The sequence below is a fragment of the Lepidochelys kempii genome, chromosome 3 (assembly GCF_965140265.1).
Source record: "Lepidochelys kempii isolate rLepKem1 chromosome 3, rLepKem1.hap2, whole genome shotgun sequence".
Taxonomy (NCBI): domain Eukaryota; kingdom Metazoa; phylum Chordata; order Testudines; family Cheloniidae; genus Lepidochelys; species Lepidochelys kempii.
The window spans coordinates 38356281-38500459 of NC_133258.1; the positions used below are offsets into that span (position 1 = coordinate 38356281).

Sequence of the window (144179 nt, forward strand, 5' to 3'; positions counted from 1 at the left end):
CTGAGTGCCTTGAAGTGGCCAGTGAAAAACAGAGATGCCCCAGCTGTAAGCTATTTTGCAGGTCCAAGGCCTGTTTAGAAAGGCACAATGCTCTGGCAAAGGACGGTAAAGTTGATTGTAAAAACAGAAGTCTTTGTGATAAGTGCAGCTTCTATGAAGTTAAAAATCATTGGTGTAAAAGCAAAAAGTGTCCCCAGTGTATCAGAAGACCAACAACATAGATGGTCACGAGTGTTATATGCGTAATATCTGGTCTCCAGAAGAGGGGAAGGATTATGTGTTTTATGATTTTGAGTGCATGCAAGAAACAGGGGTACACGTGCCAAATTATGTTTAAGCCTTGTATTTAGATAAAGAAATCAGCTGGGAATTTAAGGGGAAACCTTAAGGGGAAACCTTGTTCAAACCTTTGTAGACAAGCGCTTTAAGGGATACACTTTTATCGCTCATAAAGCTAAAGGTTAGAATTGTTGTTTTTTTCTTAGACAGCTGATTAAAGAAAAAATGGCTGTCAGCCCGGTAATGCAAGGTGAAAACTAATGTGTGTAACAGTGGTGGACTTAGACATCAGATTTATAGGTTTTTTACATTTTCTTCCCATGAAACTCAGCAAGTTACCCAAAGCTATGGGGTTTGAGGAAGTCAAGGGGTACTTTCCGTTGAACACCGTTGAAAATCAGAACTGTGTGGGGCCTATGCCCGGGATAGAGTACTTTGGAGTAGAATACATGCTGCCTGAAGAAAAAAAGGAATTTCTGAACTGGTACCAACACAATCGCCAAAACGAATTCGATCTCCAGAAAGAACTGCCTTATTATTGTCAAAAAGATGTTGAAATTTTGCGAGAGGCTTGCGATTGGTTCAGAAATGAAGTCATAAAAATGTCAGAGAAGCAGATTGTTAAAAACCCAGGACATGATGATGAGGAGGTGGTCACTAAGTGTATAGACCCCTTTCAGTACCTTACGTTAGCCTTGATTTGTATGGCCATGTACCGGTTTAATTTTTTAAAACCACGAACCATAGCCCTTCTGCCATTAGACAATTACCACAAACAGCAGAAGAGATATTCCATCCAGGCCATTCAACGATTGCTGTATTGTAGCCCACACTGAGAACATTTACATCCAACACGCTTTGCAGGGTGGGGAGTTTAAAGTGGGGTCCTATTTTTTAGACAGTTATGCTGTCATAGCAGGTAAACCCACAGCCTTTGAATTTAATGGTTTTTTCATGGCTGTCCTGTCTGCTATTGTGAAAATGATTACAATCCGTTGCTTAATGTGACCTACGGACAACTGTACAACCGAACCATGATTAAGGCTGAATTTCTAAAAAAACAGGGGTTTGAGGTAAGGACTGTGTGGGAACACTAATGGCAGGCTATGCTAGCTAACGATAACCGGGTGGGGGATATTTTATGAGAAAAAAACCTGCCACTGCCTTTGGTTCCTAGATATGCCCTTTACGGTGGTAGAATGAATGCCATCTGCCTTTATTACAAACCGCAGCCCGGGGAGCAGATTCATTACTATGATTTTACCAGCCTCTACCCTTTTGTTAAGAAGACTAAACAATTCCCTGTGGGACACCCCATTATCGTGTATGAGGGGTTTGGGGATATCAGAGGGTACTTTGGCATCACCAAGGTTAAAGTGTACCCTCCAAGAGGTCTGTAGTTCCCCGTATTGCCATACAGGGTCGGTGGTAAACTAATATTCCCCCATGCGCCCTTTGTGCAGAAAGAAGACAAAAGGACCCCTGCACACACAGTCAGGAGAAGAGGGCTTTAACAGGGACTTGGTGCACAATAGAGTTGGTGGAGGCTTTAAACAAAGGGTACAGAATCACTAAGATTTATGAAGTCTGGCATTTTAACAGCTCTTCAGATACCCTGTTTTCAGACTACATTAAAACACACCTGAGATAGAAACAAGAGGCCTCGGGGTTCCCTCACTGGTGTACGGACGAGTTGGAAAAAAAACCAGTATGTTAAAAAGTACCGTGAATGAGAAGGCATGTGTCTGCATCTAAACAAGATTAAGGTAAACCCCACAAAAAGGCAAATTTCAAAGCTGTTTTTAAATTCCTTGTGGGGAAAATTTGGTCAGCCAACAAATTTGACTAACACCAGTATAGTGATGGACCCCAACAAGCTCTTCAAGTACATCTTTGTACCTCATTACGACGTGTCAGCATGCGAGTTTATCGACAATGACACGGCCATGGTGTCTTGGAAGTACGCAAAAGAATGCTGCACCCATTCCAGCAACACTAACATGTTTATAGAGTGCTTTACCACCGCTTATGCCAGGCTAGAGCTCTAACACCTGTTAGACCGCTTACAGGCATGGTGTCTTTATCACGATACGGATTCTGTGATTTTTGGGAGTAAACAAGGGGAGTGGAATCCGCCCCTAGGGGATTATTTAAGGGATCTGACCAGCGAAATACCACCAGATGGCCACATCGTGGAGTTTGTGTCCGCTGGGCCTAAAACATAGGGTACAAACTGTCCAGCGGTAAGACCTGTATGAAATTAAAACGGATCATGCTCAACTCAGGGAATAGCGAAAAAATTAATTTTGAAAGCTTAAAAGAACTCGTCTGGGATTACCGCATGGGAGAGGGCCCAAAAGAAATTGTGGTACAGCAGCCAGGAATCATGAGGGTAAAAAAGCACTGGTTGATAGAAACAAGAACTCTGGGGAAAAAAACAAAGTCATTTACAACAAAAGAGCCCTTGAGGTGGATTTTAAAACCTTGCCGTACAGGTACTGATTATTACGAAAAGCCACGTTCAGATTGTTCAATCCTTTTCCTGTTTGCTTTGTGGCTCCTTGAATTCTGGAAAATCATTTTTTATAAAGCAATTGTTAGAAAATGGCAATAAATTGTTATCGTGTGTGCCTGAAAATATTGTGTGGTGTTATAGCTGTTGGCAACCATTGTATAAAGAGTTGCTGCAAAACTTTTCATGTATTATATTTTTGGAAGGTTTACCTAATACTTTTAATGGTGAACATTTATTTCCTAGTAATAAAATGAATATGGTTATTATAGATGATCTAATGGCGTCTGCTTCTGAAAGCGGCAAAATCGAAAAAGCTTTTACAAAATACGTACACCACAAAAACCTAAGTATTATGTATATTGTGCAAAACATGTTTTGTTAGGGGAAAAAAGCCGAACAATTAATTTAAATACTAAGTATATGGTTCTTTTTAAAAACCCACACAATAAACTGCAAATCACCACTCTGGCCCGGCAAATGTACCCTGGTAAAACACAATTCTTTTTGGAGGTTTTTGAGGATGCTACCAAAAAACCCTACAGGTATCTGCTGGTAGATTTAAACACTTCAGTGCCTGAAGCCTTCAGGTTAAGAACAGGCATTTTCCCCACAGACTGGCACTGTGTATACGCCTTAAAAAAATTCCATGAAAAATAGTTATTTTTATCAAACTTCCATTTTAAAAAAGAGCATCCCCCGACAAACATTTCTAGCCACATGCAGAGAAACCTGGCTCTTTTAAGATTTCTCATCAAAGCCAAACAGCAGCAAAGAAAGGCTATTCTTTGCTCAGCTTCTGATGACCTAGTAGAAAACAGGGAATTATTTAAAAGCTGAGTGATAAAAAACTATCCCTCAAAAGAAAAAAGCTAATTGTGAAACAGGCCGGGAGCTTTATCGGACCTTTGTTGAGCTTGGCACTCCCTCTACCGTCAAGCCTTTTAATTAACAGATAATGGAACATGTTGAAAAATTGTACCTCATTCATAGCCATCAGTTAGAAGAAATAAAGCGTGCTTCCAGCAGTGAATAAAATATCAGAACCACAACCACTCGCCAGTTGGATTCAGAAATGAAAGACATTCTTCAAAGATCCAGTTTATCCGACTACAAGAAAGCTAAACTTTACAAGGGGGTCCTGCAAAGATATCTGGTATTGGCAAAGCATGGTGAAATGGAAAAGACTAAAATAAACCTCTTTCTTCCTGAGGAAGAGCAAAAGGAAATTCAACCTCCTGAAGTCCAGTGGGGTTCATCAGACTTTGTCATTCGGGAGGTATTGGAGGGGGTAAATCCTTGCTATAAAAAAAAAGCTGAAATATTGTTAAATAAACTCAGACAGCATAAAGATGTTTCTTCTTGGGCCAATAATGGCAGTTTTGTGTACTGGGGAGAAGCAACTGAGGGGTCTCACATGCTCGATTAAGTCAGGGAGGTAACCGGCTCTTATTCTTTCGCTAACAAGAGGACTCCTAAGGGGTGGAATGTTTTTATGAAAGCCTTGGCAGAGCTGAACATGCCTACATCCGTTGTAAGCCATGTTACCAATAAACAGTTTTTAGAACGTCTTAAAACAGGGCTAGAGCCATAAGTAGCAGCACCCCTTTTAAAAATGTCCCTCTTAAAAAACAAAAAATTGAATGGTTAATGGTGTAAAATAAAAGACGTAAACAAAATTCAACGTGTGCTTTATTGATGCACCTCTTTAAACTCACGACAAGACAAACACGTCTGGACATATTGAAACATGTTTGGAACAAGTCTGAGCATGCCTGGCCTTTTTCCTTTTACAAAACGTACCACCAGGCGGTCATTTTCTGGTAAATCATCAGTGTACAATTTTAAAAGATCAAAAGATAAACACCTACTATGTTGCTTTAAAAAAAATACAATGATAACTGCAGGTTACAGCTAGAGGGTCCTGTAATTGTCTCTGATGAAACACAATGTTATTAGAGTTACAGTTTAAAAAAGTCATAATAGATTTAGAAAAAAAGTCACTGTCTGTTGAAAATCCGTAGGAGTAAAAAAACTCACCAGGGCCCTGTTTTGGTAAATAGAGGGCCAGCCAGTGTTCCCCTGGTAAGTCGTGGGGGTGCATGTTAACAATAAGCCTCGAAGGTTTTCCAGACACAAAACCCTTCGGGAGCAAGTCGCTAGGAAAAACATCTAAAAAAAGAAGCATCCTTTGATAAAATACGCCTTAGCTGCACGGTGTTCATAATCACATATAGTCAAACGGGATGTGTCTCGTATGATTCACTTCAAGCACGTTATCAAAAACCCCATACACTATCATATTAACCATAAAGGGCAGTGCCATTGCAAACTGAATCTCCACTCTCAGGTTTCCAGTTTTAATCAAAGAATAATGATCGGTGCACTCCTGGTCCGGGGTCAGATCGAAGGCGTACAGCGTATAGCCCTGGGGAAATTCACCACTGTCAATCGAGAGCGATAAGTCTTTTGCATATTTCCCAGTCGCCTTCACAAGCTGCATGTACTCCCTCACACAGTTTCCATTCTCAAAATCGGGTTGTAGGGGTTTTGCCGGCACCTGTTCGCCATCCACATACGAGGCCACAAAATTAATGTTATAATGTTTAAAGTTAAAAGGGTTTTTAATGTAGCTGCTGCTGAAGGCTTCGTTATCTATAAAACCGATTACGAGCTGCTTGGGTAACTGTCCCAAAAAGAGGTTTTCCTGGTTACTGACAAGACTGCCGGCCAGAATACTAAACACCTTTATGCCCACCCTGTCTACCGGGTACTTAGTACTGGTGGTCATTAGAGCTTCAGCATGCCCCAAATGGACCCCCAGGGTCACTTTCACCCATTTTACAAACAGGGACACTGAAATAATGTGAGGTTTCAGAGGAGCAGCCGAGCTAGTCTGTATCCGCAAAAAAAACAGGAGTACTTGTGGCACCTTAGAGACTAACAAATTTATTAGAGCATAAGCTTCTGTGGGCTACAGCCCACTTTATCGGATGCATTGAATGGAACATATAGTAAGAAGAGATATATATATACACGTACAGAGAAGGTGAAATTTGCCATACAAACTGTAAGAGGCTAATTAATTAAGATGAGCTATTATCAGCAGGAGAAAAAAAACTTTTGTAGTGATAATCAAGATGGCCCATTTAGACAGTTGACAGGAAGGTGTGAGGATACTTAACATGCGCAAATAGATTCAATATGTGTAATGATTATTCAATATAATAATAATAATGTGTAATAATTATTCAGTATGTGTAAAAATGTGAATTTTATTCTGGTTGGCATTCCCGCTCATGAGGCAAAAACCATCTTTGCTGCGCGTCAGTTTAATTTTCAAGTCCACACCATTCAGCAATAGTTTTTCTTGAAAAAACAAATCGCTGTGTAGAGGCCCCAACAAATTCAGCTTCCTGCTGCCAGCCGTTAGTCTGGCCCTATGTATAAACCCCTCATTAGTCGCACCAACCAAAAGGGTGCTTTCATGGGTCCCCGCCGTGTCTTTATGGAAACCTCCTGTTGAAAACTGCGTTGCAAGGGTGTCATGGCTGTAGTTCAGAATCAGCTCTATCAAGGCTCCGTAAGGGTAACAATTGCTGCTCTGGCTGATAAGCCAGTCGCCTAGAGTGACATCCAGCTGTTTAAAAAGGGTGGCTATGGGATAGTTTGTTAGGGCAACCCTGGCGTCGTCATCAATGTCTGACCCATCTTCTTTTCCACCTTACAGCACACATACAGCAACGTGTTGTTAAGATCTAAGTAATGATCCCCGTGTCCCGAAATAAAAAATTCTAGAGGGGCATTCACCGTCAAAGCAGCCAAAGGCGGCACCTCTACATAAAAGCTATTCTCAATACTGGTTTGTATGGGGGCTATTTGAAATAAATCCAGTTCCGATTTGGTGCATTCGTCAGAGCCACAATGAATAAAAGCCATTTTAAAATATATCCCTTTTACTACGGGCGATACGTCACTTCCTCTTCTTAGGGCACCTTTTAGTTTTATGACTGAGGAGTCTTCTGACAGCTTTTTTTTTAAGGGGCCTAGGAGGCCCTTTAAATGGCTGGCACGATGCTGCTCTCTTTCTCCTCATCATGACTAAACCGGAACCTTCCTGTGGCTTGTGCGCTACTATTTTGTTTATAATGGTGCTAGACACGTGGTTCACTACTTCTCTGGTTACATTTTTTGTGGCTGTTTTCATGTGGGGTTTACTAATTTCAAAACCCCTTCTCAAAAGCGGCATGGCTTTTCTAAAAAGACTGCAAAATATCCCTCCTAAACCAGCCCTGTACGTGACTGGTAATCCTTGAAATCCCGGTAAGGCATAACCAGCCTGGGCCTTGTAGTAGTTCCTACACTAAATGAGATCCCCGTAGTTTTTCATAGTCACCATTCTTTCATTTTCCTGGGGCACAAATGTAGTTAAACAATCACCTTCCCAAAACTAAATGAAACATGTTTATTTTGATCTGTCTTTATTTCAATAGTAATGGTACCAATATGCTGGTTACTCACGGGGACGTAATGTGGTTTGTCATACGTGATGGTAATAAATTTGTTGTTGCTACCGCGGATGGGAATGCAGTGCTACCGCGGATGGGAATGCAGCGCAACAGCGACACGTAGTAGTCCCCCACTAACTGATGTTCCGCTATGTCCATTTACACATATAAAGAGTTAAACCCTCCCATAATGTCCAAGGGGTATGGTGCTACCCTACATGGATAATCCAGAATCGTTCCCAATATTGCTGCCAATTTTCCCAGAGTGGAAAAAAAGTAATTTTCATCGTTTGGTTTTAACCGAACCCTTCTAGTCACCGAGTTGTAAATTAAGTTGACCTTCGGTTTTTCAGTATCTTTGTCAATATGCTTAATGTTCTCTATTAAATGATGAATGCTTGAATAATAGCTGGCGTCTATGTTGTAGGATTTAATTTCTTTTTTCGATACTAATATAAACGGTGTGTCGTAAAAGAGTGTGTTTCACGAGTGACAATAATGAATTTCCAATAAAGCGACATCCCAATAACCTATCAAATTTAAAGGCTTGGCTAGTTGTATTGTAAAATTGGAACTAGTATTTTGAGGAAAAGCCCCCGCAGAGGCGTTGCTTGGTAAGGTAATGTAAAAACTCCGTTCAGTCATTTTCCCCCTACTTTATTAGAGGTCTTGCACTTGAGACGCTTTAACACAACTGTTAAATATTTTAGGCCATCCTTTCCATTTCACAAAAAAATTCTCATTCCTTCCCCAACCTTTTTTCGCTAAAAACTTTCCTACCCTGTAAATGCGGTCCTGGTTAGGGTTTACTTTTTGTAATTCTTCGGGGTAAAATGAACCTGTGACTTCCTCCTCTCCGTAATCTTATAATGCGTACACAAGCCTCTGTCCTCGTAATAAAACCCCTGACACAATTTCATGAAACATATTTCATCAGTAAAGGTTTGCTGATATCCTTTTTCAAAAGTACCCTTCATTTTAGATACCCTTATGTGATCCCCTTTCTTAAAAATCACGTGGCGCCTTTATTTAAAACCCGTAGCCGGTTTTCCATACGCTCAGTGTGTTAGAGTGTGTCACGTCGATCGGGCATCCTCTAATAGTTCTGTGATAACTTCTGTTGTAACCATCTATGAAGGCCTGCAGCACATCAATGTAGCAAAAATAAAATATACCTCCACATCTTTGATTTTAAAGTTCTGTTAAACTTTTCCATGACCTTTGCCTTGACTTCGTTATTGGTTACAAAACGGTGTATCCCATGTTGCTTAAACAAAGTTTTTAAAGCTTTGTTTAAAAACTCTTTTTCTCTGTCTGTTTATAATTTTTGAGGCAAAAATGTGTAAAAATAGCTTTAAACGCCTTTGCCACTTCTTCCCCGGTCTTATTCTTTAGGGTTACCGCCCAAGCGTATTTAGACAAAACATCTATCGCTGTTAAAATATATTTACGACCATCGTTGTGACTAGAACAGGAGACCATGTCAACCAAATACGCCTGCCATTATGCATCCGCATCAGACACAACCGTTTTTTCTTTTAAATGTAAGCACTGCCAGTTTATGTAAAGCGTAAGCCTCTTTATCCGCAAGCCAAGCGGCAACCTGCTTTGTCTTTTAGCGGTGTCTTTTAGCGGCCTGAAATAAGGGTGTTACACCCCCCAAACTTCCAACTTCTCCGGGAGAGTAATACATTTTCTTTAGCAACCTCGGCATGTCTAACCCATCTTACTTTAAAACACATGTATACACAAGATCCAGTTTTTGCTTTTGTTTTTATTTAATACAGAAGAGGCTATACACATTTTACTTAAAAAAAAACAAGCTTTTAATGCAGCAGCAAAGTAATATTACTTTACATTTATGTAAATATTAATATTAGGGTACAACTATACACATTTATTTAATGCATAAGGAAAGTAATATAGAAAATGGTTATACAAACTTTTTTTTAATTTTACAATACATCTTAATCACTATTTTTTTTTACCCTTTAGGGTGAGGAGCTGGCATGTAAAAAGTTTTACAATCCATTTTACGAATCCTGCTACTCACTGATCGGCCAATTTTGGCTGCCACCTCGTTTGACAGGTCTACCAGCAAGACCACCGGGTCAGATGTCTCTGCAACCTCCCTGATCATTTTAACAACTTCAGTTACAGTTTCAGTGGTCATGTTAAGCTTTTTCAGTTTGTAGCCTTCAGCTATAACTACATTTAGAAGCTGGGTCACATTCAGTTTGGAAGAAATACGTCTAATCTGGTGAAATACTTCTGAGCGACCCCAAAAGACACAAGGGTGACTAAATGGGTTGGGCTCGCCTACCACACAGGCTGCACAGTTTTCCAGAAGTTGTTTTTTCAAACAGTGGTAAATGGTTTTTACTACAACGGCCCTAATAATATCGGCCATAACATCATCTTCGCAGCTCTGCTAGTCACCCTCCTTACTTTTTACAGACTTTTTTTTACAATCTTGCTTCATGCAAAAACAACAGGTGCATATCATGGTTATTCTTCTCAAGGGCCAACTCTCTTCATCCTCTGAAGATGTCTGTCAAAAACAGAGAAAAACGTGTATTAAATTCTTTGTTGCAATCTTTTAAAAATAAAAAAAGGCCTACAGTTTATCGTGCTACCTCAATCTACCCTCGTCTGATTCTGAATCATCATCCCCGGCAGATACACCGTCGGACCCGTGGCACCTTCCTGTTATTAAACACAAACATATAGCTGTGTTTAACGCCCCCTTACATATATGCTTATATTTCTATTTTTTTCAAAATTCTCTAAGTAGCTTTTACCTCATCATGTTCTTTTGGGTCTACATTTGACAACCACTCGCTGCACCCCCAGGCTGTGTCATTTGTTTCTGAATCACCACAGGTGGGGGCTCCGTCAGTCATCGTTTCAGCAATCTATTATTAAGCACAACCATATAGTGGCGCTTAACTGGTGGCTTACATAGATGTATTTTCTTTCCTTTCAAATAATTTAAGCTGTTTTTACCTCATCATGCACTTCTGTTGCTCTGCCAGTAACAACGTCGCCGTCTTTCCATGATCTGGGGTCTATTGGTTGGTTTTCGACATCACTATCCTCCAACGGTCCCTCAGTTGCCATGTCCTCGTATATAGGTTCTTCTTCCATTCCTACCTATAAAAAAATAAAAATATTTAACCATCAATATTTATAAAATATTTGTAATTTTCCATTAATTTGTTATAAAAAAGGTCTTACTTCTGCCCTCGAGTCGGCTTCCTCCAAAGCCGGCAACAAATTTTTTCGCACTTTATCCTTTTTTTCTTTTACAAATGGTTGTGGCTCCATAAAGTCTTCCTGTTTCTTAGGTTCAATTTCAGGATGAAATACGGGGTTCGGTAACAGTCCCGCCTCATTAGCAAAATAAGCGTAAAAGGGTCTTCTCTTCTGAACACGAACTGGTGCACCCAGGGGCAATTCCGGCTTCTTGGCTTCAGTAGGTGTCTTGTACATGGACATGTCTTTGTGTCTAGGCTCCCAGTTTTAAAGCCCTGCTCCCAAAATATGTGGCTTTATACACATGGCCAAATGCTCATTGGTTAGAGTTTTTCAAATAACCCGCCCCGCACTAGTCCATTTTTAAAAGGCTCTGGTTTAAAATTTTGGGAGTACAGGATAGGTTCAACAACTGCATTCTGTGACCTAGCTGTAAAATAGCTACAGATTGGTCCACTGAAAGGAGGGACTAGCTCCCCAGGAGCACCACCCAGAACAGCTATCATTTCACTACCAGCAGTCGCTGGGGTAGGATGTTTCGCTCTGCATGTGTTCAGTAACACAGACTCTCTTACTGCTTTATTTTTTTCTCTCTTTACAATCCTCTCTCCTTTCTCTACCTCCCCAAATAACCTTTCTTTCCTTTTTTTCCTCTAAACCTTACCCAGACTTTCTTTTATCATCTTAAACTCTCTCACTGTAGTCTTTCAACCTTTTTCTCTAAATGTATCCAAGCACAAACACACACAACACTCCCCCATTCAAATACAAGAACATTTTTTTTTCAAAATGGCCAATGGCACCAAACTTCAGCACCAACGGAAACAGGGTTGGAGGGCGGAAAATAAGTCCCAAAGGGGGCGTGGAAACCTGTCAAAAATGCATGGTGATGAATGCTATCGAGCTGTATACTACTCCTGTGTGTGTGCTAGAGAAGGCTTGAGGACCTGGCACAGCAAGGAGAGAGTGAGAAAGCCCAGGCTGATGGAATGGGTGGGCTCAATGGGACCCCAGTATAACAATAGCATCCTGGATGGGGGGCGTCCAACATCACAGTGGCGGAGCAAGCAGGGTAATGTACACAGCTTGATGCTCCGAGAGCCTGGTGGTGATTTTAAGTGAGTTTTAAGAGTGTTGGCTAGAGAAGAAAGGGGTTACTGGTTTATTTTCTGTTTGCTTATTTTGGGCAAGGGAAATAGGGACAAAAGAAGTAAGAAAATAAGTGAAGCTACCAAAAAGTTGGAGCTCCACAGGTTGCAAGAAGAAGAAAACAAAAAGATGCATAAGAGACAGATGGAATTAAAACAGATGGAAATTGATAAGAAAAAAGCATCCCCCCAGAGAGCCATGGAGCTGGGACAGCTAGAGGCTGACAAAGAAATGGAGGCAGAACAGGCCAGGCATAAAGCTGCTCTGGAACTGACGGATAGGTTGAGGAAGCCCAGGCTGGTGGAATGGGCAGGCTCAGTGGGACTCCAGTATATCAGGTGGCACCCCAGATGGAGGGGTGCAAACTGTCACAGCAAGGAAAAGAGAAGAAACAAAAGATAAAGAATTAATTAGTCTAAGAAATCTTAAGAGCAACTATGTTGACACAAACTGTCCAGATCATTAGTTTCCAAAACGAATTAAACAAAGGAAAGAAGGAACAGGAAAAAATTATTCAAGAAATGAGGGAATGGAAACAAAAGGCAACAAATAGGCAGGTCACAGTGAGAGTTGTTCTCTTAGATGCAGGAGAAAAAGGGGAAGTGAGTCATGAGGCACGTAAAAAACAAACATTAAAAGAGGAATTAAGAGTGAATAGAGGAGTAATAGCAGCAATAAAGTCTGGTAGTAACCAGTGGATCAGCGACGAAACAGAATCAGATGAAGAGGGTTTTGATTCTCCCTCTTACAACAATTCAGAAGAGTTTCCCTCAGGACCTTATGGTCCACTAAGCAAAGAACTGAAAGAATTACAAAAGCCGCCTTCTATGGCCCCAATAGTTACAACTATTGTTACTAAAACTACTGCACATGGCAATGAGGGAGGATGAGAAGAGCAAACGGAGGAAAGATCCTATACCCCGGAACAAATTAAGGCCTTAGGGAAATCCATGGGTTTTCTAAATAAGAATACCATAGTCAGGTACTTAGCCAAAGCATTAGGGATGCATGGGTTAACAGGAAGAAACTTTTGAGCTTTGATAAAAGAATGTATTAGCTCAGAAGACTTTGCTGAACTTCCTTGCAAAATCCAGGGTAGAGGACAAAGAGAAATGTGATAGAGGAAGAAATACTGAAATTCTTCTCCCTAATGAAGACCCAGTTGTGTGGTTCCATAAGGAAAGACAACAAACAGGGGAAAGGCCAGAACAAACATTCTGGGCTAACCCCATTATGATGCCATACAATTCAAAAGAGCCTTGTTGCTCGGACTCAATCAGATTTTGAGACTGGCTATCGTCTCTGACCACCCTGAACTTACCTCATTACATGAAATTGAAAAGGCAAAAAGGTTATATAAAATACAAAGGGAAACTTTCCCATCCCCAAAGAAAAAAACAGAGTATCTGTAGTAACATTATCCAATAATGGCCTACAGGGAAAAAGAGATAAAAGAATGGGACAGCATAACTTAAGCAGAGGAGAACAAAGAATAGAGTAAAAGAAAAGTAAAAAGCTTGTTGCTCATGAGAAAAAGAAAACTTTTGATTTAGGTAGAAATTGGCTTTGGAAAAAATTGTCACAATACGAGCCTAGGGATCAGATTAATGGGTTGCCCACTGAAGAACTGCTACGAAGATTGGCAAGTCATGAAGTCAAAAAATCACATCTACGGCTCCCCAACACTCCAAAGATCATGGAATCATAGAACTGGAAGGTCATCTAGTCCAGTCCCCTGCACTCATAGCAGCACTAAGTATTATCTAGACCATCCCTGACAAGTGTTTGTCTAACCTGCTCTTAAATATCTCCAATGATGGAGATTCCACAACCTCCCTAGCAATTTATTCCAGCACTCATCCTTTGTAATTTGACCTAGTTTCTACTTTTTGTAGGACTCTTTTTTGATTTTTAGATCATTGAAGATCTCCTAGTTAAGCCAGGGTGATCTTTTGCCATACTTCCTATCTTTCCTACATAGTGGGATAGTTTGCTCTTATGCCCTTAATAATGTCTCTTTGAAAAACTGTCACTGTCATCATCTGTTTTTCTCCAGACTTGCTTCCCATGGAATCTTACCTACCAACTCCCTGTCTCCGTTCTTGAAATCCATTGCCTTTATTTTGCTGTTCTCCCTCCTACCATTTCTTAGAATCATTAACTCTTCCATTTCATGATCACTTTCACCCAAGCTGCCTTCCACTTTCAAATTCTCAACCAGTTCCTCCCTATTTGTCAAAATCAAATCTAGAACAGCCTTTTCCCCTAGTAGCTTTCTCCATCTTCTGAAATAAAAATTGTCTCCAATACATCCCAAGAACTTGTTGGATAATCTGTGCCCGGCTGTGCTCTGTCTGAGTAGTTGAAGTCCCCCTCACCACCAAGTCTTGTGATGTGGATGATCGTGTTAATTGTTTAAAAAAAAGCCTCATCCACCTCTTCTTCCTGATTAGGTGGTCTGTATTAGACCCCTACCATGATATCATCCTTGGTTTTTACCCCTTTCAGCCTTACCCAGAGACTTTCATCTAGTCTGTCTCCTATTTCCATCTCACCTCAGTCCAAGTGTATACATTTTTAATATGTAGGGCAACACCTCCTCCCTTTTTTCCCTGCCTGTCCTTCCTGAGCAAGCTGTACCTTTCTACACCAATATTCCAGTCATGCGTATGAACCCACCAAGTAACCTAACAGCCAGGCATTCACTTCCAGGATTCATCTGCCTCTGCCTGGGTCCCTACCCTTGACCAGAAGTATAGAAGAGAACACCACCTATGCTGAGAGAATGGCTGAGAGAATGTCACCCCATTGAAAGAGCAACCAATCAGAGGCTGAGAAAACTCTATATCACTCAGAGATGACCAATCAGAGACAAGCTGGGTAGGCTGAAATTGTATATAAGGCGACAGGCAAGTAGGCTGAACTTGTAGTGGTTCGAGACCTTCAAGAATAGAAACTGCAAGTCTCCTATTTTGGAAGAAAAGGGTTCCTAGTCAGCTTTGGGTGCAGTCTTGTGAAGCTTTGGGAGGGGTTGCTTTGGGGTTCCAGAAAGACACTGCCTGCAAGAAGCCTCAGGAAGCAGCAGCAAGAGAACCCTGAGGTTGTCCTGGTGACAGTTGCTGTAACAACCAAGCCAACGGCCTCCACCAGCATCAGCTCTATAACTGATGCTGGAGGACTAGTCACTCCCTGAACTGTCTGCCAGATCAAGCTTTAGTATTGTGTCTCACCTGAGAGGAACAGCACTGAGACAGAGCAGAAGGACCTTGAAGATTCAAGAGATACTGAAGAATAATAGAAGTGTAATTTTTCATCTATTGTTAAGGAATGTGGGTTTTGCTTGTAAATAAAGTTGGATGCCAGTGGTCTGAGTGAGATCTTCCCTACTGATCTGGTAGCCACTTGGCCAGCGCCTACGGAATGTTTAAATGTCAAATGGTAAATGTTTATTGTTAGTGTTAGATGTTAAATGTTACTGATAGTGTTAAGTGAATGATTACCTTGTGATAGATTATATAGTCTGTATCAGTTATTTGATGCACTGTTTTATTTTTAAACTGTAATTCTTGCTTTACTCATTTCCTATTGTTTTTATGTATCTACCTAATCCCGTTAATAAATGGTTATTTCTATTTTTAAAGAATTTCTGTTTGTTTGTGTCAATCCTTGAGCAGAAGGTGGTATCTGTGTCCTTTCAGGGGTCAGCAAGACTATGTTGCTCTGGGGAGCACTCTGCGGGTCAGAGACAAGCCCCTTGGGAAAACCCTAGCAATTCCTTTAGAGCGGACCACAACCTTGTTTACCCTTTGTCAGACAAATCTGTGGGTAATTTAATTGGCATCTAAAATCTTTAAGGTAACAGTTGGGGTATTCTGAGTCCCCATAACTTCCCCTTACCAGGACCAACAGGGTGTAGTTGAATAGCCAAATAAGGAAAAGGCATAATATGGGGAAAAGTGGTTAAATCTGGATAATGGCAGTGTACTTTGGTGATAACAGACCAATGGATGCAATTATTGAAATCCATTGCTGAAATGCATACACAGATGGGAATAGCACTTAAAGCAAATGCTCAACAAATGGATAAGAAGATGGGACCAATCTTGCACCCTCAGGAATAGCAGATACGGGACAAGATCATGTACAGGCAATTTAAAGAAAAAGATCATGTGCTTAGCCCTATATGGGAAGGACCAGTAAGAATAGTAAATAAAGCAAGTCCCACAGTGTATCAGTTAGATATTCAACAAGGGGAAAAGAAAGTTTCTAAATGGTTCCATTCATCACAATTAAAAAAAGTGGAAGGGAGACCAAAAATAGTTACAATAATATCTCTCTTGTTATAGAGACAGGCAAAAGATAAGTTAGGAAAAATGCAGAGCGAAGGAGTATGGAACAAGATGTGGGATGAGGAAGATTGGTATCCACTTCCATTCCCTCTACCTGGATAGAATGAGATTTAGAGGAGTTCCTGGAAACTTTACCTGGTCTGTGACCAGCGGTTTTGCCTCAGTTGCCTGAAATGCCTTACAATTCAAACTGGGAATTTGCAGAAAAACCTCGGAAAGGGGTTTAAAATTGGAAAAATTATAAACTGCTTAACTGAACATAAAATGGGTGGTGATAATATCAGGATCCTTTGTCATGCTTAGGATAATAATTAGTTTTAGAAATAAATCTTTAATTAAATAAAAATTAAGAATAGTTTAAATTAGAAAATACAATGATGGCAGCTATAGGGGTTATGTAATGGGAAATCCCATGGGAATGTATGGGAGCCCATAGAAATAAATAGGGATGATGCAATCAAGGCAAGGTATTGCATCCCATAGAAATACACTGTAGCCCATAGAAACAAATAGGACTTCCAGACAGGAAGTAGCTAGGGGTCATCTAAAGGTCTATAGCAGCTTCACAGCACATGCTCACGAGCATTGTTCTCAAGCAGCTCTTACAGAAGCAGCAGCAGTCCACACAAGGTTCTGAGGTTGCCCTGACAACGGCCATTTCTGCCACTCCACCAACAGGAGGCCACCACAGCAGCTACCAATCAGGCTTCCATATCTGCCATCTGAGGAGAAACTTCACCTCAGCAGGAGCAAGCGGCCACCCAACGCAGCCACTATCATCTGTGATTCAACCCCTACAAACGGCGATCTCTAGCTACTGACATAGCTGAAGGACCCTTGTAAGACAACTCAGAGGGACTTTTAAGAAGCCTTCTGTAAGTCTTTTATCTTAGCATCGCAGAGCGTATGGGTGCCAAGTGTAAATGAAGTTGGATGTATGTGGTCTGAGTGAGATCTTCTCCCTACCCATCTAATAATTGCCTGATCAGCACTTGTTGGATGCTTAGTATTAAGTATTTAGTATTAAATGTTTAACTGATATATTTTCACGTTTTATTGTTCTATTGTTATAAGGCATAGAGCAGTGGTGGGCAACATGCGGCCCGCAGGGTGCACGTTGCCCATCAGGGTAATCTGATTGCGGGCCATGAGACATTTTGCTGACATTCCTGGCCAATGGGAGCTATGGAAAGCGTCAGGCTACAGGGAAAGGAAGCGGATGTGCTCTGTCTTTACTAATATGTTCCAGTGTCCAACAGTTTGAAAACATCTAAGGTCAGAAATAAAATAGATCAGATAAATACCTTTAATCAAAAAAATGACAACCAAAAAGAGAAAGCTAGAAGACGAAGATCGAGAATTTCAAAATGATTGGACTGAGTCTTACGCTTGTATAGCGAGTTCAGCTGGACTCCCATTGTGCCTCATTTGCAACGAGAAATTATCCAACAATAAGAACTCAAACCTAGAAAGACATTTTGAAAAGAAAGATCGGACGTTTGCTGAAACCTATCCAGCTGGAGATGTGAAGAAAAAAGCAGTAGAGGAGCTCCGATGCAAAGCAGAGTAAACAAGATGTACGTTTGCTAAATGGATGAAGGCGGCAAGCAGAACCACTACTGCTAATTTCGTGGCATCTCAAGAAATCGTCAGAAGAGGGAAGCCATTCACAGATGGAGAATATGTGAAAGAATGTTTCATTAAAACATCTGAGCACCTCTTTGGTGATTTTAAAAACAAAGATGAAATAGTTAAGAAAATTAGAGAAATGCCATTATCTGCGAAGACTGTAAAGGACAGAACTATTAAGATGGCAACAGACGATCAGCACCAGGTTTTTCTATTCCCTGCGATGAGACATGCGATGTGGATGACATCACTCAGGTTGCCTTACTCGGCAGATACGTTAAAGATCAAGGTCCTCTAGAAGACTCAAAGGACAAACTTGGAGCAAAGATATTGCATCTGCTGTCACTGAACATCTGAAACAAAAATATATTGACATAAACAGAATAATTTCTATTGCTACAGATGGAGCACGGTGCATGAAGATTTCATTTCTTTACTTAAAAAAAGTATGGAGCACGATGTAATTTCATTTCACTGCATAACCCACCAAGTGCCAAGAGGCACTGTGTGCACAAACTTTTCCAGAGGAAATCTCAAAAGTAATGGAAATGGTCATGCAGATCATTTACAAAATAATCATCGGCAGTTTTGTGAGTTTCTTTGAGAAGTGAACAGCCAATATTCTGATCTTCTCATGTATATCAAGGTAAGATGGCTTTCCAGAGGCACAGTCCTGGTGAGGTTTGTGTCATGTCTTGAGGAAATTAGGGTGTTCCTCCAAGAAAAGGGCCTTAAATATACAGCACTAACAGATCCTCAGTGGCTGCAGAAATTCAGTTTCATGGTGGATTTACCTTCTCTTTTAAACGTGTTCAATCAGAAGCTACATAGGGAAAAGGAAATACTGCAATTTCGCTTCTGAAAGAAGTTCTTTCATTTGAATGAAAGCTGTCTTTGTTCGCAAGGAACATTGAGACTGGCATGCTAGTGCATTTCCCAACACTGAAGCAATACAAACAAATGACTGTGACTTTGACATTAAGTTCCTTGCAGAAACAGTCATCCAAATGCAAGCTGCCTTTTCTGACTGATTTCATGAGTTCAGAAGGGAAAAGGCCACTTTGTCATTTCTGTTGAAACCGCTTGAAGCTGACACTTCTGCATTAAATTTGTAGAAACAGATCAACTCAAGTAGTGGACATGCAAGACAAGGATTTATGGAATTCAAAATTGAAAGATCTTGTCACTGAACTCGAAAATCTGGAAAGGCAGAAATCCACCCTGGGGCTACAACACAAGTGGTCTGAAATGGATGACCTTAAATGGCAAGACCAGATAGAATCATAGAATATCAGGGTTGGAAGGGACCTCAGGAGGTCATCTAGTCCAACCCCCTGCTCAAAGCAGGTCCGATCCCCAATTAAATCATCCCAGCCAGGGCTTTGTCAAGCCTGACCTTAAAAACTTCTAAGGAAGGAGATTCCACCACCTCCCCAGGTAACGCATTTCAGTGTTTCACCACCCTCCTAGTGAAAAAGTTTTTCCTAATATCCAACCTAAATGTTCAATGACTTCCATTGCACTTCAATGTTTGGAATTGTCTACCAGATCGTACAGTCATCTGAAGAAATACATATTTGGGCTTCTCTCAATCTTCGGTTAATGTACTTCTGTGAACAAGTGTTTTCCAACATGAATTTAATCAAAAATAAACTGAGGAGCCAAGTGCAAGATATTAGTCTTGAGTTCTGCTTGAAAATGAAAATTACAGAATATTCACCGAACATTGAGCAACTCTCTAAAGATGTCCAACAGCAGAAGTCACATTAAAAGTATTGGTGAGTAGCAATAACTTTAATATGTTCAATTATTATTATTAGTTGATAAATTTTAACTCTACAAGAAGCTTTGCATCTCATGTAGCTCTCGAAATATTTTGGTCAAAGACAAAAACAAAAAATGGCTCTTCTTTTTTGAAAAGTTGCTGACTCTTGACCCAGACAAGACAGAGGGATTATACAAGAGCTGTAAGTTTGATTTTCTATCAATTTTAAAGAATAACTTTGTGTGCATATGTCAATAAAGCTGGATGCCTGCTTTTAAGTGTGACTTACTCAACCCCATTCTGTGAGAGGCCGACCACTGCTCACAGAATAGTAACTGTTAATTCAGTTTTCTTTAATGCTATATTGTAGTGCTGTTTTATGCATATGCATCAGGGACTTGTATGGTACTTTGTAATAAGTCCATTTTTTTTATTAGAGGCCTTATGCATATGTATAAAAAATTCAGTGTGTGCAAATATCACAACATTGTATTTGTCTTAGTCTGTAGTCTCTTGTACCAGTTAAAAGTATGATCTCAAAGAGTAATCCAATTGTGCTTTATTACCTCTTATACATTGTATTTTTTCCCTTTTCATTTCTGCTTTAATTGAACATACTATAACCACCTAATTTTCTCTCAATAAATAAGACTTTGTTTTTGAAGATTTACTGCTTGCTTGTCTATTCTTGATTGGAGGGCTGTATCCGTGTTCTTTCAAGGGTCAGCAAAGTTAACTTGCTTCCCTGGCAATTCCTTTAGGGCGGGTTGGTTACCGGTTTAGGTAAATTGGAAATTAAAGTTGTAAATTAGAAATATTATTTTAGGCAGTGTACCTGGCTTAATATAATTGAATTAAAATCTTCTGGTAACAACTGTTCCATGAATTTTGCCTTTGACCAATATGTAACATCTGCCTAGATGGACCCTTGGTCTGATACAGTATGGCAATGCCTGTTTTCCTACAAAGTTTACACACGAACTCTGCACTGGCTACCACTAAGCATCACATACAAAATTCTAAACAGCCTGGGCCCACCTATGGGAGGCAACGACTTCCATTGTACTTGGAGCTTGTCAGAAACATAGGGACCTTTGTCTTCGGCAACCCACTAAATCTAAACTGGGCCAAATTCACCAGAGTGTTCCACTCATAAAAAGAGAATCTACATCCTGGACTTGCTGATGTTTGTGTGGCCTTACAGTTAGTTCCAGGTATAGCACACTTCAGTCTGCAGTCTAGTCCAAATGTAAAGATGGGGCCATAGGTGTGCGCACGGGGTGTGCCGGATGTGCTCAGGCACACCCTAATCAGGGCTGCCCCAAGTGCAAAAAAAAAAAAAGGGACAGCCGGATTGCCAGAGATGGGGGGCACGGGAGTCCGGGGTAGAGGGGGCCCTGGCCCGGCCTCTCTTCTCTGCCTCTGTTCTCCCCCGAGGGAGCAGAAGCTTGGTGGTGCTGCGCACCCCAGGCTGTGTCCTGCTGCTCCACAGCAGCCAAGCTCCTGCTTCTTCCCTCAACATGCAGCATACTCGCCCCTCCTCCTCTCACTCTCTCTCCCTGCCCCCGTTCAGCTGTGTACTGGGGAGAGAGAGGAGGAAGCGGAGAAGAGGCGGGGGCAGGGCCTTGGGAACAGGGGTGGAATCCCTTCTCCAGCCCCCTGCTGTGAACGGCTCAGAACAGGGGGCTGGGAGAACCCCCACAACTTCAGCCCACCTCCCCAGCCCTGACCCCAGCACCCCCCTCCCACACACCCAACCCTCTGCCCTGACTCCTGCACCCTCCAACCTCAGCCCTGACTCCTGCACCCCTCACACACCCTGCCCTGACTCCTGCACCCCCTCACACACTCCAGCCCTCTGCCCTGACTCCTGCACCCCCCACAACCCCAGTCCTGACTCCTGCACCTCCACACATACCCAACCCCCCACACCCCATCTCCTGACTCCTGCACCCCCACACATACCCCCCAAGCCCCATGCCCTGATTCCTGCACCCCCCCACATCCCCACCCCCACCCTGAGCACCAAATGGGGAGCTCCTGCGCCCTCCTGCCCATATATTCACCTGCACCCCTTGCACTAAATGGAAGCTGCCCCAGGTAAGTGCTTCCTATTCCTTACATGGGCGTGTACTTGGCACAGTTCACGCCCGCCCTAGACACCTGTCCCTTTTGCGCATGAGGGAGACACTGGTGCATGTATATCTGGCGTGCGTCAGGTTGCAGCCCCTATTCTGGCTCCTTCTAGATATATTATTTTCCACTGCTCAATCCATTCACACATCAGGGCAGAGTTCCTCTGGGCAGCATCTGCTGGCTCCCTTGACACCTTAGAGGAGTGGTGGGTTTTCTGCTTGGTGTCCCCATCAGGTTCCCCTCGTTTAGCCCTGTGACCTCACTCCCGTTCCTGTTATATCTTTAGTTGTCCCCCACAAACATTTAGAATCCCGGACCTATACATCCTCCCCTTAAGCTGTGGGGAGATCCTTTAGCTTCTGCCAGCCCACTTCTTGGATCCCAACAGGACCACACTTCTAGGGCTACAGAGCTGACATGGGGAGTGGGAGGCAGCTGCTATCAACTTCTGGCCAGGTTTACTTCGACTCAGGTCCGGGTGCACTACAGCGTGGATGCCTAGAGCCCTAGATTCCACCACAGAACAAAAAAATTGTAACCTAGGATTAAAATGCAATGTAGACGCTCAAGTCCAGGGTTCCCTCACATGGGTCTGCTGACTGGACTCCGAATAACCCTAGTGTTTTACACTGCAATGTAGACATATCCAGAGGCACTGAATAACTGTAGTGCTGACAGAAAGATGTTTCTTCTGCTTCACCCTCTTCCCAGGCCCCGTTTATCACAGTCACCTATTTCCCACAACAGACACCCCTTCCCACCCATAGACGTGCTACCCGGGCTGTGGAAGGGAACTGAGCACCCCAGCAGGATAGGAGCCAAACGTAAGGGCGCGCACCTCCCCACCCTGCTCCAGCGCCAGGCAGGCAGCAATGATCGCGGGAACGCCTCCCAGAGCGGCCCTGCCCAACACCCCCTGGCAGCCCTGCGAGAATGGGGCACCAGGGTAGCTTGGCTGCGCTGTGTAAGTGCAGGAGAAGGGTGACCCCCCCAACAGACACCTGCCGAGCCGGGAACGAGGCTGCGCAGAAAACACCAACACCCGCTACCCCTTATCGCGCGCGCGCTCGCTGTCTTGCCCTGTATGTGCTGTGAAAGGCCGCGAGCCCTAACGTCGTTTCCCCATCTATCTCGCGGGATTTCCCCCCTAACTTCTCGCGAGAATGAAGGGAGGCGGCCTCGGCAGAGATGGAGCCGCCGCAGCGCGTGCCTACCGGCCTCCCCGCGATACTGGCGGTAACTTCCCCCGCCCACCCTGGCGAGGGGAGAGAGAGAGTGCGCGCGCGGGGGTGGGGGATCTTCATCAAGCACGGGAGGGAGGGGCCGTGGGGCGGGGCGATGGATGGGTGAGGCCGGGGATCTGTGCGGAGCCGGTGGGTGGGGGGCGGTGAGGGGGGTATTAACGGGGCCCCGCTGGGGGGGACTGTTGGGCTCTGGTACCTCAGTCTGTGGAAGAGGGGGAATTCGGCTGCCTTTGGGGCAGTAATCAGGGACCTCTGGTACGTGACGTACCGGGCGTTATTGGGCTCTCTCCCGTATTCTGGCGGCGGAAGGGGCTCTCTGGGCATGAGGGAGTGAAGCTGTCCAACCCCTCCTCACACAGGCCCAATTATGGGTGTCCCTGGCCTCCGAATGTATGCGAGGCCCTACTTTGCAAACACTGGTGATGTGAGGCATCCCACTGCGTGGAAGTGAAGTGACTCACACGTGTAGGTGTCCGTAATGTCACAGACCAGTCTGTTTTACTTCATTTTCTTTCTTTCTTTCTTTAAAGGAAGCTTTAAGTTGGGGCTGTCTGCTTTCATGTTAAATCGTTTTCTTAATCTGCATTCCAAGGCTGAGCTTTTCTGATGTCAGTAATTTAGAAGAGTAAAGTAAAATTCCAGGTTTGCCAGGAACACACGTAAACCGTCTAAGATTGTTATATTGTTAATACGTAAGCCTAGAGTAACAAGGTTAGTGTGGGTACACGCAAGATGAAAGTTTTTTCTCTTTCGTAAAAGTTTCTTAGTTGATTTTATGTTTTGTCTGCAGCAGACAGACTGGTCTGAACCATGGCTGTTGGGACTTGCAGTTTTCCACATCCTCTGCTTTCTGATCACTTACTTTTCATTCCAGCGCTACCACCTGCAGATAGGGCATTTTCTCTGCATGGGTGAGTAGAGAATTAATAACTTACCTGAGTTTGTGTTTCAGTTTGAAATCGGCATCCATATCTTTAAAGTTATATATATTATTATACACCTTCTCTATTGCACACTAGTGATTATAATTTTGTTTGCGTTCATTTGTTATTATATACGATCACACATCACTTAGTAATGTAATATACCACTCAACAGTGTGTGTGTGTGTTTGTATGTGTGTATATATATATATATATATATATATATATAACTTCCCCCTTTTTACTATAATAGGCCAGATTTATTTGTGCCCTGTTTCCCAAACAGCTTGAACTAGTAACTCAAAAAAATAGTTTAAATCTTTTGGTCTTGTTGAAGACTTGGCTTTGCTTAATTTAGGGTGGTTTTGTGGTTGAGAATTATTTAGCAGTTAAGTGGTTTGTATGTACTTTGTGTCTATATTGGCCGCATTGAAGATGACAAAGTTGAATAGCAAGGAGGTAGTCTTGGGAAGAATGGGGACTCTGTGTTTTTTTAAAGTGTTTACTGTATGGTAGCCTTGTCTGAACACAGAAGTTTAAATAAGCATGTTCGGTAATTGATCAGCAACGTAACAACGTTAACCAGTACGACTTTAAGTGAGGAGTTACTATATATAAAAATGTGTATAGACTCGGAACTGATCACCAGCTGTGCATTTGTCAAGAAATGTTCAACCTAATATTAGTTTCCTTCTGTGATCCAGTTGCCTTGGTGTATTGTGCTGAATATATCAATGAACTGGCTGCTATGAATTGGAGGTAATTACATTAACTTTTATTTTCATATTTAAATTTTGCTTTTATTGGGAATGCTGGTTTTTCTGTACAGTCCTCAAAGGCAATTTCTAAATGAAGTGTCACATCCCTCAACAGTGGAAAGTAGGATAATGAATGGTTTCATTAGTTAACCAAAAAAAACATTAAAATTATAATACAATATGTGCTAAGTATTATATTTTGTTTAGTAGTGTATACCTAACTCTTATCCTTAAGTGAGAAAATGGATTGTTTTTATGCTTTGACCATCTTTAAAAATAACTTTACAGATTCAGGTTACTTGGTTTTTGTTTTAGTTCAAACTAACCCCAGAAAACGTGTGAAAACTCTTAAGTAACAAGTGAAAACAAGGTTAGGTGTGTTTTTGAGAGGAGGTGGAAGGTATTTTTGCTTTTGGTCATGAAATTCATCCATATTTTTATTTGTGCAAGAACATTGAAATTTTTGCATGATTGGTCTCTACTCAAGAGACATAATGCTGGAACAGCAAGTTGTGATAAAACTTGTCTGTTTATATGTCTGAGTCAAGCCTGGGTGAAGTGGGAGGTATGACTTACTGAGGTCAAACTTGGGTGCCTAAAACTAAGCACGTAGGGCCAGATTTTTAAGGGTATTTAGGCACAAAGTTGCACATGGGCAGCTGGTGGAATTTTCAAAAGTGCACAACTACCTAACTGCCACTGAAATCAATGGAGTTAGACACCTAATTGCTTTTTAGAATCCCATTAGATCTGCCTCTGTCAAGGTTCCTCCCCCACTCTGAACTCTAGGGTACAGATGTGGGGACCTGCATGAAAACCTCCTAAGCTTACTTTTACCAGCTTAGGTTAAAACTTCCCCAAGGTACAAATTAATTTTATCTTTTGTCCTTGGAATAACCACTGCCACCACCAAAAACTAACTAGGTTTACTGGGAAACGTAGTTTGGACACGTCTTTCCCCCCCAAAATCCTCCCAACCCTTGCACTCCACTTCCTGGGAAAGGTTTGGTAAAAAGCCTCACCAATTTGCGTAGGTGACCTCAGACTCAAACCCTTGGATCTGAGAACAATGAAAAAGCATTCAGTTTTCTTACAAGAAGACTTTTAATAGAAATAGAAGTAAATAAGAGTAAAGGAATCACCCCTGTAAAATCAGGATGGTAGGTACCTTACAGGGTAATTAGATTCGAAACATAGAGAATCCCTCTAGGCAAAACCTTAAGTTACAAAAAAGACACACAAACAGAAATAATCATTCTATTCAGCACAATTCTTTTCTCAGCCATTTAAAGAAATCATAATCTAACGCATACCTAGCTAGATTACTTACTAAAATTCTAGGACTCCATTCCTGGGCTATCCCCAGCAAAAGCAGCATATAGACAGAGAGACACAGACCCTTTGTTTCTCTCCCTCCTCCCAGCTTTTGAAAGTATTTTGTCTCCTCATTGGTCATTTTGGTCAGGTGCCAGCGAGGTTACCTTTAGCTTCTTAACCCTTCACAGGTGAGAGGATTTTTCCTCTGGCCAGGAGAGATTTTAAAGGGGTTTACCCTTCCCTTTATATTTATGACAGCCTCTCTAGGTGCCTATATGCCTTTAAAAATCTGGCTCTTAATCTGTATTTAGACACCTAAAAAAAATTGGCCTGATTTTTTTCAGAGGTACTGAGCATCTATATCTTCCCATGACTTATGAGAGCTATAGGTGTGCATCACCCTGAAAATTAGGTGTTTTTTATTTAGACATCTAACTATTGATATGTGTGCCAAACTTAAGATATGAATGCTTGAAAATTCTGGCCCGAATGCTTAAATACTTCATGTATTCAAATATCGGGAATAATTGAAATTGGTGCCTACAAAAGAAGGGCTATTTCATAAATGTAAGTGTGTGTTTTCTTTCTGATGCGTAAGCATAGCTTCCTAATGTGAATGTGCACAGACAATTTTCAAAGAGGAAGTTGTATCTATTAGTCACTTTGGGTATGTCTACACTGCAGTTGCGTACCCACAGCTGGCCCATGCAAGCTGACTTGGGCTTGCGAGGCTTAGGCTAGGGAGTTAATGTGGTAGCCCAAGTCAGCTGTCACAGGCCAGCTGCAGGTTTTTAATTGCAGAGACATACCGTCAGTTGCGGTGTAGATGTTGGGGCTCAGTTTGCAGCCTATCCATTAGGATCCAATGTGGGAGGCTCCTTGAGCCCAGGCTGCAGCCGAGCCCAAACATCTACACGGAAGATAAACATCCCGAGTCAGCTGGCACAGGCTAGCTGCAGGTTTTTTAATTGCAGTGTACATATACCCTCAATTCTACCACATTAACAAAAATATTGTGCAGAAGTGAAAGGGTAGAATTGGTTACAGTATGCATACAGGCAGAACATACATGTACAGGAATTATTTTTTATTGAAATGTAATGTATGAAGTATGCTGAGTAACACATGTTTTATTTATTTCAGGTTATTTTCTAAATACCAATATTTCGATTCAAGAGGGATGTTTATTTCCCTAGTATTTTCAGCTCCCTTGCTGTTGAATGCTATAATAATAGTGGTATGTGTTTAATTTAAGTTTATATTTTCAATAAAGCAGATTATAAATTTAATGTGTCCACATTATATGTAAATATATTTACTTTTTCAGGTTACCTGGGTTTATAAAACATTGAATGTAATGACTGAATTGAAGAACCTACAGCAAAAAAGAAGAGCAGAAAAAGAAAAGAAAAAGTGAATATTGATTTATTTTTAATAACACTTTATGTAACCATTCCTTCCATTTTATTAATATACATATATATATGGTACTCTTTCCCACCCACCCCCGTCTTGAACTCTGGGCTTGTCAGCTACAAATGGTCATTGTTTACATGTGATATGAATATGGCCATGCAAACAGAAAAAATCTGATCTTAAAAAACCTTCATGCTCTTTACCATACAGTAGTTTGTTTTGTGCTGAGCCAATGTTTTAGCCTCTGCTAGATTAGACTTTCATATCTTCTGCTCAATAATCACTAGTCTATAAATTATATACTTATTTAATAGGCTGCTCATTAAGGGTCTGATTTGATATCCATGTAAAGTTAATTGGAGCTTTGGTACGGATTTCAGTGGGTACAGGATTATACCCCATCTGTGCTTACAGTGCTTTATTATGAAATTAAAGTGTCAATACATTGAAAAACAACTGTAAAAAAAAGTGTTGTGGATCTCGTGCATCCCACCAGGTGTATGTTAATAAGCAACTTTTACAGAATCAGTTTACAAATAAAAAGGTTTGTTTTTTTTCCTAACTCTCACTCCTGTAAATTTAAGCTGAGACATGGTGGTCAAGATGGGTTCTGAAAAAGATTTGGCGGTCATGGTGGATAATCAGCTGAACGTGAGTGCCCACTGCAACACTGGCCAAAAGGACTATTGTGATCCTGGAGAATCTCAAGTAAGAGTAGGGAGGCTGTTTTACTTCTGTATCTGGCACTGTTGCGACCACTGCTGGCATACTGTGTCCAGTTCTGGTGTCTACAGTTCAAGAAGACAATTGATATATTGGAAAGGGCTCACAGGAGAGCCACAAGAATGATTTAAAGGATTAGAAAACATGCTTTATAATGACTGAGCTCTTTAGGTGGGATCCCAAAAGGGACTTAGACATTTGCCACACAGCATCACAGTGCCTAACTGTAGGCAACAGGAGCAGCGGGACCCACAAAGCTGAGATAGCATTTAAGCTTCCTATATGATGTATGGGAAGAGCTAGGCACCCAAGGATGTGATCTTCAAAGATAGCACACTAGCCAGGGAGTCGCCTAAGCTAGCAATGGCAAATGCTGACAAGAGTGGTGTGTCCTAAGACCCAGCTGTCTGTCAGAGATAGTGCCTGTCTTTGCTTAGCAAGCCATGTCAAGGAACCCATCTGGAATCAGGTGGCTTAGGAGCCTACAGCATTTTTTTGCAGAAATGAGTTGGAGGCCTCTAGTGTTCCGTACAAAATGGGGCACTGCCTACTTGATAACTTTTAGTACAGTGGAGAGAGCACTCACCTGGGATGGGAGAGAGCCAGGTTCAATTCCCCTCTCTGCCAGAGGAGGAAAAGATTGGATTAGGTGGTCTCCCACACCTCAAGAAGGTGCTATAATCAATGAGCTATGGGATATTGTGATGTGGGTCTCTCTCAATCTCCTAAAATGTTCCACTGTGGATACATGATGTTTGAATGGAGGAGGGTGACTGGATGCAAGATTTTCCACTTCCCAGGTTGGTGCTCTAATCACAGTGCTACAGTCATATTCTCTGTCACCCAATGACTGTTCCACTGTGGCTAAAAACCTAGTTATTGGGCCAGAGCCGAATGCAGTATAACTGAAAAGATGATCTGGTACAGACTTCCAAAGAACATATTAACATTAAAGACTGAATATTAATCTACATAAGCCAAATAATAAGATCCCAAGTTTACACACACATATAAGCTTGAGTAGTCACCTTAATGCCAGTGAGACTACTCATAGGAGTAAAGTTAAGCATGTGCACAAGCTTTTGAGGGACATGGGCCCAAGTTTGTATCACAAGTGTATTTAGGTTGTGGTAAACATGTTCAGTGATTTGGCTGCAGATAATTTCCTTGATCCTCTATACAATAAGACTGACTATTGAGAGATCAAGTATAGCTGTGTAAAAACTCTTGCCCCTCCAGTGGAAAAAGTAGGATTTTGTGAAAAGAGGTACTGGTTGTTTGCCATACTAGGACTTCATAAGTAAGAAATCCGCCATTTGCAACAAAATGTGTTCAGTGTTGTAAATGGTTATAAGTCACCTTTAATCTAATTAATAAATTTGCACAATCTGTCCTTTTAATGTGAGATTAGGAAAATGAAAAATAGTTTTTCTAAAACTGTATGAAATTTTCATGGGATCAGCCGTTACAAACAAAACTGCTATTTCTGAACTTAGACATAGAAGAGAATTCATAGAGCAGTTCTCTTAAGTTTTATAAATAAATATAACAGGGAAAAAATAAGGATCCCTTTCTGTTTCCAAGCATCCCGTACTCTCTTTGTCTTTTTAGGCGCTGATCTTGCAAGCTGATCAGTGGGGACAGTTCTCTGCACCTTTGTGGAGCCGAACCAAAATCAGGGAAGCTTGTGCAGGCCCAAGAGTCCACCCAAACAGATTTCCTTATAAGGGCTGGGCCCTTCAGCATCAGGGACATGTCTCACTTTGTCTTGTACAGCAAGACAACAGTGTTGGAGCATAATAAATAGCATACTACAATCCTGAACAGAGTAACACACATGCCAATATAAAAACTTTGATAAGTAAAAATGACAGTTTTAGCATTGAGGAAGTTGAATATCACCATAATGATACAATAGTTTGCATACTTTTAAGTGGATAGAAGCTGGATATTTTCTTTGTTAAAAATCAATTAATATGAAAGCACAGTGGCTTTTTTTTCTAAAGTGTGGATATGTGCACATTGGAAGAGAATAGGTGCCAAATCAATAAAGTAGGTATTTTTAAAAATTGGAATAGCTTTTTTTCAGTTCCAGGAAACTCTCAAAATACACTTTAGAATTCTAAGTATAATTGAAGCAGCACATGGTTTTAAGTCTTCTCTATTAAAAGGTCTCTTAAAGGTAAATAGCAATATGTTTAAGAAAAATAATTTAGTCTTATAAATTAATGACTACAAACTGAGACAAATGTGATTTTTTTTCCAAATGTTATAAAATGTAAATAACAAAAATATTCCAGCATTTTCCCCCCCATGGGATTATCAAGCCTTACCTACGTTGATTACTTTTCCTTTAGATAACCTTTTCATGTAACGTTATGAAGGAAATTTTAAGTTTTAGAGTGAGGGAAATACATAAAAGAATAATAAAAAATGGTTTTCAAATTATTTTTTTTAAAAAGTGTTTTTTAACCATAAGGGCATCCCCCAGAGAATTAAACGGAAAGTGGTGATTGTGTTGGTTATAATAGGAATAGATTTATGAAGTGATGGAACAATAAATGTAACCTAAAAGCCTACTTGCTGACAAACCTAAAATAATTACATCGTTAATTCAGACAGTTTTTGCTGGTTTCAGCTTTCTATATGTGTAAGTAACTTGGGACTAAATTTTTATTTGTGGTGGAAAGCCTGAATCAACATGCTTTGCCTGGAAGATTTCAAAGGAGGTTTTGTGAGAATGCTCCAGGTTCAATGACAAGGAGTCTAAGATACAGCCAAGGGATAGCTGCTCTACTAACTACTGCAGACTTTGGGCTAAAAAGGGGAATTTGGTCATTGGATTCATGTAGCTTGCAGGGACAAGCTTCACCTCCAGCGTGCCCTGATCTCTTCTCAGTGCTACAGGGAGAGTCACTGTGGAATAATGCTAAAAGGTGCATGAGGAGTATGATGTCCACCTGCCATCCTTCCTGTAGCCCAGCTTTCGCTGTATTTGAATCATGGCAATTCTGGGGCATTATGTGCCTTTTCAAAGGGGGGCAGCTAGGACTGTGCCCTAAATATCCTAAAGAACCCTAAATGCAATAGAATTTGAAGTTATCATTCCAAATGCAAAACTGGTTAATGAACTGAGCTTGAGGTGAATTTGCCCACAGACACTTGATTCGGCTCTGTCTGGGAACTTGACAAGAGGAGGAGGAGAAGAAAACACAAGCCTCCAAAAAGAAGTAGGAGTCGGTTTTTAACAATTTTCATTCTATATAAGAGGGCACACTCTCTGGCTTGGAACATGTTTACTGAAAGTAATGTGTTTCTTCAAGTTCAATAAGACAAAGTCAGATTATTTTGCCCCCTTTTTATTTTAAAGCTAAACTAAATCCATTAGGAATGAGGACACCTACTAGTACTGGCATAGACACCAATACAGCAAAACACTTAGGGCTAGATTTTTGAAAGGTATTCAGATGCCTGAAGACACAGATTGGTGCCTAATGGGATTTTCAAAAGTTTTTAAGCAAGTTAGGCACCTAACTCCCATTGATTTCAATGGTATTGACCATTAACTCTAAAACATGAATTGTTGATGGGACTACTCACATGCATAAAGTTATGCATAGACTTAAGTGCTTTGGTGGATCAGGGCCTCAAGTAGCATACTCACTTTGATAAATTTATCATGTATGCATTTCAGAAAATGTTCAACATAGCTTCTGTCAGAGTACTATATTAACTTTAAAACTAAGCTTTTTTTTTTTCTTTTTGTAAAGGATTGTCATATATCGGAGGAAGGGTTTGGTTTGCTTTTTTTACGTAGGTTTTAGTATAAAAATGTTGGGAAAAAGTTTGAAGTAAGAAATAACTTGAATTTTGGTGATCAAAATTACACTGAAGTTTTGGGCTCAAGACTAGTTATAGATCAAGAAAAGGTCAAACAACTGGGTTTTTAAAAAAAAAAAAGAAAAAAAAAAAAGCAAGAAAGAGGTTATGTGTTAGGGGTTCAGATGATAAAGAACCAAATTTCTAATTAGTGAATATTTTATTCCTCCGTCGTCATTGTTTTGAACAGTTTCTTACATACACATATATTAGTCTTATGCTTTTTAACATGACTGGGGAAAAATACTTGCATACACTGTAACTTTACAGCGTGAATAAAACCAGTTTGTGCAAGTTGTTAGACTTTAGTTATCTCAGCACAGAAAACTCAAATACTATGTCTGTTCATATTTGTATCCAATGTAAATATTTTTAAATGCAAAACACCCCTTAAATCTTGTATATGTTCAAGAAATATGGGTCAGTTTTGAGTATGGTAATATTGGTTTGCATCCAATACAGGTGTAATATGAGTAGGGACTACTACAGTTAATTAAACTAACCAGTGAATGGCAATGGTTCATACTCAAAAACTGATTTATTTCTCTTGCAGTATTTTCCATACTACCCATCACCATAGTAGCTAAGCAACTAATTACAACATATAGGAATGAGCAAGAATGTTTAGACTGTAAACACTTGAGAGCAGATACTTTGTGTTATATATATTTTTACTACTGTAACGTGTCCCATGCACTCATGATTTAAATAAAACCCTCTACAGGAAAATCACTTTAAAAGGATAATTTATGCATCACAGTGCACTGTAAGGTTCAAATCCAGCAGACAGGTATATACTTAATGTAGTAAAGTTAAGCATGTTGGTAAGGGCTTGCAGGATAAAGGCCTATTACTGTAAATAGATTTCAATTAAATAGTAGTGGAATTGGTTAAAACAAAGCAAATTTCTTAAAATGGACAAACTCCAAGTGCCAGTTACGACATACACACAAACTTAGCCCAGAATCAAATGAACAGCATAACCTAGTTAGAGCAGGGCTTCTCAAACTTTAGCAACGTATGGGCCCCCATTTTGATTTTTATTTTTTTGCAGATCCCCAAGCTCCCTCCTCAGGCCCTGCCCCACCTCTTTCCGCCCCTGCCCCTCCTTTTCCCTGCTTCTTTGTGCCCCCATCCCTGCTCCTCCTCCTGCACACTGCTGAACAGCTGTTCCCCACTGCATAGGAGGCCGAGGGAGGGGGAAGAGTTGATCACCTGGGCCCATGGACCCCCTGGGGAGTACCCTCATGGACTCCCAAGGGTCTGCAGACCCCAGTTTGAGAAACTCTGGGTTAGATGAATAAGAGACAGATTCCAAAGTCGAGGGCCCTTCATGGGACGCATCATACCAAACTAGTTGTTCAGATCTTAGGACTGTAAGCACCTCAGAGACCTCAGTTGTCGTAGAAGGAAATGTGCAGAAAGGCAGTCTTTCATAAATTAGGACCTAGGGCTTTCTGAATCAAGGTGCAGCCTTAGAAGGGAATGTGAATAAGAACAGCATACCATTCTGGGACACGGATACGGATCTTTGATCATACAATAGAAATAATGATGTTTTAGTAGCACCTCAACTGGTCTAAGAATCCATATAGTGGTATCTGAATATATTTGTGGATGTCCAGCCATCAGCACAAGCTCGATGTGGATAAAACAACTAATTTCCCCCCCCATGCTTCATTCCCACTACCTCTCTTTCTCAATCACTGTTGATAACAGCACTGATATTGATAACATTGATCATTGATAACGTTGTTATCAACAGTGATCTCAATCACTGTTGATAACATCCTTCCTGTCACTCAAGCCTGTACGCTGGGTGCCATCCTTGACTCAGACTTATCTCTAAGTCCTCACTGTGACCTATGGTGCCTAGGGCAGCCCTCCCTGGAAATTCCACGGTCAGGGCAGGCTACAAAAGGGAGAGCAGAAACTCCCAAGGCTGGTGGGTAACACTGACTTTAAACTCCTCAATCAGTCACAAACTCTGCTTCTGATCCCCCCCACTGGTGAGCAAGAAGCAAAATCACACAGCCCCTTTATTGTTTTCTGGCTCTCTGGCTCCTAGTCAGCCCAGAGGTTCAGTGCCATGAGAAGTTATTTAAAAAACTCTGCTCACATATACAAAATGTTCTTCTGACCCCAAAGGGTCAGCCACGTTACCAGGTCAGTGTAAGCTTGGATAAGCAGGCTAGGCAGTTCTTATGCCAATCTGTCTGGGAGTGTCACCCAGATGCACAGTATATGTTTGAAATACAGATATACCCTACATATCTATAACATAAACAAGATTACAAAATACCCAAAGATTACCCAAAATACCATGCTGCTAGCCAATCCTTTAGTGTCTAAAACTAAAGATTTATTATAAAGAAAAAAGACCAAGAAATGGTTAAATATTAGAGCAGTCACATACATACAAAGACTTCAAAGTCCATATATCAGGTTCCTAGTGGTATTGATGAATTTGCTGGCTTGAAAGTCCCTGTGGAACACAACCACAGCTTGGATGGGTCATTCAGTCCTTTGTTCAGAGCTTCTATTGTAGAAAGGTTACTCCAGAGGTAAGAATCAGAAATGAAAAGAAAATGGAGAAGATGCAACTGCCTTTTATAGTCTTTTGCAATGCAGCTTGAATGTCCTTTGTTCCAAACACAAGCTGCCCAGCACGTGATCTGGAAGCCTTAAAGTTCTGTCCATAGGCATGCCCCTACATGCCTTTCTGAGTCATAAGGTGCATCCCTGACCCTTTCAATGGGTTCATTGTACAATTTATGTCCCTTGATGGGCCATCAAGCAGGCTAGGCAATTCTTATGCCAATCTGTCTGGGAATGTCACCCAGATGCACAGCACATGTTTGAAATACAGATATACCCTACATATCTATAACATAAACAAGATTACAAATTTATAACATTTTCTCAGATACCTCACGTGGCATATCTGACACAACTCTTTGCCATTTTACAGTATTGGTAGTCATAATATCCTAAAGTGTTCCCCAGATTCCATACAACATCACACTCACACCCAAGCTATGTCTAAGACTGTCTATACTGTATGGTGGTGCATACTACAGGGGTATAAATTGCAGAGTGCATCAAAGTGTGCTGTTTGAAAGAGAACTACTTTAATGCAAACTAGCTACCTTTAAATTCTCTCCAGCAGTGTCCACATGGGGCAGTTAGAGTGCAATGCTTTGGTGCTCTTTGTAGTTCATGCTCTCATAGTCCCCACTGCGGCACAGCATAGACAAAACTTAAGCCTTACTCATTCTTTTTCAATATCATCTCCAAGGCTTGGTCTGACCCAGCAACTTATGTCGGTATAACTACAATACTCAGAAATGTAGAAAATCCACACCCCTGAGTGATGCAGTTATACCAACTCCCAGTGTAGACAGTGCTATGTTGATGGGAGGGCTTCTCATCAGCATAGCTAGTGCCTCTCAGGGAGGTGGAGTACATAAGACGACAGGAGAAGTCCTCCTGTTGGCATAGGAACAGTCTTTGCTGAAGTGCTAGAGCAGCACAGCTGCAGCCTTTTAAGTGTAGACAAGCCCTAATATATGTCCTTTCCTGTCCATCCACACAGCTAAAACTTTCATCAAGGCTGTCATCATCTTGTGTCTCGATTACTACAACATCCTTCTCTCTGGCCTTAACAAATGTAATCTTTTGCCACTCGTATCCATTCATAATGCTGCTGTAAAGATAATTTTTCTGAGGTGTTGCTTTAAACTTGTTACCCTTTCTTTCCATCCACTGGCTTCCCTTTCACTATTGTACCAAACATAAACTGCTTGTCTTCACTTTCAAGGCCCTTCACGCTCTAGCCCCACCCTATCTTTCATCTCTCATTCAGCATCACAATGTTGACTCCCTCCTCCAATCAGCCCATGATGTCAAACTCCATCACCTACTTGTTACATTTCCAAAAAAGTTCCTTTCTGCTTTTTTCTACCCTGCCCCTCACACTTGGGAGGAGCTCCCCATAAACATCCACTAAACTAACTCATTCTCCTGCTTCAAACCTGCCTCCCTCAAACATTTCCTTTGCCATGATACCTTCAAAGAACTTGACAAAAGCTAGGCTGCCTATCATGCTGATCAATGATATCTCATTGTTTCCTTGTACTCCCCCATTGATCTGTTTATCCATCTGTTGTCTCTTGTCTTGTACTTAGATTGTAAGCTCTTTGGGGCAGGGACTATCTTTTGGTTCTGTATTTGTATAGCATTTAGCGCAAAAGGCCTTGGTCCATGACTGGGGTTTTTAGACACTAATAATGCAAATAATATATATATATATTTTTGAACAAGACATGAAACTTGTCTTTACATTATTTGTTTCTCTCTACTTTCAATCTTCAATAATTATTTGTCACCAGTCAAGAGTTTTCCCTAAACCTGTGTGTGGTAGGAACTTCACACCCCAGAATGATCCATTTTAGAACCTTTGTTATAGGGTCATATATCTGAAATCTTGTTCTAAACTGTGCTTTGGGGATTACTGAGAGTAGTCAGGTTCCTAACACTGCAGCTGGCTCTGAGAGAAGGTGATTTGTGAGATTTGTACCTGAGAAAAAGACAATAAAAAACAGGCAGCTGAACAACCAAGTAAGTAAATAATAAAACTAATGCCAAAACTTTCAGTCCTGTACAGCAAGTATTTTGCTATAAAATACTGGGGATCATAACCCTTTTGATTTCTTAAACACATTCTACCCATTTCTATGTTGTAAAATAGGATCAGTGAAAGATTTAATGGCTCTGTTGGTTGGAAGGTGCTGAAGGTTAGTCGTTAGTAAGGCCATTAGTAAATAATCTTGCAGTTCTTCATTTTCTCGTTTAAAATGAAAGATTCTTTTTCTTATTTTGTTTACTCTCTTGCTTGGCATCAAAAAAGAAAATAATCTAATTACTGTACAATAATTACTACAGAAATTCAGTACTGAAAACATCTCAAAGCTCCCACTATTCATAAAAGCTCATCTGAGCTAAAACATCCAGCCACCTAAAACAAAGAATGCTCAATCCAAAGCATGACTAAACAAAACAAATTCAGTCACAGAGAACATATTCCAAAAGTGGGGTCCTGTAACTGAGAATGCCCTACTGCTGACCTGGGAACTAACAGCCAAAGGCTCAGCAGACCTGGATTTGTGCTGGAAATGGCCCAACTTGATTATCATACACATTGTAAGGAGAGTGATCATTTTAGATAAGCTATTACCAGCAGGAGAGTGGGGTGGGGGGAGGTATTTTTTCATGCTTTATGTGTATAAAAGATCTTCTACGCTTTCCACAGTATGCATCCGATGAAGTGAGCTGTAGCTCACGAAAGCTTATGCTCAAATAAATTGGTTAGTCTCTAAGGTGCCACAAGTACTCCTTTTCTTTTTGTGAATACAGACTAACACGGCTGTTACTCTGAAACCTGTCATAGGGAAGAAGATTATCTTAACTGCCCACCACTAACATAATGGGTGTTTTAAAAATTCTTATAGATAGGTGAATTACACAGAGTGTCATGCACTCAAAGCTACTCACCCCACATTGCAGTGAAGAGACATATCAAGAGCTGCTCTAATAGAATGCATTAATCGGCCCACAGGTAACAGTGACATAAATAAATGCAGTGAAATGCATTTCAAAGGAAAGGATGCAATCTACTAGAAAAAGGCATTAAGAACCACCACAACTTTATGCATAATTCTGAAGTAGCTTATAATGTGACACAGACAATTGTGACATTCAGGCTATCTTGTCTACATATGTGTATGTCAGAAAAGAGGACATAGGTGTCAGGACACAAGTATTGCGTTCTGCCCCAGACTCACCAAAAAGCCATGGCGTTCACTATTTGCAAAATAGCCATGAACAGAGCTGCAGAGAAATCACGTCAGAGAAGAGGCTAAGGTTGTGATCTATGCATTTGAGCCTATAGAAAAAAACAGAAAATAAAGAGTTCAAGCCAAATCCCACTGAAATAGGAGACTTTCAGCTGAATGTTGGACTGGATCTTAACTGCTTAAATGAAATTAAAATATCTTTAAAAAATGAATAGTATAATTAATTAATTGAAAGATAATTTAGTGTCGTTACAAAGACATTTTAATTTGACTAATGGTGACTGACCAATAAGGAAAATGTGTGAAAAATTAAAATTGCAAAACATCAGAAATGTTTTTATTGAATTTTTACAATTTAATCTTCCTCTGAGAAATGCCAATGCCTCTACTCAATTCTTGACTGTATAATACACGTCTCCTAGTTCATTGATTAGTACACAGCAGGATTGGCAGAATCATCTGCTTCTCTCTAGATTATAAAAATGTGTTTAAAATATTTTAGCTGGATGGATCTTTTAAATTGGAACCCTGAAAGATAGCTTGTCATCCCAATTAAAAGACATCACCATTTAAAATATTCCAATAAGGTCTTAAAATAAAATACTGTGCTGAATGAAAATACCAGAACAAACATTATATTAGTTGCATTTCTTTTATATTCGATCCTTATTTTTTCATCTTTTAATCTTCATTTGTCAACTTCTGGGTTAAAAAACTAGCTATCAGAGTTTTACACTGAAGTAAGCAACACTGAACCCCTTAATGCTCGCTGAATGTATCCCTTTTAAGCAGATTTATGTTAATTATATCCCAATTAAGCAACAGTCATTACCATACACTATGATTAGGCTAAACTGGTCTCTTGAGAGATGTCGTTATAGAGTGGCCATCTCATTTAAGTTTAACCAATTAAATGTACTCTGGATCTGTGTTAACCCATTAAAAATAAGATAAACTAGGAGACATGCATGATTGTGACAATTAAATATGTAATTGGCAATATTATATCTTGCTATGAAACAATCAGTTTGAACTAATAACCTGTAGAGGGCTCCATTGGTATGTTGTATTGGAACTACTTAATATATTTTGGCATCTACTGTAATTTAATCTAGATTTGATATTAACTCATTTTACATGGTTTTAGCAAAGTGCAGAACATTGAAAACGTACTGAAATGGGGAAAAAAGTGTTGAAAAGACAGATTTAAGGTAGTTGAATAAAGTACAATACCCACAAAAACTATCTGCACTTATAGTTTGGATGCATTAATAGAACTAGGACAGTATTGCTAACGCAAAAGTTCAAAAATCATGAGTCATAACATTTACAAAAGGGTGACATGTTTTTTGTCCATCTTCAGAATTTTAAATTTCCCCACCCCTAATATATGTGGGAGAATTACAGTGTTTCAAATGTATCACAAATAATATAGTTTTGACCCTTCCAGCTGTAGCTCTCCCTAGGGTACTCAACTGAGATTGGTGCAGCCTCCTTGTGCTAAGCCCTGTAAAAGCATATGGTAATTGTGTGCTCTGAAAAGTTTACAATCTTATGCAAAGCATAGAGTTTCTAACACGGGAGCTGCAATTGCATCCCACCAAACTTCTCTCATGTAGGGCCACTAAACATCCATGTGATGGGAACAACTTTTAATCTACTGAGCTGAGCTGAATTCAAACTGGTGAAAAACGGTGGAACTCATTAGACTCAGGCCTGGTCTACACTATGGGGTTAGGTCGAATTTAGCCGCGTTAGGTTGATTTAAAAATGACTGCGTCTACACGACCAACCCCATTCTGTTGACCTAAAGGGCTCTTAAAATCAACTTCTGTACTCTTCCCCGATAAGGGGAGCAGCACTAAAATTGACCTTGCTGGGTAGAATTTGGGGTAGTGCAGACGCAAATCGACGGTATTGGCCTCCAGAGTGCTCCATTATGACCGCTCTGGACAGCACTTTCAACTCTGATACACTAGCCAGGTACACAGGAAAAGCCCCAGGAACTTTTGAATTTCATTTCCTGTTTGGTCAGCGCGGTGAGCTCAGCAGTTTGCAGCAACACAGGTGACCGTGCAGTCCCAGAATTGCAAACGAGCTCCAGCCTGGCCCAAAAGGGAGACACTGGATCTGATTGCTGTTAGGGGAGAAGAATCTGTGCAGGCTGAACTCCAATCCAAAAGAAGAAATGCAAATATATTTGTCAAAATCTCACAAGGCATGTTGGACAGGGCTACACCAGGGACACACACACAGCAGTGCTATGTGAAAGTTAAGGAGCTCAGGCAAACCTACCAGAAGACAAAGGAGGCAAACGGTCTCTCTGGGTCAGATCCCCATATATTCTGCTTCTATGAACAGCTGCATGCCATTCTAGGGGGGGGACCCTACCACTATCCCACCATTGTCCGTGGACACCTGCAAGGGGGGAGTCTCACGTCACACAGAGGAGGATTTTGTGGATGAGGAAGAGGAGGATGATGAAGAGGAGAAGAATGCGCAGCAGGCAAGCGGTGAATTCGTTCTCCCCAGCAGCCCGGACCTTTTCATCACCCTGGAGCCAATACCCTCCCAAGGCGGGATCCCCGACCCTGAAACCGGAGAAGTCGCCTCTGGTGAGTGCACATTTGTAACTACAGTACAGGGTTTAAAAGCAATAGTGTTCATGGTCACCTAGTTGAAATAGGGGAATTTTTGTAAGGGAACAGTAAAAGGACGCCATTCATGCTGGGCTGTCTGCGTTTGGCTAAAAAGGATCATCCCAGAGAATAGCCACGCAGTGGGGAAGGGGTGAAGGGATCATCTCGGAGAATAGCCACACGATGAGGTAGAGGTAGGTGTGTGCTGCACATCTACCCGAATACTGCAGCCCCTCCTTTTAAATGTGAAACCCGACCCATTGCTTGCTCTGGGAAAGGGAGGTGCTGCAGTTTGAAAACATTCCCACATGTTATGAAGGCATAAGAAGCCCTCTTCCTTTTTATCTCCCCCCAGGTGCAAATGTTTCTACGCTCCTCCTATCATTTCCATCCCTGAGGTTATCGCAGATTAGAAGGCGAAAAAAACATACTCGCGATGACATGTTTTCCAAGCTCATGCAGTCCTCCTGCACTGATAGGGCACAGCTTAATGCATGGAGGCATTCAGTGGCAGAGCCCAGGAAAGAAGTGAGTGTGAAGAGCGGAGGTAGGATGCGATGTTGGGGCTAATGGGGGAGCAAACGGACATGATGAAGCATCTTCTGGAGCTGCAGGAAAGCCAACAAGAGCACAGATCTCCGCTGCATCCACTGCATAACCGCTTACCCTCCTCCCCATGTTCCATAGCCTCCTCACCCAGACGCCCAAGAACACCGGGGGAGGGTTGGGGGGAAGGCTCCAGGCATCCAGCCACTCCACTCCAGAGGATGGCCCAAACAACAGAAGGCTGTCATTCGAACAGTTTGATTTTTAGTGTGGCTACAATAAACAATGTGGCCTTGTCCTTCCCTCCTCCCCCACCCCACCCGGGCTACCTTGTTGCTATCTCATTTTTTTTTAATTAATAAAGAAAGAATGCATAGTTTCAAAACAATAGTTACTTTTATTTCGAAGGGAGGAGGATGGTTGGCTTACAGGGAATTGAAATCAACAAAGGGGGTGGGTTTGCATCAGGGAGAAACACACACAACTGTCACACCGAAGCCTGGCCAGTCATGAAACTGGTTTTCAAAGCCTCTCTGATGCGCAGCATGCCTTGCTGTGCTCTTCTAATCGCCCTGGTGTCTGGCTCAAAATCGGACGCCAGGCGATTTGCCTCAACCTCCCACCCCACCATAAACGTCTCCTCCTTATTCTGACAGATATTATGGAGCACACAGCAAGCAACAATAACAATGGGAATGTTGGTTGCGCTGAGGTCTGTCTGATCTAGTCAGCAAACAGTGCCAGTGAGCTTTTAAACATCTAAAGGCACATTCTACCACCTTCTACACTTGCTCAGCCTATAGTTGAACTGTTCCTTACTACTGTCCAGGTTGCCTGTGTAAGGCTTCATGAGCCATGGGAGCAAGGGGCAGACTGGGTCCCCAAGGATAACTATTGGCATTTCAACATCCCCAATGGTAATTTTCTGGTCTGGGAAGTAAGTCCCTTCTTGCAGCTGCTCGAACAGCCTGGAGTTCCTAAATATGCAAGCGTCATGCACCTTTCCTGGCCGTCCCACACTGATGTCGGTGAAACATCCCTTGTGATCCACCAGTGCTTGCAGCACCATTGAGAAGTACCTCTTGCGGTTTATGCACTGGTTATGATCCACCACAGTTAGGGAACCCCATTGCAGCAAAGCCATCCAGTATGAGCTGCACATTTCCCAGAGTCACTACCCTTGATAACAGAACGTCAATGATTGCATTGGCTACTTGGATCACAGCAGCCCCCACAGTAGACTTGCCCACTCCAAATTGATTCCCGACTGACTGGTAGCAGTCAGGCATTGCAAGCTTCCACAGGGCTATCTCCACTCTCTTCTCAACTGTCAGGGCAGTTCTCATCTTGGTATTCCTGTGCTTCAGGGTGGGGGAAAGCAAGTCACAGAGTTCCAGGAAAGTGGCCTTACGCATGCAAAAGTTTCACAGCCACTGGGAATCATCCCATACCTGCAACACTATGCGGTCCCACCAGTCTGTGCTTGTTTGCTGGGACCAGAACCAGCATTCCACTGTATCAACCAGCCCCACTGCCTCCATGATATTCCAATTGCCACAGCCCGTGCTTTCAGGAATGTCTGTGTCCATGTCCTCATCAAAATCCTCCTCGTGCTGGCGTCTCATAGCCCGGTTCTGAATATACTCCAGGATAATGCACGAGGTGTTTACAATGCTCACAACAGCAGCGGTGACGGTGAGCTGAGCAGGTTCCATGCTTGCTGTGGTATGGCGTCTGCAAGAGAGCAGAGTTGCAGTGGAAGCAGTGACAACAGTTAGCAGTCGTACAGCACCCAGGAGGACCAGAACTGATCCCCCAAGCTCGTCGCTAGGGAGCAGGAGAGCAGAGTTGCAGTGGAAGCAGTGTATGAAGACGGTTAGCAGTCCTACTGCACCGTCTGCTGACAGCAGCACCCAGGACTCAATAGCAGTGGTGATGGTGAGCTGAGCTGAGTGGGCTCCATGCTTGCCATGGTATGGCGTCTGCACAGAAAACAGGCACGAAACGATTGTCTGATGTTTTCACGGAGGGAGGGGTGACTAACGACATGTACCCAAAACCACCCACAACAATGTTTTTGCCCCATCAGGCTTTGGGAGCTTAACCCAGAATTCCAATGGGCGGCGGAGCCAGCGGGAACTGTGGGATAGCTACCCACAGTGCACCGCTCCGTAAGTCGATGCTAGCCACGGTAGTGAGGACGCACTCTGCCGACTTAATGCGCTTAGTGTGGACATATGCAATCGACTGTATAAAGTCGATTTCTAAAAATCGACTTCTATAAGAACAACCTAATTTCGTAGTGTAGACATACCCTCATAGACTTTAAGGTCAGAAGGGACCATTGTGATCATGCATCTAGTCTGACCTCCTGAACATTGCAGGCCACAGAACCTCACCCACCCTCTCCTGTAATAGACCCCTGGCTTCTGTCTGAGTTACTGAAGTCCTCAAATCCTGGTTTAAAGACTTCAAATTACAGAGAATTCACTATTTACACTAGTTTAAACCTGCAAGTGATATATGCCCCATGCTGCAGATGAAAACGAAAAACCCCCAGGTTCTCTACCAAGCTGACCCCTTGGGGGGAAATTCCTTCCCAACCCCAAATATAGTGATCAGTTAGACCATGAGCATGTGGGCAAGACCCATCAGGCACTAGTAACACCCTTAAGCATCCGATGAAGTGAACTGTAGCTCACGAAAGCTTATGCTCTAATAAATTTGTTAGTATCTAAGGTGCCACAAGTACTCCTGTTCTTTTTACCCTGAAGCATGTAGTCCTCAATAAGTGCTAATTTTACACATATTGGAATGGGGCTTGGTTTCTGGAAAGATAAGTTTATTAAATCAAGTTCTTACCCTTCTGGAATGTTCATAGAAAGGGTCTTCCATCCTCTGAACTCAGAGGCAAAATCTCCTACATGTTGCTCCCAGTCTCAAACACATTTCTCACTACAATAAAGTGCCACATCCTGTTCTTAAAGGGCCAGCTCCTATTAGCCCAATTACAAACACTAAAATGCAACAATAAAACAAATATTTATACAAGATCTAAATTTGCTTCTAAATACAAAGATTTCCAATATAAAGTAATTCCAAACTTTCAAAACTCTCCTTTGCTGTGATGTCTATGAAAAACTTGATGATGGTTAGACTGCTGGTGTGCTGAGACCACTGTCTATCATGCTGACCAGTATTGTCTCATTGTTTTCTACTCCCCACCTGTCTGTATCCACCTGTCATTTCTTGTCATATACTTACACTCTAAACTCCTTGGAGCAGGGACTATCTTTGTGTTCTGTGTTGATACAGCACCTAGCACGATGGTCCTGGTCCCTAATTGGGGCTTCTAGGTAATACAAAAAAACAAATCACATATTAAAAGTGTAAGGATTGTGGAGTAATTGTTTGAAATTATTTCCTTTACTTAGAGTTGACAGCAGATTTTGGACTCACTATCTTCAGATCCACAGTACAAACCTCCTCTGCTTCAGCAGTAAGTGGTAGGGTAAAAACATACCGATATCTTCAACCTCCAGGGGGAAACTCAAAATGCACTTGCCAATGGGTTATACAACTATTGGTGAAACAGTGGTGGGACAATTGGTATCAGGGTTTCTGTTTCTGAGGGAGAGTGTGTTCTAATGGCTACAGTGAGCACCCACAGACACCTTTTTGGGAGTTGTCTATGGGGACTGAATCCAGGCTCTCTAGATGCAACAGCATGAATCTATGTCACCTGTGCTAAAGAACCAGGTCTGCTAGTATGGAGACAACAGCAGAGTCATAAACTCCTATATGTGGTTTAGTCACTAGATAGTAACATGTAGCTGCAGTGTGTGTTAGATAAGTAATTTTGGATGTGCTTTTTGAGAAGCAGTATGGGAAATGAGCTAAGACACGTGTGTAGCTGGAAGCAAGCCCAACATGAGTGAAGTTGGGGGGGATTTTGCTGGCCAGTGAAGGGTCTGTCATAGCTGGTAGCTGTGAGCCCACAGCTGGACTAGGGTCACCTTTCTTTTTCGGGGACACAGAAGTGTCTGCCTCAGAGGGGACGTCATAAATATAAAGGAAAGGGTAAACACCTTTAAAATACCTCCTGGCCAGAGGAAAAACCCTTTCACCAGTAAAGCGTTAAGAAGCTAGGATAACCTCGCTGGCACCTGACCAAAATGACCAATGAGGAGACAAGATACTTTCAAAGCTGGAGGCGAGGGAGAAACAAAGGTTCTCTCTGTCTGTGTGATGCTTTTGCCGGGAACAGAAAGGAATGGAGTCTTAGAACTTAGTAAGTAATCTAGCTAGATATGCATTAGATTCTGTTTTGTTTAAATGGCTGATAAAATAAAGCTGTGCTGAATGGAATGTATATTCCTGTTTTTGTGTCTTTTTGTAACTTAAGGTTTTGCCTAGAGGGATTCTCTATGTTTTGAATCTGATTACCCTGTAAGGTATTTACCATCCTGATTTTACAGAGGTGATTCTTTTACTTTTTCTTCAATTAAAATTATTCTTTTAAGAACCTGAATGCTTTTTCATTGTTCTTAAGATCCAAGGGTTTGAGTCTGTGTTCACCTATGCAAATTGGTGAGAATTTTTATCAAGCCTTCCCCAGGAAAGGGGGTGTAGGGTTTGGGGAGGATCTGGGGGGGAAAGGCGTTTCCAAGCGGGCTCTTTCCCGGTTATATATCTGTTAGACGCTTGGTGGTGGCCGCAATAAAGTCCAAGGGCAAAAGGTAAAATAGTTTGTACCTTGGGGAAATTTTAACCTAAGCTGGTAAAAATAAGCTTAGGGGTTTTCATGCAGGTTCCCACATCTGTACCCTAGAATTCAGAGTGGGGAAGGAACCTTGACAGGAGCCCAGAGAGGGAAGTCCAGACGGAAGGTGAGGGGGACAGGAGGGTCTGCCCACCTTTTGCAGGGAGGCTTTTCCCCAGGAAGAGGGTGAAGAATCTGCATCTAAAGTTCCAGACCCCTCACCCATGAATCAGGTTTTGAGGGAAGATAGGGGTCGGATCTCCTGGAGGGGCGAATCCACCCAGCTCACCTGTGGAGAATAAAGAGTTGGGTGACTGAGGGGATCATACCAATCCAAAGCACTCCATTAAAGAATGTTGTTCCTGCTACCCTTGTGAGAGATAACAAGATCTCTTCAAGGCTAGGGAAAGAAAAACTTTGCATTTGGGAAGCTTCACAAGGGGGTGGGGTCCAACCCAAAGAAATTCCAGAGGGAGGGGCCGAGGGCAGGCATGGTTACAGTGCACCCTTTCCTTGCCAAAGCCTCAAACACATGCCTGAATTGAGACCCTTCTCCAAAGAGGCAGAAGAATCTGTATCGTAGCATCTACCATGGTACACAAAGGAATTGGGAAATGCAATAGACACTAAACAAGCTAAATTGTGTGAGCAGAGCCTGTTCACCGTAGATTTGCTGTTAATTTTGTGTCTTTTGCTACTTCATCTAGGGGTCAAGACAAAGGAGTTAATACTAATGGTAAATCCTTTAAAGATGTGTGACATACCTGATTTGTAGAAAAAAAACTTTTGTACATGCTAGGGATGGTGACAAGACAGTCCCACAAGCATGTTGCTTTTCAGCTTATACTTGTAAAGAGGCTGGAAGCTTGGCACAGCAATAAAAGCATAACAGGCCTACACTGCTGTGTGGAACGGGAAACTGAGGCACACCACCACATGGCATTGATGGCTAAATGCCAAGACACCTATACTTTAACAGACATTGCTGTCTGCATTCTGTTGGCAATACTACACCACATGTTTTCAGGCACCCGGGGACCAGAAACCCCAAACCTTGCTAGAACACCTGTTAATGACATCAAAGGGTTTAAAGGTACTGGGTGGGTGTGTGACCAGAGGAAAACAGGGATTTTACATGTACTGCCTCCACCATGGACAGTCCCCAAGACTCTGGCAGTAAGTTCAGGAGGAGGTTGTGACGTTATTGACACGAACAGTGACCGTATAGATCATTGTTGCAACCAGGATCCTATGGTTACACCAGGTCTTGTACAGAGGAGGTCAAGTGGGGTGTCTATGAAAAGGTTGTCGTTTGCTGGTTATGATTATGCTATCTATATATGTGTATCATTTTTGTATTTGAAGTTATGAATATTGGCTATGTACTTGTTTGATTCTAAGTAGCCTCAGTGAAGCATTTGGTCAGCTTCTTGAGAAAGGACTATTCTCAGTAAGTGCCCAGTCGAGAAACACTTAACTGACAATGGACTTTGGGAGACACCAATCCACATCTGAACTTTCCTGGGAATGTTCAAACTAACCTGTAAACAATGGCACTGGCCTGCAAAAAGCTGAATCATTCATGGACATGTGACTTGCCCAGGTGGCTACAAACTCCATCTTGTTGCTGTGATTTTGCACAGGAGAACAAAGGAGTTTCTGCCCACAATAAAATGAATATAAATGGCCCTGGAAACCCCTCCATTTTGTCTTCAGCTAGTTTGAGATGGCCTCTCCACCCACAAGAGATGCCTGAAAGAAACTGAAACAAAGGACAGTAACTATGGGGGTGTGCACGATTGCTGGACCCAGACTAGGAAGAAGTCCAGTCTGTGAAAGAAGCTTATTGAAACATCTCTGGGGGGGGGGGGGGGCGGGGGTGTGTGAGATTTTATCTGAAATCAGTTTCTTAATGTTTTAGGCTTAGACTTGCACATTTCACTTTATTTTCCTTGGTAACTTACTTTGTTCTGTCTGTTATTACTTGGAACCACTTAATCCTACTATTTATACTTGATAAAATCATTTTTGCTTATTATTGAACCCAGAGTTAGTGACTAATACCTGGGGGAGAAAACAGCTGTACATATCTCTCTATCAGTGTTATAGAGGGTGGACAATTTATGAGTTTACCCTGTATAAGCTTTATACAGAGTAAAATGGGTTTATTTGGGGTTTGTATCCCGTTGGGTGCCTGGGTGCTGGAGACAGGAGCACTTCTTAAGCTGTTTTCAGTTAAGTCTGCAGCTTTGGGGCACGTGGTTCAGATCCTAGGTCTGTGTTGGAGTAGACTGGCGTGTCTGGCTCAACAAGGCAGGGTTCTGGAGGCCCAAACTGACAGAGAAAATGGGCTCAGAGGTAGTCTCAGCACATCAGGTGACAGTCCTAAGGGGGTCTCTGTGACCCAACCCATCACAACGTGTACACTTTGAGTTGGTGGTGTAAATTCCAGTTGAAGGAGACATACCTGTACTCACTCTGTTGGAGCAAGCATGCTAAAAATAGAGTTTAGTTGCAGCAGCATGAGGGGAAGAAGAAGGGTTGCCAGTTTTGGTTGGATGTATTCCTGGAGTCTTTATCACAGGACATAATCTTTAATTAAAGGTTAATGCTTAATTTCTGGAGACTCCAGGACAATCCTGGAGGGTTGACAACCCTAGCCAGAAAGGGCTAGTGACTCCAAATACATGCCTTTTGTCTGTTGCTGTGTCTATACTCTCTTTTTTTAGTATACCAGCTCAATCACAGCTAGAACAGGTAAACTGTACACACACACCCCACCTTGAAGTGCAGACATAACCGACTTGGGTCTGCTATTTTATAGACTTGGCTTCTATTCCCAGCTCCACTGGAAGTAACCTTAAACACACTTTCAGTTGTCTTATCTGTAGAATGGGAGAATGATCATTACCTCCCCTACAGTAGACGCATGAGGTTATAAAGGACACACAATTATGAACAACGATCATTGGAAGAGCTGGGATGAGAATTCAGTCTCCTAAATTACAACTTGGTGAATTTTCACCTAGACCACTGGACATTATGTGAAGGAGGGAGTCCCCCCCTTTCTCTGCCTCCCCCCCAAAAAATCACACTAAGGCAGGAATTTATCAAGTTTTCACAAGAGCTCCTACAGTAGAAGCCAAAACCATGTGAGTTGGCAACACTGCAAAGCACACCAAAATATGTTGTGAATTAATTTTTTCTTCAAGAAAAAAATTTACTAAATGTGTCAAGTCAAAGTATCAAAGTCCATTCAGCCTCACACACACACCTCTGGATCTCTCCTGAGCCTGGTCCCCTCTGACCTTAGGATGTTACTTCCTTTTCCTGTACCCTAGGGATTATGGAGCACTTTATTGGATAGACATTGAATTGGTTAACACTGTGTCCTGCACTGGCTAGATTGTTTCCCTCCAGCTCAGCCCAGCCTGGGTGGAGGGGAACCTGGCTAGTAATGAGCCAGTAGGTTCAGTACAATATTATATTTTTATTTTTATTAATTATATGCAGTAAAAGGTGCAGCAAGTGAGGCAAGTACACAGAAGGGTCTCTGAAAGGATACAGGTTGCTACTCCAGCTCCACAACTTTGAGAGTAAAGAGAAACAATCTTTCACGATTTGAGGAATTGCTCTGAGGTATAACCACCATCAGTAGCAGCTCATTCCCCTGCTTCTTTCCTTTGGGATATCTTCACTTAGAGGATTTTTTTCATTGGTAAATGTGTTTTCTAAAGGTAAGAAAGGAAGGATTTAGGAGTGTAATGAATTACTGCAGTGTGGTAGGAAAAATGTTTTAAGGTGAAAAATATGTAAAGGATATTTCACTGTTCCAGCAAATTAAAAAAAAAAAAAAGAAAAGAAAAGAAAGGGAAGGGAGATTATTGCATGACTCATACTCCCCAGAGTGACAGTGTCAGCAGACTTGGAATCATCCCTCATTCTTCAAAGAAACTGTGTTGCATAGGACAAACAGATGAGCAAATTGATGAGTAACTGATGAGAACTTTGATTTCTGAACATAAAACTAGCAAAGAGCTCAGATTATTTTTTAATGGATAAAGACATGAGGTAATCATTAACATCCTCCTGAAAGCTGAGAGTTGCAATGAAATAAAGCAGGTGGTACACTAGACTAGTGGCCCCCAAACACAAATAGTTTTACTCGTGTTGCAATTCAAGGTTGAGGAGATTGCTTTCATGAGTCCGTGGAAAGGTTACTGGACTGGGAAGCAAGAGTCCTGGGACCGAGTGCCAGTTGTGCCACTCATTCTGTGTACACGTGGGCAAGTCAGTCCAACTCTCAGTTTCACCATCTTTTAAACTGGGATAACAGTACTGACCCTTCTTTCCTAACGTTTTGAAATCTATGAATGAAAAGTACTATACGAGAGCTAAACTAAGCACAGTTATATGGGCCAAATTATGATACCCCTTTTGCTAAGTAGCACTTTCATCAGGGAACAGTCCTATTGATTTCAGTGGGACTGTTTGAGGAGTAAGGTGCTACTCAGTGTGAGAAAAGGTAGCAGAATCTGGCCCTTATTATTTTGGGTTTGGTACTCAAGGGTCCCTCTTCAAACCTTAGGGCCCAGTTCTTTAAACTTTATCTTGAAGAACACTTACTCTTGCAACTGCATAAGAATGGCTCAGTCAGACCAATGGTCCACTTAGCCTAATATCCTGTCTTCCAACAGTGGCCAATGCCAGGTGCTTCAGCGGGAATGAACAGAACAGGGTGATTATTGAGTGATCCATCCCCTGTCATCCAGTCCCAGCTTCTGGCAGTTGGAGGTTTAGAGACTTTGCTAATAGCTATTAATGGACTATCCTCCATGAACTTATCTACTTTTTTGAATGCAGTTATACTTTTGGCCTTCATGACATCCCATGGCAACGAGTTCCACAGGTTGATTGTGCATTGTGTGACAAAATACTTCCTTTTGCTTGTTTTAAACCTGCTGCCTATTAATTTAATCAGGTGACCTCTAGTTCTTGTGTTATATGAAGGGGTAATTAACACTTCCCTAGTCACTTTCTCCATAACGTTCATGATTTTGTAAGTAGTGACTTCAGGGGTTGGCTGTGTGCTCTTGGTCAGCAGAACCACCTGATGGTGAAAGTCCCAAGGCCACTTCACCTAGTAGTTACATTTCAGGATGTGTCCATGGCAGAGAGGAGGTCGGGGAACCCAGGCCCACCCTACCACCAGGTTCCAACTCAGGGCCCTTCAAAACAGTAGCCCCATGTGTGGGGCCTACTGTCTGGTACCTGAAGCACATTCTCTTGGTTCCTTCCTACCCTTGTTCTGCTCCTTCCAGTGTTGCCATGGGTTCTACTGGGGGTCTTTCCTGTATTCCTCTCTGGTCATCTCTGGAGTCTCTTCTGCTGACAACAGCAAGTTATCACCCACAACTCCTGTGGTAAAAGAGCCTCCTGTGTCTCGGCTACCAGGCTTGGTCCTGGCCACATGGAGCCCTGGCAGTTTCCTGGCAGGAGACTGCTGCACCCAATTGCTCTCCTTCTTGGTCAGCCCAGACTGAGCTGAGCTGCTTCCTTTTTAATCTTCCCATCTCTAGGAGCATGCCTACCAGAGGTGAGGGGGCCTGGCTTCCTGTGTCCAGAGTAGCTCCTTAACCCTCACCAGTATGGGGTTGATACACCTCATCACAGTCACTTACACAATGTGACTAGTTCCAGGATCAGATTGCTATGACAAGCCTATGTGCTGGGCCCTGCTGCTTCTATTTCTAGAATATGCACAACTCAGTTGGGGGCTGGTACAGCTAAGGTTTTATTCTGATTGGTAAATTACTCAGAAATGTTAAGGACCACTGTCCTACAACATGACTTTCAGCACACTACTTACTGTTGTAAAATGGAGGAGCAAGACAAATCACCGGTTTCTTGTTTGCTATGACATTACTCAGCAATATAATAACTTTTCTGGCAGGGCAATTTTTCTGTGATTATTTTCTTCACTTAAATATATTGTTCTATCTATCACAAGGACCTGACTCAAAACGCTTAATTTATCAAATACATTTAACTGATCATACAAGTAAGAGACTGATGACCCATCTCAGTTATGCACAGGTTCTGTGTAAGCCTTGCCTCACAGCTTTGATGATGTACCTCAGTCCTGAGCTGCATTATCACTGCTATTTTAGCCGTGGGAATTTCATAAGCAAGACTGACAACGCCATTACTGCTTCCATTCAATTATATTTATTTGTATGTATTGTCTTTTATGCAAAATATCTTACAACACTTTACAGTATAAGATGAAATAATATGTAATAAGGCTTTATTAAATCAGGTATGGCAAATTTTATACAAACAGCTTTGCAAAACTGTGGAGAGATAGACCAAAGGAAAAGAAAAGCTGTAACTTATAAGAGGTGCTATTGTACATAAATATCATTGTCCCCCATGCTAGTATAGGATGGAAGCAGGGTGGGATTTAGTGAGAATCTGTATAATAAAGTGAAAAGGAAGATTTTTAAAATGAGATTGGAACAGAAGAGGTCTTTCAATGGCCTTGTGACTGAGAAAGAGAAAGAACTCCAGAAGTAAACAGGGAGGTACAGAAGTAAGATTGAACTTGAACTATGGAGAACATTGAAGAACCCCTGCAAAGCAATGCTCTGCCATTCAGAAAGTGAAGGGCCAAGAATGAAATTTGAACTTGGATCTACTTCACAGTAATACATAGCACTAGAAGAGTGTTTCCCAACTGGTGGGCTGCAACCCCTGAGGAAGGAGGGGGAAGTGTCACATAAGGCACGTGGGGTCACAAGTCATTGAAAATTATTACAATTCTAAAACAAAGAATATAAAAATTCCAAAATAATACTGGGGTGGCCAAAATTTGGGTGCAGGGGGACATGAGGAATCAGAGGAAGACCCTGAGGACATGCAAGGGGAAGTGAAGGGCATGGGCATTGTTGTTGTTGATATATATTTTTACTCTTAGTTTTACAATAAATGTAAGAAGGTCATGAAAATTCTTGCCTCTGAATAAGGGGTCACCAACTTGAAAATATTGAGAAGCACTGCACTAGAACAAGATCCCAGTGCAGTCTACATCTCTAATCCTGCCATTGTTTGCAGCTCAAAAATATCTTGCCACTGGAATGATACATTACATTGATCTAGCATCTTTCATCTGAAGGATGAATGTATGTACATAATATAAATGACAAATTAGTGACTATTTTACTGTCTAAATACTTTGTACCTGTTACATCATATAATGAAGTCTAAGATCATCTCTGAGGTTGTAACTATTAAACAGAATCTACCTCAATATCTTACTAAAACCAGCATGGTATTCTTATTCGATTTAATGAAACTCCTGTCTCAACTGAATCTCCTTTACCCACAGATATTTATATATATATATATATATATATATATATATATATATTGTGAAATATCCAAATTTAATTTACCTTTACTGATATTTGCTACAAAACCTTTTATTGTAGCAAAGTAGAAAAATGAGGCCAAGCAATCTATTGGCATACATTTATTCATGTAAATTTCTAACCCAAATTTGAGGGCCAAGAAGCAAATATCAAAAGGGAAATTCTGCCCCTCCATCCATGGTGTGGAGGACAGCATCTGCTTTGGAAATAGGGTTGCTCCACTGTGTAAAAGAAAGCAGGAATTGGGAAAGGTTCTCATAATCCTTGTGAAATTACAGAAACAGAAAATCCTGTATCAACCTCCATCTTAAATCTTTAACACTTCGCCTATTGTTCTGACATTCTACAGTTGTAGAGATCCTACAACATTCTCTGCGGCATCCCTGTTGCCACTTGTAGGTGGATGACTCTGTAATCCTCTCATATTGCTGTTGCGAGGTAGCAGTTGTGCTTTTTGCACTGGTCTGCACATTGTGCCCCAATTTGTTGCAGGTTCTATAGAGCTTATCCTTGATCCAACAGTCATGTGCATTGTGAGACTGTTTCCCCACAAATAGTCTTTGAGTGTAGTCCACATCATGCTTTATGCTTGACCCCGTGTTTACTTGTTGCAGCTCCCTGGCATCTTTAATTAGCTTTCTCCATTGATACAGCAATTTCTAGAGCACATTTGAGAGTCAAATCAGCTTCAGTCAATAACCATTTTTGCATTACTTCATTTTGCATGCTATACACTAACTGGTCCCTTAATGCATCATTTAAACTCTCTTCCAACTGGCAATGCTCTGTTAATTTCCTTAATTCAGCCACATGTTCAGAAATTGTTTCATTGTCTTTTGGTATTGTTTATAAAAACAAAATGCTCTGTAATCTCCAGTGGCTTTGGGGATAGGTGACTGTGTAGAATTTCCATTGTAGTCCCCATGTCAGGTTGGGGGCTTCAGGGAGCAGCTCAGTGTCTTGGAACTAGGACATAGGCAGTGAGACCTAGTGATCAGAACAGTGGGGGTCAGAACAGGAGTCAGGAGCCAAGAACCAGAGCCAGGGATCAAAGCTGGAGATAGAGTCAGGAGTCAAGCCAAGGGTCAGGGTCAGAGTCAAAGTCAGGAGTCAAGTCAAAGGTTGGAGCCAGAGTCAGTAGCCAGGGTGGGGTGTAGAAGTAGGGATCTGGAACAAGGCAGGGTACAATCTAGCAGCCAGCCAGTGACCCACCTAGTTGCTCAGACAATTCCTGTGCCTCCTTTTGGTTTAAAAAGTGAGCCTGAGCCAATCAGAGGCCAGACATCCCCTCCCATCAGGAGCTTTAGTGGGTGGTGCATCTGGTGAGCTAGGGTCTACCAGTCCATACTCCCTGCTGGTACCGGAGAGCTACTGGGTGGTGGCTGCAGTCTGGGGCCTGCAGATCCGGTTTTGAGACCCATGATCCCCCTCACACAGCAGCTCCCACAAAGAGCAGCACAGAGACTGGACCCAAAAGTGAGTCTGCCTGCCTACCAGAGCTGGAGGGAAATACAGAGACTGTGGGGACTAGACCAAGAGCCCAAACTGACAAGCAGGGCAAATAACTGGAGAGCCTGCACATGGCTGGAATATGTGAGCTGAGTGTGAGAAAGATGCCATGAACAGAAGGTTGGCTGGCTGCCATTGTGGAGATTGGAGCAGCCAGAGAAGACACAACCCCTATCTTGTTGTCTGCCAAAGAGGACTGGAGACTCCACTTGCTTCTTCATGCCAAGGTCAACGAATCAGATACAATGGTACTTCAGCCTGTCTACAGCTTGGCCCCCTACCGTATTGTGTAAAATAGCCACACACATATTTAGTAGGGAGAGCAGGTTGAATTTTCACTGGTGCACACTAAGGAACCATTTGGCTTTATAAAATTGAGGCCAGGGTAGAAATAAATGGTGAGCTAAGCCCTGGTCTACACTAGGACTTTAGGTCGAATTTAGCAGCGTTAAATCGATTTAAACCTGCACCCGTCCACACAATGAAGCCCTTTATTTCGACTTAAAGGGCTCTTAAAATCGATTTCCTTACTCCACCCCTGACAAGTGGATTAGCGCTTAAATCGACGTTGCCGGCTCGAATTTGGGGTACTGTGCACACAATTTGATGGTATTGGCCTCCGGGAGCTATCCCAGAGTGCTCCATTCTGACCGCTCTGGACAGCACTCTCAACTCAGATGCACTGGCCAGGTAGACAGGAAAAGAACCGTGAACTTTTGAATCTCATTTCCTGTTTGGCCAGCGTGGCAAGCTGCAGGTGACCATGCAGAGCTCATCAGCACAGGTGACCATGATGGAGTCCCAGAATCTCAAAAGAGCTCCAGCATGGACCGAACGGGAGGTACGGGATCTGATCGCTGTATGGGGAGAGGAATCCGTGCTATCAGAACTCCGTTCCAGTTTTCGAAATGCCAAAACCTTTGTGAAAATCTCCCAGGGCATGAAGGACAGAGGCCATTACAGGGACCCGAAGCAGTGCCACGTGAAACTGAAGGAGCTGAGGCAAGCCTACCAGAAAACCAGAGAGGCGAACAGCCGCTCTGGGTCAGAGCCCCAAACATGCCGCTTCTATGATGAGCTGCATGCCATTTTAGGGGGTTCAGCCACCACTACCCCAGCCGTGTTGTTTGACTCCTTCAATGGAGATGGAGGCAATACGGAAGTAGGTTTTGGGGATGAAGAAGATGAGGAGGAGGAGGAGGTTGTAGATAGCTCACAGCAAGCAAGCGGAGAAACCGGTTTTCCCGACAGCCAGGAACTGTTTCTCACCCTAGACCTGGAGCCAGTACCCCCCGAACCCACCCAAGGCTGCCTCCTGGACCCAGCAGGTGGAGAAGGGACCTCTGGTGAGTGTACCTCTTAAAATGCTATACATGGTTTAAAAGCAAGCATGTGAAAGGATTACTTTGCCCTGGCATTTGCGGTTCTCCTAGATGTAGTCCTAAAGCCTTTGCAAAAGGTTTCTGGGGAGGGCAGCCTTATTTCGTCCTTCATGGTAGGACACTTTACCACTCCAGGCCAGTAACACGTACTCGGGAATCACTGTAGAACAAAGCATTGCAGTGTATGTTTGCTGGCATTCAACCAAAATCCGTTCTTTATCTCTCTGTGTTATCCTCAGGAGAGTGAGATATAATTCATGGTCACCTGGTTGAAATAGAGTGCTTTTCTTCAGGGGACACTCAGAGGAGCCCATTCCTGCTGGGCTGTTTGCCTGTGGCTAAACAGAAATGTTCCCCGCTGTTAGCCACAGGGAAGGGGGAAGGTTGAGGGGGTAGTCACGCCGTGGGAGGAGGCAAAATGCGACCTTGTAACGAAAGCACATGTGCTATGTATGTAATGTTAACAGCAAGGTTTACCCTGAAAGAGTGTAGCGACTGTTTTATAAAATGTGTCTTTTTAAATACCGCTGTCCCTTTTTTTTTCTCCACCAGCTGCATGTGTTTCAATGATCACAGGATCTTCTCCTTCCCAGAGGCTAGTGAAGCTTAGAAAGAAAAAAAAACGCACTCGCGATGAAATGTTCTCCGAGCTCATGCTGTCCTCCCACACTGACAGAGCACAGACGAATGCGTGGAGGCAAATAATGTCAGAGTGCAGGAAAGCACAAAATGACCGGGAGGAGAGGTGGAGGGCTGAAGAGAGTAAGTGGCGGGCTGAAGACAGGGCTGAAGCTCAAATGTGGCGGCAGCATGATGAGAGGAGGCAGGATTCAATGCTGAGGCTGCTGCAGGACCAAACCAGTATGCTCCAGTGTATGGTTGAGCTGCAGCAAAGGCAGCTGGAGCACAGACTGCCACTGCTGCCCCTCTGTAACCTACCGCCCTCCTCCCCAAGTTCCATAGCCTCCACACCCAGACGCCCAAGAACGCGGTGGCGGGGCCTCCGGCCAACCAGCCACTCCACCACAGAGGATTGCCCAAAAAAAAGAAGGCTGTCATTCAATAAATTTTAAAGTTGTAAACTTTTAAAGTGCTGTGCTTAAAGTGCTGTGTGGCATTTTCCTTCCCTCCTCCACCACCCCTCCTGGGATACCTTGGTAGTCATCCCCCTATTTGTGTGATGAATGAATAACGAATGCATGACTGTGAAGCAGCAATGACTTTATTGCCTCTGCAAGCAATGATTAAAGGGAGGAGGGGAGGGTGGTTAGCTTACAGGGAAGTAGAGTGAACCAAGGGGCGGGGGGTTTCATCAAGGAGAAACAAACAGAACTTTCACACCGTAGCCTGGCCAGTCATGAAACTGGTTTTCAAAGCTTCTCTGATGCGTACCGCGCCCTCCTGTGCTCTTCTAACCGCCCTGGTGTCTGGTTGCGTGTAACCAGCAGCTAGGCGATTTGCCTCAACCTCCCACCCCACCATAAACGTCTCCCCCTTACTCTCACAGATATTGTGGAGCACACAGCAAGCAGTAATAACAGTGGGAATATTGGTTTCGCTGAGGTCTAAGCGAGTCAGTAAACTGCGCCAGCGCGCCTTTAAACGTCCAAATGCACATTCTACCACCATTCTGCACTTGCTCAGCCTGTAGTTGAACAGCTCCTGACTACTGTCCAGGCTGCCTGTGTACGGCTTCATGAGCCATGGCATTAAGGGGTAGGCTGGGTCCCCAAGGATACATATAGGCATTTCAACATCCCCAACAGTTATTTTCTGGTCTGGGAATAAAGTCCCTTCCTGCAGCTTTTGAAACAGACCAGAGTTCCTGAAGATGCGAGCATCATGCACCTTTCCCGGCCATCCCACGTTGATGTTGGTGAAACGTCCCTTGTGATCCACCAGAGCTTGCAGCACTATCGAAAAGTACCCCTTGCGGTTTATGTACTCGGCGGCTTGGTGCTCCGGTGCCAAGATAGGGATATGGGTTCCGTCTATAGCCCCACCACAGTTAGGGAATCCCATTGCAGCAAAGCCATCCACTATGACCTGCACATTTCCCAGGGTCACTACCCTTGATATCAGCAGATCTTTGATTGAGTGGGCTACTTGCATCACAGCAGCCCCCACAGTAGATTTGCCCACTCCAAATTGATTCCCAACTGACCGGTAGCTGTCTGGCGTTGCAAGCTTCCACAGGGCTATCGCCACTCGCTTCTCAACTGTGAGGGCTGCTCTCATCTTGGTATTCATGCGCTTCAGGGCAGGGGAAAGCAAGTCACAAAGTTCCATGAAAGTGCCCCTACGCATGCGAAAGTTTCGCAGCCACTGGGAATCGTACCAGACCTGCAACACTATGCGGTCCCACCAGTCTGTGCTTGTTTCCCGAGCCCAGAATCGGCATTCCACAGTATGAACCTGCCCCATTAGCACCATGATGCATGCATTGTCAGGGCCCATGCTTTCAGAGAAATCTGTGTCCATGTCCTGATCACTCACGGGACCGCGCTGACGTCGCCTCCTCGCCCGGTATCGCGTTGCCATGTTCTGGTGCTGCATATACTGCTGGATAATGCGTGTGGTGGTTAATGTGCTCCTAATTGCCAAAGTGAGCTGAGCGGCCTCCATGCTTGCCTTGGTATGGCGTCCGCACAGAAAAAAGGCGCGGAACGATTGTCTGCCCTTGCTCTGACGGAGGGAGGGGCAACTGATGACACGGCTTACAGGGTTGGCTTCAGGGAGCTAAAATCAACAAAGGGTGTGCCTGTACATCAAGGAGTATTTCAGGCAGGACTGCACGGAGGGTTCCAATAAGAAATGGTGCACCTAAGTTATCGTTGTTATTGGAACAAGGAGGTTAGCCTGGCCTCTGATTGATACATGGCTAGATTTACCTCGCTGCACCTTCTCTGTGAGTGACTGCAGTGTGATCTAGACAGGGGAGGAGGCAAATGAGTACAAAACAAATCTGGTCTATTTCTTGTTCTGACCCACTCCATCTATCTTTTACATCTTTGGCTGGCAGCAGACGGTGCAGAAGGACTGCATGCCATCCACATCTCATGGCTGCTCGGCAGAAGATGGTACAGTACGACTGCTAGCCATCTTCATCTCTTGCCTGCCTGGCAGAAGATGGTACAGTACGACTGCTAGCAGTCCGTATCGCCTGCCCGCTCACCATAAGACGGTTCAATAGGACTGCAGGACTAAAGAGAATGACCTCGTCAAGTCACTCCAAATTTAGTCCCTGCGCCCATGTCTGCCCAGGCGCTCCCAGCCGACGTGGCCAGGAGCACCTCGGACACGACGAGGACGACTACCAATCGTATTGCACCGTCTGCTGCCAGAAGGCAATGGGTTGCTGCTACTGTGCAGCAAAGCCGTACCGCGTCTGCCAGCACCCAGGAGACATAGGGTGATGGTTACCTGAGCTGGCTCCATGCTTGCCGTGGTATGGCGTCTGCACAGGTAACTCAGGAAAAAAGGCGCGAAATGATTGTCTGCCCTTGCTTTCACGGAGGGAGGGAGGGAACGGGGGCCTGACAACACGTACCCAGAACCACCCGCGACAATGTTTTAGCCCCATCAGAGTGCTCCATTGTGACTGCTCTGGACAGCACTCTCAGATGCCCGATTGTTTGCCATTGCTCTGACGCTGGGAGGGGCGCTTACAGGGTTGGCTTCAGGGACCTAAAATCAACAAAGGGGGTGGCTTTACATCAAGGAGTATTTCAGGCAGGACTTCACGGAGGGTTCCAATGAGAAATGGTGCACCTAAGTTATTGTCCTTATTGGAACAAGAAGGTTAGCCTGGCCTCTGATTGATACATGGCTAGATTTACCTCGCTGCACCTTCTCTGTAAGTGACTGCAGTGTGATCTAGAAGAATGAGTCCCCTAGACAGGGGAGGGGGGGAAGCAAATGAGTACAAAACAAATCTGGTCTATTTCTTGTTTTGATCCACTCCATCTATCTTTTACATCTTTGGCTGGCAGCAGACGGTGCAGAAGGACTGCATGCCATCCACACCTCATGGCTGCTCGGCAGAAGATGGTACAGTACGACTGCTAGCAGTCCGTATCGCCTGCCCGCTCACCATAAGACGGTTCAACAGGACTGACTGCAGGACTAAAGAGAATGACCTGCTCAAGTCACTCCAAATTTAGTCCCTGCGCCCATGTCTGCCCAGGCGCTCCTGATCGACCTCACAGAGGCGACCAGGAGCACCTCAGACATGACGATGACGGCTACCAGTCGTACTGTACCGTCTGCTGCCACAAGGCAAGGGGTTGCTGCTACTGTGTAGCAATGCCGTACCGCGTCTGCCAGCACCCAGGAGACATAGGGTGACGGTTACCTGAGCGGGCTCCATGCTTGCTGTGGTATGGCGTCTGCACAGGTAACTCAGGAAAAAAGGCGCGAAATGATTGTCTGCCCTTGCTTTCACGGGGGGAGGGAGGGAACGGGGGCCTGACGATATGTACCCAGAACCACCCGCAACAATGTTTTAGCCCCATCAGGCATTGGGATCTCAACCCAGAATTCCAATGGGCAGCGGAGACTGCGGGAACTGTGGGATAGCTACCCACAGTGCAACGCTCCGGAAGTCGATGCTTGCCTCGGTACTGTGGAAGCGCTCCGCCAAGTTAATGCACTTACTGCACTTAGAGCATTTTCTGTGGGGACACACACACTCGAATATATAAAACCGATTTCTAAAAAACCGACTTCTATAAATTCGACCTAATTTCGTAGTGTAGACATACCCTAAGTGACTCCTTACTGCCTGCCAATTCTTCCATGTCTGGGACACTTGTCCCTCTCATCGGTCCTGAGACAACTGCTGAGCAGAGGAAGAGGAGGTGGCAGTGAGGCATGGCAACCTGCAATAGAAGCTGGGAACTACAACCTGGATATTAGAGTGTGATTGTGACCCAAGAACCTCTTAATGCCAGTTGGCAATGGGTGCAGAGGCTTTACAAGGGATCTCTTGGGTCTGACATGAACATTCTAGGTCACCAAAGAGTGTCATGTGAAGACTCAAATAAACACCAGTGTCACACTGGTTGCCAATATCATTGTAAAATGTATGTACAGATACTGTGTAAGGAGTTATGTATATATATTGAAAATATGTTCTTAAAGTCTAAGGCAAAAAATTGGTTTTCTGTTGGACAAGAGATGTTTATCCATCTGTTTACATGTAAATTGAGTATTGTCTCACTCACAGTCTGAACTGAATGCAAATGAAGGATTGTGAGGACTTCAGAAAGAAATCAAAAGGAGGAGAAAAATAGTGAGGGAGAGTGCCTTATTTTAAGGTGTACTTCAAAGGTTTGTTCCACTATGTTTCAGGGGCAGAGAAGACACCCAGGTACCCTTCACTAAGGACATAAAAGGACAGTGATTCTGCTGTATGTTAACAAGGTCTTAGCCAGGCTTGGTTGAAAACGCTGGAGAAAACTTTGAGATAAAGTTTGTTTGTTAAAGTTTGGTCTCCAGAAAGTGTGTTATACTTTCGTTTTATCTGCAGCCATTTGTTTCCAATATTTTTACTCACTATTACCTGAATCTCTGCTCTTTTGATAATAAACTTAGTTTTGTTTTCACTATAAATTAATGTAAGTGTTGCAATATTAAGCAAAGTGATGGTCCTGAATTGAATCTTAGAAGCTGATGCATACCATTCCTTTGGGAACAGAAGGTGTGGTAATTCTGTGACTGCTCAGTAGAGAAGAGGTTGGACACTGCGGGGCATGCTCCGAAGACTTGTGGGGTGGGTTTGCCTATCGCTACCTGCACTGAGAGAATGAGGCCTGTGGGGGGCCTGGAAGACAGTGCTTGTGCTGTCAAAAACTGGTGGTTCAGGGAGCTGCTCCACAACAGGCACAGACTCGACTTCACAGGAAGGGTGGGTAGTGGAGAGATGCCTCACAACAGTGGGCACCCCTAAGGACTGTCATAATGGTAGCCTCCAGTGGCAGTTGGGGATGACAGTCTGATACTTTCCCAAATTTTTAGGTCTGGTAGGAAAACCCCATCCCTCTTGTGCACCTTCCCAGGGTCTATGAGGAGGATATTTAGCTATAGGCTGCCTAGGGCAACTGTAGACTGCCTAAGTGCAGTTTCATAATACTCAGCACACTCTTGCCTGAAAGAGTACCCTCTGGTGGGTTTGTAATATGTTTTGCTATTTGATTCTTTAACTCTGATTTGCAATGTTGATCTTCCTCCCTAAGGAGGAAGAATTCCCTTTGTGCGGGTATGTGTATGCAGATGTACAGGAATCATCCCATGTCTATGGCCTGAGCTTTTTGGCACTGATCTGCCCTGCAGGACTCTGTGAACATGAGTAAGACAACCTGGCAGTTAGGATTATCTGCCCTGCTGCACTTTGTGAAGGTGAACAGGGGAAACCCACTCTGATTTATTATTAATTTATTCCCCCTTGGAAGTTTGTCCCCATAATCCTGCTTCAAAATTGAGCTCAGAGATTACTCTGCAAATATTTCAAGTAGACTATGATTTCCCTCCTTCCTTCTCATTCTTTCAAGAAAAGTACGGGTGGGGGGAATAGGATGGATTCTCAAGATGCTCCATCCCTTTCTGTTGTATAGAATCCACATGGGCCAGATAGATTTCAGCCTGGGATATAAATAGGAATCCTAGGGAGGAGGATTGTAACAGGCTTGCCCCATGGGCTGGAGAGCCTGGGACTACATCAGCCCTGATTACAGAATGGACCCCACCTGAGACAGGAATCACCTGATTCCTATACAAGAGGAGCCAGTGTTAAGTGCTAAGGGGGCTAACTTGGAGAAAGATAGGAGGGAGGAGACTGCAGGGAGAAAGAAGTCTTGTGCCAAGCCCTGAGTGATCAGGCAGGAAAGCGCTCTGGGAAGGGAGCCTGGGAGAGACCCTGAATAACCAGGTAAGAAACTGGCTGAAGAAGAGCTCCAGAGAGGGTGGAAGTTTTGTATCTGTTAGTGTCCAGAGGGAGATGGAGGTGATATTTATATATAATCTACTTTATTTAGGATGTCTACTTTTAAGGATGATTCTGCTTTCCATCCTGGAGGCATGCTGCTATGGAAATCCCATTGTAACAAGTCTGCAGATCTTAGCACAAAGAAGAATAAGAAAATTTAACTGTGCTTACCTGAACATTTCTCTTCTTCAAGTAATAAGTTCCACAGATGCTGCCTACCCTGGAGAGAAGCAGATAATACAGAATGGAGATGGAAATTGATATACAAGTCTGTAATTTAAGCAAATAGATTTGAATAATCCTGGATATGAAAGTTATCTCAACTGGAGGGAAATTCAGGAGGTGAGGCATTTCCTTGCTTCCAGTGAGTGACAGGTCTGGTTCTCCCCACAAGCTGCAAGTGTAACACTGATAGACCCCAGTCGCTGGACGGCAGGACTGAACTGGAGTTTAGTGCATAAGCTGCTACCGCATGAGCTAAAAGACAACTGGCTGTTAGCTAAGGCTGTAGAGCAGACTCATTTTCTCTCTCTCTCTCTCTCTCAAAGTGGCCTCAGTGCTACTAGATGGGACAGAACACCACACCCAAGAGGTGTGTGGGTTACACAAGCAGGCCAAAATATTTGTTGTAATAGATCTGTGGACCTTATTAGCCAAAGAACAGAAATTTTCAGGTAATCATGGATACACTTTCCCTATTGATTCTCTTGATCAGAGATGTCTGACTGTCCACAGAGCCAGGTAGGCCTCCCCTGCGCCAGGAGAGAGCCAGTGCTTGTGGCCATTAGGGACTTACTCCCGTCAAAAGGAAGAGCTGTTGGCTTCCTAATAAGGGATGCAAGCCCTTTGCACTGAGCTCCAATGCCACCACCCAGGTCAGGCTAACTCACAAGTTATCCAAAAGGGTGGTGATCAGTTCCTGTAAACTACATGCTGAACACCTGCAGCTCCTACAGCCAGATTCTGAGCAGGTCTATAGCAGCATTTACATCAGTGGCTCTGTGCCAATTTACCAAGTCACTATTGTAATCAATGCTCAGCACCTCTTAGGATCAGCTCTAGTGTCTTGGGCCCTGCCCCTGTGAATCTTTAAGGAAAATTACTTTTCCTATTGTCACAGTTTTATGACTATTCCCCAGCCCCCGTACGACTTGGTTCCAAAGCTGTAATTCACAGTATAGTGTGTGCCTTTTGAGATTTACATCAATGTGTGTAGTCCCTATGAGACACAGATAATATAACTGTATTAGAACACTGCTGGTTTTACTGAAATTCCTTTATAACATGTGAATTACATTTCCAACCTTTTTAAAATTTGACATAAGAATAACAAATGTCTTATCAAATATATTATACAGAGTTACATCAGTGAGTGTGTCATACCTAGAGCTGTGCAAAAGTTTACACGCTCAAAATTTGACTATTTCCAAGTTTGTGAAGGTTCCATGAAAATAAAGAATTTTAGTGCAAAAATTTGTCCGCAAAAATGTAGTCAAAGTTGGGGCACTGATTCTAAAGCAGCTTTTTGCAGTACATTTCAGATGTTTTAAAATTGTGCTTAGTCACATGGTGGCGGCCAAATGACAGATACTCATCACAATGGAATCTGATATGGTATTCTGGTAACTAGATTGGGTGACCCTACCCATGTGTTCAGAAGGGTCAGCGGAGGCCACTCTGGATTTGTGAAAGTATACAGTAAGAAAATAAGTCAATCAGAAAAAAAATAGCATGTCTGTTTTCACAGTCCTGAGCCTTGCAGCTTCCTTAGTAATTGCTTGAAACCTGTTGACATGGAGTTATAGCTCTACTCCAGAACCCTGACCGCTGATGACAGCCATCAGGAGTAGCTCTGTGTTTCCTACTGCACTGTGGAGAATTCCATCACACCTATGTCTTTTTTCATTGTTGCTTAATGCAAATCTTGCAAAAATACTGGAATTTGAAATGTCTTTGGAAACTAAAATAAGATATTAAAAATTAAAATCTAAAAGAAGAGGAAAGAAAAGAGTTAAGAGAGAGGATGTGGTTTGAAATAGTTTGCTTAACTGATATTTATGATGCGCTTAAAAATAAAAAGTAAGCATATTTTGGAATTTTTTGACACTTTGTAAATAGATCATAACTTAATTTTTTCTGCCTTATACCAGAAAATGCAGTAAACTCTGTGTTCTCTAATATCTAAAAATTATATTACAAAATTTTAAAAAAGTAAATGGATATCTTGCAAATATTCAAAACAGGTGGGCTAATAACAAATATTTTTAAAATTAAATAGAGGCTCAGTGGTAGTAATTTCAGTTTATTCAATATGCCATCTCTGCTAACTAATTATTGTTAAAGCCACATTAACTAGAAAGTGACTGGTGGCATTCCAGAACTTTATGTACATAGTAAAGAATGTTATTAGATTGATTAAAAAATCTTAGTAAATAGGTCCCCAATGATGCAAACACTTATGCATCTGAGTAATTTTGCTATTCCCATACATAAAGTTACTTATGCATAAGTGTGTGGAGGATAATGTAGAATGACATTAACTTTTAATCACATACACATGTCACAGCTGTGCCATTGCTGATCAGTTTTTTACAGTTTAAATGACTATTAGTCTTACTGTTGTTGACAGCTTTTTCCTGTTTAACCACAGAGAATATTTCAGTGGTATATAATGGCTTTTCTGCAGCTCTCCCCCACAAATTGTCCTCCACTTTTAATAAGGAAAACAGTCACCTTCATGTATGATATTTGACATTTATATTTCAATTGGGATTGATTAGTTTCACACACCAGGGAAATGACCTGCTTGAAATATACAGAAAATATACAGCATTCTTTACTTTGCATGTTAAAACATGTTTAATTGCTGGACAATTCTGAAATTCTGGATATATCAAACCTGTATTATGAAAACAGAATATGACTGAAATGATAAGATATTATTTATGTCCAGCAATGTTGTATGAAGATTTTGTGCTTTATGCTTACAGGTAATTCTTTCTCTCTTTCCATCTCAATGTCTGTTCCATTATTTAGACTTTAACAAACTGCTAATAATCTCTAATGATTATTATAACATTACTGGGTTAAAAAATGGATGAACTTGAAAAGTTTTTGAAATTTCGTTTGGATAAGCACCTTGTTAGGATATAGATATTCAGGCCTGTCTGTAAAGGCCTATACTCTAAGAATTTAGGTGTATTCTTATCACTTGGCTAATTATAGAGGTATAAAAGAGAGAATCAAAATCACTGTCTGCTGGTGTAAGGGCCTTCTCTTACTGTCACAGTCTGAGGCCCTGTTCTTAGGCTAAGGCCTTTGGCTAAGCAGCAGAGGCAGCCATAAGCTGGGAAGCGAACAGTCACATCCTCACATTCCAAACTAGTCACATTGAAATAAGGTGCTATTGGGCTGTTAGGCACTATCAGGACAGGATTCCTATCACCTCCAGAGAAAGGGAAGTGCCTAGAAAATGTAAAAGGAAACTTAGTTTGATAGCATCCTGTCTGGCAAGAACTCACTTATCAATAGCTGGGATGTGAAATCCTCACTTCTGTGTTGTCTTGTCATTGTAGTTCCCACTTTGCTATTGTTTGTCTGTATAATCTCTGTCTGGTTCTGTGATTGTTCCTGTCTGCTGTATAATTAATTTTGCTGGGTGTAAACTAATTAAGGTGGTGGGATATAATTGGACAATATGTTAGGATTGGTTAGTTAAATTTCAGGAAAATGATTGGTTAAGGTATAGCTAAGCAGAACTCAAGTTTGACTACATAATCTGTAGTCAATGAGGAAGTGAGTGGGTGTGGGTGGGGGTGGGCATGGGCATGTGGGTAAGGGAAATGGGAACAGGGAATGGGAGTAAGAAAGTTGGAATCATGTTTGGCTAAGGGTAGGAATGGGAACAGGGATACAGGTGTAAGGCTCTGTGGTGTCAGAGCTGGGAAGGAGGATACTAAGGAAGGAAACTGGAATCATGCTTGCTGGAAGTTCACCCAATAAACATTGAATTGTTTGCACCTTTGGACTTCGGGTATTGTTGCTCTCTGTTCATGCGAGAAGGACCAGGGAAGTAAGTGGGTGAAGGAATAAGCACCCTAACACACCTAACTGTTTGAGTCCTAACCTTCTGAACTGTTTTCTATGGCAAAATATTTCATCACATGTTCTGAAGCTAGCCGGATTATTTCTCTGGAAAGAAGATTGTTTCCTCAAACAAAATACACTGGTATAGTTGCCAAAGGCACAAAAAAGTAACATATGATGTATAGATATAGATTATTTATTTCTAATAGGGTTGTCCAGTGATTAAAAATATTAATCACGATTAATTGCGCAATTAAATAATGAATCATGATTAATCATGTGATTAATTGCTATGTTAAACATTAATAAAATACCATTTATTTAAATATTTTGGAGGTTTTCTACACTTTCAAATATATTGATTTTTAATTACAACAGAATATAAAGTGTACAGTGCTCACTTTATATTTACACTAAAAAACAAAAGAAATAGTATTTTCAATTGACCTCATACAAGAACTGTAGTGCAGTCTCTTTATCATGAAAGTTGAACTTACAAATGTAGAATTATGTACAAAAAACCCTGCATTTAAAAACAAAACAATGTAAAATTTTAGAGCCTCCAAGTCAAATCAGTCCTACTTCTTGTTCAGCCAATTGCTCAGACAAACAAGTCTGTTTACATTTGCAGTAGATAATGCTGCTGCTTTCTCGTTTACATCACCTGAAAGTGAGAACAGATGTTCGCATGGCACTGTAGTAGCCAGCATCACAAGATATTTACATGCCAGATGTACTAAAGCTTCAGATGTCCCTTCATGCTTTAATCACCATTCCAGAGGACGTGTCCATGTTAATGACAGGTTCTGCTCGATAACGATCGAAAGCAGTGTGGACCAACATATGTTCCTTTTCATTATCTGAGTCAGATGCCACCAGCAGAAGGTTGATTTTCTTTTTTGGTGGTTTGGGTTCTGTAGTTTCCACATCAGAGTGTTGCTCTTTTAAGACTTCTGAAAGCATGTTCCATACCTCGTCCCTCTCAGATTTTGGATGGCACTTCAGATTCTTAATCCTTGGATCGAGTGCTGTATCTATCCTTAGAAATCTCACATTGGTACCTTCTTTGTGTTTTGACAAATCTGCAGTGAAAGTGTTCTTAAAATGAACAACCTGCTAGGTCATCATCCAAGACTGCTGTAACATGGAATATTACATGTTACAGTAATAAGTTGAGTCATAAATTTAATTAACACATTTATTTATTTTTAACAAGTATCATCAGCATGGAAGCATGTCCTCTGCAATGCTGGCCAAAGTGTGAAGGGGTATATGAAAGTTTAGCATATCTCAGACATAAATACCTTGCAATGCCAGCTACAAAAGTGCCATGCAAATGCCTGGTCTCATTTTCAGTTGACATTATAAATAAGCAGGCAGCATTATCTTCTACAAATGTAAACAAACTTGTTTGTTTTAGTGATTGGCTGAATAAGAAGTAGGACTGAGAGGCCTTGTAGGTGCTAAAGTTTTACATGTTTTTGAGTGCAGTTATGTAACAAAAAAATCTACATTTGTAAGTTGCACTTCCTCGATAAAGGGATGTATGAGGTGAATTGAAAAATACAGTTTCTTTTGTTGTTTTCACAGTGCAAATATTTGTAATAAAAATAGTATAAAGTGAGCACTGTACACTTTGTATTCTGTATTGGAATTGAAATCAATATATTTGAAAATGTAAAAAAACATCCAAAATATTTAATACATTTAAATTAGTGTTCTATTTAACAGTGCAACTAAAACTGTGATTAATCACAATTAATTTTTTTAATTAATTGCATGTGTTAACTGCAATTAATTGACCACCCTAATTTCTAATTGTATGCTTTTTCTGCATTTCCAAACCTTGTTTTTTCCATATAGCTATAGACATATAAAATCACTAGTGGTAGAAACAGGAATTTTGTTTTATTTACAGAAGGAACATGAAAATCTTTACTTGAATCACTTTAAAAGTTCTCATTTCCATTAACTGCACAATAACACATCATTTTTACCTCACAACTTTTATATCCACTTTCCCAGTGTGAAGGTAAAATCTGGCATGGCCTTTTAGCTGCGATTCTCACAAGGAACATTCCTTAGGTATTGAACTCTGCCTTAATGTCAGGGGAGCATAATACTTCCCTAGTCTGTTCACTTACTGTACTGTAATAGGAAAAAATAATTAGTTAACTTTTTTCTCTTACAAACATTACAAATAAAATCCAGGTAGTATTTGATTTCTTCTCCAGAATCAATTCTAGCAACAATAACTCTAACTCTAATTTCTCTTCTGCATCTAAAAGGGCTCCTAATATAATTCTTGCCTTTTGGAGTATGATAAAGAAAGGATCAGAAAAACAGGCTGCCAAAGATAGTCAACTGATAATGCTTCAGAGTGGACTGCATGGAGAATATAGCTAGATCAATCAACTTTCTTGATGTTATTAACCTGTAATAATACATTTTTATATGCCACTTTTCATCCAGAGATCTTAAAATGCTTCACAAAGATGGGTAAGCATTAGCCCCATTTTACAGACAGGGAGATTGAAGTACAAAGATTTTAAGTGACATGCCCAGTTTCACAGAAACTCATTGGCAGAGTCAGGAACAGAACCTCACTTTCACACTGCCCAAAGAGTCCCTATCTGCTTCCCAGTTCCCTCCCTGGGATAATTGACTTAAATTATTTCTTTTGGCATGCTGATGCAACTATGCCTAGCCCCTCCATGTTGTTGGCATAGAGCCAATTCTCTGCCCACTTCCTGCCTCCCCACTTGCCATCTATCCATATTAGAGGAGGAGGAGTGGTTCTACAGAGGCTGCTTCCCATCCCCACGTTGCTATCTATGTTGCGCCAAATCAGTGCCAGGGAGAAAAGAGGCAGTTAGCCCTGAATGAGAGCATTAGCTGGCATTAACCTTTCTTGGAGCAAAAGAGGACTCAAAATGTAGGTCATTACACAGATTGGTATGAAGATTTCAACCATGGCTGCAGGAAAAACTTTTCTGGATTTTTTTTTTCTCCTTAGCCATAGATTTTTTTCCTCCTTAGCCATTTTCTCCATAAATGTGCATGTTTAAAATACATATCACATTCCTTACTTTCATATTTAATTTATAATTTTGAATATAAAACAATACAAAGCAATTAAAAGATGCAATTTAGTCTAGAATTTCCAGCTACTTATTCTGTAAAAATTGATTAGCATTATAATGTAACAGTTTTTCATTTGATTTAATTTCATTCATGCAATTATTAAAGAATGACTTTAACATAATTTTCATTGCATAGAGACACCCTGATTACAATGCTGTGAGAAATCTTATCTTCAAAATTTCTAGTATCATTTTTATGCCAAAATCAACCTTAATTGAAAAAGGAGACTCCCTGCATGTAACTTTACCCTGGGTAAATACTGTTGTCCCAGCTAACACCTTTAAATCATTTCCAGCTTACTGTTTCCATTTTATGCAAGTTTTTGGACATAGGGTCCCTGGGTTTTCTAGGTATGCTGAAAAATTAACAACTAACTAATAGTTAAGAGTATAAAAGTTATGAGCACACTCCATCTTTCTAAGTTGTTTATTAGCCACCATAAAATGTATTGTCTTGTTCCATTGTTGTGTTCTTTAAAAAGCTGTCATCCATGCTACATACCACTGTTAAACTTTGAAAAATATGTCAATCTTGGTAACTACGTCAAATCCTTTTTAAAAACAGATCTAGGTAAAATAGCAAGAGATTAGTTTTGCCATAAATATAAAGGGAAGGGTAACCACCTTTCTGTATACAGAACTATAAAATCCCTCCTGGCCAGAGGCAAAACCCTTTCACCTGTAAAGGGTTAAGAAGCTAAGAGAACCTCACTGGCACCTGACCAAAATGACCGATGGTAAGACAAGTTACTTTCAAAGCTGGGGGTGGTGGGAACAAAGGGTCTGTCTGTCTGTGTGATGCTTTTGCCAGGACCAGGTCAGGAATGCTCTTCAGAACTTCTGTTAAGTTAGTAAGTAATCTAGCTAGAAATGCGTTAGATTTCCTTTTGTTAAATGGCTGGTAAAATAGGTTGTGCTGAATGGAATGTAGATTCCTGTTTTTGTGTCTTTTTGTAACTTAAGGTTTTGCCTAGAGGGATTCTCTATGTTTTGAATCTGATTACCCTGTAAGGTATTTACCATCCTGATTTTACAGAGGTGATTCTTTTACCTTTTCTTTAATTAAAATTCTTCTTTTAAGATCCTGATTACTTTTTCATTGTTCTTAAGATCCAAGGGTTTGGGTCTGTGCTCACCTATGCAAATTGGTGAGGATTTTTTTAAGCCTTCCCCAGGAAAGGGGGTGTAGAGCTTGGGGGGATATTTTGGAGGGAAGACGTCTTCAAGTGGGCTCTTTCCCTGTTTATGCTTGGTGGTGGCAGCATAGGGTTCAAGGACAAGGCAAAGTTTGTACCTTGAGGAAATTTTTAACCTATGCTGGTAAGAATAAGCTTAGGGGGTCTTTCATGCAGGTCCCCACATCTGTACCCTGGAGTTCAGAGTGGGGAAGGAACCTTGACAAGTGTCTTATGGCATTAATTACATTATAATTGTCATATGCTTTTCTCCTTTTCTTCCTGCACTTAGTCACTGATCTGTGCTGAATAGCTCCACAGAATCATGCAAAGGTGTAAATTGGACAGCAGCCGTGCTACAGCCAATATGAATGAGAAATAGAGTAAATGTTTAGAAGATAAATGTTGTAAAACCAAAACTAGACTTTACCTATTGTGACAGGGTTGGGCCAGATAGCTATAGGAGACTAATAGAAGGCAGATATATTAGCCCCAGATTAAGTAGGTCCCTTTCCCCTAGGTAAGGTAACAGGGAAGGTTTTTTTATGTTTTTTTTTTTTTGAAACAGAAAAGAATTTTATTGCGTAACACTTGCAAAGAGTTACCAAAGAAAACAAAACAAACTATGCAACAAAACAACGTAAACAGAAGGTATAACACAGCAGCTTTCAGGAGGGAGAAGTGTTCAGGTTAGCCTGGGCCCAGAGCGGGGGGGCTTCCTCGACACTCGTAGTCTTCCACCCTCCTGAGTTACCTGGTTGCCTAGAGTGGGGGGGCTTCCTCGACATTCGTGGTTTTCCACCCCCTCGAGTTATCGAGTGCCGTGCCCAGTGTCACCGATTATACCTCTCCTGAGAGTGCCCGGCAAGATGGGCACGGCTGCGGGGTGGACGGTTTAGGGGTTGGGGGGTAGACACCCATGTATTATAGGACCCCTCCTAGATGACAGTAATGATGGTATACACAATGGCAACGGCTGGGGCTGGCGTCTCTCTCTCTTCCCCTCAATCAAAGGGTCAGATGGAGGGAACCGGATGGGGTCACCGAGCAGAGAACCCCGGACAGCGTCCACCGCTCCTCAAAGGCATCAAGCGAGTCAGTGGATGCCGCCCAGAGGAAATCTGCCCGGATACGTGAATGTACTGAGGATCGGAAAAGGCCCTACAATCGCAGGATGCTTCATGGGCCAACCTCCTCTCTCTGGTTTTATAAATGGCTGTTTTAGCCAAGGCTAGGAGGAGGTTGACTAGGAGATCCCATGACTTTGTGGGGCCACGGGTGGGAAGTGTATAGATAAAAAGGTGAGGGGAGAAATGAAGCCAAAAGCGCAATAAAATATTTGTGAGGAGCCGGAAAAGGGGCTGCAATCTGGCACACTCTAAATATACGTGCGCCAGGGTTTCCCTCACATTACAAAAAGGGCAAGTATCAGGGATGGGGGTACTCTGTGTCAGAAACACGCCTGTGCTCACAGCTCCGTGAAGGAGCCGCCAACTGATGTCCCCGACGGGCCTTGGGACCAAGGTGGAATACAGGCTGGCCCATCGAGGTTGCTCACCCTCCAAAGGTGGCAGGAGGTCCCACCACTTTGTATCGGGGCGGGACACCAGGGTATGGGCGTGAAGGGTGTGAAGCGTAAGTGTGTATAAATATTTCCATGGTGCAATTTGAAAACTGACCGGCTGCAGTTCATGCATCCGGCTTGCAGTGAAAGGGTGAGGGGTTTGTTGGGATCTACAGGGTAGGGGCCCAATGGAAAGGTCCGGCGGGCCTGGGGTAGAGGATGTGCAGGGTGCGCCCTCGCGCAAGGCTCGGTTGACTTAAGCCCGAGCAGTGGGGGTCAAGGTGGCTTTCACCTCCTGAAGTACGCGCCGGAGGGTACGGGGGCTGGAGAGCCCCATGTGCCGAGCGAGCGTCAGGGGATCCAGCCAGTCTCTCCGGTCGTAGTCCAGGAGGTCTCCGACCCTCGTGACTTCCGCCAGGACCAAACTCTGGAGCACCGAGCGGGACTCCGCCACCTGCACACGGAGCTGGGGGTTGTGTAGCAGGGGCTCCGTGAGGAGATCTGCTCCCACGGTGGCCGCCACGGACCTGGTTGTTAGAAACAGTTTCCAGGTCCGGAGGAGGTCCTAGTAGAAGGCCGGCAGCCCGGAGAGGTCTCGCGGAAAACCCCTCGGAGAAAGATAAAAGAGCTGCCGGTCGTATCGAAGCCCTTGGAAGCGGCGCAGGAAGGCATGCACCAGTATGCTCCATGCCGAACTACTTGCACTATAAAAGAGCCTCTGCAGGGTCTGGAGGCGGAAAACGTGGACCTAAGTGTACAGACACTTCAGGCCCTGCCCTCCTTCCTTCAGGGATAGATGAAGAACTCCAACAGGAGCCCAGTGCATTCCTGACCAGAAGAACTCTAGAATCAATCTCCGGAGGTGGGTCAGGAAACCCAGGGCCGGGGCCAGGGTGTTGAGCTGGTACCAGAGCATGGACAGGACTAGTTGGTTAAGCACCAGTGCTGTCCCTCGGAGGGAGAGACATCGGAGTAGCCTCGTCCATTTCCGGATCCGCTCTATCACCCCGCCCTCTAAATTTTGCCAGTTCTCCGGTGGGGAAGGGTGCGTGGCGGAAAGGTAAATGCCGATATAGAGCAGTGGACCCTCACTCCACCGGATGGTCTGAAGCTCGGGTGGGAGGGAGCTTACCTGCTGCCAGTCCCCCACCGCCAAGCCAGAGCTCTTGACCCAGTTGACTCGGGCGGAGGAGGCTGCCTAATAGATGGCGCGTGTGGAGGCATGCCAAGCCAAGTTGCCCGGGTCCTGGACCACGAGGAGTACGTCATCGGCGTACGCCGACAGGACCAGCCACAGCTCCGGCTCCCGCAGCACCAACCCTGTCATCCTCCTGCGGAGGAGACAGAGGAAAGGCTCGATCGCCAGAGCGTACAACTGGCCTGAGAGGGGGCACCCTTGCCGCACTCCTCGCCCGAAGCTGACCGGTTCAGTCAGGGTCCAGTTGAGCCTAACCAAACACTCCGCGGAGGCATACAGCACCCGGAGAAAACTCACAAACTGAGGTCCAAATCCAAACGCCTGCAGAGTGCTCAGGAGGTACCCATGGTCTACTCTATCGAACGCCTTCTCCTGATCAAGAGACAGGAGGGTGAACGATAGACCATCTCTCCGCCCAAGTTCCAAAAGGTCTCGGACTAGAAAGAGGTTGTCGAAAATGCTGCGACCCGGGACAGTATAGGTCTGGTCTGGGTGGACCACGTCCGCCATCACGGACCCTAGCCGCAGCGAGATTGCTTTCGCTACGATTTTGTAATCCGTGCTAAGGAGTGAGACGGGACGCCAGTTTCGTAGATCGCGGAGGTCCCCCTTCTTCAGCAGCAAAGCGAGCACCGCTCGCCTGCATGACAGAGGGAGGACCCTGCTCTGCAAGGACTGAGCCCAGACGGTGACTAGGTCTGGGCCGAGAATGTCCCAGAATGCGCGGTAAAACTCCACGGTCAGCCCGTCCATGCCTGGAGATTTATTGGTGGGCATGCGACAGAGGGCTTCCGAGAACTCGGCCAGGGTGAGAGGCAGCTCTAGTCGGTCTCGGTCGCCCACGCTGACCGTGGGGAGTTCCTCCCAGAGCACCTCGCAAGCGTCAGGATCGGTCGGGTCCGGGGAGAAAAGGCTTGTGTAGAAGTCACGGGCCCTCCCACACATCTCCTCCGGATCCGTGAGGGGGGTGCCGTCTTCCGCAAGAAGGCAGGTGACGTGTTTCTTGGCCCCCCTCGTTTTCTCCAGGGCATAGAAGAAGTGGGAGCTGCGATCCATCTCCCGAAGGAGGCGGATGCGGGACCTAACGAAGGCACCTTGGGCCCGGTGGTCCTCGAGGGCCCAGAGCTCCTCCCGCTTCTCCCGGCATGCTCCGCAGAGGGACAGGTCCTCGGGATCGGCGGCCAGGCGCCTCTCCATCTCTAAGACCTCCCGTTCCAACTGCTCTATCGCCGCATTTCGCCGTCGGCTGGTGCCCCGAGTGTAGTCATGGCAGAAGAGCTTGGCGCGCACCTTCCCGAGATCCCACCATCGCCGCACCGAGGGAAAGGCACGCCACTGCTCTCGCCAGGCCAGACAAAACTCCCGGAAGGACATCACAAAGCTCTCGTCCTCCAACAGGCTGTTATTAAAGTGCCAATAGGCCGGCCCCGGTCTCTCTGCATGGAGGGAGACCATTACAGTGACTAAATGATGATCGGAGAATGGGGCCGGCCGAATGGTAGAGGAGTGGGCCTGTGAAAGATGAAAACGGGATAAGTAAATATGGTCCAACCGAGAGTGGTGTGACCGATGGGCCTCCACCCGGACAAAGGTGAAGGTGGAGGTGTCATCTGGGTGATGGTCACACCAGACGTCCACTAGGGAGTGATGTTCAACTATCCCTTGGAGAATATTCGCAGCGGCCGGACTCGGTTCGGCCCCTGAGCGGTCCCGTTCGTCGAGGGTGGTGTTAAAATCCCCTCCCAGGACCAGGCACTCGTGTGAATCCAGGGTGCTGAGAAAGTCGGACACCCGCTGATAAAATTGTGGCCGCCTGGAGCTCATTTGCGGGGCATAGATGTTAACAAGATTGACCACGAGCCCCTCCATACGGACTCGAAGGTGCAGCAGGTGGCCTGGCACGGCCTCATTGACCCCTAGCACCTCAGGCCGTAGGTTGGGGGAGAACAGGGTTGCCACTCCAGCTTGCCAGGTCGCGAAGTGGCTAAAGTATACCCCGTCCCCCCACTCCAGCCGCCACCTGTCCTCGGCGGCCGGGTCCGTATGGGTATCCTGCAGGAAAACTACAGAGTACTCCCCTTCCCGAAGGTAAGAGAGCACCTGGGACCTGCAGAAAGCCACCCTACAGCCCCTGGTATTCAGGGTGGAAATAATAAGAGGCGTCATGCGGAGGGCTGGGGGGTGGGGGTTTCGTGTTGGCGGGGGTGTTCAGGGCCCCTGGCGGGTTGCGCAGCAACCTGTGACCCATCCCGTGGGTGAGTAGATCGCGTCAGAAGCTGCGGGCTCGCTCGTAGGCCGCAGCACCGCACCTTCCTTGCCCCCTGCCCTCCTTTATAAGGGCCCTTGTGGCCTGGAGGATTTGATCAAAGTCCCCCCATAGCCGAAGAGCCAGCTGTGCCCTATCGCGGGCACCACGGGTGTGCTCTAGGAACTTCCGTAGAGCATGTCGCAGCTCATGTGGGGGTGGGGTTACAATTCCCGAGGTATTCCCTGATGGGCCTCTTAATACAGCCTCGTGGTCCGCTAAGGCAGGTAGACAGGGTGTGGACCACCGACGGGGCATCTGACAGGCTGGGGTTATTAAATTCATTTCACGCCTTGGGGTGGAGGGGGATGGCAGGGGAAAAATTGCCACTCCTAATGGGTCGCGGCTAGAAAGTGCAAAGACTGCTCCCTGGGGGGAATCTGTGAAAGGCGGAAAGGAAATAACCCCAGGGGCGGCATTAACATTGCAGGAGGAGGGGACTTGGGCAGGGACTGGGGTGGGGGCAGGGGTAAGGCTCTGGGGTTCAGGAGGCAAGCAGCTAAAGGAAAGTGCCTCCTGAGCAGAGTTAAGGGGTAAGGGAGGGGGCTCCCAATAATGCTAGGCGCTGGCTCCATGGTGGTCTTAGCGGCCATGGCATCAGGTGGTGGACCACCTTCTGCAGGGTGCTCACCTGGGAAGGCAATTAGGGGGAGGGAGCATGGGGAAAGGGAGGCTGGGGTAAGGTTACCCAGCTCGAGGCCAGCCAGCAGCAGATCATCCCCTCCCTGGGTGACCGGGCTCAAATCTAGGGCCTCAATCTCCGCGTACACGGGGGAGAGGCCAGCTCCTGCCACCCCGGGGGCCTCTCCTCTAGGGCCCGCCTCAATGGTCGCCTCTGGGTCCGCGGGGGGTTCAGGTGGTATCCAGGCAGAAGGGGTGTCCTCAGAAGTCTCAGAGGGGAGGGTCTCCGTCTTCCCCTCCCTACACCAGCGGATGGATCTCACTCATGGCCATGGTGGGAGGCTCAATAGCAGTGCCTCCTTTCCTGGTCTTCCGGGGGGCTTCTGCGTCGGATGGATGCAGCGGAGCTCAAGCCTTCCGCTTGCCTCGCTTCCCCTGGACTAGGGTCCAGCCCTCCATAGCGTCGTCTGGAGGTTGGTTAGCAGGGGTCGTGTCGGGGGGCGGAGGCGATGGTTCGGGGGGGTAGCGGTGAGGCAGCATGGGGGGCGGGGGGTTCTCCTTGGGGCGGGCCCTCTCCTCCTGTACCCTGTAATATCCTTGCCACACCCTCCTCCATAGGTGCTTCTGGATTGGTAATAGCAAGGGTGGAACTCCCTTGCTCGCCCGGGCGTTATAGGGAAGGTATCTCTTGGGCCCGGACGGGAGCAGCGATGGATCGAGTAGGAGGAGGGTTGGTTTCAGGTGCCGGGCAGCCAGGGCCGTCAGCAGCGATGGGGCCGATGTCCTGCCGGGTCTCGGGGGTTTCGGGTGCCCCTCCCCCCCCCCCCGGGCCAAAGGGCAGTCTCTGCGGACATGCCCCGCTGAGCGGCAGAGGTAGCACCGGGCCTCTCCGGTGGAGTAAAAGACCTGATAGCGGGCTCCCTGGTAGGGGACTAGGAAAGACCGCTCGAGCGTCTCTCCGTCACGCGCCCCTGCTGGCGGTAGAAGCTGCACTTGCCGCCGGAGCAAAAGGACGTGACGGAGGGTGGGGCCCTTGCAGCCCAACGGGAGAGGGCTGATGACAGAGACAAGTTTCGCCAGAGTGGAGAGAGCGGGTAACAGGGCAACATTGGGTAAGAAGGGAGGAACGGAGGTGAGGACGAGGCGAACGCCCAGGTCTTCTAGCGGCTCTAGGGGGACAAACACCCCTAAAACGACCTTCCCATACATCTTGGAGGCCGCCACAATAGCCGTGGGTCCCACCACCTTCGTCAACGCCTGCACGTATGTCTCCACGTGGGGCGAGGCAGGCACCAGGAGGCAACGGACACCGTGCCTCCTGGTCAAGGCGGGGAAAGGGCCCCGGCCGCTGGTGATGGTAGCGGAGGCGGGTAGGGCAAGATGACGAGGCGGCAGGCAGGGGGGAGCCCGTCACCGCCCAGGCATACGTCCTGGGGGCTGGGGGAGGGACAATCGCAGAGCTGGTGGAGGGAAACGCAGGGAGGGGCGCCATGGTTGATGACGAGGCCACAGCAGTGGGGGCAGCCCCTGCCATGGAGGGCTTAGTGGTTTTAGCGGGGCCCTTTCCTTTCTTCCTGCCCTGGCCCTTCCAGCCAGCTGGGGGGGGTTTCCTAGAATCTGGGGGGGGGTGGGCGCAGCAGCAGCAGTAATCACCCCGGTGCCTCCTGCCGCGGGTGCCCCAGCGGGGGGGGGGGGGGTGGCAAGTATCTTAACAATAGTGGTCGGGGGGGGGACTTGGGGGTCGGGCAGGGGGGGAGGTGGGAGAGGAACAACTGATTTTATTGGAGGGGCCTTGCCCCTCTCATTCCCCGCCGTTGTGAGCAGGGAGAGACAGGGAGACACCGGAAGAAGGAGGAGGGAGGGGGAAGCGGAGTAACCGCTCCTCCCCGCTGGGCTGCAGGCGGGGGGGGAATGCTGAGGGGGTTGGACTGGGGGGGGTAAACAAAATCGGGGTCCAGTAATGGGGGCAAGCTGTGGGATAAGCAATCCGGGGGGGGGGGTTGCAGACCCACACACGTTTGTCCAAAGAGTCTCGGTTGGTCGGCTGTTATGCCTGGTCCGAAAGGCAAAGTTCAAAGCAAACAGCTGGATCCGAAGGTAGATGGCAGGTTGCCAGCAGGGGCAGGCGGTGGAGGGGCCGTGACAGTTGTAGTAACAATGGTGGGGTAGGGGCACCAATGGATCGGGGGTGGGGGGGTCTCCACGCCACACCCCGTGTACCACCACAAACGCAAGGAAACCACAGTCAAACTCCTCCCCACGAGAGTATAATTCAGAAAGTTGCTCAGTCTTACGGCCCCCTTTGTGATGATTTATAGCTCTCCTGAATTATTTCTCCTGTCTTCTGAAATCTTCTTCTCCAGCTGTGTTGGCTGTGTTCCAAGGCTTCCGGCATGCTGAGAATGTTGTAAAGTCCGAGTTGCTAGCAAAACGGCTGGGTCTGGGGGTTTCCACTCCCCCCTCCGGACAGCAAAATCAGCAATCTTCCCCCCCCTCCTCTGGGGGCTCAGCTGAGGCAAATAGCTGCGCCCAAAAGCAGGCGTGGGGGGGGCGGGTGCTGGCGGCAAGCTGAGGCCCGACCGCACGTAAACAGAAAAGAAAAAAACAAAGAATCAAAAGAAAACAAAAAAGCGTCTGGCCCGGTCGGGGGGGGACTAAGGCAGGTGCAAAAAGTAAGAAAAATCCGGGCCAGGGGGCTTTAGGAAAGAACAGAAAGCAGATAGCTGAGGAGCAAGCAAAAGACGTTCCGTTTCCTAACAGGGAAGGCTTTTTTTTTTTTTGAAACAGAAAGAAAATTTATTGGTGACGCTTACAGAATTACCAAAGGAAACAAAACAACTATGCAACAAAACAACGCAATCAGAAGGTATAACACAGCAGCTTTCAGGAGGGAGAAGTGTTCAGGCTAGCCTGGGCCCAGAGCGGGGGGGCTTCCTCGACACTCGTGGTCTTCCACCCCCCTGAGTTACCTGGTGGCCTAGAGTGGGGGGGCTTCCTCGACACTCGTGGTCTTCCACCCCCTCGAGTTACCCAGTGCCGCGCCCAGTGTCACCGATCCTCCCCCTCCTGAGAGTGCCCGGTAAGATGGGCACGGCTGCGGGGTGGGCAGGTTGGGGGGGGGGGTAGACACCCATGTATTATAGGATCCCTCCTAGATGACAGGAATGATGGTATCCACAGCGGCAACGGCTGGGGCTGGCGTCTCTCGCTCTTCCCCTCAATCAAAGAGTCAGGCGGAGGGAACCAGACGGGGTCACCGAGCAGAGAACCCCGGACAGCGCCCACCGCTCCTCGAAGGCTTCAATGGAGTCGGTGGACGCCGCCCAGAGGAACTCCGCCCGGATACGTGAGTGTACTGAGGATCGAAAAACGGCCCCACAATCGCAGGACGCTTCATGGGCCAACCTCCTCTCTCTGGTTTTATAAATGGCTGTTTTAGCCAAAGCTAGGAGGAGGTTGACCAGAAGATCCCGCGACTTTGTGGGGCCACGAATGGGAAGTGTATAGATAAAAAGGTGGGGGGAAAAATGAAGCCAGAAGCGTAATAAAATATTTGTGAGGAGCCGGAAAAGGGGCTGCAATCTGGCACACTCTAAATACACGTGCGCCAGGGTTTCCCTCACATTACAAAAAGGACAAGTGTCCGGAATGGGGGTAAACCGTGTCAAAAACACGCCCGTGCTCACAGCTCCGTGAAGGAGCCGCCAACTGATGTCCCCGACGGGCCTTGGGACCAGGGTGGAATACAGGCTGGCCCACCGAGGTTGCTCACCCTCCAAAGGTGGCAGGAGATCCCGCCACTTTGTATCGGGGCGGGACACCAGGGTGTGGGCGTGAAGGGTGTGAAGCATAAGTGTATATAAGTATTTCCGTGGAGCAATTTGAAAGCTAACCGGCTGCAGTTCGTGCAGCCGGCTTGCAGTGAAAGGGTGAGGGGTTTGTTGGGATCTACGGGGTGGGGGCCCGATGGAAAGGTCCGGCGGGCCCGGGGTAAGGGATGGGCGGGGTGCGCCCTCGCACAAGGCTCGGCTAACATAAGCCCGAGCAGCGGGGGTCAAGGCGGCCTTCACCTCCTGAAGTACGCGCCGGGGGGTACGAAGGCTGGAGAGCCCCATGCGCCGAGCGAGCATCAGGGGATCCAGCCAGTCTCTCCGGTCGTAGTCCAGGAGGTCTCCGACCCTCGTGACTTCCGCCAGGACCAACCTCTGGCGCACCGAGCGGGACTCCGCCACCTGCACACGGAGCTGGGGGTTGTGTAGCAGGGGCTCCGTGAGGAGATCTGCCCCCACGGTGGCCGCCACGGACCTGGTTGTTAGAAACAATTTCCAGGTCCAGAGGAGGTCCTGGTAGAAGACCGGCAGCCCGGAGAGGTCTCGCGGAAAACCCCTCGGAGAAAGATAAAAGAGCTGCCGGTCATATCGAAACCCTTGGAAACGGCGCAGGAAGGCGTGCGCCAGTATGCTCCACGCCGAACTACTTGCACTATAAAAGAGCCTCTGCAGGGCCTGGAGGCGGAAGACGCGGACCTGAGTGTACAGACACTTCAGGCCCTGCCCTCCTTCCTTCAGGGGTAGATGAAGAACTCCAACAGGGGCCCAGTGCATTCCTGACCAAAAGAACTCTAGAATCAATCTCCGGAGATGGGTCAGGAAACCCGGGGCCGGGGCCAGGGTGTTGAGCCGGTACCAGAGCGTGGACAGGACTAGTTGGTTAAGCACCAGTGCTCTCCCTCGGAGGGAGAGACATCGAAGAAGCCTCGTCCATCTCCGGATCCGCTCTATCACCCCGCCCTCTAAATTTTGCCAATTCTCCGGCGGGGAAGGATGTGTGGCGGAAAGGTAAACGCCGAGATAGAGCAGTGGACCCGCACTCCACCGGATGGTCTGAAGTGCGGGTGGGAGGGAGCTCACCTGCCGCCAGTCCCCCACCGCCAAGCCAGAGCTCTTGACCCAGTTGACTCGGGCGGAGGAGGCTGCCAAATAAATGGCTTGGCATGCCGCCACTCGCGCCAAGTCACCCGGGTCCTGGACCACGAGGAGTACGTCATCGGCGTACGCCGACAGGACCAGCCGCAGCTCCGGCTCCCGCAGCACCAACCCTGTCATCCTCCTGCGGAGGAGACAGAGGAAAGGCTCGATCGCCAGAGCGTACAACTGGCCCGAGAGGGGGCACCCTTGCCGCACTCCTCGCCCGAAGCTGACCGGTTCAGTCAGGGTCCAGTTGAGCCTAACCAAACACTCCGCGGAGGCATACAGCACCCGGAGAAAACTCACAAACTGAGGTCCAAATCCAAACGCCTGCAGAGTGCTCAGGAGGTACCCATGGTCTACTCTATCAAACGCCTTCTCCTGATCAAGAGACAGGAGGGCGAACGATAGACCATCTCTCCGCCCGAGTTCCAAAAGGTCTTGGACGAGAAAGAGGTTGTCAAAAATGCTGCGACCCGGGACAGTATAGGTCTGGTCTGGGTGGACCACGTCCGCCATCACGGACCCTAGCCGCAGCGAGATTTCTTTCGCTACGATTTTGTAATCCGTGCTAAGGAGTGAGACGGGACGCCAGTTTCGTAAATCGCGGAGGTCCCCCTTCTTCGGCAGCAAAGCGAGCACCGCTCGCCTGCATGACAGAGGGAGGACCCCGCTCTGCAAGGACTGAGCCCAGACGGTGACTAGGTCTGGGCCGAGAATGTCCCAGAACGCGCGGTAAAACTCCACGGTCAGCCCGTCCATGCCCGGAGATTTATTGGTGGGCATGCGACGGAGGGCTTCCGAGAACTCGGCCAGGGTGAGAGGCAGCTCTAGTCGGTCTCGGTCGCCCACGCTGACCGTGGGGAGTTCCTCCCAGAGCACCTCGCAAGCGTCAGGATCGGTCGGGTCCGGGGAGAAAAGGCTTGTGTAGAAGTCACGGGCCCTCCCACACATCTCCTCCGGATCCGTGAGGGGGGTGCCGTCTTCCGCAAGAAGGCAGGTGACGTGTTTCTTGGCCCCCCTCGTTTTCTCCAGGGCATAGAAGAAGCGGGAGCCGCGGTCCATCTCCCGAAGGAGGCGGATGCGGGATCGAACGAAGGCACCTCGGGCCCGGAGCTCCTCCCGCTTCTCCCGGCACGCTCCGCAGAGGGACGGGTCCTCGGGATCGGCGGCCAGGCGCCTCTCCATCTCTAAGACCTCCCGTTCCAGCTGCTCTATCGCCGCATTTCGCCGTCGGCTGGTGCCCCGAGTGTAGTCACGGCAGAAGAGCTTGGCGCGCACCTTCCCGAGATCCCACCATCGCCGCACTGAGGGAAAGGCACGCCACTGCTCTCGCCAGGCCAACCAAAACTCCCGGAAGGACATCACAAAGCTCTCGTCCTCCAACAGGCTGTTATTAAAGTGCCAATAGGCCGGCCCCGGTCTCTCTGCACGGAGGGAAACCGTTACAGCGACTAAATGATGATCGGAGAATGGGGCCGGCCGAATTGCGGAGGAGTGGGCCTGTGAAAGATGGAAACGGGATAAGTAAATACGGTCCAACCGAGAGTGGTGTGACCGATGGGCCTCCACCCGGACAAAGGTGAACGTGGAGGTGTCATCTGGGTGATGGTCACACCAGACGTCCACTAGGGAGTGATGGTCGACTATCCCTTGGAGAATATTCGCGGCGGCCGGACTCGGTTCGGCCCCTGAGCGGTCCCGTTCCTCGAGGGTGGTGTTAAAATCCCCTCCCAGGACCAGGCACTCATGCGAATCCAGGGTGCCGAGAAAGTCGGACACCTGCTGATAAAATTGTGGCCGCCTGGAGCTCATCTGCGGGGCATAGATGTTAACAAAATTAACCACGAGCCCCTCCATACGGACTCGAAGGTGCAGCACGTGGCCCGGTACGGCCTCATTGACCCCTAGCACCTCAGGCCGTAGATTGGGGGAGAATAGGGTTGCCACTCCAGCCTGCCAGGTCGCAAAGTGGCTAAAGTATACCCCGTCCCCCCACTCCAGCCGCCACCTGTCCTCGGCGGCCGGGTCCGTATGGGTCTCCTGCAGGAAAACTACAGAGTACCTCCCCTCCCGAAGGTAAGAGAGCACCTGGGACCTGCGGAGAGCCATCCTACAGCCCCTGGTATGCAGGGTCGCAATAATAAAAGGCATCATACGGAGGGCTGGGGGGGTGGGGGTCTCGTATTGGCGGGGGGGTTCAGGGCCCCTGGCGGGTTGCACAGCAACCCATGACCCATCCCGTGGGTGAGTAGATCGCTTCGGAAGCTGCGGGCTCGCTCGTAGGCCGCAGCACCGCGCTTTCCTTGCCCCCTGCCCTCCTTTATAAGGGCCTTTGTGGCCTGGAGGAGTTGATCAAAGTCCCCCCATAGCCAAAGAGCCAGCTGTGCCCTATCGCGGGCGCCATGGGAGTGCTCTAGGAACTTCCGTAGCGCATGCCGCAGCTCATGGGGGGGTGGGGTTACAATTCCTGAGGTATTCCCTGATGGGCCTCTTAATACAGCCTCGTGGTCCGCTAAGGCAGGTAGACAGGGTGCGGACCACCGACGAGGCGTCTGACAGGCTGGGGTTATTAAATTCATTTCACACCTTGGGGTGGAGGGGGATGGCAGGGGAAAAATTGACTCCTAACGGGTCGCGACTAGAAAGTGCAAAGACTGCTCCCTGGGGGGAGTCTGTAAAAGGCAGAAAGGAAATAACCCCAGGGGCGGCATTAACATTGCAGGAGGAGGGACCTTGGGCAGGGGCAGGGGCAGGGGTAAGGCTCTGGGGTGCAGGAGGCGAGCAGCTAAAGGAAAGTGCCTCCTGAGCAGAATCAAGGGTTAAGGGGGAAGGGGAGGGGCTCCCAATAATGCTAGGTGCTGGCTCCTTGGTGGTTTTAGCGGTCACGACATCAGGTGGTGGACCGCCTTCTGCAGGGTGCTCACCCGGGAAGGCAAAAAGGGGGAGGGAGCATGGGGAAAGGGAGGCTGGGGTAAGGCTGCCCAGTTCGAGGCCAGCCGGCAGCAAATCATCCCCTCCCTGGGTGACCGGGGTCAAATCTAGGGCCTCAATCTCCGCATACACGGAGGAGAGGCCAACTCCTGCCACCCCGGGGGCCTCTCCTCTAGGGCCTGCCTCAACGGCCGCCTCGGGGTCCACGGGGGGCTCGGGTAGCGTCCAGGCAGAAGGGGTGTCCTCAGGAGTCTCGGAGGGGAGGGTTTCCTGTGGAGGGGGGATTCTGCCCTCCAATGCCAGTCCGTCTTCCCCTCCCGACACCGGCGGATGGATCTCGCTCGCGGCCGTGGCGGGAGGCTCGATAGCAGTGCCTCCTTTCCTGGTCTTCCGGGGGGCTTCCGCGTCGGGTGGATGCAGCGGAGCTCGAGCCTTCCGCTTGCCTCGCTTCCCCTGGACTAGGGTCCAGCCCTCCATAGCATCATCTGGGGGTTGGTTAGCAGGGGTCGTGTCGGGGGGCGGAGGCAATGGTTTAGGGGTTCGGGGAGGTAGCGGTGGGGCAACATGAGGGGCGGGGGCCTCTCCTTGGGGAGGGCCCTCTCCTATACCCGATAATATCCTTGCCACACCCTCCTCCAATGGCTCTATTGGGGTGGTACTAGCAAGGGTGGAAACCCCTTGCTCGCCCGGGCATTGTAGGGAAGGGATCTCTTGGGCCCGGACGGGAGCAGCGATGGGTCGAGTAGGAGGAGGGTTGGTTTCTGGTACTGGGCAGCCAGGGGCGTCGGCAGCCGATGTCCTGCCGGGTCTCGGGGGCTTCGGGTGCTCCTCCCCCCCGAGCCAAAGGGCAGTCTCTGCGGACATGCCCCGCTGAACGGCAGAGGTAGCACCGGGCCTCTCCGGTAGAATAAAAGACCCGATAGCGGGCTCCCTCGTAGGGGACTAGAAAGGACCCCTCAAGCGCCTCTCCGTCACGCGCCCCTGCCGGTGGCAGAAGCTGCACTTGCCGGCGGAACGAAAAAATGTGACGGAGGGTGGGGTCCTTGCAGCCCAACGGGAGAGGGCTGATGACAGAAACAAGTTTCCCCAGGGTGGAAAGAGCGGGTAACAGGGCAGCATTGGGTAAGAAGGGAGGAACGGAGGTAAGGACGAGGCGAACGCCCAGGTCTTCTAACGGTTCTAGGGGGACAAACACCCCCCCTACCGTCAGACCCCTCTCCACCGCCTCCTGGGCAGCATCCTCCGAGGCTAAGAAGAAAACGACCTTCCCATACATCTTGGAGGCCGCCACAATAGCCGTGGGTCCTACCACCTTCGCCAACGCCTGCACGTATGTCTCCACGCGGGGCGAGGCGGGCACCAGGAGGCAACGGACGCCGTGCTTCCTGGTCAAGGCGGGGAAAGGGCCTCGGCCGCTGGTGATGGTGGCGGAGGCAGGGGGGGCGCGAGATGACGAGGCGGCAGGCAGCGGGGAGCCCGCTGCCGCCCGGGCATACGTCCTGGGGGCCGGGGGAGGGACAATCGCAGAGCTGGTGGAGGGAAACGCTGGGAGGGGCGCCACGGTTGATGACGAGGCCGCAGCGGTGGGGGCAGCCCCTGCCATGGAGGGCTCAGTGGTTTTAGCGGGGCCCTTTCCCTTCCACCCGCCCTGGCCCTTCTGGCGAACCGGGGGGGGTTTCCTAGAATCTGGGGCGGGGGGCGGGTGCAGCAGCAGCAGCAATCACCCTGGTGCCTCCTGCTACCGGTGCCCCAGCACGGGGGGTGGCAAGTACCTTAACAATAGTAGTAGGGGGGAGACCTTGGGGGTTGGGCTGGGGTGGTGGTGGGGAAGGGACAACTAATTTTATTAAAGCAGTCTCGCCCCTCTCGTTCCCTGCCATTGTGAGCAGGGAGAGACAGGGAGACACCGGAAGGAGGAGGGGGGGGGAGAAGGCAGAATAGCCCCTCCTTCCGCTGGCTGCGGACGGGAAGGGAAAAAATGCCGAGGGAGGGGGGCTGGGAGGAGCGGGGGGAACAAAATCGGGGTCCAGTAAAAGGGGCAAGTTGTGGGATAAGCAATCCGGGGGGGGGGTGCAGACCCACACACGTTTGTCCATAGAGTCTCGGTTGGTCGGTTGTTAGGTCCGGTCCGGAAGGCAAAGTTCAAAGCAAACAGCTGGATCTGAAGGGAGATGGCAGATTGCCAGCAGGGACGGACTGCGGGGGGGCCGTGACAGTTGTAATAACGATGGGGGGGGGTAGGGGCACCGATGGATCGGGGGTGGGGGTCTCCACGCCACACCCCCTGTGCCGCCACAAACGCAAGTAATCACAGTCAAACTCCCCCCCACGAGAGTATAATTCAGAAAGTTACTCAATCTCATGGCCTCCGTCACGATGATTTATATTATTTCTTCTGTCCGATGAAATCTTCGTCTCCGGCTGTGTTGGCTGTGTTCCAAGGCCTCCGGCATGTTAAGAATGTTATAAGGTCCGAGCTGCTGGCAAAACGGCTGGGTCTGGGGGTTTCCACTCCCCGCTCCGGACAGCAAAATCGGCAATCTTCCCCCCCTCCTCCGGGGGCTCAGCTGAGGCAAATAGCTGCGCCCGAAAGCAGGCGTGGGGGGGGGGATGGCTGGCGAAGGACGTAGACGGAAAAAAAACACAAAAAATGAAAAAAAAAAAACCAAAAAAGCATCTGGCCCGGTCGTGGGGGGACTAAGGCAGGTGCAAAAAGTAAGAAAAATCCGGGCCAGGGGGCTTTAGGAAAGAACAGAAAGCAGATAGCTGAGGAGAAAGCAAAAGACGTTCCGTTTCCTAACAGGGAAGGCTCCAGAATAATCAGGAACCTTCTGGAGACAATTAAGACAAGCTGATTAGAACACCTGCAGCCAATCAAGAAGCTGCTAGAATCAATTAAGGCAGGCTAATCGGGGCACCTGGGTTTTAAGAAGGAGCTCACTTCAGTTTGTGGTGTGCGTGTGAGGAGCTGGGAGCAGAAGGCGCTAGGAGCTGAGAATGAGAACGCGGACTGTTGGAGGACTGAGGAGTACAAGCATCATCAGACACCAGGAGGAAGGTCCTATGGTGAGGATAAAGAAGGTGTTGGGAGGAGGCCATGGGGAAGTAGCCCAGGGAGTTGTAGCTGTCGCACAGCTGTTCCAGGAGGCACTCTAGACAGCTGCATTCCACAGGGCCCTGGGCTGAAACCCGGGGTAGAGGGCGGGCCCAGGTTCCCCCCAAATCCTCCCAATTCCTGGTCAGACACAGGAGGAGTCGACCTGGACTGTGAATTCAGAAAAATGGCCAAGCTGAGGGCTGCCGTGAAGCTCCAAGGCGAGCAAATCCACCAATAAGTGCAAGACCCACCAAGCTAGAGCAGGAACTTTGTCACACTATTTACTTCTTCTTTTAATGAAACCTTATTTTTACATTGTATTGGTAATTCCACTTGCTAATTATAAAACATTCTGTGCATTCGGTTAAAGATGTTCGCTCCTTTTATAATGTTTCCTATCCATGTAATTTGATCAGTCAACTCCTGATTGTGTCTACTAAAAGGTTATGATTCTGTTTCTATTTCCCTGTCAAGCATTGTCTGCTATTCCAGTAATCTTCCTTTCCTGACCTTTTAAAGAAGCTATTACTGTACCATAATTGTAACCAGCATATTATTACTTCTCATATATAGTACTCTAATTGGGAAGCTGATAGAGCAGCAGCTGACAAGTGATCTTGTAAGAAAACAAAAATTACTTACTAACCTCAGAGGAAAGTGAAAACAAAAATATTGTGATTTAGTCTCACAACTGTATTTTTGACCATTCTGGTGTGTAGTCCTTATTGCTTGCTATTTCTTCACTTGTTCTCTTTTTGAAATTCCTACAGTGATGTGCAGGTGGCAATGGGGACAGGCAGAGGATGGTGCTGTGGGTCCCTAATCACAAATTCGCACACAAGTGATGTGGGAGTGATGGTCATTCAGCATTGACTTGGAGTGATATCAGCATCCATATCCTGCTTGTGCAACAGAGCAATGGTCTTCAGAGACATCACTGCTCTGCCCAATCCAGGGAAGGGCGAGAAAAGGGTTCCTAAACATTGTTAACACCACTATTGATTTGCTAGTGTCTCACAACTAGCTGGTAATCCAATTGTGTGGTAAAAAATCAGCATCGCCCACACAACACTGAGCCCTGCCTCCTGGAATGTCACACTTTCTGATGATGCTGGTGGGCTCGAAAGGTGCACTGCTCTCATCAGAATCAAACTTGTCAAATACAACACTGGGTACAGCTGCACTGAATGAAACATGTTTCCCAGGCAAGTCGCATCTTGATGAGGTCAGTGCTGGATACATGTTCTACTGGATAGGCAAGTCCACAGAAGAGATGCATCTGTAGGGTGAGCTTAACTATTGGGACATCTATCTCCCATTCAGTCTGGCTGTAGCATTGCCTGATACATGGACAGCGTGTTGTGGCTGGATTCCCCGCTGACCCAGTGCTGGAATATTCCGCCACTGTTAGGGCCCTGAGTTGGGGCCTGGTGGAGTCAGGTCGGCCCAGGCCTCTCCTGAGAATCTGAATTACAACTTATTAGAGTTTCAGAACTCTAGATGATAAAAACTTCTCCATCTGTCTTCGAAATATTAGTAACTCCTGATTTATTCCAATATATTATTGAGATTTAGATTTCTGATACTTGTGTTCTGCTATTGGTCAGAAATACCTTGAATAAATGTCTCATCTGCTTATATTTGGTGATTTACATTTGCATGAATGAATCTGAGGTTCCGTGACATGTCTGATACATTCATCTTTGCTAAAAATTGCGATCCTGCAAAACTAAACACAATCAGGACTTGGTTTAAGCTTGTGTTATTAATGCATCTACGTTTCTACACATTTTTTGGAAGCTGCAATAATAACCAATGCATCATCCAATGGAAGTCAGGTAGAATTGATTGTAAGAGTTGCCAGATAGAAGCAAAATACCTTAGAGATTTATTAAAGGGCTTTGATAATGACAGCCTTACCATCTATCTTCGAAGGCTGCCTTGTCCTATTAGTTGTTGCTTTTATGTGACATGTATAAGCAAGCAATGAGTCAGTGCCTTGAAGTTTGTGGAATGGACCACTCAAAAATTATGACTAAAATTCCATTTCTCAGTCAGAACATGACTCATGATTTCCACTGAATGTGGTGACTTGTAATCTTCTGATTTATTTGTTTTTCAAACATATCAGTTAAACTTGTCAGACTTATAATTTTTGTTGGTAGATCATACCAGAAGCTTTGGCTTCCAAGTCTAAAAATGCATGAAGACATGTTGAAGATCCAGTATATCTGAACAGGAAAGGTGGCAACATGAAGTGCAGTGGACTCTACACATGAGAGGTCTTGGAAAAACAGAACAGTTGTCAACATGATTCTTGGGGGTGTCTTCGAAAGATACAAATGCAGCCATCTCAGTGTATTCTATCCATCTCTGCCTCATCCAGTTGCAGGGCTAACAGACAACACCTTGTAATTGATGGTATCCAAGTTTGCTGAGAAATCTAATGAAAACAACATGGACACCTAACCTCTACTCTTTGCCCAGAGCAGATAGTCTGGCAACAAGATAAGTGCAATTAATTACTGTATGAAGATTTAAAAGCACATGCAGAAAATTGGAGGAAACCCATTTTAGATAGTGGTGTCTCACCATGGCCTTCTCAACAACTTCCCTGAACAATGGAAGGTTTGAGGCAGGATTGTAATTGACAAGGCAGTTAATGCTAGGTGTTGGATTGTTGATCAAAGATGTATGCAAGTTTAAAGGCTACTTTCCCCCAAAAGAAAGCTTTAATATACCCCTTCAATAATGGACCCTGCCATGAACCCTGCATTCACTAGCAATAAAAAACATGGGTCCATCTCACAGAATTCACCTAGCTCATTGAAAAATTCTGACTGCTGCACTAGAGGAAACTGGTGTAAATATGGAGACATTCCACTGACTTCAACACTTGTAAAATACAGTGAGAGCTATATGGAAATACTAAATTATAATACACTGAAATGAGATCAGGATCTAGGGCTCAGTATATTACAATCATAAAATTTGGTCATTCTTCCCTACTCTTGCTTGTGATGTCTTAGCTCTTTTTTTTTAAAAAGGATGCAATCAACTTGAAATCTAGGTGGTATAAAATTTTGATCTTAAAAGTAGTTTCTGCACCTGAGACTGGGGAAACTTACTAACTGATTCATTATACAGGGAAAATTGTGAAAATGACAATATAGAAAGTGCTATCAAACGTACACAGTTCACAAACTAAAAATAGAACATTTCTTTCTCCTGTCTTTTTCAGTTATAGTAATTTTGTAGATTTCTTGTGAGAACATTAGACAAAGTAACTTCAGACAGAAGTGTAATTTTTAAGTTGTTGGTTGTCACAAGGCAGGGGTCTCACCCTTGATTCTTACTGAGAACAGTCCTCTCACACGCACTAGTGATGACTTCAGCATCAAGTGCTTTATAAATATTTATTCACACATCATAAAGCTTTCCCTGAAGCCTTTACCTACTACCAAGGCAAAGGGAAGGAATGGGGAAGTAGGGGGGAAGAGAGATCTCTCATCACTCTGAGATCTTGCACTTTTTCTGACCCTTCCTTTCAGCCTTCCCCCCTAATCCTCCTATTTCTTCCTGTCTCTCTTTCAATCGTCCTCAGCAGATGAGCTGAATCTCCTTGTTGATTGGTTAATCACCTAGTACTTAATCAATTGTCTTGCCACTTTGGATCACATGGGTATGCTTACCAAGTGCACAAAATAGTGGATTAGCTTTAAGCTATTCACACCCTGTCATGCTGGTATTTTAAATATGTATACACATGGGTAGATTATCCCTTTGCATCTCACTCTGGATAAATACATATTTCCCCAGAAGGAACTCAGTGAAGGAACTAAATTCCTTTCCTACTCCCCCTTTGCTATGGGAGAAGGTGATCTGCTACTGGCCCTAGCTGTGCTGCCTGGTACATTGTAGAGTTAGAGACAAAGCTCTTTCCTTTCATAGATCCTTGTTGCCCTCTCCACCCACATAGACAGAGAAGTAAGTACTGGGTGGATAGCCTCTGCTCTACCTACACCATGTCTGCAAAGGAGGTTGTACAGGAGAATGTGTGGCCCTTAAAGGGGTTTGACCTGCTGTGGACAGGGACAAAGCCATGCTGTATAACTGTGGCTTATGCACTACCCATGGCCAGGGAAAGTCTGGAGCTCGGGGTATAATTTCCAATTCAGATAGACCTACCCATGCAAGCTCTGATTAAGTACATCTCTAGAGTTTAAGTTGAGTTCATACTTGAGGCAACTAGCCCTTCCTGCCACTTGTGCTGCATCTACATGGCTATTTTTAGTGCATTAGCTCTATCAGAGCTAGCACAGGTTTGTCTACCCAAGCTGGAAATTGTACCTTCCAGCTCAGGTGTAGACATACCCTTATGCCCCTCTGTGGCGATGGGGGCCTGCACAACAATCTGGCACACCATTATTAAGCTGTACTGGTACTTGTCAGACACCTCTGCCAGTTAATGTATTGTTTTCTGGAGTTCTATACTAGGAATCAAGAAAATTGAATGCTAGCTTTCATCTGGTTGAAGGATTAGTACCTGACATCAGTGCCCATTGTGAGACAAATCCCAACTGTAAACAGTGAGTCATTGCCATTACTAGAGGAATAGGATTATTTCAGTGATAACACAGTAATCTCTATTTTAATAATTACACATATGCTTCAAAATGTAACAATTGGATATATAATTGTCTTGTGTAAAAGAAAAACATTTAAAGAAATGCAATGATGTAGAATCAATCTCTCAATTTTTATGAGGGCTACATCAATACAATCATCAGAAATTGTTTAATCAAGGAGATAGTTTCAATAGATTATCAATAAAGCACGTATATACTCATAATATAGTGTGAAGTGCACAAATGCAAGTATATACAGTCATTTTGTTGCTTGTTACAGCTAACTAGAGAGAAGGCAGGGACAGGTGGGGCAGAACTCCAAGCTCTAAGTGGTAAGCTATTGGAAGTCATGGAAAAAAAGAGCATTTTGGATCAGGTATTGTGAAAAGTAAACGTCCACTTCCTATTACACTGATTTAGGTAGGCTCTGATGCAGGAAAGCAATTAAACACATGCTTTAGACCCTCTGAAGTCAATGAATGAAATCCTGGACCTATTGAAATCAATGAGATTTGTGCCTTTGACTTCAGTATAGCCTGGATTTCACCCACTGACATTTAGGAAAGCACCTAAGCACATACTTAAATCAAGGACTCACTGAGGATTTCAGGTGATTGTTAACGTGACTTACATTTTTTTTATGAGTTTAACTACTGAACTAAAGCAATATTTCTATCATATGCTATCTCTGTACTCTTATAAATATATGTGAAGCCACGTTACAGGGCCAGATACTGCTGCCATTCAAGTCAAAGGCATTTTTACCATTAACTTCAGTGAAAGTAGGATGAGCTCTATGTTGTATCCTGTTGTCTCTTTGGTATTTTTATCAAAGACCAATAATAACCTCTTTAGTCTAAAGATCTCATAGTGCATTAGTATGGTGAGTAAGTATTATTAGGAACAGGGAATATTTGTAACCACAGTTTTCCCCATTAAGTTGTTTTTAACCACTTTCCTTTATTTCCCCCATTCTATTCCAGTTTTTTTCTTTTCTTATACAAATAACTTTACCAACTTTATCACTGTCAAGAGACAAGTGTTAAGTTTTACATTTGGCAAATGATAGGACTGTGAATGCAGAACACAGCTGGAGTGTGTATAATGAGGATGCAATCTTGTTGCTGATGTTGGAAAACAACAACATGGTGTATATTTATATCAATTTAATGAGGCCCTATTCAAAATCCAGCTGTGAAAATGTGATCAATCCCCACACAGTGTCAGCACTAGAAAGTACAATTCTCCTGGGTTAAACCCGATTTTCACATACCTTGCTCTGTATTTTGTTGCTTTTCATTTCTAGCAAGCCACCACCAAAATATGTAAGCCGAAAACTTTAGTTTTTTTGAATAGTTACACTGAAAAAACTTTAGGAGAAAATGATTGAATTCCCACAAAATTCTTACAAACAAATAACTTCATGAGTATTATGGATTTCTTTTCTTTTTGCTTAAAAAAAAAAAACAAAGACATAAAACCCAATACTGAATTACTTCTGTAGGTGGTGCTAGAGATATTTTCATGCATTTGCTTGCTTATGAATAGGTGTGGTTTTAACTACAGAAAAGCATGTTTCACTTGTTTTCATACATTTATATTCTCATTTTCCATTAGTTAAGCTCATTGTGGGGGTAGCACAGCCTATTTTCAAATGGAAAAGTGGAATGTTCCAGTTATTTAAAGTAATGAAAAAAGTACAGATGGTCCTTTAATCCAGACTTTTGCTATCTTGGCCACTGAAACAAATATCTTTTGAGTAAGAGCTGTGTAAGGGCTTCCATTATGACTATCTCAATGTAATTTGTGAAAACATACCATTGGCATTTGACCTATTAAATTAATGAAAAAAAGACCATACTTTCCTTAAGACCACATTTTACTTATAGTTTGGGTACTAAAGAAAACAATTATTTTTTTGTTAAAGGTTCTCAAAGTGTATTAGTAAACAGGGAATTATCACTGCGTTAGTGTGTTTCCCATGGAGTCTGCAGGGTCAGTTCTTGATCCTATATTATTTAACATTTTTATCAATGACCTGTAAGAAACATAAAATCATCCCTGATAAAGTTTGCAGATGACACAAAATTAGGAGAGGTGGTAAATAATGAAAAGGATAGCTCACTGATACAGAGCAATCCAGATTGTTTGTTTGATAACTTGGGCACACACAAACAATTTGTATACATCTAGGACCAAAGAACATAGGCCATAGTTACAGCATGGGGGACTCTATCTTGGGAAGTGGGGTCTCTGAAAAAGATTTGGGTGTCATGATGGATAATCAGTTGGACAGGAACTCTCAAGGCAATGACGTGGCCTAAGGGCTTATGTGACTTTGGATGCATAAACAGGGGAATCTTCAATAGGAATAGAGAGATTATTTTACCTCTATATTTGATGTGACTAATGTGTCAACTTCTGGAATCTGCAATTCAAGTAGGATATTGATAAACTGGACAGTGTTCATGGAAGATTCATAAAAATGATTAAAAGATTAGAAAAAAAAATGCTGGTGTAGCGATTTTGTTCCTTGAGTCTATTTAGTTTAACAGAAAGAAGGTTATGGGGGCCCCAATCATGAATAGGGGCCCCAATCATGGACCAGACCCAATTATGCTCGACACTGTACAATCACCTAACAAAGAGACAGTCTTTGCTCCAAAGACCTTACCATCTAAAGAAAAAAGAAGACAAAATGTGTGGGCACAACAAACAGACAATGTGGAACACAGGGAAACAATGAGATAACACTGGTTACTGACAATAAAGAGACACATAGCAGCAGGAGGTGAAGAAAAAGTTACTTCAACACTAGGGTGAAGCAGAAGCAGCAGGCCTCAAAGTACTGAGTAACTGAGGTGAGGCAAGAAACCTGGTGGGTGGGAAAACAAACAGGAGAAAAGTGGGGAGAGTTTTGGGGAAAGAGATGGGGTCCCCTGTGTGGGGAGAAGAAAGGCACAGCACAGGAAATGGGATCCTTTGAGGACAGAAAGATTAATACATGTCCCTAAGACAATGACTGAGTGCTTGGAGAGGGAGGAGAAAAAGCAAAGTGATGGCTAGACCAAGAAAGTAAGAAGGGAAGAGAAAAGCCGGGGGAGGAGGGGAAGGGAGAGGTAAAGAAAGGATCAGAAAGAGATGAAGGAAACACATATTTAACTTCCTGTTTCTGAGAAAACAGGCTCAATATGCTGAGTATTAATAAATGCTTTTTAAATTTTCACTTTGAGATAAGGGGAAAAGTAAAGTGCTTGGATTATCTTCTTTCCAGCCTAACATTTCAAAGGAGGAAAAACTCAATCATGTAAAACCAAAGCCCAGAATTTTTGTCAGCCAGTGATATGCTAAATTCTAAGAAGTTTTGTATCATAAGAATGACCATACTGGGTCAGACCAAAGGTTCATCCAGCCCAGTATCCTGTCTACCAATAGTGGCCAATGCCACATGCCCCAGAGGGAGTGAACCTAACAGGTAATGATCAAGTGATCTCTCTCCTGCCATCCATCTCCACCCTCTGACAAACAGAGGCTAGGGACACCATTCCTTACCCATCCTAGCTAATAGCCATTAATGGACTTAACCTCCATGAATTTATCCAGTTCTCTTTTAAACCCTGTTATAGTCCTAGCCTTCAGAACCTCCTCAGGCAAGGAGTTCCACAGGTTGACTGTGCACTGAGTGAAGAAGAACTTCCTTTTATTTGTTTTAAATCTTCTACCCATTAATTTTGTTTGGTGGCCCCTAGTTCTTATATTATGAGAAAAAGTTTCATTATTCACTTTCTCCACACCGCTCATGACTTTATATACCTCTGTCATATCCCCCCTTAATCTCTTAATGAGGGAGGCAACCTAGTGACAGAGGATGTGGAAAAAGCTAATGTGCTCAATGCTTTTTTTGCCTCTGTCTTCACTAACAAGGACAGCTCCCAGACTGCTGCGCTGGGCATCACAACATGGGGAGTAGATGGCCAGCCCTCTGTGGAGAAAGAGGTGGTTAGGGACTATTTAGAAAAGCTGGACGTGCACAAATCCATGGGGCCGGACAAGTTGCATCCGAGAGTGCTAAAGGAATTGGCGGCTGTGATTGCAGAGCCATTGGCCATTATTTTTGAAAACTCATGGCAAACGGGGGAAGTCCCAGATGACTGGAAAAAGGCTAATGTAGTGCCAATCTTTTAAAAAGGGAAGGAGGAGGATCCTGGGAACTACAGGCCAGTCAGCCTCACCTCAGTCCCCGGAAAAATCATGGAGGAGGTCCTCAAGGAATCAATTCTGAAGCACTTACATGAGAGGAAAGTGATCAGGAACAGTCAGCATGGATTCACCAAGGGAAGGTCATGCCTGACTAATCTAATCGCCTTCTATGATGAGATTACTGGTTCTGTGGATGAAGAGAAAACAGTGGATGTATTGTTTCTTGACTTTAGCAAAGCTTTTGACACGGTCTCCCACAGTATTCTTGTCAGCAAGTTAAAGAAGTATGGGCTGGATGAATGCACTATAAGGTGGGTAGAAAGATGGCTAGATTGTCGGGCTTAATGGGTAGTGATCAATGGCTCCATATCTAGTTGGCAGCCGGTGTCAAGTGGAGTGCCCCAGGGGTCGGTCCTGGGGCCGGTTTTGTTCAATATCTTCATAAATGATCTGGAGGATGGTGTGGATTGCACTCTCAGCAAATTTGTGGATGATACGAAACTGGGAGGAATGGTAGATATGCTGGAGGGCAGGGATAGGATACAGAGGGACCTAGACAAATTGGAGGATTGGGCCAAAAGAAATCTGATGAGGTTCAATAAGGATAAGTGCAGCGTCCTGCACTTAGGACAGAAGAACCCAATGCACAGCTACAGACTAGGGACCGAATGGCTAGGCAGCAGTTCTGCAGAAAAGGACCTAGGGGTGACAGTGGAAGAGAAGCTGGATATGAGTCAGCAGTGTGCCCTTGTTGCCAAGAAGGCCAATGGCATTTTGGGATGTATAAGTAGGGGCATAGCGAGCAGATCAAGGGACGTGATCGTTCTCCTCTATTCGACATTGGTGAGGCCTCATCTGGAGTACTGTGTCCAGTTTTGGGCCCCACACTACAAGAAGGATGTGGATAAATTGGAGAGAGTCCAGCGAAGGGCAACAAAAATGATTAGGGGTCTGGAACACATGAGTTATGAGGAGAGGCTGAGGGAACTGGGATTGTTTAGTCTGCAGAAGAGAAGAATGAGAGTGGATTTGATAGCTGCTTTCAACTACCTGAGAGGTGGTTCCAGAGAGGATGGTTCTAGACTGTTCTCAGTGGTAGAAGAGGGCAGGACAAGGAGTAATGGTCTCAAGTTGCAGTGGGGGAGGTTTAGGTTGGATATTAGGAAAAACTTTCACTAGGAGGGTGGTGAAACACTGCAATGCATTACCTAGAGAGGTGGTAGAATCTCCTTCCTTAGAAGTTTTTAAGGTCAGGCTTGACAAAGCCCTGGCTGGGATGATTTAATTGGGGATTGGTCCTGCTTTGAGCAGGGGGTTGGACTAGATGACCTCCTGAGGTCCCTTCCAACCCTGATATTCTATGATTCTATGATTGATTCCTCTTTTCCAAGATGAAAAGTCCTAGCCTCTTTAATCTCTCCACATATGGTACCCATTCCAAACCCCTAATACTTTTATTTGCCCTTTTCTGAACCTTTTCTAATGCCAGTATATCTTTTCTGAGATGAGGAGCCCACATCTGTACACAGTATTCAAGATGTGGGAGTACCATGGATTTATATAAGGGCAATAAGATATTCTCCATCTTATTCTCTATCCTTTTTTTCATGATTCCTAACATCCCGTTTGCTTTTTTGACTGCTGCTGCACACGTCTTCGGAGAACTATCCATGATGACTCCAAGATCTTTCTCCTGATTAGTTGTAGCTAAATTAGCCCCCATCATATTGAGCCTTTGTTGAGGGACCTTGTCAAAGCCTTTGGTGAGGGACCTTGTCAAAGGCTTTCTGAAAACTAAGTACACTAGATCCCCCTTGTCCACATGTTTGTTGACCCCCCTCAGAGAACTCTAATAGATTAGTAAGACATGATTTCCCTTTACAGAAACCATGTTGACTTTTGTGCAACAATTTATGTTCTTCTATGTGTCTGATAATTTTATTCTTTACTATTGTTTCAGCTAATTTGCCCGGTACTGGCGTTAGACTTACCAGTCTGTAATTGCCAGGATCACTTCTAGAGCCCTTCTTAAATATTGGTGTTACATTAGCTATCTTCCAGTAGCTGATTTAAAGGACAGGTTGTAAACCATAGTTTATAGTTCTGCAATTTCACATTTGAGTTATTTCAGATATATTATTTCTATAAAATCAAGGAATGAAGATTGGGGATAGCATTTACTGTTCATGTTTGTTGCATATTTGTTTAATATTTTAACCTTTGATTAGATTTGACAGGATACCCATTCAACTGGGTTTTCTGTGGGGATGGGTGTGGAACACATTCTTCATACTTGTATCCACTTGTTGCCTGTAATATGGTGATGAGAGGGCCATAAACAATAAATAACCACAGCATTACTTCACATAATCTAGCAAGCTGAGTGTTCCACAGTGGAACTTTGTTGCCTGTTCCTCTACAGCAGGGGTTCCCAAACTTGGTTCATGGCTTGTTCAGGGTAAGCCCTGGCGGGCTGCAAGACACTTTGTTTACCTGAACATCCACAGGTACAGCTGCTCACAGCTCCCAGTGGCCGCGGTTCGCCATTCCTCACCTTACCCTGAACAAGCTGCGAACCAAGTCTGGGAACCTCTGCTCTAAAGCATGTAAGTATATTGCCAGTGTTTTTTAAGACACATCAATGGAACAAGGTGTAAGTAAAATGAAAGAATTACAGCAACACCTGAGCAAGAATAAGGAAATAGTTATCCACATGGTGAGCTGCAGTGCAATTAAAATCACAGCCTCTGTGATACAAAAGGATTTTGAGCTGCTCTATTTTGTTTCTGAAGCACAGCACTGAAAACACTGCTTTGCCACCATTAACTGAAAATAGGGGACAAACTGCAAAGAATGGGGCAGAAAATCCCCAGAACTGGTGGTTATTTCTAATACTTAGATTCACCAAGCCAGCAACAAAACAGTTTCCACAATGCCTTACTGGTTACCCAGAAGCCAAAAATACAGCTCCCTTAAACAATTTAGCCTTGGGCTCCCACTCCAGACAGCCTAGTCAAATATGATGAGGATTACTGAAAATCTAGTTCATCATATAAAATTTATTAAAAGAGAGAGAGAGAGCCCCTCCCTCGGCCCAGCCCAGGCCCACTGGAGCTGCTGTGGCTGGGGAAAGGCACCTCTCCCCCACCTCTGAGCTGTTGCAGTGAGAGAGGGCTTGGGGGAGTCCTCTCTCCCCACTGCAGCCCCAGAGCAGCCTGCACCCCAACCCTCTCATCCCTGGCCCCACTCCAGAGCCTTCACCCCCTGCACCTAACCCTCTGCCCAAGCCCTGAGTCCCCTCCCAGACTCCGAAGCCCTCATCCCCAGCCTCTCCTCAAAGCCAGCAGCCCCAGCCAGAACTCTCACTCCCCCCTGCACCCCAACCCTCTGCCCCAGCCCTGAGCTGCCTCCCACACTCCAAACCCTTTGGCCCCACCCTCACCACATGAATTTTCTTATGTGCACCAATATGAAGGTGATGTGTCACACATCACCTCCATAACGGTGTACATAACAAAATTCATTCTGCACAAGGATGTAAAAATTAGAGGAAACACTGGTCACCATCCCATAATAGTAAACATCCCATAATACTAAAACTTGTTATGTAACAACTTTGATTGACAGATTTAGCAGTTGTGATTGGTCCATACTTGTAAACCAATCAGAGAGGGTTAAAGATGAATGGAAGATAGGTATGCTAATCCTAGGATTGGGAAACAAGCCAATCAGAACAGGCCAAAATTGTATAAAAGACAGAGCAAGCAAGCAAAAGTCAGTCAAGTTAGGAGTAGGAGAAGTTAGAAGAAGGAATCAGTGGAAGAAGAAATTGCAGAATATCAACAGCAGTGGGCTGCTGGGACAAAGCAGAAGGATCCTTGGACAGAGCAGGGGGAAAGAAGACTACGAAGCATAAGCATTCTAGCTATAGTATATAGAATAGAAGTAAGGTTAATGAATGTGTATGCTTGGGATAATAAAGATGAGTGTCATGTTTGTTACTATGTATAAAGTTTAGTGTTTATTAAGATTACTGTCAGTGTCCTGTATATGACTGATCACCATGTGCAGAACACAATCGCTTAAGCCATTTCAACTGTATAACATTACAATATTGAGTACTTTGGTTTGGATACCTCTGCTAATGATTTATGTTTATGTTTTTATTTAGGTTTAGATTAATTGTATTAGAAAGATCAGTTACACTAAGCCCTGGTCTACACTAGGACTTTAGGTCGAATTTAGCAGCGTTAAATCGATGTAAACCTGCACCCATCTACACGATGAAGCCCTTTATTTCGACTTAAAGGGCTCTTAAAACTGATTTCCTTACTCCACCACTGACAAGTGGATTAGTGATTAAATCGGCCTTGCCGGGTCGAATTTGGGGTACTGTGGACACAATTCAATGGTATTGGCCTCTGGGAGCTATCCCAGAGTGTTCCATTGTGACCGTTCTGGACAGCACTCTCAACTCAGATGCACTGGCCAAGTAGACAGGAAAAGAACCGCAACCTTTTGAATCTCATTTCCTGTTTAGCCAGCGTGGCAAGCTGCAGGTGACCATGCAGAGGTGACCAGGCAGAGCTCATCAGCAGAGGTGACCATAATGGAGTCCCAGAATCGCAAAAGAGCTCCAGCATGGACTGAACGGGAGGTACGGGATCTGATCGCTGTATGGGGAGAGGAATCCGTGCTATCAGAACTCCGTTCCAGTTTTCGAAATGCCAAAACCTTTGTGAAAATCTCCCAGGGCATGAAGGACAGAGGCCATAACAGGGACCCGAAGCAGTGCCACGTGAAACTTAAGGAGCTGAGGTAAGCCCACCGGAAAACCAGAGAGGCGAACGGCCGCTCCGGGTCAGAGCACAAAACATGCCGCTTCTATGATGAGCTTCATGCCATTTTAGGGGGTTCAGCCACCACTACCCCAGCCGTGTTGTTTGACTCCTTCAATGGAGATGGAGGCAACACGGAAGCAGGTTCTGGGGACGAAGAAGATGATGAGGAGGAGGAGGTTGTAGATAGCTCACAGCAAGCAAGCGGAGAAACCGGTTTTCCCGACAGCCAAGAACTGTTTCTCACCCTGGACCTGGAGCCAGTACCCCCCGAACCCACCCAAGGCTGCCTCCCAGACCCGCCAGGCGGAGAAAGGACCTCCGGTGAGTGTACCTTTTAAAATACGATACATGGTTTAAAAGCAAGCATGTGAAAGGATTACTTTGCCCTGGCATTTGCGGCTCTCCTGGATGTACTCCCAAAGCCTTTGCAAAAGGTTTCTGGGGAGGGCAGCCTTATTGTGTCCTCCATGGTAGGACACTTTACCACTCCAGGCCAGTAACACATACTCGGGAATCATTGTACAACAAAGCATTGCAGTGTATGTTTGCTGGCGTTCAAACAACATCCGTTCTTTATCTCTCTGTGTTATCCTCAGGAGAGTGAGATATCATTCATGGTCACCTGGTTGAAATAGGGTGCTTTTCTTCAGGGGACACTCAGAGGTGCCTGTTCCTGCTAGGCTGTTTGCCTGTGGCTGAACAGAAATGTTCCCCACTGTTAGCCACGGGGAGGAGGAAGGGTTGAGGGGGTAGCCACGCGGTAGGGGGAGGCAAAATGCAACCTTGTAACGAAAGCACATGTGCTATGTATGTAATGTTAACAGCAAGGTTTACCCTGAAAGAGTGTAGCCACTGTTTTATAAACTGTGTCTTTTTAAATACCGCTTGTCCCTTTTTTTTTCTCCACCAGCTGCATGTGTTTCAATGATCACAGGATCTTCTCCTTCCCAGAGGCTAGTGAAGATTAGAAAGAAAAAAAAACGCACTCATGATGAAATGTTCTCTGAGCTCATGCTGTGCTCCCACACTGACAGAGCACAGATGAATGCATGGAGGCAAATAATGTCAGAGTGCAGGAAAGCACAAAATGACTGGGAAGAGAGGTGGCAGGCTGAAGAGAGTAAGTGGCGGGCTGAAGAGAGGGCTGAAGCTCAAATGTGGCGGCAGCGTGATGAGAGGAGGCAGGATTCAATGCTGAGGCTGCTGGAGGACCAAACCAGTATGCTCCAGTGTATGGTTGAGCTGCAGCAAAAGCAGCTGGAGCACAGACTGCCACTACAGCCCCTGTGTAACCAACCGCCCTCCTCCCCAAGTTCCATAGCCTCCTCACCCACATGCCCAAGAACGCGGTGGGGGGGCCTCCGGCCAACCAGCCACTCCGCCACAGAGGATTGCCCAAAAAACAGAAGGCTGGCATTCAATAAATTTTAAAGTTGTAAACTTTTAAAGTGCTGTGTGGCATTTTCCTTCCTTCCTCCACCACCCGTCCTGGGCTACCTTGGTAGTCATCCCCCTATTTGTGTGATGAATGACTAAAGAATGCATGAATGTAAAGCAACAATGACTTTATTGCCTCTGCAAGCGGTGATCGAAGGGAGGAGGGGAGGGTGGTTAGCTTACAGGGAAGTAGAGTGAACCAATGGGTGGGGGGTTTCATCAAGGAGAAACAAACAGAACTTTCACACCGTAGCCTGGCCAGTCATGAAACTGGTTTTCAAAGCTTCTCTGATGCGTACCGCACCCTCCTGTGCTCTTCTAACCACCCTGGTGTCTGGCTGCGTGTAACCAGCAGCCAGGCGATTTGCCTCAACCTCCCACCCCACCATAAACGTCTCCCCCTTACTCTCACAGATATTGTGGAACGCACAGCAAGCAGTAATAACAGTGGGAATATTGGTTTCGCTGAGGTCTAAGCGAGTCAGTAAACTGCGCCAGCGCGCTTTTAAACGTCCAACTGCACATTCTACCACCATTCTGCACTTGTCAGCCTGTAGTTGAACAGCTCCTGACTACTGTCCAGGCTGCCTGTGTACGGCTTCATGAGCCATGGCATTAAGGGGTAGGCTGGGTCCCCAAGGATACATATAGGCATTTCAACATCCCCAACAGTTATTTTCTGGTCTGGGAATAAAATCCCTTCCTGCAGCTTTTGAAACAGACCAGAGTTCCTGAAGATGCGAGCATCATGTACCTTTCCTGGCCATCCCACACTGATTTGGTGAAACGTCCCTTGTGATCCACCGGAGCTTGCAGCACTATTGAAAAGTACCCCTTGCGGTTTATGTACTCGCCAGCTTGGTGCTCCGGTGCCATGATAGGGATATGGGTTCCGTCTATGGCCCCACCACAGTTAGGGAATCCTATTGCAGCAAAGCCATCCACTATGACCTGCACATTTCCCAGGGTCACTACCCTTGATATCAGCAGATCTTTGATTGCGTGGGCTATTGCATCACAGCAGCCCCAACAGTAGATTTGCCCACTCCAAATTGATTCCCCACTGACCGGTAGCTGTCTGGCGTTGCAAGTTTCCACAGGGCTATCGCCACTCGCTTCTCAACTGTGAGGGCTGCTCTCATTTTGGTATTCATGCGTTTCAGGGCAGGGGCAAGCAAGTCACAAAGTTCCATGAAAGTGCCCTTACGCATGCAAAAGTTTTGCAGCCACTGGGAATCGTCCCAGAGCTGCAACACTATGCGGTCCCACCAGTCTGTGCTTGTTTCCCGAGCCAGGAATCGGCGTTCCACAACATGAACCTGCCCCATTAGCACCATGATACATGCATTGGCAGGGCCCATGCTTTAAGAAAAATCTGTATCCATGTCCTGATCGCTCATGTGACCACGCTGATGTCGCCTCCTCACCTGGTATCGCTCTGCCAGGTTCTGGTCTGCATATACTGCTGGATAATGCGTGTGGTGTTTAATGTGCTCCTAATTGCTAAAGTGAGCTGAGCGGCCTCCATGCTTGCCTTGGGATGGCGTCCGCACAGAAAAAAGGCGTGGAATGATTGTCTGCCGTTGCTCTGACAGAGGGAGGGGCAACTGACGACATGGCTTACAGGGTTGGCTTACAGGGAATTAAAATCAACAAAGGGGGTGGCTTTACATCAAGGAGTATTTCAGGCAGGACTTCATGGAGGGTTCCAATAAGAAATGGTGCACCTAAGTAATTGTTCTTATTGGAACAAGCAGGTTGGTCTGGCCTCTGATTGATACATGGCTAGATTTATCTCGCTGCACCTTCTCTGAGAGTGACTGCAGTGTGACCTAGAGGAAGGATTCCCCTAGACGGGGGTGGGGGGCGGGAAGCAAATGAGTACAAATCAAAGCTGGTCTATTTCTTGTTTTGATCCACTACATCTATCTTCTACAACTTTGGCTGGCAGCAGACGGTGCAGAAGGACTGCAAGCCATCCACATCTCATGGCTGCTCGGCAGAAGATGGTACAATAGGACTGCTAGCAATCTGTATCACCTGCCTGCTCACCATAAGATGGTTCAATAGGACTGACTGCAGGACTGAAGAGAATGACCTTGTCAAGTCACTTCCAATGTAGTCCCTGCACCCATGTCTACCCAGGCACTCCTGGCCAACGTGGCCAGGAGCACTTTGGATATGACGATGACGGCTACCAGTCCTATTGTACCATCTGCTGTCACAAGGCAATGGGTTGCTGCTACTGTGTAGCAATGCAGTACTGTGTTTGCCAGCACCCAGGAGACATACGGTGACAGTGAGCTGAGCGGGCTCCATGCTTGCCGTGGTATGGCGTCTGCACAGGTAACTCAAGACAAAAGGTGCGAAACGATTGTCTGCTGCTGCTTTCACGGAGGGAGGTAGGGAACGGAGGCCTGACGATATGTACCCAGAACCACCCGCGACAATGTTTTAGCCCCATCAGGCATTGGGATCTCAACCCAGAATTCCAATGGGCAGCGGAGACTGCGGGAACTGTGGGATAGCTACCCACAGTGCAACACTCCAGAAGTCGACGCTTGCCTCGGTACTGTGGAAGCACTCCGCCGAGTTAATGCACTTAATGCACTTAGAGCATTTTCTGTGGGGACACACACACTCGAATATATAAAACTGATTTCTAAAAAACTGACTTCTATAAATTCGACCTTATTTCGTAGTGTAGACGTACCCTAAATAAAGAGAATACTTTGTTTTGGAAAAGTACTGGCTGGGTGTCAGACCCTTGAGCGGAAGGTTGTATCCATGTCCTCCGAGGAGTGAAGAGAACAGTGAAGTCTGTTCTGGGGAGTTTCTGGAAGGGCACAGGGATATCCTTGATAAACGCTGGCAACCTCTGTAGGGAGGTCCCCCTCCTTTCACTTTGCAAGAACAGCTTAATAGGTTAACATTAGGGGAACCTGGAAGTAAGCAACAGAAGGGCTACTCTGGGACCCCTGGGTCTGTTCTTGGGGTAACATCTGAATGCAGTTATCACCAAATGAATAACTGTGAACTCTTTAGGGAACTGGAAAAAAAAACTAGTTAGAATCATAGAAATGTAGAACTGGAAAGGACCTCAACTTGACCAGGTCATCTAGTCCAGTCCCCTGCACTGAGGAGGGACTAAGTGTTATCTAGACCATCCTTAGATAATACTTAGTGTGTATACGTAAATATAGAGCATATTACTTCCCTTCTACTCCTATGTTTATGGGAAAAGGGAGGCTATTACAGTCCTGAATAAATTCGTAAACTAGGGAATACTTTGAAAACTCTAAGTCAGATTCAAATCTCAGTTGCAAGGATGTAAATCTGCAATAATTCCATTTAAGTCATGATTTACAGTCTCTGTGTGAGATCCTGCTTTAGTCGCAGAAAGGCATCCTCATGCCAGAAGAGCTAGCACCTTGAGGATTTCCCTGGTGAGGGAATCCCAAAATAGCATAGATTCTGTATCAGCCCCTGCATATTACCCTCCTGCCTGACTCCCAGTATAAGGGACATGGGCGAGAGAGCAGCAGGACTACCCCTATGCACTAGTGACTCCCAGCTCCTTGAGCATCCCCTTCAGGCCATGGGCACCTGGATGTAAATTAGAATAGCCTTGAGGTTTCTGGGTTGCACTAGATATGGCTTTGAATAAAAGTTTCAGCATCATTTCTAGGTGAATGGGAAATTGGAATGAATTTATTAACTTCATTTCCTTTAGTGCACATTACAAATTGGCTTTCAGGAAGTTTTCAAGAAGTTTGGAGTTCTTATGTGGACTCTGTTCCAGAAAATGAATCAGTATGGGCAGACTCTTATAACTGCTTTATAAGATTGATCATTACAGTGTGGAAAATATTTTGAAAAATATTTCTTGTAAATATAGTTAGTGCTTCATTGACTTCAGTGGGACCACTGGCCTAAGTAAAGCAAGGAAGATTTGGCCAATTGCTATTTAATAAAGTATTTTATATTTATTTCTATTTATTTTTGCTGTATTGTATTTATAAATAAGAATATACAGATATTATTTTAAAAGATAAAAGCTCCACAACAAAACAGTAACTCTTGCTCAAAGGAGCAAGCCTTAATTAGAGAATCGTTAGATTCATAGATTATAAAGCTACAAGGGACCACTGTGATCATTCAGTCTAATCTTCTGCATAACACAGGCCATAGGCCTTCTTTGAAATAATTCTTGTTTAAAATAGAATGTATGTTTTAGAAAACAATAACCAATCTTCATTTTAAAGTTGCCAGTGATGGTGAACCACACAACCCTTGGTAAATTGTTCCAGTGAATAATTTCCCTCAGTGTTAAAAATTTATACCTTGTTTCCAGTTTGAATTTGTCATATTTTTGCAGATAGTCTCATTAGCTTCAATGGGATTGCTTACACGAGTAACTGTTATTCACATAAGGATCTGGTTTATAATGTGCACCATACAATGCTATGAATTAGTTATGAGTTAAAACATCAAGCAACAATTGTCAATGGCAGCTTTAAATTATTAAGAGACATGTCATTGCAACTGTTTATTTTCAGAAGAAAATTGAAATAGCCAACTTATAATCAGCCTACTTGGATAGTTTTATTTTACTACATTACAAACATTTTGCGTACAGTACAAGAATCCTAAAGAGTATGCTACTGCTTTAATACTTTGGTTTCCAATTTGTAATACTGTAACATTATAAGCCATTGTAATAGGAACAGTTTAACATAGCTTTTTCTGTTTTCTGTAATTACTTGGATAGTATAATACACGCTTTATATTCTGGGTGGCTGCAAGAGGTGCAAAGCAATATTGTTCACACAGTTCCCTGTATTATTATCTGTTGTGACTAGCTTGATAGAATAAACATCAAGAAGCCTCCAGGGTTCTTTCACTTCATTCATTTTATATTATTCCATTTAGCAATAGCCGTTACAGCTCTGCAGCCTTAATAAATGTTCGAATGAAGTAATGTTATCGTTCTAAAAGAAATAAACCTGCTGTGCCAAACATGATCATATTCATGTTTCATTGATGGACATACACAATCAAATGTACATAACAGCATAGGGGCATCTACTTGCCAAATGATCAAAGTGAAGTAAGGTTGAATCACTTCCCAAAACAGCTAAGCCTTGTTGTTCCATTTTGTGTGTTGTATTTAATTCTAACTAATTTCATTAATATAATTCTATGACTATAACCATAAAAGGCACAACACACAGAAAGTTTTCCTTTAAGAAAACACTACTCTATCTTTCTGTGTTCTTAAGTTTCCCCCTATTCCTATCTGAAAGTGTTTTTTATTTGCTGCATGTAATAAAAAAGCAGTAACGGATTCATATTTGACATGCATATTGATATGGAACATCTGAAGAAGACAATGTCCTGGCAAGAACTTCAAAGTGTCTTCTTCTTCCTACTAGTATCATCTAAACATTGCCTTAATTTCGAACCAACTGCTTTTCCTCCATATCCCTATCTTTCGGATAATGTGATATGGGCTGATGGTGGCTGGTTGGCCGTTAGTCAATATATACATGTTATACATATTGCACACCATATTAAAATGTATTACACACTTTATATGTGTTAGAAAAAAGCTTTATATTTGAATGATTTTATGCTTACTCTTGTTCATTAATACTAAGCAGAGGTGCTGGAAATAGGGGTGAGGCTGCACCCCCGGCTTGAAATAGTAATAACAACCAAATACATGGTTTCTGCTTTCAGCACCCCCACTATAAAAATTGTTTCAGCACCTCTGATGCTAAGTATCCCATAACACTTTGCAAAACTGATGTCAGCTTTGTCACAAGTAAATACGAAATCTGTCAAAATCAAGTGCAGGTGCCTTCACAGGTACCTGGTTTGGAGTGTAGTATCCAAAACAGAGACAAGGAAAAAGTACAGAATAAAACAACAAGTTAAGGAACTGTTATAAACTGTTGGGTTGGATTTTAGTGATGTACAGAGAGTTTTGTAACTTGTAAAACAGTACGATAAATATCTAGTTTACATGTTAAAGCACACCTTGTGTGTAAGACGAACATGCTGCAAGGTAAAAATTTCTTCCCAAAAGGAGGGTATGTATTTCTCCTTTTCATATTGTACTGCTTTGTTTTTAGACAATAAACTTGGCTAAGTTTGGTTATTTGGTCTCAAATATTTTTAAGAACAATCCGCAAGTGTAGTCAAACTATTGGCTTACAATTAAGCAACAGTTCCATCAATAAACTCATCATATTAGTGTCTCTGTGTTCTCATAAACTCCTCTAGTGGTCTCAAATACAGCATGGACCAGTATAGAGCAATGTCTATTTATGTGGTATTGGAACCGTCATAAGTATGGCTTATATATAGTGAATAAGTTTGGACAGGCCAAGATAGTACTTGTCCTAGGCTGGCTGGCTTTAGCATAGTCTTTGCTTGGCATGGGTGTTGCCTTACTGACTTTGTTACCTGGGGTTTTCTGAACCCAAAGCTCTTGGTAACTTTACTCCTTGTGAGGTGGTTGTCAGGAAATAAATCAGTGGGGACACAGCATGTCCGTCTGATATATGATTGGTACAAACAGACAAACAAGAATGCTTTCATTGAAAGTTTTTACTTTATTTAATCTCCAGCACATAAACACACACGCAACAGGTTTAGAGCACCCCAAATCAATAGTTACCCCAAACATCTGGAGTGATCTTCAAGTGTTCAGTGACAGATTTCTGGTGGCCAGCCTTCTGTCTGCTGCTGGGGATCTTAAAATGAGTCCACAAAGAGTCAATCTAACTCAGAACTTTTGTCTCTTTCTATGCATGTTAGTGTTACATAGTTTGTCAATCAAAAAAAAAGTAGGCAAGAGTTAAACAAGAAGTTTCCAGCCATTAGTTGAACAGATGTGTTTTGCACAGTCCATAGTCTCATGGACAAACACACACCAGAAGTCAAAAATAGACAGACTTCCTGTGTTTCAAAGCTGCATACTTCAGCAGTTTAAAAGAAGCAAAACAGGACGGAACAGGGTCACGCTCACTTCTTGTGGTTATCCCCTGCCCCTCCTGGACTGCCTCATTATGCTAAGGTTGCTGCAAAGGCCTACTAGCTTAGCTGCATTGGGAAATAAGTGTAACAGTCAATAGTACAGTTACTGGCAGTGGCCTAGGCAATTTGCTGAGCTGTCAAAATCTCTCCTAACAACTTGTCTTGATGTAAGTTTTCTAAGTGAATCTTACAGCTGCTGTGTAGACAAAGGTGATGTTTTGACCACAGAATGTATCTAAATTGGAGGATATTCATAAACAAGAAGAAGTTATCAGTACAATGGATATACAGAATGTACAGCCTAAAGGCATTTAAGGAACAGCTGAAAAGTCCCTAAATTCTGTAAGGGCTAGATGGCCTTGTCAGCATATATGATCAGTGCATGATCAATCGAAATAAACCAATTAGAAAAGAGGTATGATAACATGAAAATATCATAGTCAGCAAAAGTTATATAAATTGAAGCTTGCACATGCATATTGTATGAGTTATATAAGATACATGCTTAATGTTGATTGGAGGACAATATTGGTTATGTAATTTGGATAGGTATAAATATGCTGGAATATAAGAGAATAGTTGGTGTATTGTAGGAGAAATTCGTCATGACCCACCTATGCCCCAGGAGAAGGTAACAGGCCCTTGTCTTTTTTCTGCCTATCTGTCCATTGTTTCTACAGTAATTGTAACCAAAAGGTATGCTTTTGCTTCAAATAAAAGTTTAAATTAATCAACCTGAATGTCGTGGCCCGAGTCTGTTACACTGCAACCAACAATGGGTGTGTACTTCAGGAGTAGTCCGAGGACTGCACAATCAGGCACTCTTTGTTTAAAAAGAAAAGGGAGAAGCTGGATCTGTGAAGAAGTCCACATCTGAAACCTTTTGAGAACAAGGAGTTACCCATCATGTCTTCCTATGAACAGCCCATAAAATATAAGAGAAGCTGGCTTGGTGACATGCTAGTAGGTTCACGTTACACTGGATCTTGCAAAAAAAGAAAGAATGGGGTTTGATTGATTTTTCATTTACACAGGTATAAATTGTAAGTAACTCCTATTGTGTCTCTCCAACTGTGTGATAGGAATCTATGAAAGTTAAAATCTTTTAGAACATAGTAGAAACACACTTAAAACTAATTAGAAAATATTTTGGAACATTAAATAAGTTTACAGATCAGTTGGCGATGGACGGGCAAACCCTGAGGAAAATATTCCTACTGTAATGTATCTTAAGCTGAATCACAGTAGCCTTAGCCATTTTATCTCATTTTATCTCAGCCACAACTGATCTGGGGGTATAGACATGGATAAATTCATGTATACAAAGAGGACTAATATGCCAATATGTATTGTCTAGACCTGGGAATCTTTTACTGTTATGCACATTCTATTTGCAACCACCTTTGGTCAGATAACTCACCGATCTAGATTTTTCCCCTGTATTGAAGTTAAAAGGGAGGGGGGAGTTGTAATATTTGTCCATTAATGATACTATAAGTGAATAATACCAGTGCTTTTAACCTATTAAATAAATATGAATATACTCTTGTATTATTGTACACTACCTGATTCTGCTCTCACTTATATATGTGTCTATCTGGAGTAACTCCATGGTATTCACTATAGTTGTTTCAGATTTACACAGATGTAAATTAGATCAGAATCTGACCTAACATCTGCATTTTGTCTTGATGGTTCTGATTAAAGCCTCTTTATCTCTTGCCCTCTCATAAAAATAAAATAAACACATACTAAAAGTATATAATTTAAAAGATACTCCCAGAGGTCTTTTTGTTGCAGTCTATCTTTCTATCCAAACATCCATCCATCCATTTATGGAAATATATTATTTGTAAATCCCCAAAAGAGTTTAGCTAGAAATAAAACAATCTAGCTATATTTATTCATGCAAAAATATCCTTTCAGAACTACTCAGAGAATCTTGGCTTTGATCTTTGGCTCTCCCTAAGATCTTATCCACAATGAAACAATTCTAGTTGATTTCAATGGGATCTTGGTCAAGCCTTAAATGCATAGATATTCTCTTGCAACCAATGTAAATGTCACATATGTAGGTGAAGCAGATATTTGGAGGTGTCATCTGCTATGCAGATCTGAGAAGAGAATTTTTACTTTTTATAATATTATTTAGTAAGGCCTTTTGCAGCACTACTGAGGTCAGTAGGAGTTTTGCTTGATACTGTTTTAACTTTAGTGAATGCAGGATCAAGTCCATACCAAATATCACTGTCTTGTTAAAATAGAACTCTGCATAGTTCAAAACACTTATAGCAAAATAAATTGGGGAAGGGGAATTGTGGGGTTTATTTTATTCTGTGTCTTCTGAGAGCTAACATCATAAGCCAACACAAAACTAAGTATTAAAAAATGACGTATAGCATAAAACCAATTCCACATTTATAAAATTCCATTTCTAAAATGTTTTATATATTTTGTGCACTAGGCTAAACGATATTTTATTGCAAAGCTAATACTGATCATTAACAAGAAAAATGTACTATGGCCTTTTTCTCCTACCACAGGATGCAAGTAAATCCCTGAAGTCAAGAGGAGTTAATTCTTCCTATAGCAGGAAAATAGGGTTCCAGTTATTCTTATTGTTTCCATTATGATTTATATTGTGGTAGCACACCAAAGCACCTATACTTGTGAAATATATTCAAGACTGAGGCCCTACTTTTCTAGGTGCTGTATCAGTGTATAGTAAGACACAGGATATAACCCAAAGTGCTTACACTCTCATGTTATGTCTACACTGCAAAGAAAAACCTGTGAACCGAGCCTCAGAATCTGGGTCAATTGACTCAGGCTCTGAGGGGTTGGGTTACAGGGCTAAAAATAACAGTGTAGACATTCTACAGTAGACATTCTACTTGGGCTGGAGCCTGGGCTTTGAGGCCGGGTTTTGGAGCCCGGGCTCCAGCCTCAGCCTGCTATTTTTAACCCCTCAGCCTGAGCCCCACGAGCCTGAGTCAATTGAGCTAGGGCTTTGAGGTACTCAGCACTGTAGGTCTTTTATTGCAGAGTAGACTTGCCTTAAGGAGAAAAAAAGAAAGACAAATATGGAAGGAGAGGTTTGTAGCACACACAAGGCAACATGTTTGAGTTGATGATGGGCATACATCTTGCTAGTTCCCTTTTTCTAAAATTTACTTCATTTATGTTTAATTATTAAGAGAGAAGGGAGAAAGTGAACAGGAGCAAAAGAGTGTGAAACACAAAGATGGTGATTCCTGAGGTAATTTCAGAACATTACCATGGAAGACTTTCTGTCCAAGTGGAGAAAGTGTATAAATAAATTAAACATATTGCAGTATTTCAAAGTGTTCCTGAAAATCCTTCCAAGCCATTGGGAAGTATAGGCATACTGGGCACAGATTCCATACAACTGAATAAATTACTGTATATGGTGGGGTCATCTTCTTAGACCAAAAACCTCTAATGCTGTTTTTGCAGAAAATGCCAGAAATAGTGAAATTAATCAATATTTGACTGCATCTTGAATATTATAGCCTGCTCCAGTATTTCCTCATATCATGTTTTAAAAACTGAGCAACTATGAGCCATATGCTTCAATGGAGCTATGTCTATTTGCAACAGTTAAGGAGGTGGCGCTATATACATGAGCAATTAGGTGTTATCATCACACATTTCTTGTGAGCTATATCAGGTTTAATATTTTAAATTTCTGATCAGAGGCACTGAGGGTTGAATTCTGTACCTATTTTATTTCTCTGGTTTTTTTTAAATAACAGATCATGATTAAAATTAAATGGAGTGAGACTGTTCAAGTCATGACAGTAATTTTAATGGGCTGAAGCTAATCTGTACATTTAAATGGAGTGTCTCTTGGTGGGATTTCGTAGTGCCAGCTAGCCGCTGTCAAGCTAATACTACTTTATAGCTGCAAAAAATATTTTCCTTTCTTTGTAAGGCTTTGCTAAAGCCCTTAAGGAAAATGATGTCTAATGTAACAGAATTTGTTCTGGTAGGAATAAAAACAAATCACAGGGTAGTTCAGGATACTTTCATTCAAAATCAAAGCAATGGTACAATTTTAGCACATATCAGAGGTTCAGTCAGTAAACATAAAAATAATTTACTGTGGCAGTTTAACAAAGTGTTCGTACAGTGGAATATCCTGCTGTGTGTGGGAAAGATGGGAATCATAAGACAATGAAATACACTGTGCAGCTAAACCATCAAAATCTAAAAATGTCAGCTTTATTAAATATATGTACATTAAAATGTGTATTTAAAATGTACATTAAGATGTATATATATATATATATATATCTTACTGTTATTTATTCATATTGAACCAGCAGATCTAAAGGCTTTGTCAAAACACTTGAGCACACACACGCACACACACAACTATGCCCTTGCCCCCCAAACTATGTCCATATTAAAAAGTGGGAGGCATGACCCCCTTGCACCACCACCACCACTTGGCTCTGGTGGCCCCTCCACTCCTATAAAGGTTCCAGTGCCCTTGTTCCCAATACGACTTTTGGATGCAAACAATTTAATTAGTTTTTAAGAGATCTGGACACATTTATGAGTGGGATTGTATGGCTGGGTGGCTTGTGATGGTGGGGGGCAGAGCTCAGTAGCCCTGAGGGTCCCTTCTGGTTCACTTCTTATGTTCCTAAAGCTCATCCTTCAGAACTTCAACTGGTCATGTACTGGGGTCAGGAAAGTATTTCCTTCCTCCTTCTCCTCCCAGCCCCATGATTTCTGGTTTGGTCTTTTGGTTTTTTGGTCTCTTTCTTCTGAAATATCAGAGATGGCCACGGCCGGAGATGGGACACTGGAGAGGGTGGGTCAGTTCTCAGTGTTGGCACAGAGCATACTCTCTGTCATGTGATTAGCTGGTTGGCTCTTGCTCATGGGCTCTGGGTCTAACTGATCACTACAGGTGAGGTCGAGAAGGAATTTTCCTCCATGTCAGATTGGCAGTCACCTTGGGGGTCGGGGAGGTTCACCTTTTTCTGAAGCATGGAGTGTGGGTCACTTACTGAGGTCATCTGGGTAGACCTCACTTAATCAATTTCCTGCTATTTCTGGGGCCTCGGGCACTGGTGCAACTCAGTCCCTCTTATTCTCTGACTGTGGCATATAATAGTTTAGTCTCCTGTGAGCTGTAATACTCTGGTCTAATTTTGATTGTAGGTTTAGTGTGTGCTGGGTGATGTCAGTAGCTTGTGGTATGCAGTAGATCAGATTAGATGATTTTATGATCCCTTCTGGCCTTAAACTCAATGACTGTATAACTTTGAGGGCCTCTGCATCCCAGGGGGATCCATCCTGGGAGTGGGGAGGCAGGTAGTGCTTGTACTAATGGGTTCCACTAATGGAAGGAAAATTTAAAGTACAATGGGGACTCCATAGGATCCCTTTCAGCAGAGATGACTACAGGAATCAGTGAATCTCCCAGGCGTCCTGGGCACATGACTCCCTGACTAGTCATAACTACTTTCTGGGACATACTGCTCAGCTCCAGCTCTGTGGCAGAGCAGAGATTGAAGATATCTTGCACCCTGTTGACATCCTTCTAGACAGACTTTCTGCCAAGGGGACCTCAGCCCAAGTTGCAACAGTAAAGCAAATTAGAGCTCATTGTTCATACATGTTAAACCTGCCATATGGATGTGTGATACATCTAGTCATCATAATGTTGGATCAAGAGATCTGATATGATCCAGGACTTTCAATTGCTGCCCTTCTCAACCCATCAACTTTATCCTATACACCCCAGTATCTGATCTGATTTCTGCCCTTCTTTGTTCCTTACCATACTCAAAGCAAGGGAAGAATTTTTGCAGTTTTGAGAGTAAACATCCCAATTGTACACAAATCAACCTGAATCTCTTTACTCTTGAAATTTATTGAGAATTGGTTTTCATGCCAAATTTCCCAGACCTTGGTATGGCCTTAGAGAGGAAATACTGTGAGAATATTATTTCCAGTTATAATTCTTCGACTGATCCTGGCCAAAACCATGAAATGCAGAGACATGTGAACATTTAAAAATAGTTTAATTTATATTTGAAGCTTATAAAAGATTCAGGTAACTTACAATTTATATTTGGGTAAAATATCAATTGTTAATTTACCCTGAACCAGTTTACATGCTCAGCTTTATCTGAGCCCAGAAGCCTCTTGGTTTCAATGCTTTTCAGTTGCAGATCTAATCCTATCTTTGACATGTCTCTGACTTCACCTTCAAAGACCTGAAGAATTACTACAGCATATATTAAGGCATTCTGTTAAATAATCTTTCTAGCTGTTATTGTCTACTACATCACCTTGATCAATCGGTCCTTCAGCCCTCATATAGATTGCACCAATCACAACAATCTTCCATTCTTCTTGTATCCTGGCCTTCCTTCTCCATGTGTGGCCATGTCTTTTCACAATAAAATCTTCCCATGTCTTTGGAGATCGGCCGAGTGGTCGTTTCCGTTTCTGTGAGTATCACTCAGCGACAGTTGCACTCCATTGATTGTCAGTGAGCTTCGCTATATGCCCAGCCCATCTCATTTCGCTATGCCTGCTCTCAACAACGACGTCCTGCACTCTATTCTGCTGTCTGATCACTTCACTGGGGACTTGGTCATGGATTGAAATTCCCAGAATTCTTCTTTCCATCGCCCTCTCCGTGACAGACAGTTGCTGCTCCTCTGTCTTTGCCAGCGCCCATGTTTTGCTGCCGTACAACATTGCTGGCAGTACTGTTGAGTTGAAGAGGCTGGCTTGTGTTGCCTTGTTGATTTTTCCTTGGAGGACATCCTTGATAGAACTGAATGCTCACCAACCTGTTTTCTTTCTTTGCGAGAGTTCACCTTACTGATCGTGGCGCAGGTTAATTTCTTGGCCCAAATAGATATATTGCTCAATTTCTTCTATTTGTTCTCCCTTGGTTGTTATTTGGGCTTTTGGCAAGGTATCAGACTGCACAAATTTCATTTTGGAGCAGCTAATTTTCAGTCTGACTTGGCTGCTTTTTGTGTTGCAGTCTCATGGCATTTTCTGTAGTTTGATAGTATTTTTGGTGATCAACACAATATCACCCGTGAATCTGAGATGGCTTAATTGCTTTCCATTGATGTTGATTCCACCCTTCCAATTAATCCACCTTATTACCATTTCGAGGCAGGCTGTGAAGAGTTTCTGTGAAACAGTCTCCTTGTTTCACACCTTAACTGGGAAGCAAAAGGGAGTATCAAATAACATTATATCTGTAGTGCAGTCAAAATTTGTTTCCTTTAATATTTTGATATAGTTTGTGTCAATGCCATGCTCTGCAAGAGCTTTCAACACTGCATTGATCTCTACAAACACTTTTTCATGTATCATGACAAAGGTAATACATAAAGGGAATTTGTATTCCCTCGAGTGTTCCAAGCTGGTTTATAGTGAAAATATGGTCCATTGTGCTGAAATTCCTTTGAAAGTCTGCCTGCTCTCTCAGCTGCTTCTCATCCAGACTCTGTGAGAGTCAGTTTTTTATTATTTTGGTGAACAGCTTGTAGACATGTGAGAGCAGGCATATTGGATGATAGTTCTTTAGATCTTCAGGATCACCCTTCTTGTACAGCAGAATGGTGTTGGACTCCTTCCAGCTAGATGGTATCTTCTGCATTTCCAAGTAACGGCTAAACCTCTGAGCAAGGGTTTCCCAGGGGTCTTGGCCTCCAGCTCTTATCATTTCAATTGTCAGTCCATCTTTACCTGTGGCTTTTCCTTCCTTCATCTGGTGAACTGCATGTCGAACTTCGCTGACATGCTCATTGGTCTGTTGAAGTGTTGGTACTGGGACATTTATCTGAGACACAAACAGTTCGGTGTAGAAATCTTTGCAGACAGCTTCCATTCCTGTTCTATCAATTACTGGTTTTCCATCCCTGTTCTTCAGCACCATTATTGTTGACCGGTACAGTGTCAATTGCCTTTTGCATTTTTTGAGGCTTCTGCGATCTTCAGTCTTTAAGAACCTATCATTTCAGTATTTCTCAAAGTCCTCCTTTAGTCTTCTTCTTATCAACTTGCAGAGGAAGGAGTACTCAAGATTGTCCCCATCATTTCTCTTCATATTCCTCTGCTTCTCTAGCAGGTTCTGTGTTTCCTCCGAGATTTTTCCCTTCACTCTTTGCGGTCTTTCTTTCTCAGATAATTTCACGCATTGCCTCAATTTATCAGTGAAGTTTTTATAATCCTCATCATAATTATCTATATGACTTCAGTCTTCCTTGGAAATGTTTGCTTTCAAAATTGCCTCATTGCATATTTTTGGCCGCTGTCTCTGATTTGCCATCTGTAGCGCTTTCTTCTCCACCTTCTCGTTGAAGTTGAGCCATGCTCTGAGCAAGCGATGGTCACTACCAGTGTTAAATGATGATACTACTGAGATGTCTTGTACAATGCACCACTTATCGATCAGAATATAGTCAATCTTGTTCTTGTTCTTCTGCTACAAAATCCTATCTCAATACCTCAAAGTGGCACAGCAGTGACCCTGGCTTGTCTGACAGCGAGGATAGCAGAGTTTATTCTTCAGTAGGTTCAACCATGCTATTACGGTGTCAGACTACCAACCCAGGGAGAGAACAGCTATCCTCCTCCTTGAGGTTGGGTGCTTGCTAAGTTGAGGAGGTAAATGCACCACTGACAGCATAGCCAGCGGGTGGGTGAAGAAATGGCTAAAACAATGTGAATAAACAGGCCCCAACTCCTTGTGTGCTCCTTGATCCATTCTACGATGGTGGTGGAGAGTTCAGTTGACGAGAGGCTGTTAAGAATCTCAGGGTCAGAAAAAGGACTGCCCTTTCAGTGTGCACCTATAACTGCAGGACACTGATAAGAGATGATTCGATCAACCATCTAATGGAGGAAAAGGCAAGGACTGTCTGCAACATCCTTGGTCTCTGTGAAACACAACGAAGAAAGGAGATGGAAGTGAAGTGTTGAGTCAAAAATGCCATCATGTTGGGAAAAGGAGAAGGCATGAGACCTGTTGGAGGAATCGGCTTCATCATTAATAAGGAATGGTCTTCAAAAATCATTTCCTGCAAGTTCAAGTCATCTCACATTGGAGTGCTACACCTCCAATTGGACAAGAACAGCACTCTCAAGATTATTCAGATCTCTGCTCGCACAAGCACAAGTGAAGATGATGATGTGGAAGAATTCTATCAGGAGCTCAAGGAAACCCTCGCTCAAAAATCCATACATACGATTGTGATGGGAGATTTCAATGTCAAAATTGGAAGAGGGAAAGAAGGTGAAAAGTTCAATGGAAGGTATGACATTGGCGAATGAAATCCATGAGGAGAGTGACTGGCAACTCTGGCGGAGATGAAAGAAATGTTCATTGGTAACACCTGGTTTAAGAAGAAGACCAAGAGGAGGTGGACATAGATTGCGCCCAATGAGAAGAACAAGAACAAGATTGGCTACTACATAAAGTGTTAAAATTCTAGAATATTGATATGGTTTCCTCTTTTGTCCTGAGCCATTTAAATGTACTGCACTGTCCTGAACAGGTCCAGTAGAAACTCTGGGAACTCACCTTTACCCCCTTCCCTCTTGTAGTTTTGTTTTATACCAGTATTTACTATCCATCTGTTCACATTTTGCAACATCGGTTCCCTTTTTTCAGTAGCTGCTGTTTCTCAGAAACATTCAGCAAATGAATAGGGATCAGTTCTTTTTTCAGATCCACAAGAGCAAAACTGGTTTCCACCACTCCGCATCCTTACCTTCTTGGAAAGCTATTCCATCACGTGGCATCCACTATGTCAGCCACCCAGACTTCTTGCTTGAATTCCAGAGGTACAATTTGCAAACCCAATTTTTGGATAGGTATGCTTTCCCCAGTCACTGTCTCCATTTGAGTCCAAAACTAGGTGGTTTAGTTTTGGATCCTCTCTTCCACAGCCTTTTTATCATGTCAGATCTAAGAGCATATGTTGGAGCCTCTGTCAACTATCCCTATACTCATCACCAATCCTATTACACATGCAACTGCCAAACTCTCATTACAGTTGTTTTACTGCCCAGACTGAAATAAAACCTGTGGAGCTGATCTTGGTACCTCCAATGTTTGCCCTTTCAGCTTCATGTTCCCCTTTCTGGGGCAGGGAGAGAAGCTTTAACTAGATGCTTGTGACAGTCTATCTTGGCCCACCTTCAATTTATAGCAATCCTTCTGAACTAGGAGGAGTGGTAGATACGCTGGAGGGCAGGGATAGGATACAGAGGGACCTAGACAAATTGGAGGATTGGGCCAAAAGAAATCTGATGAGGTTCAATAAGGATAAGTGCAGGGTCCTGCACTTAGGACGGAAGAACCAATGCACAGCTACAGACTAGGGACCGAATGGCTAGGCAGCAGCTCTGCAGAGAAGGACCTAGGGGTGACAGTGGACGAGAAGCTAGATATGAGTCAGCAGTGTGCCCTTGTTGCCAAGAAGGCCAATGGCATTTTGGGATGTATAAGTAGGGGCATAGCGAGCAGATCGAGGGATGTGATCGTTCTCCTCTATTCGACATTGATGAGGCCTCATCTGGAGTACTGTGTCCAGTTTTGGGTCCCACGCTACAAGAAGAATGTGGATAAATTGGAGAGAGTCCAGCGAAGGGCAACAAAAAATGGTTAGGGGTCTGGAACACATGAGTTATGAGGAGAGGCTGAGGGAACTGGGATTGTTTAGTCTGCAGAAGAGAAGAATGAGGGGGGATTTGATAGCTGCTTTCAACTACCTGAGAGGTGGTTCCAGAGAGGATGGTTCTAGACTATTCTCAGTGGTAGAAGAGGGCAGGACAAGGAGTAATGGTCTCAAGTTGCAGTGGGGGAGGTTTAGGTTGGATATTAGGAAAAACTTTTTCACTAGGAGGGTGGTGAAACACTGGAATGCGTTACCTAGGGAGGTGGTAGAATCTCCTTCCTTAGAAGTTTTTAAGGTCAGGCTTGACAAAGCCCTGGCTGGGATGATTTAATTGGGGATTGGTCCTGCTTTGAGCAGGGGGTTGGACCTTCCAACCCTGATATTCTATGATTCTATGATTCTTTTTGTGGCCACTTTTGTCACAGTATCAGCATTTAACTGAATTGTTTCTGTCAATTTTTGCATTATTGCCAGGTTCCCTTATTTTGCAAACCAAATTGATCATTTGTCCCAGTTGTTCAGTGTGATCATTAACCAGATTAGAATCCTTCTGTCTTCATACATATTACACACAGAGTGTACTTACAGGGTCCATGGTGATCAGCTTCTCTCTTCTTAACTATCTGGTTCAAAGCTGCAAGAAAAGATTCCAGTTCTGTAGCAAATTCTACAGCTTCTTTTGGCCTCCTTTCACTGATCTTGATCTGCAAGATGTTGTTTTAAATCCTGGTGGCCATTTTTTATTTCTGCAAGCACCTCCATGATCTGTGTCATCTTGGTTCAACATGAATACCAGCTCATAGCCTCTTTCCTTGGAAACTGTGATGCAACCCTGACACTAGTGTTACCTTTTTTTGCCCGAGTGGCTAGCTATAAATTTGGGGCCTTGCAGGTTGTTCCACTTGGGAGTAGAAATCGGTGATGATCTTCAGGTATGTCTTTGATGCAACTTTGTTTATTTACAAAAAGTGTACTAAGCCCTGTGTCTCTGAATGCAGAAGGAACCAAGAACAAAACAAACCATTTCTTAGCTTCTTTACCAACAGAACAAAAAACTGCCTTCTCTTTTCCAGGGTCACATTCTGCTCACAGATTACTGCTAGCCTTTCTTACCTTTTCCAGCTACATCTCTCTTTATGTTTTTGGTCTGTCCTCAGTTTCTGTGTGTTCTTTCTCATACCAACTCACACACAGAGGCATGTGGTGGTCGCACCCTCTGCCTAAATGGTGTTAATTTCTGTGTAGACTCTATTAGGCTTTGTTTTAGTTGTGGCCCCTTACCTGTCTCTTACAACTGTCTTAAATGGAAGAGTTGTTAATACATCAGCTTGAATGACGTTTTAACACAATCCATAACAAGGTTTCACTCAGCTCATACAACAGCATCTAATACTAAAGTTGCAGCAAACTACCTGAAATACACCTGGATACATTTAAAATTTAAGAGTCAGAGAGTGGAAATATACAGCTAGCTCATAAGTAACAGAGGTATTTTGAATGTCTTCCTCTTTCTTTAGTTTTAACATGGAGAACACTGTCACTCCAGATTGCCAGTCAAATTAAAGCTTAGGAAGTGTATGCAGTAATGCAGTCTTTCCATTGACTTCAAAGGGCTTTGGATAAAGGTCACAGCAATTTTCAAAGGGTTATTATGTTACAAATATAGAAATACTGAAATACCACAAATAATGTGGCAAATGTTATCATATCATTATGGGACATGCTGTTGAATGTGAAAAAATAGCATATTATGAAGCACAACTCAACAAATAAAAAGGTAAAAATATATTAAACTTCCATTTTCAGTGTGTATAGCAATGGTTCCATCAAAGTGGAACAAATGGAAACAGACAAAGTTTATGGTTTGTTTCTATACAAATTGGTCACATCTGTTTCTAAAATCTTTATAAATCTATTTTTCAAACATCAGCATTGTCATATCTTTTTATTTCTTTCCTTTCAGTCTCTTCCTACTTTTTAACATCTAAAACATTAGAAAGAAAAATAGCGAGGGTCAGAGCTGGAAAGAAATCCCTTTGTTTTCATAAATGTAGCCATCTGTTTTAATTTTAAAAGAAAAAAATATTTTTAAAGAGGTCACATCTTCCAAAATCCTGTTTCATTGCATTCTAAAATAGGTCCTGGAGTAGCAAACATCTAATCTATGCTGCGGTGGGTGTGTGAGTGATTCACAGGATTGGCTGTTAATAAATCAAACTTTGTTGCCTCTTGCCTTGGGAACTAGTGAGATACAACCCCCCTATTTTCACTTCCTCCAGCTGAAGTCCAATACATTAGAGTCAGATGACATGCTGTGGAAACTTCCATGAAAACAAAACCAATTTTCAGTTAAACTGAACAGATCATGAAACACATATCAAAATTAATTAAGATTAGAGACAAATTTTCTGATAAGTCAGAAGAACTATTTCTGTTTTTATAGTAGCAATTAGTGATTGCATTAATAGTTAACAAATACTCTTGTGGTATATGATTCATTCTCGTGTGAAAAATAAATGAAATGTGTGGGCTACATGTTTGGCCAAAGAAAAGTGATTTCTGTTTGCATTCCATGCAAACCTTTTATTTTAACTAATAATAATACCACCCAGAATTTTCTCTGCTAAATTATCTTGTTAGCAAATCTTGCTTCGGGTTCTTAAACATTTATAGTACTTCGTTGTTTGACTGGTTTTTTTTAATAAAATAAACTTTCTAATACAGCTGAGATGCACAAAGCAAATAAATCACTATGCTCATCACATAGTGAAAGAAACACAAATTCATCATTCAAAGGACTCATGATGGGCTCTGTAGCATATGGTGTGTGTTGCAAATACTACAGGAATCAGTTGAAACAATTCTTGGTAAACTTCACAAACATATGGACTCTGAAACAGCAACCTGAGATCTTGCTTAGAGTTTTGGAAATAAAAAACTAAATGTTACTCCTATATATATTGACTAAAATGTGTATTGATCAAGTAGCTTTCTGTATGTTGGAATGATCTTTAAATATATTAAATATATTATCTGATCTCAATGAATGTCTTGGGACCCACTGTATCATTATGCAGACAATCTGCATATATTTTTACTTTGATACTTATTTTTTCTTCTTTTAAAAACTGATTTTAGTATTGGTGAAATTTGACGTCCTTCCAGAATAAATGTAACTACAGAATAGCATTCCTTTCTATACAACTCTGCCCAACTCCCTCAACCCTGTTATAGAGAAACATCTTGAAAAGTGAGAGGACAGTTCAGTTCCCATGACCCCTCAATCCTTGACCTCTTTGCTGAGATAGTCAGCAAAAAAGCATAATTATTAGTACCAACTTTGATGGCTGTTTTTTGAGATATGAACATGTGTCTCTTAGGAAGATGACAGAGGCCACTAAGTAATTTCATATAGATCATCAAAGAGCCATCAGATGGCAACAATGTCCAGCCATTTTCTACCTTATCTGTATTCATATTTATGATCTGAAGGCTCCGCAACTCATTACTAATAACTATGAGCCATGCATTTTATATGTATTTAATAAAATATACTGAATTATGGATAATTTTATATGAAAATATATACAGTATGATTTTTGTTGTTTTGTTATTTTTCCTGGTTTAATCTGTAGTTTGTAAGATTATTATTATATGTAAATATAAGCCACACACCTCCTGAGTGTGGTGTTCTGTCCCCTGTAGTGGCACAGAGACCACTTAGAGTTAACAAGTCTGCTACAGCCTTAGCTAAGAACGATGTGTCTTTTAGCTCATGCAGTAAAGGCTCATGATTTAGCTCCAGAGTTCCCAGGTTCGATTCTGTCTGCTGATGACTGAGGTCTGTCGGTATTACATAAACTGTAAATTCTCGCAGGCAGACAATAATTTACATATACACTTCTATTTCATTCTCCTAAATGGTGAATCCTAATTGATGAATCCAGATTGTTTCTGCCTGAAAATAGAGTCACATTTCTCATGCTGTCAGGATCTTTTCAGTCTAATTTGCAGATAAAATCAACCAGATCTGAGTAAGCTTGGCTACTTTCCTACGGGAAAACTGTCTGGAGAAGAGAAAAGCAAAATCTCTGCTAATGGAATTTTGGTTAATTTCAATCTCTAAAGTTTCACAGCAAAGTTTCTGAGAGACATTCAGTTTACAATTTATAAGCCGGGTATATTCCTCTCTTGGACAAACAGAGCTTCTCAGTGCTCACCATTTTTGAAAATCAGGCTATTTATCTACCAAAATATGGATTTAGGAGCCAAATTTCGGGCTTCTCATTTTGAAAACCTGGCCCTAGCCTTTAAGCAAATGGAGCCTACTTTAAAGTTGTTTTCCATCTCAAATCAGGACAATCATCACAACAAACATCATCTTGGAGTCAGTCTCTCTGAAAGAATAAGTCTCCAAACAATTCTCTGTAGGCAGCTGTTGCAATGGTATCACTTTCACAAAGCTGCCCCATGCTAGTTGTGTCGTGATTGACTGGAACTTCTCAAAGGGCTAGACTATGCCTTTAGGCGTATCTCTGTTTAAGAGATGGTACAAGGCTCCATTGCCATTGGAAGAAGTAGGGGAAGGATTGTGACAGTTCATCCTTTGCTCACTTTGTGTTCTAGGAAGGAAATAATCTGCTTCTGTCCTTTCCCAGGTGTAGCATACTTCTTCCTTGTGCTGGCTCAGCTTTACGTACTTTGCAACCAAGATATAAAACTTGATGGATGACTTTTCTGTAAAAATGTTATTTTTAAAGCAAACTGTGTTGTAGTGAATGGCAAAAGATAATTGAAAAACATCAGGAAACTCTAAGCTTTGCTTGTTCAGAAGTAGATATGTATGTATATATAATGTTTAGTCCACCCAGATTGATAACCAGTATATCAAAGTTAGTAGCCATTTACCTAACTGTAGACCATGTTCCAATCTGTTTGTACATTCCTAACACATGCCCTATTTTGTTATGTACATATAATTATGGATGGCAATGCCTGAAAATTTCCCAACCTAGGAGGGCTGTCGATTAATCACAGTTAACTCATGTAATTAATTCAAAAAAATTAATAGCGATTAATCATAGTTTTAATTACACTGTTAAACAATAGAATACCAATTGAAATTTATTAAATATTTTGGACGTTTTTCTACATTTTTAAATATACTGATTTCAGTTGCAATACAGAATACAAAGAATACAGTGCTCACTTTATATTATTTTTTATTACAAATATTTGCACTGCGAAAATGATAAAAGAAACTGTATTTTTCAATTCACCTCATACATGTACTGTAGTGCAATCTGTTTATCGTGAAAATGCAACTTACAAATGTAAACACTGCAAACCTGTTTTTCAGCAATTCACTGGTATATTTTTTCCTTTTGTGTTTTTACATCTATTTTATACACTAATGCATGTCTATTTCCAAGACATTTATTTGTTAATATAATCTTGTCACCTATTTTCCCTACTATAAAATTAGTATTTTTATTCCTCTTTCCAAGTATACAGGTTATATATAAAGATGAGTTTTCTTGTACTAAGTATTGAGCAAGCCACAGATAATTGATTAAGCACTTTACAACTGTCCCTGGGCTGTTTAAAAATTTCCATCGGTACTTTTTTTTTTTGGACAGAAAATAGGTTTTAAACAAAATTAACATTTTTGTAGAAAGTGTCTGTTTTCAAAATAGAAATGTATTCTTGTCAGAAAACTAAAAATGCAAAAATCAAAATAAATGTTTTTGATAAAAACGTTCATTTTTTCCTGTCACTTCAGTAGAAACTTTTGGAGGGGTTATTATTGAAAACGTTTTCCCCCAGTGTTCAGATTTTCAACACAAAGTTGAATTTTATTTTGTCTGAAAATCTTTTCACTTTTATTGCAATTTTCCACAGGGGAAAAAACAAACCAAAAAACAAAAGGCCCCAAATCAAAAATCTCACACAATTTTCCAAACAGCTCAGTGCATCTGCTTTCTTGTTTTGTAATGCTGTTGCAAGAGACAAGTGGAGCTGCTTGGATTTGGCAAACCAATAAAATGCAATAAATTATTCCAAAGATAATCTATCATGCTGGAAGTCAGATAAAATCAGAGAATAATGAAAATTGGTATGTTGGTCTCAGAAAACTAGCTGCTAAGAAGATGGCATAAAAGCAGCACATTAAATAAGATGATTTGTAAGAATCAGAGGCCAAAAATGCACTGACTTACAACCTTAACTTCAGTGGGGTTGCACTTGTACAGAACCTTTGAAGATCTGAGCTTTAACTCTCAAAATAGCATGGGTGTACATGTGTTAATGAGGCCCTAATGTTGTTTAGCACAGGTACAAATAAAGACTGATGAAATTGCTGAAACTGCTTATTTGTATTTGTACACACTTATGAACATTTCAAAGTAACCTCCTAGATCTTTCAGTAGAAGTTAAAAGATAATTACATGTGGTATATAACAGTTACATACAGTATTTTGGAGTTGGTACAGAAAATTAAATATTCATAGTGACATTCTTTCATCCTGTCATTTACGCTTAAATGAAATGTTTAAAAGAATAAATGAAAAACTTATCCTTAAATTTAAATACCTGCCTTCCCCAACCATGTCCCATAGTTTACTTAAACAATTGGGAATACTTCATTTTAATTCTGTGCGTCGCTTTCAGATGGCATTAATAAATTATTTCATTTCACTGTAAATAATTAATGGGATCTGCAAACACTAACATGAATCTGAAACCATCTAGCCAAGTAATTGACAAAATACTAGTATTTCTGTGATGTGCTTAGCACAAGCATTTTTGTTAAAAGTCAATATTTTTACTGGTATGTCATAAAACAAAAAGTAAAGTAAAGAGAAAGCTCCTTCAGACTGCTCTTTTCCCCCCAGAATCAACCTCCCCCTTTAAATGTATTATTTTGACAGATGGGGTCTCTGATTTTCATTGGATTAAATAATGCTCGCAGGAAAGAACACCAAACAAAGACAATAGCAAGGGCTATGTTTTTACACAGCCTGGAACACATTCATGCATAAATATTGGAATTGCCAATATTACCAAAGAGCTGACAGGAAAGGTTTATATGCTACTTATACTCAAGGGGCCAATCTGATCACATCTCTGTGAAATGTCACTGGCCCACCTCATCAGTTACTGGAGTCAGAAGTCAGGGTATTTCACTCCTCCTGATTGTACCAGCTAAATATTTATCCTTTTTATGTATGTGATGATTGGGCTGGTCAAAAGAGTTTGTGTAAGCTCCCTGCCTATATAACTGTTAAAAATCACACTTTTATTGCACTTTATAATTTATGTATAGCCTTTGGAAAATGCCAACAATGAGGCAATTGCATTATGCTAGACCTGTTAATAGTAGTTGGGAGTTCTTCAGATATAATTGAGTTACAGCTGAGAAACTCCAGAAGACCTGAAAATTGTCATCTTTCAAAGCTTCCTATGTAAAAGTGAAAAAAAAAAAAAGTAAAATGGGTTTGTAATCTGTGAGGCAGCCATTTTATTCCTGAGACTTTGAATATACATTTTCTAGTAAGGTAAATGGATGTTTTGCACTTCATATGCACTGATCAGAGAAAATTCTGTAGCCTGTAGTTGGGGTATGTAAGGGTTAAGTAGAGATCTGGGAAATCGCTGGTGTGCTGGCATGGTATTAGGGAGTAGGCACAAGCATGCACTATTCCATCACTTGATAGATAAAAGTGTCATCCTGCCATAAAGTTCCCTTCTGCTTGTTAAGGATTGATAAGCATTGCAGCTGCATAAGTAATGTGGGGATGTAACGGATACTCTTTGTATAAAGACAGGTTTCAGAGTAACAGCCGTGTTAGTCTGTATTCGCAAAAAGAAAAGGAGTACTTGTGGCACCTTAGAGACTAACCAATTTATTGGAGCATAAGCTTTCGTGAGCTACAGCCCACTTGAAGTGAGCTGTAGCTCATGAAAGCTCATGCTCAAATAAATTGGTTAGTCTCTAAGGTGCCACAAGTACTCCTTTTCTTTGTATAAAGAAGTGTTATCTCCCCCTCCCTTCCTTGTCCAGCTACATAAACGAGCTCAGGGTCATGGCCCCTTCCTCCCTTCCCTGCAAACTGCTGATTAGGGGAACTTGTGTCTGCAATTACTGCAAAGAAATGTATCTTCAAGGTAAAAATGACTGTATGATATGCTTAATGCTGTAAATAGCAAATAGGGGTGGGTATAATCATATTCAGCTTATAGCTATTAATATTCATTGTATGGGCGTTCATATTACTCAGTAAGAGTTTTGAGGGTGTTGTAGTAAATGCGGATATTTACATACTAACTTAGATAAAAGAGTGTGAGGTGATTAACTCAGTGCTTACTCGACAATTGAGTAGAGGGGAACAAGCACCATAATAAAGAAGCCCCGTCTACTCAAGCTGCCTCTGGGTCCCCCTGCTCATTCTTTAACACCTGTCTTCTTTCTGGAGGGCATTGTTGTGTTACTGAGCTATTTTACTTAATATTTTTTCATGTACAGATTTTTCCTTGATGAATTTCAAAATGCAACTGAAATTGAAAAGCAAAAGTGCTTTAGACATGCACATTAGATAGAATGAAAATTACAAAATGTAAGAAATACTTCAGATAATTAAAGAAATCAAATCTATTTGTGGGAAACATCACTCAAAGAAATTTCAGCAAATAAAAGCAGAATCTGGTTTAATTGGGTAATTAAAATAATGCAGTACAAATAAAAACAATATAAAACAAATGGAAAAATGGGGTAGTTGATGGCAGCAATTAGTACAAATTGGCAGTTGACTGCTGTTGTTAAGAGAAGCTAAAGGTATCAATGAAAACCTGGATTTGTGCTGGAAGTGGCCCGCCTTGATTATCATACACATTGTAAGGAGAGTGATCACTTTACATAAGCTATGACCAGCAGGAGAGTGGGGTGAGGGGAGAGAAAACCTTTTGTAGTGATAAACACCCATTTTTTCATGATTTGTGTGTATAAAAACAAACATCTGTATTTTCCACAGTATGCATCCGATGAAGTGAGCTGTAGCTCACGAAAGCTTATGCTCAGATAAATTGTTTAGTCTCTAAGGTGCCACAAGTACTCCTTTTCTTTTAATGAAAAATCTGTATCCAGTGGGGCTAAGAATAATAAGAAGTTCTTTAAATATATCAGGAACAAATGAAATCATAGCAATGATAGAGTCCAATAGTAGATAAGAACAGTAAAGTTGTCAATCCTGATGCAAAAATGCAGAAGTATTCAATAGATATTTCTGTTCCGCACTTGGAAAGAAGCAGGATGATATATTTTAGGAAGGAAATACTTTCCATACCATCAGGAAGTAGGGAGCATGAACTATTAAAGTTAAACACTTTTAAATTGGCAAAGTGGGATAACTTGCACCCCAGCATATAAAAATAATTGACTGAGTCATGGTAGATAAACTATTGAACATTAGCAGTCCTTGGATGGATAAGCAGGGGAATATCGAGTAGGAGTAAGGAGGCGGTAGTTTCTCCACATACAGAATTACTGTGATTATTCCTGGAATACTATGTCCAGTTCTGGTTTCTTGGAAAGGAGTCACTATAGAGCTATAAGAATTATCTGAGGTCTGCAGAACATTTCTTATAGTGAGAGACATAAAACGCTCAATCCATTTTGTTACTCCAAGAGAAGGTTAAGAGATTATTTAACCTTCATCTACAAATACCTATATGGGTAGGAGATTTTTAATAATAGATAGCTCTTTAATCTAACACAAACAGGCATAATGAGATGCTATGGTTGGAAGCTGAAGCGAAACAAATTCAGACTAGAAATAAGGCAAATTTTTTAACAATGAGGTTACTTAACCATTGGAACAATTTACCTAGAGATGTGGTGGATTCTCCATCACTGAACATCTTTAAGACAAGACTCGGTATGTTCCTAGAGGATTATTATGGGCTTCAGGCACATATTACTGGGTGAGGTTCTGTGGTCTGTTACGCAGGAGGTCAACTAGATCATCATCAATGGTCAATTCTGGCCTTAAAAATCAATTAGTTTATTTATAATGTCTCCACAATGTTGTGATAGTTTATTAGAAATAAACATTGTAATGATGTATTAAATTTTAATCAATACTATATTTTAATAGAATTATTTAGAAATGTTATGGTAATTCATTTAAAATTTTACCAGTTTTTCAGAGTCACCCTTATCAAAGTTTAGAACCTTTCTGTGGTGATTGGATGCAGGGTTCAGTAGTTCTTACCTGTAGATCCTAACAGCATCCAATGAAGTGAAATAATACAGACCCTTATCTCTGTGTGGTTCTCCCCTAACGGAAATAAACTGTTGCTTCTTTACAATTTCTAACGATATAAGTAACCCAAAGCTCACATGATGTCAGTACACTTGTCCTAATGTCATGCATCTGATTACAATTTAAAACATTACTGTACCTGACATACTTTACAACACTGCTTGCTTGTTAACTCATTCACTGAAAACCCATGACAAACCATTACCAATAAAGGTTACATTTATTGTAGTAAGCTACAGCTTATGAGCAGAAAAAATAATGAAAAGCAAAGAAGTGTTACAAAATATTTTTGAACATATTTTCTCTGATGCAAAAATCTGAGCTTAACATTTTGTGCAAAGGGACCAGTCTTTCATTAACAAGATGAAACGTGTAGGCTATGTAAGGAGACAGACAAAAAAAGACTTCACAGAAAATTGTGGAGGAAAGAAAATATACCTGCTCAGAATCTTCTTACATTTTAAATAGAGCATTATTGATTTATCCAACTAGTAGACAGTCATTTTCTGTAGAACACGATTAGAGAGGATGTATGGAGTCTCATGAAAATGAATGACTGCCTCACAAAATGTTATGGGGAAGCATTAGCCTTTGTTGCTCCCATATGGGATGGTAAAAGCAAATACTAAGTGTCACAGTTCACAGCTAGTTTCATTTTAGACTCTTCTTCGTCTCTCTGAGATCATCCTCTGAGGTGTTAGGCATCTTGCCTTCACCAGTCGTGGGGTGAAGTCCCATGATTCCCCCCCCCCACTTTTTAGATCAGCCCCCCTGGATGCATCACCCGGTTTACCAACCCTGATTACTCTGCAGGCCTGTCTGGGTTCAGCTGCCCTGCACAACTTTTCTTTCGGAGCTGTGACCAGGGCATGAATATAGTGGGCCAAAACAACCTTTTCCTAACAAAGTATTGTTTAATCCCAACAGCAGAAACAAGCATAACAGGAAGAAGATTTCCAACACAACAGTCTACACACATTTGTTTTACGTAAGGCTTAGGTAGAACTACCTTAACCCAGCAAAAAGAAAAGGAGTACTTGTGGCACCTTAGAGACTAACCAGTTTATTTGAGCATAAGCTTTTGTGAACTACAGCTCACTTCATCGGATGCATACTGTGGAAAGTGTAGAAGATCTTTTTATATACACACAAAGCATGAAAAAATACCTCCTCCCACCCCACTCTCCTGCTGGTAATAGCTTATCTAAAGTGATCACTCTCCTTACAATGTGTATGATAATCAAGTTGGGCCATTTCCAGCACAAATCCAGGTTTTCTCACCAGCCCACCCCCTCCTCCCCCCCCCCCCACACAAACCCACTCTCCTGCTGGTAATAGCTTATCTAAACCACTTTCTACAAGCCATTACCCTCTGATCCCACTGAAAGTTACCAAAAGAAACTACAGCATTTTCTCAAGAAACTCCCTGAAAAAGCACAAGATCAAATCCGCACACACACACCCCTGGAATCCCGACCTGGGATATTCTATCTACTACCCAAGATCCATAAACCTGGAAATCCTGGGTGCCCCATCATCTCCGGCATTGGCACCCTGACAGCAGGATTGTCTGGCTATGTAGACTCCCTCCTCAGGCCCTATGCTACCAGCACTCCCAGCTACCTTTGAGACACCACTGACTTCCTGAGGAAACTACAATCCATCAGTGATCTTCCTGATAACACCATCCTGGCCACTGTGGATGTAGAAGCCCTCTACACCAACATTCCACACATAGATGGACTACAAGCCGTCAAGAACACTAACCCCGATAATGTCACGGCTAACATGGTGGCTGAACTTTGTGACTTTGCCTTACCCATAACTATTTTACATTTGGGGACAATGTATACCTTCAGATCAGCGGCACTGCTATGGGTACCCGCATGGCCCCACAGTATGCCAACATTTTTATGGCTGACTTAGAACAACGTTTCCTCAGCTCTCGTCCCCTAATGCCCCTACTCTACTTGCGCTATATTGATGACATCTTCATCATCTGGACCCATGGAAAAGAAGCCCTTGAGGAATTCCACCATGATTTCAACAATTTCCATCCCACCATCAACCTCAGCCTGGTCCAGTCCACACAAGAGATCCACTTCCTGGACACAACAGTGCTAATAAGCGATGGTCACATAAACACCACCCTCTCCCAGAAACCTACTGACCGCTATTCCTACCTACATGCCTCCAGCTTTCACCCTGACCACACCACACGATCCATCGTCTACAGCCAAGCTCTGCGATACAACCGCATTTGCTCCAACCCCTCAGACAGAGACAAACACCTACAAGATCTCTATCAGGCATTCTTACAACTACAATACCCACCTGCGGAAGTGAAGAAACAGATTGATAGAGCCAGAAGAGTTCCCAGAAGTCTCCTACTACAGGACAGGCCTAACAAAGAAAATAACAGAACACCACCAGCCGTCACCTTCAGCCCCCAACTAAAACCCCTCCAATGCATTATTAAGGATCTACAACCTATCCTGAAGGATGACCCAACACTCTCACAAATCTTGGGAGACAGGCCAGTCCTTGCCTACAGACAGCCCCCCAACCTGAAGCAAATACTCACCAGCAACCACATACCACACAACAGAACCACTAACCAAGGAACCTATCCTTGCAACAAAGCCCGTTGCCAACTGTGCCCACATATCTATTCAGGGGACACCATCACAGGGCCTAATAACATCAGCCACACTATCAGAGGCTCGTTCACCTGCACATCCACCAATGTGATATATGCCACCATGTGCCAGCAATGCCCCTCTGCCATGTACATTGGTCAAACTGGACAGTCTCTACGTAAAAGAATAAATGGACACAAATCAGATGTCAAGAATTATAACATTCATAAGCCAGTCGGAGAACACTTCAATCTCTCTGGTCACGCGATTACAGACATGAAAGTTGTGATATTACAACAAAAAAACTTCAAATCCAGACTCCAGCGAGAAACTGTTGAATTGGAATTCATTTGCAAATTTGATACAATTAACTTAGGCTTGAATAGAGACTGGGAGTGGCTAAGTAATTATGCAAGGTAACCTATTTCCCCTTGTTTTTTCCTACCCCCTGCCCCCGACATTCTTGTTAAACCCTAGGATTTGTGCATACACATTGTAAGGAGAGTGGTCACTTTAGATAAGCTATTACCAGCAGGACAGTGGGTTTGTGTGTGGGGGGCGGGAGGAGGTGGGCTGGTGAGAAAACCTGGATTTGTGCTGGAAATGGCCCAACTTGATTATCATACACATTGTAAGGAGAGTGATCACTTTAGATAAGCTATTACCAGCAGGAGAGTGGGGTGGGAGGAGGTATTTTTTCATGCTTTGTGTGTATATAAAAAGATCTTCTGCACTTTCCACAGTATGCATCCGATGAAGTGAGCTGTAGCTCACGAAAGCTTATGCTCAAATAAATTGGTTAGTCTCTAAGGTGCCACAAGTACTCCTTTTCTTTTTGCGAATACAGACTAACACGGCTGTTACTCTGAAACCTACCTTAACCCAGATATCCCCAACTCTGGGGCTAAGGATACAGTTTGCAGCCTCTGTCTTTCCTGAATTTCAGAGGCTCAGGTTTTTATCCACTGCAAAGACCTTTATTTCAGTTTCCCACCTGAAGACCCTCTAATGTTCCAAGCTGGGACTTTTCCCTGGTGGCACTAGCCAGACAGTTAACTTCTAAATAGCCAGAGGTAAACTTTGAAGAGAATGATGCTTGCATTGTCCAATTAAGTATTGGTGAATGGCTGCCTATCAGAAGTATTTGTCTGCTTGTCTGCTTACCTGCTGAATTAACCCTTGGCGATCATATAGCAAATAACACAACAACAATTAAACAGACATATCATTCATAAATATTGCAGGCAGCTTCCACATCCTCCACACTAGCTTAAAGAATATATAAGCTTGGGAAATTTAATTTGAACACTGAGATAATATTGCAAAACTGAAACAGACATTATAATTATGTATATTTCTTGCTATTCCTGTCTAGTTTATATTTTTAATAATTGTGAATACAAACGAACCAATTAACTAGCATTTGTAGGATTTACAGGATGGACTGCTGATGCTTTGCTAATACTTGTATATGTTGTCATGCCAATAGAGAGATTTGAATTATTGAATATGAATCTGGGAGTGGAAGGTGGCCCTGTGTCTCATTGAATGTTTCCATGTTCTAGTTTACTCACATGACAATTACTTTAGTGAAACATAGTTACTCATTGCTGAGTTCTAATCATCTGTAATGTGAAACAAACAGATGCCATTTTTTGCATTTACTGAGCTCTGAGTATTTTCTTTTACTGATCCTAATCATCCAACAGAAGGAAATTTCCCAACAAATAGAAAGAAGGATCATTTGGAAGTGTGTTTCCAGACACTAGATAAATCAACATTATTATTTGTAGAGTGACAGAAATGTACACAGTATTTTACAAACATAAATGACAAGTTGCCAAAATCTTGCCTCATTTATAACCTACACAACACAACTGAATATGAAGAGTTTACAATCTAACTCAGACAGCATCAGGTAACAATGCAAACGCTAAGGCGTGTAGGCATGATTAGTGAGGAGATCAAGTCTTGAAAGCTTCATGACATAATTGCAGACCCTCCTCCAAAAAATGTATAATCTGATTTTATACAGGATGCAAGGAAAGATAGCAACAAACAAAGCAATTGGGGGAAGGGAGGAGGAAGAAAGAGTTTGCAGAAATAAGCTGACAGTTATTCAAGCATGGCATATGAACATTATAAAGATTCCAGAGAAGCTTTGTGTTTATTTGTTGGGCTGGTAAATAGTTACTTTTTAGAATGACAATGCAGGTGGTGGTTTAGGAGAGATTTGAATAAGAAGAGTGCAGTGGTTTGGCAAATGGAGATTGGGAGGACATTCCATGCATAGGTGTTCTGGCACAGTGCCATCTTATGGACCCTGCAGGTATCTCATTGGACATAGGATAGAAAGAGACACGGAGATAGACAAATTTCAAGAGTTCTCTGAGTCCAGATACTGAATCCATTCATTCAGTTAATTCATTCCATCATTAATCCACTCATTATGTTGATAATGTAATAATTAAATATAAGCATCTCACTGAGATACCCTGCTTCCTCAAGAATACTACAGGAGTGACTTGGAAAAAGGAAATGAAGGGGGTATATTTGATGGAGCAAGTGAAATTATAGAGGAAGAAGCAACAGGATTTAGTGAGAGCCTCAATTTGAGGTGAGAAAGACAAAGAGAGGAGTTGAAGACAACCTCAAATTTGTGATCTTGAGAGACACGGAGAATGGTGGAGTTGTGTTACTTTAACTTGCTAAACTCTTTTCTCACCAATGGTCACTAGATGTTTCCTGTGAGTCCATTGGATCATAGCTTTGCAAGTGACAGAATTTATGAAACAGGAATCCCTTGTCCTTTTGACTAAGAATCCCAGTGTGGGTGAGCTCCAGACATGTCTACTTCAGTGCCTCTTCTTAGAAGTTTTATTATAAAATTTAAACAAATTAAATGGTCTGCATAACAAGTCTAGTCTTATATTTGTCCAAAACTAAGCTAGACAGGTACATATGGATTCTGTTACACTAAAGAAATGTAGTCTTACATTTCTAGAGAGTGCAGTCTCTTCCCCCATCTTGTCCTGTTTTTTCTCTCCATCCTGTTGGCAAAGGGCACAACCGACAACCCCGTCCACCTCTGGTTTCAGGTATCTTTTTTCTTTCCCTGATTCCCAGTATTCTCCATTATACTTTTCAGGATCTTTGAATGTTTTTGTCTTACCATGGCAATGTTCTCCTCACGGACTCTTGTACCATATACCTTGTCTATGTTCCAAACCCCTTTATTGCTTTGAATAATAATTTTATTCCTGTTCTTCCAGCATAATTTAAAAGAGTACTTTTGAAGGTGGATACACCTTATATGTCCCAATCCTTCTTCACATCTCATCACCCAGATAAACTTCACTCTCCAAGAGATGTGTGCCCTTGGTTATCTCTAGATATCTTACTTTTCTTTGCTATTGGTCTTGGCTAAATGTGTCAACCTCAAACCAGTTCACTCTGTGTTTAAAGTTGCAAGTATTATGGAATTCTCATAATACATTCATAACATTAATTTGACTCTATCAAATATAAATCATGGATGGATTAGACTAATCTGTCACAAATCTTAATGGTGATAGAGAAGGGAGGGAGAGGAGAGGGTTTTGGAGGGAAGGTGGGAGGTTTCATTGTTGGTGATACAGAATTGTAAGACTAAGACAAGAGTTGGATGGTAGATTTAACAATCATCATCACAGAGGTGATAACAGAAATTGTGGGACTGGAAATATATAAAAATGAATATTGAGGAAAAAGAGGAGGAAACTTATAACAGAAATTGAGGGATGACAACAAAGAGGAGGAGGAAGGAAAAAAAGCAGATATCAAATGAGATTCTGAACGTGTGGTTAGTATGACAGGACAAAACCAATAAAACACAGAGTCCTGGAAGTGCAGAAGTTACAGTGAGTGAAGGAGGATATGATCAATGAAGTCAAAGGCAGCAGAAATGCTAAGGAAAAAAACCTTTGATTTCTGATGAGTCTGGTTTAAAAATAAAGATAGATTGACCAAGGAGAGCTGTGGGGTGGAGAGGGAGGAAGCCAGAAAGGAGAGGACAAAAGAGAGCTAAAGGAGAGGGAAAGCAGGCAACAGAAATGGCAGATTCAAGAAATTTGCAGCAAAAAAAGAAGAAGAATGAGGCAGTAGTTGGTGAGATAGGTAAAGTCATGGAATGTGCATTTGCAAGCTAAGGGAGAGAGACAAGGGGAATGAAGTGAGGGAAATCTATGTAAGATTTCTTCTAGACAGCTTTCATTCTATATACTAATTTAGAATTTCTCTCTGCCATTTCTAACAGCAATTTGTCCTTCTGATACCAGCAGTCATCACTTATCCTGGTTTCCTTTTGGTACTAAAAATTATTCTGTGATCTTGTCTGTAGTATAAATCAACAGTGGATTTCACATTGTTAGACTAGATGCTACTGTATTGTCTGTGACTTGATTAAGGTTAAGTTTTGGGATAGAAGTTGCTGTTCAGGCCCTTTCCATTATTAAAGGGTGATGGTCAAGCAGTATATGCTCAAAATTTAAATGTTGTATAAAATCTTTTACAAATCTATGATTCATAATGAAAATACTTTATTTTGGCTTGAATTTCTTTTTAAAATGCCCTACAGTGTTTGCAACTAATATATGCAAAAGTCTAAGGTATGTTATTCCTTTCTAGCTGGAGAGTCATTCACTTTGTGATTAGAAGCATTAAATATAACACTTTTATATGAATCAACAGATTAATTTCATACAATATATGGATTACTCTGATACAATATATGGATTACCCTGGGGATAATACTGCAAATTACAAGAGTTTTACAGACCTAGTGCCTGTTTTTAAATGCAATAATAATAATCCAAATTAATATTTCTGACCACTAAACATTTTAATACCAATATTGTTAAAAAAGGATTATTGGCATCATAATATTTGCAACCCATTTGTAGTGTTTTACATAGTTTTTGTGCCACCTGGTGGTCAAATAGCTTATAGATTGATAATGGGCGAAATTAACCCATGGTAACAGCAACTGCAGATGGTGCCTACTACAACACAGACACTGCTATTCTGCTGTATGAAGTGTGGGTGGCCATGGAGCAAAAACACAGTGACACACCATTTCATCTGTGTATGCTGGAACTGGACTCCACCATTCTGTGCTGACCAGTGCAAAGGGAGTTGGCAAGATTCGGGGAGAGATTGGGTTGCAGCACAGATAGGGGTTGCCCAGACCTGTGCCATTTATTCCAGTCTAGGGGAACTGCCCTTCATCCTGTCCCCTGTTTATTCTAGTTTACTGTTAATTTCTACTACATTACACATCAATCTTAGTTCAATTGTTCTTTGCAGTGTTGTTGTATCCGATTTGCATTTTTAATTTTTTTTAGTTTATTTAGCTCTCTATGGCAAGCAACATTTTGATATAGTGATTATTTTGTTTTTCATGAACCTCCTTATAGGCTATACAAAGCATTGTCATAGTCTTGGCTAAGTTATGGCAATAATCTAACTTGTCTACTACCCTTGGAGGAGACAATGAGATCATCAGTTGACAATAATCCTTTGCTGTCCATACTGTTTTTGAATTGCAAGCGTGCCTTCCACTGGTGTAATTAAAAATGCAAATCTAGTTGCTATCAGAGCCTATATTTAAGTATATTCTTTATAAGTTTATAGACAACTCTGGTTGTTATGTTTAAACAATTTTTTTACAGATATACACTTTATCAAATGCAATCCATTATTTAGGTGTATCGTGTATGCCTTCATAAGGAGCAAGCGAAACACAGCCTGTATTATCTGAGTCATCTCTGAGTGTGTAAGTTACACTTGATTTAGAAACGTAATTGTCATGGTAAAGCATCTATGCCGCTGTTGCATGTTGTGAAAATAAAAAATCTGGGCAGTGAGTGAAATTGAAGATGGTCAAACTGAAAAACCAAACTTAGCTAATTAGGATTTTTTTAAGTGGTCAAGGCTTTTAAGAATCGATCACAATGTCAATGTAACAAACATTAATAAAAATGTTCAAGCGTAAAGCAGAGGATGGATGTGGAGAAAGTACAACCTCTAAAAAAAATGAGTCACCAACACCACACAAAGCCACAGAAAGGCCAAATCTACAGCCTGAGAAGGGTCTGCTGAATCGCGGGGTAAGCCTTCTGATGAAAAGCAATACCCAGCTGTGTGGTCGAGAGTCCAATTTGATAAATTCCAAAGGAAAAACGATTGGCTGTTTGCTTCCAGTGGAAAGGTAAGGTGTAGAACATGTAGAGACGTTTCCAATTTAAAGCTTTTCTCTGATCGAGGTGTGAATATCACTTCTCTATGGGCTGAATGTCAGATTTCATCAAAATAAAGATACAGAGCTCACATCCACATCACTTTGAAACAAAATTATCGAACACAAAAAGTCAGCTGCTCATACTGAACCTACAAAAATTCTAGAAACAGCTAAGAAAGACATTCTGCTAAACATTAATGCAAAAAGTGAAAAGCAGCATTTGAAACAACTCCTCACGAAAATGAATCATAGAATCATAGAACTGGAAGGGACCTCAAGAGGTCATCTAGTCCAGTCCCCTGCACTCAAGGCAGGACGAAATATTATCTAGACCATCCCTGAGAGGTGTTTGTCCAACCTGCTCTTAAAAATCTCCAATGATGGAGATTCCACCACCTCCCTAGGCAATTTATTCCAGTGCTTAACCATTCTGACAGTTAGGAAGTTTTTCCTAAGGTCCAACCTAAACCGCCCTTGCTGCAATTTAAGCCCATTGCTTCTTGTCCTATCCTCAGAGGTTAAGAAGAACAATTTTTCTCCATCCTCCTTGTAACAATCTTTTATGAACTTGAAAACTGTTATCATGTCCTCTCTCAGTCTTCTCTTCTCCAGACTAAACAAACCCAATTTTTTCAGGCTTCCCACATAGGTCATGTTTTCTAGACCTTTAATCATTTTTGTTGCTCTTCTCTGGACTTTCTCCAATTTGTCCACATCTTTCCTGAAATGTGGTGCCCAGAACTAAACACAATACTCCAGTTGAGCCCTAATCAGTGCAGAGTAGCGCAGAAGAATTACTTCTCATGTCTTGCTTACAATACTCCTGCTAATACATCCCAGAATGATGTTTGCTTTTTTTTACAACAGCATACACTGTTGACTTATATTTAGCTTGTGATCCACTATGAGCCCCAGATCCCTTTTTGCAGTACTCCTTCCTAGGCCATCATTTCCCATTTTGTATGTGTGCAACTGATTGTTCCTTCCTAAGTGGAGTAGTTTGCATTTGTCCTTACTGAATTTCATCCTATTTACTTCAGACCATTTCTCCAGTTTGTCCAGATCATTTTGAATTTTAATACTATCTTCCAAAGCACTTGCAACCTCTCCCAGCTTGGTATCATGCGCAAACTTTATAAGTGTACTCTCTATGCCATTATCTAAATCACTGATGAAGATATTGAACAGAACCAGACCCAGAACAGATCCCTGCGGGACCCCACTTGTTATGCCCTTCCAGCATGACCGTGAATTGACCACGAGAGCCTGAATGCCTGCAACAAGTGAATGGGGTTGAGATGGGATGATTGCTTCAAAGCAGAACTGTCTATGGTGATATCATAGAGCATGTTCCCACAGAAATTAAGAAAAAAATTGTCTCGTAGATAATCAAGACCAAATCCAAGATCACTATACTAGTTGACAAAAATCAACTCTTATAACTTTTTTAAAACCCAGTGTTGATGGTGTTATGAATCCAGTAGCATTTCCTTTGGATTTGATTGAGTTAGACAATGCCTCAGCTGAGAACATAAAGTGAGACAAATGTTTACTACGCTATGGATTCATTATGGAATTACTGACCAAGGTCTTTGTCAGTTTTTGCAGTGATGGTGCAAATATCATGCGAGGAGTCAAAGCAGGAGTGGGCAAATTTCTACAAAAAGACTTCCCAAATCTCATTCTGTGTCATTGCCTTAACCGTAGACTTGAACTGCCCATTGATCAATCACTGGATATTACTTGGACTACAAACTGCATGTCGTACTTTAAAAATTCAACAGATTTTTCAGTGTAGCTTCAATGTGGAGAGATGTCAGTGCAGTCTGGCAGACTTATTCAGCATTAGCTAAACATTTCAAGGAAGCCTTAAAAGTCTTGACCACTTAAAAAAAAACCAGGGAAGACCAGTCAAGGGATAGAAGGGAACAAGCAAAATCCCAAGGTCTCTTTTCAAAACCATGTTCAGTCAACTTTGTGAAAAATCTGTCATTAATGTTAGATGTCCTAACTGAGCTCAGTAATTTATCTGAACTCTTACAAGACAGAGAACTGATGATCCCCAAAGCAGATAACCTGATGAAAATGTATTTGCAGAGAACTGAGAGCCTACATAGAATCCCTGGATTGCACACTGAACAGGCACAGCAAGTTGAAGAGGCTATGATGTTCAAAAACACAAAGTTGACAGGCACTGGGAAAAGTCCCACAATTAATCCGTCACAATTCATTCAGGCCCTTGTTGACAACATGAGGTGCAAAGTTATCCACCACCATTAACAAGGCTAATCAAAGCACAGCAGAAAGCAGTGAAACGGCTTACCACAACCTGATTGAGAATGTGTCTGTTTTGAAACCTGAAACATGGCAACAACATGCAGAAAATCCACAGTTTGGAGAAACTGAAATTCATGCAATGTGTCAAACTCTGAAGGTCAGTCACCATGAAACACACCTGGGATCTGTGTAATGTAAGTGTTGTGCAGCACGGACTGTTCCTGAGAAATTACTCCTCACTGTAGACATTCTTGCAGCAAGTAATGCTGACTGCGAATGAGGCTTCAGCATTATGAACAACATCATCATGGATAAACAAACTGCATTGACCAGTCGTCATGTGGTGGATCTACTTTTTGTTTCAATCGTTGGACCGCTCTACATGGAGTGGAATGCTGCTGCGTATGTTAAATCATGGCTGAGCAAGGGATGTCAGGCAGCCCATTCAACTGAGGGCATGGCACAATGAGAGCAAGCAAAGCAACAGGATCAGTCCGACTACACACCGCTGTGGAAGTGTCTTTGATTTGGTAAGTTGCTGTCATCAATTTGAAAATTTTACTTTATTAAATTGACTAATTGAATTAGCTATTTGAATGACTATCAATTGATGTAACTAGTACTGTTGCTAGCTAGCTATTGAGACCCTGAGGTTTTTGTGTTGATGGTCATGGAACATTTTTTGTGAGGGGGTCGGGGTTGGGGGGGTCGGTACCATACCGGTAAGAGTTAAAAATCTGCTTGTGCCAATGTTCACAACATCCTTGTAAAGTATGAATTATCCCCATTCTACAGATTAGGAGACAGTCACAAAGATTAAGAGACTTACCCAATGTAACAAACCAGCCAACCAACCATGTAGTGGAGACAGAAATAGATCCCATGTCAGAGTCCCAGTTATGTGCCTTAATCATAAGACTTAATCCATCACGGGCAATTTATATGTCATCAGGGTCTGTGTCTGACACTATAACAACTGTAATAGTAAATAATCATAATACCTGAAACAGTTGTTGCAGTTATGAGGATCATTGCCCAATGATGACCATCTCATGCAATATCTATCACAGGATAATGCACATACCACATTATTCATGTATACATGGCTTCAACTAACATACTGCAGACACCTCTCTTTATAGCTGCAAAGTTGGTTGCTTTCTTTGGCACAAATATCTCAATGTAGTTTTGCTGTGCTATCTGGCCACATAATTAGCTGCAGAAATAGCTAACAAAATAGTTACAGACTTATCTTCTACACATATGTGGAGGTTTGACTTTGTACCTCAATTATACTTACCAATCTGGGACAGTGAATGGATACCTGATTTATCTCCATGTTTGAAGAATTAATCCAAAATTTCTGTCATGTGAGAGGTAATATACAAGGTAAGAAGAACTTCAGTCCTTCAGATTTTTTTTTCCTTTTCCTTTTTATAGCTCTAAGATTTGTTGATATGGGATTCCATCTGCCTGGAGACTGGATTGTATGCTATGTTCTCACAGTCCGAATCCCAAGCACATCTTTGATACAGTATCTTAGACTCTAATGTCAATGACAAACCAAACAGTAGTTTCTTCTTTGACTGGATTTCCTAAATATTTCAGAATACAATCAAGAACATTCTTTTTTTTAAAAAATGGGGAGTCATTTCCATTAACCCTATTACCTTTGGCCTAGTAGTCATCTAGTTCTGCAGAGAATTCAGACCTCATGCCTCACAGAAAACCTCTGGTGTACTCCAATATCCTGCTAAGAAACTCTTGTGGGCTTACTACTATA

General features: G+C 43.3%; 1 protein-coding gene across 16 annotated transcripts; it reads left to right on the forward strand.

Moving 5' to 3' along the window:
* Positions 1-22736: 22736 nt before the first annotated feature.
* Positions 22737-101446, forward strand: TMEM18 (transmembrane protein 18). 16 transcript variants are annotated; one of them, XM_073336151.1, is made up of 8 exons: positions 22740-22818; positions 23357-23537; positions 23617-23737; positions 24454-24508; positions 26968-27061; positions 27152-27237; positions 40075-40312; positions 40692-41615. In XM_073336151.1, the coding sequence occupies exons 3-8, from the start codon at positions 23734-23736 to the stop codon at positions 40731-40733; spliced, it is 519 nt and encodes a 172-aa protein (XP_073192252.1). In that variant the 5' UTR covers positions 22740-22818; positions 23357-23537; positions 23617-23733; the 3' UTR covers positions 40734-41615. The 16 variants fall into 16 exon arrangements, 14 of the variants coding, with proteins under 14 accessions (XP_073192246.1, XP_073192256.1, XP_073192254.1 ...); XM_073336152.1 differs by having other exon boundaries at positions 23620-23737; XM_073336149.1 differs by lacking the exon at positions 23357-23537 and adding an exon at positions 23186-23291 and having other exon boundaries at positions 40692-41614.
* Positions 101447-144179: the final 42733 nt, after the last annotated feature.

Coding starts and splice junctions, on each gene's coding strand:
- TMEM18 (XM_073336145.1), top strand. CDS start 22,771: ATGGAGCCGCCGCAGCGCGTGCCTACCGGCCTCCCCGCGATACTGGCG. Junction 23,738..24,453: donor AGGGCATTTTCTCTGCATGG/GTGAGTAGAGAA, acceptor TCTGTGATCCAG/TTGCCTTGGTGTATTGTGCT. Junction 24,509..26,967: donor CTGGCTGCTATGAATTGGAG/GTAATTACATTA, acceptor TATTTATTTCAG/GTTATTTTCTAAATACCAAT.